Here is a 144,179-nt window from a genome sequence, read left to right as displayed (position 1 = left end):
ATGTAGAAGGCCATGTTGATAGTAGTATACCTTACAGAGGACATGCAAAAACTATACAATCTTCTCAGTTCTCATTTAAATTTATTGCAAGTGAAAGCGACCCTCTCATATGGTTCCCCCCTTCAATAGCATTAGGATCAGGAATAGGAATAGGCAATGACAGGAAATGGCATTAGGAAATACCATTAAGTAGTGGCATTGCCCTCAAAAGGGTTTTGGCTTCACATGATTCCTCACTTCAGTGGCATTAATCGATAGCATTAGACAATGGCATTTTAAAATGGTATAGGTAATGACTTCCTTCCTCCCCTGTCCGCAAACACCATGTTTTTTTGTCAATATTCTAGACACCAATATATTTTCATATTGAAGACATGCCCTTCCATTTTTTAGTCGATATTGAAAACACCCATGTGTACATTTTTAAATTGATCACATGCCTCCTTCCCTCCATTTTTGGATTTTCTATCCAAAATTCCATCGTTCTACGTCCCACAAATCCTATATTGTTCTTTAATTAAAACATGCCCCCTCCATGTTTTAGTCAATTTTAGAAACACCCATTTTCAAATAACACACCCCTCCATACTGAAAAATCCATATTAGAATGTACTCATTGGTTATATTGTGTATAACCTTCTTATCACTACGTGAAAATTGGAAATTTTGACTTGCCAAGACCCACAAATTGTAGCAACCAAATTTGGATGGCCCAAGGCCGTTGAAAGTTTTTATGTTCCTCATATTCAACTGCTTAGAGCCATTGAATTTATCCTATCCTCCATTAATTTGACAGTTTCAACCCCATCCAAAAAAAAATTCCACAACAAAAAATTCGACACCTTGGTCCATCGGATATGGGCTTTTTTCACTTTGTGTATGCTTGGATTTGATTGTTTTGTTTAGTACTTGTTAGTGATTTATGGATCAATGTTTAAACGATTAATTAGTTTTGTAAAATATCCAATTTTATTGAAACATGACCAACTTTATTTAAAGATCGAAAGATGTTTTTTTATACCTTATGTAGTCTTTAGAGTGTCCAATACACTGCTTAATTGCATTAACGTAAACTCCTTGGTTTTATTTAGATTGCATGACTAACAATAGTTATTTTTGGGATAAGAATTGGTAATGTTGATTTAAGAAAATTTCTTAGTAAGAAAAACCAATCACTCCCATACTCCATCAAAGGTGATCCTGAAACGTGATGACTTCGTATATCTTTTTTCATCTTTAGCTATCCTATTTTATTGCATAAATTAAAGCCCTCAGCTAAATACTTTTATTGCCCCATACTTCCTGAAAGAAGATGACTATGTGTACTTCTGTAGTCTTTAGAGGTCAAGTATGCAACTTTAATACATTAATATAAAAGCCTTAATTTTAATCAAATTACATGACGATCATTATTTATTTTTAGGATAAGATATTGATAATTCTTATCCAGAAAAATATCTGAGGAAGAAAACTATATTAGTCTTTGAAGAAAATAAAGTAATACCCTTATTAGTTGTCCAACATGGGCCTTGCACCATGCTTCAAAAGAGACCCTAAAGGAAATTGTTGTTGGTTTATGGCCCTAACTTGAGTTTTTTGGGGATATCCTGTAGTTGAAGACCCATAATTGTCTTCTTTTGGGCATTCGTACAACTTCTGAGGGTATTTTTTATAATTAAAATTGTATGTTTTGCCCTCGGAAGCCATATATATTCTAATTTCGGAAATCCTAAAAGTTGTATTGTATTTTCGTAGTTTTCATCAATAAAAAAATATCTTCGCCACCCGTGGACATAGATAATTTAGCCGAATCACATAAATCTCATGTGCTCTTTATTTTCTCTGATTTTATCTTTGTAGTTTATCAATCTTGATCGAACGAAGGGGGCTTTTCCGCAACAGTTGTCAAGTTTGATTGCAAGTTCATTGCTTCATTCAATTAATATAAAATCATTGGTTATAATTAAATTGTATAACCGCCTGTATTTATTTTGGGGATAGATCTAGAAAAATTCTTAGTAAGAAATCCTCTATTAGTACTTGTCAAAGAAAATAAGTAAATACCCTTAATTACTTCAACTTGGACCTTGCCCCATACGCCATTCGTGACCCTATTAGAGTTGTATCCATAGTTTTAATGTTGTATCCAATGGTGTTCTATTAAAAACTGATGACTTTTTATACCTTTTGTAGTAATTAGATTGTCAAATATACTACTTTATTGCATTAATGTAGTTCTTTCGGTGTGTTTGATTGCAGGGATAATATTTACCTGGGCAAATCATTTGTCGATTTGCCTTGCAAATGATGTACTAGCAAATCACTTCCCTCTGTTTGAGAACATCATGAAAAATCTCTCTGTACACTTTCATTTTAATTGGATCAGGGTTTTCTGTTTTTTCTTTTTTTTTGGATTGGGGGGTAAGTCTAACTTACTAACTTGGTAGGATTTAGAATCTTACAAGAGTCGTTGGGCTCACTTCTGACATCCAAAAACATGATCCGATGTCACAGGGATGTAGAGGACAAAATTCTCTGAATTTACCTTTACAAAAATACTATGAACTTAAAAAAGAATAAAATAAAAATTATTTTTCACCATTAAATTTTTTAATTTTAAATTTGAGAGTTCAATAGCTGTCCATTTTCAAAACCTTGGATCAAGTCCAAGAAAATTAAAATTTTGAACATTTTCAGATATGAGTTTTTACATGAAATCTAGAGGCAAATCTCATGCGCGGAGAAAATCATTTTCCCCGCTTTTTGTATTTGTTTTGCACAAACACCATTAAATTGAAGTTTTCCATGGCAAACTATTTTCCTTAAAGTTTGACGTGCAATCAAACATGTCCTTAATTTAATTAAATTAATTAATTGTCATTACTTACCTTAGAGATAAGACATTAAAAATGTCGATCTAAACTCTAAAGAATCTTTTAAGTAAGAAAAACTTTATTAGTCAACTAAGAAAAAAATAATATCTTTATTACTTGTCCAATGCGGGTTTCGTTCCATTACTTCAATAGCGACTTGATAGGAGATGATGACTTTTTTCGACTTTTAAGTCTTTAAAGTTATGCTTTTTGAAGTCTTTAGAATTTTAGTGCGCTACATTATTGCACCAATGAAAAATCCTTATTTTCAATTAAATAACATAATTGCCATGAATTTATTTGATTACTAAAATATTGTTAATTTATTTAATTATTAAAATCCTGTTAAATATTTTAATTAGATACATGTTGCTTGTATGAATTTTACCAATCTTCATATGTGGATAAATGGAGTAATTACAAAGATCCAAGCCAAATAGGTTGCCATGGACGCCCAAGGTAAGGTGATTTTGACATACCCTTCATAGGAGACTGATAAAGTGAAGAAAATCCCTTGAAAAACTAAAGCAAAGATAATGAGCAATACCTTGAAAGCTAAGGTTTGAGAGATGGAGAATGATATCGAATCGTTTGTGAACATTATATATATATGACTCAGACCTAAAATCATTTTTGATGAGGTCAAGTTAGTATTGAATAATAAACTAAGAGAATTTTACGGATCAGTAGTAAATGTCTTACATATTTCATCGATCGAGCAAGATGTAGAAGACGACAAATATATTGATATATGAGTCATTTAAGTTCATTGGAACTTCAGAGATTAAAAGAGAAGAATGTTGATCAAATATTGAGAGAGAAGAAAGTTGAGAGCTTGAGAGAGTATGTAAATCAAGCTTGAGAGATTGAGAGAGTAGAACTTGAAAGAGAACAGAGAGTTTTAAAGCACTAGAATAGAAACGTGAAGGTGAAAGAATGAGGCAAAAAATCCTAATTTTTAACTAAATGACTGAAAGTGCCCTCGATCCATGGGTTGCGGATCTGTTTTTTAGAGTTTGGGAGTCGTCACCTAGTTTTTAGGTCTAGGAACCTAATCATGACTCTAAACAGATGATTAACACTAATCTACGGAAAGAAACTACGGGTCCGGGGATCAAGTTACGGGGTCGGAAGGTGTTAGGCACCAACCCCGCCCGATGAATGCCGGTCTCTACTATTCCCAAAAAAAATTACATTGCAAAAATAATCTAGAAAAAATAAAAATAAAAATAAACCTAATTTACTGGGTGATTACGACAATTGGTTCCCTCAGAGCTGGCGGAGAGCGTCCTCGTATGAGTTTTCCTATTTTTTCTCCGTCATTAGATCCGCTTCTGAACTCCAAGACAAGGTATACTCCTCCTAGATCTTAGTATTTTTTTTTTTTTTTTAGTATTTTGAGGGTTTCTAGGTGTTTTTGGAGGGTTTTTGAGTATTTTTAGAGCAAAAACTAGGGTTTGGATGTTAGGTAGGGAGTTGGGGCTTCAGTTTTAGGATTTTAAGAAGGTTGGGGGGTGTTTCTGACCTCTCTTTCCTAGGGTTTCTCTTGACTTGTGAGATTGTGTTGAAGTGTCAATGTGATGTCGCCACCAACAATGATCCAAGAACTCAAGTGTATTTGATTAGAAAATATTTATGTCGATAGGATATGGATGCGGAGTGGTAATTGGTGTTGCAATCGGATATACTTTTTTTTTTTATGAAAAGTGAATGGCTCACAAGGACTTTTGAAGAGGAAATATGCAGGCAATGCAAAAGATTGATGAGGATTCGCAGACTCCATGCAAATGGAAGACGAAGAAAGCAAGTAAAAAAAACTTTTGTGCAAATGAACATTGCTGCCTAGTTTTATTTGAATTTTTTTCATAAGATGTTGTAATTGGTAATATTTGTTAATAAAATAAGTTGTCTCTTTGACTCTAGTTAATCACCAATCAAAAGAAAGAAAAATATATAATAGAAAATCATGTCATGAGCTTGACTAGAAGTCATTAAAAACTCTGTAGCTGTAGTATAATTAGAGTTACTGATCAAGACTCATTACTCAAATAATTAGAGTTACTGCTTGCAACGATGAAATGTTTGTGATCACCTTAGTTTGAAAATTAGAACGTGAAAAAAAAATGTGTTAATTAATTTGTTTGATTTGAAAAACAGCAAGTCCAGCTTATCTTAAGCTATCATGTCCATAATTTGTGGAAGCCCATAATAATGAATTATTTAGATGTGAAATGCTAGCAAGTAATTTAGAGATAAAAGGTGAAGAAGACAAAGAAAGTTTCTCTAATTACTGAGAGCCTAGAAGCTAACCCTCCTACCTACCTTACTATCCTCACTAAACTAACCTCCGACTGTAGATTCAAATGCAGAATTTCCCTACCTGAAAAAATGATGGAATTTACAATCTGCTTAAACAACATTTTTTTATTTTTATTTTTTTGTTTTTCAAATAAACATGGGGTAGTATGTACCTTGGATTTTCTTGGGGGCGATGCAACGCTTGTTGGGCTATCAGAGTGCGTTTTAGCTTGGGTCATTTGTTGGGCTGCCATGAGCTTATAGTTGGATGTTTCGAGCTCTACAAAGCCCCTCAAGGGGGGCACACCATAGCAAGGGGGAAAATGAGCATTGGGTCCACAACCTGGATTAAAAAGTTGTCACTTGCATTAGATTTCTTGAAGAAAAAAAATTGAGCAATGGTTTCGAGGTATTCTTATAAATATTTTATTCGAAAATGATAAATATTTCCAACGTTTACGCATTTTCATGCGTAAAGAAATACTATTTTGTAATATCTTAGATTTTTTAACACATATCTCGAAGAAAATTCGCAAGTCAATCTATAAGAAAAAATTTCTTGAATTGAAATTTGACAAAAACAATTATACCATTGGATGCACAACGAAATATTAATCAAAATAGACTGTAGTTTGTGAAAATCGGAGCATGGGATAATTAGGCTCTTAACATATATTCGACAATGACCATTATAGCCTTTTTAACCTTATAAATATTAAAACCCACAGAAATTTATAGAATCTCCACTATTAACATGTTCTATCTTCTAAAAAAAACTAGGAAAAGCCTTAGCCTCCAATAAACTTCCGTTCGAATTTTTGAACACCTAGAGACCCCGGCAGGATTCGTTGTAAGAGAAGAAGTTGTCTGTCTCATCATTAGCTTCGAAGGAATACGTAAAGTTAAGACTTTTGACCATTACGAAGAGGAATGCTTAGGATTTCAACTCAGGATTTTTGCGTTCTTCGAGGTTGCTCGCCTAGGTCTCAAGTTGGGATCGTCTAAACCTTCCTAATAGTTATAGAAGTTTTAAGGGTATAATTTTTTAATTAAAATCCTATTACTTATATGTTAAATTAGGTAAAGTTAGCATCTTTTTTGAAATCAGTACTTAGTATAATCGTTTAGTATTTTTCCTCTCGTATCAATCATGTTTCTATAAAATTTTCCAACATTTAGTTTCTGTTAAACAAATTTATTTTCACGAAAACGAAATATGACCAGACCATTACAATCAGAGGGTGTTCAAAAACCTTCGATCACAAACCCAATCCCCAATTCTAAAATTTACCTACCGCACATGAAGAGATCTATGCGGCATAGGTAAACTAAACCCAAACTGGGTTTGGTTTATTTTTGGGATGCCCAGTTACCTCCAAAATTACTGTGGCATAGTCTTTTTTCTATAAAAATTTCCAAAATTTTCCAAAATAATTCGAAACGATTGATTTTTCACACTTTCTACTAAGGGAAAACTTTTTGTCTCAAAGACCCAAAATTTTTACACCATTACCATCCAGTACCCACCCCAAGATCCCTTAGGAAATCTGACACATTTTGGTGTCAGTTTTTGTGTGACGTAGGTGATGTGGTATCACACCTAGTAAGATTTTATAATTTGACTTCTTTGAGCCCTATAATTGCAAAGCAAAGTCGATTGGTGATTTTTAGTGAAAAAATGTATTTTCTCTTTTTAAGCCTTTGAATTTGACTGAAAAAATGAGGAAAATTGTGAAGAATGCATTGAAGATGCATGTCCTGAACTTTATGTTTGAGGGTACGAGCTCACTTTGTTTGCATGTGGTGACGAGTGGATAACCGGTGGTTAAAGACTATACAATTGATTACATAAAATACTAGTCTCTGATCTCATGAAGAAGTTGAAAATGAAAAGTCTCAAAGTCTAATCATGCTTGATAGTGGTCATTATCTGCCTGTGAAGTCCATCACTATCGTATCCCACTCATTTTTGAGTCTGTCAGAGCAGGTGGCCCACTAAATTAGGTATGTCATGATCTCTCCCAAAAACGTAGAAATGTGGATCGTGCGGTTTAAATGTAAGCACTCTCATTAAGGAGATTTTAGATAAAATAAAATTTGAGATTGAAAGGCATTAACTTGTGAAGTATGGAGGTTTGAAAAAACATAGAGAAAGGTGGGGTTTTTATTGAAAAAAAAACCTAAATACTAATAAAGGGAACAAATTAAATGATTTAGGTTCGGCGATAGCAGTGGCACCATCGTTGAAGAACGACGTGTCAAGATCGATGTGTTTAGTGGAGCTTTAGCTCTGGGACCATGTAGAAGAACTACTTTTATTGAAAATTCTTGGATGATGATTACATTTGGCAATTAGATTTATATAAATTGAAACATCCACTAATATGGAAAGACAATCAATCATTCCAATATTCTAACATGCTTACATCGCTAGGATCATACTTCTTTTTTCGAGACATTTTTTGTGAATCAACCAACTTGGGACACACACAATTGATTGGGAGCATAATCGCAAAATTCTCCAAATGTTTTCAAGTAAAATTCTCCTAATAAGGAAATAGTCGATCAAATCAATGAATTAACCATTTATTAATTAATTAATTATTAAATATGGAAAAAATTTTACCTTCATCATCAAAATCTTATTTTCTTTAACATTCAAATCTTAAGAACAAGATAAGATTTTTAGAGAGATAGAAGATAATGATTTTGTTGAGAAAGTCAAAAAACACCATTTTTTGACCTTGGAATGTTCCTTTTTTCTCTTTTTCTTTTTGAAAACTTTCGTGAAACCATCCAAATTAACCAAATGGAACAATCACCAAATAACCACCTAATCTAAACTCATTTACCATGATTGGGAAGAGGTATCATTCCATAGAGAGGAAGTATCTTGCTATATCGGATTTCATATTTTTTTTAAATAAAAAATATTAATTCTGCTTGGTTTGCCTACAAATCTTTTTTTGCTAAGCAAGCAATGGGTTAGTGGTTAATGGAGGGTGAAAGTGGGTTTAACGAGTTTGAACCTAGGTCACGGGATCAACTCTCACCAAGCCTTAGCCCTTTAACTAAGTGCACCTTCACCTATATATCATTGTAAATTATGGCACCGTCACCTACAAAATTGGGTGGGGTATTTGTTATTTGCGGGTGCTTAGTTGCGACATCATAAAGTAGGGTCATGCGAATCATCATAAAGCCACGTTTAAAAAAAATGCAAAAAATGTGCAATTCTTAAGGGCAGAAAGAGTTCTTGCTAATCATCTCAGTTGCCTATTGGAAGAAACCTAAGATCTTAGTAAAAAATGTGTTGTAAAAGATTAAAATGTGATAATACTTAAAAGGTTTAATTGTACCATTATTAGCAATTTCATGGGTTTTCATTGTCATCTTACATTAGTAAATCTACTCTAGAATTCGTTCTTCCATTAAATTGATTTTTTTAAGGTTTCACTATTTTTTCTATGGTTTTGATACATTAAATTGTTTCATCACTAACGTAGGTGATTTTATAGAACATAACGTGAAGCCTTGAGATAATTATGAGAGATTTATCTAATAAAGATAAGGTTTATGCATTATAATAATGTATGAGATATACTACATCAATGCTATGATGTTTCTCATCATATATCTTGAAGATATTAGATTTGCATCAATTAGGTTCAATTAGTATCAATTAGGTATTTTATAATATTGGATTGATTGATTGTCTTTTTATATTGGAGGATATTTCAATCTTTATAAACACAATGACCAAATGTAATCATTGTCCAAAGATTCTCAATAAAATCAATTTTTTTTACATGGTATCAAAGCTCAAGCTCCACTGAGCTCATTGATCTTGGTACAACGTTCTTAACGATGGCTCCACAACCATTGCCAAACCTATATAAGTTTTCTCCTTTTGTTAGTTTTTAGTTTTTTTTTTCAATAAAAATCCTACATTTTTCTATGTTTCTACAAACCTCCCTACATCACAAATTAATACCTCAAGATCTCAATTTTATTTTTATTTAAAATCTAATGATAATTCTATTTAAATCACACATCCTTGTTCGTATGCTTTTAGGAGAGATCATAACGAACATGATCTAGTGGGCCACCGGCTTCGACAGATTAAAAAATGAGTAAGATGCGACAGTGATGGACTTTATAGATAGGCGGTGACCACCATTAAACATGATTTGACGTTTGCAACTATCTATCTTCACTTCCTCATGAGATAAATGGTAAATCTTTTATGTAATCAATTGCCTAGTCTTTCTTCAAAGGTGGACCATGCAATTGCGGGAGGGTAATAGAGATAAGTGTATACATTATAATAATGTGCATGAGATACACTATATCATTGTTATGGTGTATCTCATCACATATCTTGAAGATAATAGATTTGCATCAATTAGGTTCAATTAATATCAACTAGGTGTAGAAATCCAATATTGGTTGAGACTTATCCTTAAGACTAGTATCATCATGATATGTATTGGTGGAATACAAATAAATCTTGACCATTGGAATTTGAGCTTACATAGTCAAGATCATGTATTTTTATTGTCATCTTTCTCTAGTAAATGGAATTCAATCCTACACATGTAGGCATGTTTATGCTTATGCTTGTGCATGTAGTTTTACCGTGGTCTTAAATCTCGTTCAATACCAAGTTGAGTCACCAAAGTCATCTCGGTATCATTCAATAACGATACATATATACAAGATGTCTCAATAGTCACATAGTCACATCATCTCGCGAGACAAACGGGATGTCTTAGATGATATTTTGAAAATCTCCGCCGAGTCAATTGGGATTTGTAGATTTTGATAAATTTTTTTTTTTTTAATTTAAATATTTATTATGTAAATGAAATATGATTTTTAACTAAACATCTTCCAATCGACCTTATGTTATTAGAAAATTATAATTAATTTAATTTAAATATATGTAAACCAATCATTATAAACCGAATTAAATGATTTGTCTCCTCCAAGACAACTCGGTCTCGTCCATGTCAAACCGAGTTTTGAAACCATGAGTTTTACTAAACTTCTAATATTTTTAGAACACCAATATGTAATGGTGAATTTTCTTATATCTAAGAGACTCAAACTTCTCAAATCTCTAGATCCTCCTGCAATATTATTATAGGACTTGATCTTATTATTCGTAGAAGATTGAAGTCAAGTAGGCATTTAATCAATGTTAGAACGTAGGAGATTATTAGAAGACTGAGGTAAAAGGGGCATTTCATCAGTTTTAGAACATATGAGGTTATCTCAAATATTTACCAAAACAATGGAGGGGTATGTCTAATCACCCTCTTATATAAAGAGAACTGCTATTGGCAGAAGCGATCATCTGTAACACAAGTTTCTTGTAGCACCCTTTGAACGAATGTATCATTGAATAAATAAAATTTCACACTTAGAATTTCAAAATTTTATAGACGTTCATTTTTAAAGATTTGGTAGTAATATTTAAAAAAAATAAAAATAAATTAGATCTAAGCCATGAACACAAGAGGACTGAGATGTTATTTTTTCTATACTACGGCTCTCACTCAACCGTTCAAACAGTACCACAGGAAACTTGCATTGCGGAGGGTTTGCTTCCACTATTGGCACTCCTTATTACACCCCAATTAAAAATAAAGAAATTAAGTGAATCAAAAAATTAAGTAAAAGTTGAAGTGCCAATAGAAATTACCTCATTTTATAATATGAGCCAAAAGTTTCTAATGTTTAAAGAGTGCTTTAATCTATTATTGGGGTGTGGTAAATAATTTGAGAAAATGGGTGTAATAAGTAAAAGTTGGGTGCCAATAACAGCTCTTTTATATAAGTCTCGCTCGATTGCTCGAAGCTCGATGCCCTAGTAGCACTTCTCATCTCTCACCCATCTCTCTTTTTTTTGTTCTTTCCTCGCCAAAAATCAAAACCATCATTTTGAGGAGAAAAACAGAAAACGAGAAGCATCCCTCTCTGCCAATCACTTCGTCTCCATTCTAAACTTATCTTAAGCGCAAGTAAGTTCTCCTTTAGGGTTACTCGTAAGTGTTTCTAGCTTTTTTTCTTGTTTTTTTTTTTTTTTTGCTTTGTAGATAGTCTGGACCGAGCTTTGGCTTTCAAAACCTAGTTTTCTTTCTGAAGAGCTAGAATTTATTCTAGTTTATTGTGTTGGGGCCTATGATTCTTGTTTATTTTTCTGTTATTGGACCTGAATCCCTTTTGTCGCTCGATGTTGATGCAAGTACAACCACTTGAATTTAAACCCTAACACGTTGTAGTTCTGCTATGCTCACCAGTAATGATTTAGAATTGGCATACTTTGTAGGTGTAATTGAGTAATTGAGTGCAATCCACACTAAATTTTACTTAGAATCAATTGAGTACTTTGTTTACTAATTTAGTGCAATTGAGTTAAAGATTTAGGTGGGTTTGTACATTTTGATTCTTTTTTGTGGGAATGAAAGGAAAAACATGATGGCTGATGGTTAACGTCAGGGAACATAAAAAAAAGCTCTCACTTGTGCCACATTTTCTTTATTATTACCTAAGTTGTGAAAATTTAATTCATCTTCTTTGTTTTCGATAGTGTCAATGTTCTTATGAAAGACGTTATTTTTTTGAAACATTTTGACATTTGGATTTATTTACAATGTATTTTGTTGGAAAGAAAGGGAAAACATGATTGTCAAAATAAGGAACATCAAGAAAGGGTTCCACCTCTGCAAGAATTTCTTTATCATTACCCAAATTGTGAAAATTAAATTCTACATATATATTTTTTGATAGTGATGAGTGTTTTGAAGACATTGGTTTGTAATCTTGCAGACTTAACCCTAAAGGCATATATTTACATTCACAATTAAAATGGGAGACAGTGAAACTGTTGTTGAAATGTCGGCTTCCATGGATCACCCATCAACTGACTACAATGTCTCAAGCTCAGATGTTATTCCTGATAGTGGTGCATTGGGTACTGGGACTGCCGGAGATCCAACTTCTGGTGCTGCCATTTCAACAGACGTGACTTATTCCGTGTCTGATAGTTCTAATTTAGGTGACGGAAATGCATACAAAATGGACTCAGATTCAGTTATGCCACAAGCCCCTGTTACATCAACATATGATGCTAAGCCAACTGTTGGAGTGGTTGATACCAGTGAGAATCTTGCTAGCCAGGAAAATGCAGTTGTGGAATCAGCTAAGTGGGTAGTTTTGATTATTCTGTTAATGGAAATGGCATGAGTGAAGTTAGAGATTTTACCCAAACAGGAATTGATGTGAATGGAAATGCTTCAAATGATGCTGGTGTAGCTGTTGCCGAGCAACATTTTGAGGAGGGTCTTGGTATATCTTTCTTCATTATCTCTGACTTACGAAGATCTCTTATAAAAATCATATATTTGTTGTAATTGAGTGTTGGCTACAATTAAACAACCAGGCGATGACCTATGCTTATAGTGCACTTGATTCACGTTGAATCACTAACTAATGTGGAAGTTTGGTTAGGAAAGGAAACAGTAAAACCTTAGGATTCAATATATGTTATCAAACTACTGTTAACTGTTGTATGTGTCTTAATTTACTAAGAAAATAAAATTATGTGGATTTTCGTATGGTTCACCAATATTGTCATTTTCATAGTAAGCTTAGTATGACCTTTTTTTTCATCTTCATTAGATTTGAAGCATGCCTGATATCCTTTTAATACGTCACTCAGGAAAAACTATGACTTCACACACAAAAATTGACAATCCTTTCCAACGGTTCAGAGAGTCAATGAATGACATGCGTATTTTTCATATTTGTGTGGTTTCCGTTTAGAAGTTCTTGTTTTATTGGTCATACATCAAGCCTTCGTACTATTTTTAAATTGTATCTCATATGTAATGTTTACATTTATAACATTACTTTTTTTTTTTAATTCTAATCAAATGCTATAAAACACAAATTTTCATTTTCCCATTTTTTAAAGGTAAAATTACTGAAAAAAGGGTTAATTTTTTAACTGATTACTTAAAAAATATTATTTTTTAAGAAATTACAAAAGTGAATTTAACGCGCTGGTCTGTCCAGCGTTTTTTTAAATCGCTGGACTGTCTGGTGTTTTGCTTTCCTACGGCTTCTACTCTAGAGCAGTTTTTTTGCATTAAAAAAGAACACTTCCCTTACTGACTTTGTAAGATTTCAAATCTTACTAAGAGTCCTTAAACTCACATGGATTACCAAATTGGCAATCCAACTCCACTGCCCTCTAGATTTCATGGAAAAACTCAGATAAAAAAAATAATATTTTTGTAACCTTGATCCAAGGTTTTGAAAATGAACGGCTACTGAACTTCCAAAATTTAAATTTAAAATTTAACGCTAAAAGACGACCTTTTATTTTTATTTTTGGAAGTTGATAGAATTTTGTTCTCTACATTCCTGTGGCATGGTATCATGTTTTTGGATGTCACAACATGGTTTTTAAACTCGGTATCGCGTCTCGTTCAGCTCGATACCGAGTCGTCTCGGACGAGTTTTCCGATATGTTTGCGACGTCTCGAGAGATAACTCAAAAAATTGAACGTGAGACGTAAAACTCGGTCAAAAAATGACTTTGTGAGTTGGTCTCGTTCAGCTCTGATATCGAGTTAACTCGGGCAATACGTCCCGGTCTCGGACAAGTTTAAAAACCATGTGTCACAAGGTGAACTCAACGACCCTTAGTAAGAGTTGAAATCTTACTAAGTTTGTATGGTTAGCCTTACTCTTTATAGTAATGAACTAAATAAAACAACTCATTGGACAGCCCAGCGATTTGAAAAAATGCTGAATAGTTTAACATGTTAAATTGTTTTCGGCAATTTCTCATAAATTAGTATTTTTTAATAATTAATTAAAAAACAACCTCTTTTTAATAATTTTCCCCTTATTTAATATAATCCTTCATTAATTCTAAACTACAATCACTCATGAAGACGGGCGTCAAAGTTGAAGAGATGATTTGATTCAAATGCCCATAGAAATCATGTAGATGGATTATCATGGTTGTTTCTTTTATATTGCATGCAACACACTGCAGTGATTTTGGTTTACATATTGTAGACTTTACTGAGAGGAATCATCTCTTATATTTAAGAGGCTAGAAAACTTAGTTGCATGCTCATTACTGTATTTAGTTTTTGAACTTCAATTTATCTCCCAAATTTTCTCGAATTTACATTGTAGAAATTTATGTTCTTGATACAAAATGTAGAATTAGGCTTTTACTTTTTACTTGAAACAAAGACATGTTCATTTAAAGTAGATTTTTTCGCTAGTTTATGAATAAATAACTGTAGAACTCACAATAGTTAGAGTGCCTTCAATACGTTTAAAGAGTCTACTTATCAATTTGCACTCTCAGTAATCTGTAGGTGCTTTATCAATTTACACAGTTGTCTTTTGGCTAACATATTTTGATATCACTTACCTATCCAAACTAGCGAAATCAATTACAAATGTGTGGTTGAAATCTATAAATTACGGGTGAATTTCCTTTTCTTAGAATTGGTTCTCTTTTGCGGGTTAGATCTATTAGTCTACTAATTTTTAATCATTTTTTTTCTAGCAATTTCTACTGAGGAAGAGCGATTGTGGAGTGTAGTGAGAGCAAATTCTTTGGACTTTAATGCTTGGATTGCGCTTATTGAAGAGACAGAGAAGGTGTCAGAGGTACATTCACATACTTATTCACCTTTGGAAAATTTTACATGATTGCTCGGCTTGTTTTGTTAAATTTCAGTGGTTAGTTTTCTCTAGAAATAAAGCTGACATAAGTTTGTGTCTTATTGATAGTATAGCGATCTAGTAATTTTAATTCTTAATTATAATCTTATACCTATTTGCATTGTATATTGTTTTTTGTTGTTCTATTGCAATTGTCTTCTTAATAACTAGGAAATTGGATGCTTTTTGGCTTTAAAATATTAGATTAGATTATTTTGGAGAGTTTTTCAGACACGGTATGTTGAACTTGTGAGATGATGCTGTGTGTTGTGCCACACTTAAAAGGGAGATTTGACATTATTAATTTAAGTGAAACAAATCAAGCTCTCATGAGAAAATGGCTTCACCAACACACCAACAACAATGATGAACAAGAAGGATTATAGAAGCCGAGTCCAATATAAATAACAAATGCAAATAGATATTGGTTTCGGCTTGAGCCTCAAATACACAATGTTTTAAAGTACTAAAGGTGTACTTGAGGCGAGGTGTAAGCCACAATTAATTTTAAAAAAAATTCCTAAAAAATATTTAAAAATTATAATAAATATAAAAAACAAGTAAACAACCTTCAAGCATCAAATAAACATTAAACAAAAAAAATGTAGGAAAGTAGCAATGTAATACAGTAGCAAAATAGCAATGTATCATCACTCATAGAGTCATAGAGTATCAAAAATCAAATAAACAACTACTTTAGGCGTAGGAATGAAGTTTTAGACTGTAATATACACTAGAGATTAGAGAAGAATTAAAACAACTAAAATTCCACTTCCTCTAAGCATTTCTATCAATCACCATCTTAAATAGGTAGAGTAAAACAAAAAACAAAAGAATCAAACACAAAAACAAGAGACAAATATGAGATTTTGAAGAAAAAAGAAGGTAAAAAGTTCAAGAATGTACATAAAAGATCACATATCTCAAAACCTTAGAAAATCGTTAATTTGTTGGTTTTATTTGAATACAATTTTCATAAGAAAGTTGTAGGAACCGATGGATTTGAAATCGGATGAGTATTGGAGCCTCTAGGAAGAAATCTTGGTGTAGGGAGATTCTAGGGTTTCCAAGAGTGATTTTGAGAGATCTCTTGATAAACTATGTTTGGAAGACAAAAAACACTTCTATTTAGTAGACTTTAATAAATAAAAGACATGGGGTGGTATTTAAATAAACACTTCTAGGAAGAAATCTTGGTGTAGGGAGATTCTAGGGTTTCCAAGAGTGATTTTGAGAGATCTCTTGATAAGCTATGTTTGGAGGACAAAAAAAACACTTCTATTTAGTAGACTTTAATAAATAAAAGACATTGGTTGGTATTTGTGGAAAATAAAGCAAGAAAACAAATTTTTTTTATTTTTTTTTGACCCACGACTTTGGTGGCTGCCGAACATATTGAGGTGTAAGCCTCAGTTATTATTGAGGCATGAGGCGTACGCCTTAGCCTTACACCTCTGAGGTGTAAGCCTCACTGATTTTTGTTGAGGCTTAAGCCTCAAGGCATGAAGCAATGCCTCACCTCGAGGCGTAAGACTTTTAAAACACTGCAAATACATACAAGAGAAACTAGTGCATAGATTTCCCTTCTTGATGCTATAGGGGGAGTACTCTTTCCTGAAAGGGACCTCAACGAGTTGTTTTTTATCTTCTTTTCTATTTCTATTTCTATTTCTTTGATGCCTAATCTACCATGCTTCTCCTTTTCGTAAAGTGATGTTTTGCTTGTTTGTTTCAATCTACGTTTTCCTTCTCTATTTGGACTAAAAATTTGAAAGTCGGTCGTATGCAACCATTGATGTTGTACAATTTTAATTTGATTGTTTTGGAATTTGGATTTGGATATTTACATTTGGGATGTGAATTGTCACATTTTTTAGGTTTTCCCACGATTTCCTCGTTTTTTTTTGGTAATTCATACTATTTATTTATCTATTTGAACATTGCATACCCACGAGGCTTAAAACATTAAGCCTTAAGGCTTTGGCTAGCGAAATGCCTCATATCTTGCCCTAGCTTTTAGAAAATAAACACAGGTACTAACTTGCAATAAAAAGTCTTGACAATCAGATAGGTGGTACCACATGTTCATTTCGACCTTACTTACAAAATTAATAGTGCTAGAATATTGACTAAAAATTGTTATTAATATTACAGTAAAATAAAAATAAAAGTTAATATATTATTATTTTGTGATTTCTTTTATATACAATGATACAAGAACCTGATGTATCTACCTGTTTCCTATCCGTTTCTGCAACAATGTCTGTGTAGTATCATTCTGCTACTAGTACTTTTTTCATAGATGTGTATTTACCGATACTAGTACTTGGGTCATATACCGGCAATCTTGATCACAGCTGGACCTGTCAAAGTCTAAATACGGATACTTAATCCCTTTTTTTTCAATTTTTTTCCATTTATTTCCATCGGAGAGTCTTGGATTATCTCTTGTTAGTTGTAACTATCTTTTGTTGCAATAGTGGTCACTATGCATTTTCTTTCCCGGTTATCTCATTCACAGCTAGGCATTGAAGTATTTTACAAAAGAAGAGTTTGTTTTCTATTTTCAAGTGTCTGGTTGACCTGGCAGGATTTATTTTTCATTTTACCGTCATTTATATTTTTTAATGTGTATCTATTCTTCACTTGCAGGACAACATATTAAAAATCCGCAAAATCTATGATGCTTTTTTAGCAGAATTCCCCTTATGTTATGGTTACTGGAAGAAGTATGCAGACCACGAGGCACGTCTGGGTTCTATTGAGAAAGTTGTGGAGGTATATGAACGGGCAGTTGAAGCTGTGACATACTCTGTGGACATTTGGTTGCATTATTGCGCGTTTGCCATATCGACATACGGAGATCCAGATACTGTTCGAAGGTAACAACTGAACACTTATTCATGGACATTGTTGCAGGACAAAGTTGTGATGAGTATCTGAGGTTTTTGTGTTTCCTTTCTAACCTTATTTCGATATGCCTGCTACAGTGGTGTCTCACATGTATGGCGGAAAGGTTTGCCGGGGATGCACTTTAGAAAACTGTGTTCTACTGTGCAAACCCTCAGTTTTGAGTCTATTTGGTAGTTGTTTCAATTTGTTTTTTTAGGATGTAAGTGCATTTTTATGGCCTCCTTATACCCATTCCCTCATTTTTCTCCGAAGGCCTGTGTAGTAGTCATAGTTCTCCGTGAAATACTGCTCTTTAACTTTGACATTCTGAGGCAATTCTGGGTGCATCGATATACAAAATGCCGCTGGGAAGATCATGTTCAGTTAAGGGCTATGATGGCCTGTATCTCTGCTTCATTTCACGGGCTTAGTATGGGTTTTTCAGGAAGGTAAATGCAGCATATTTGTGCCTAAGTGCATTGGCTGTTAGAGTGGATTTTTTTTTTGTTTACTTATCCTTATACAGTAGCACACTCTCTCCCTTTCATGGATGCATTGCCAATGGCTTACTGGACATTTCTGTGGGTACCATAACGAGATTCTACCTTCGCATGATTTTTCAGGCTGTTTGAACGTGGATTGGCTTATGTTGGAACAGATTATCTATCCTATCCCCTTTGGGATAAATATATAGAGTACGAATACTCACAGCAGGAGTGGTGCCACCTTGCTATGATCTACACAAGAATATTAGAGAATCCTAATCAACAACTCGACCGCTACTTCAACAGGTATTTTTTTTTGATGGGTAGTTCCTTTTTTATTGGTTTGCCTGCTTGTGTTTCTACGTCATAAAATGAGCAATCATTTATGCTTGCACTTGTTTTACTTCACTTGAATATATTTCTTATACCAGTTGCATGTATTGGATTCTTGGTTTGTTTGAAAACCGAGCTGTTGGCTGGTAAATCATAGTGGTGGACCATAATGACAACGTATAACCATACTCATCTTTTGTTGATTTTTGTCCCAAGATAAACAGCTCTTGAAGGTGCCATGCCACTTAGCTTTGTTGGTAAAGGCTTGAGGAGAAAGTTGATCCCATGACCTAGGTTCAAATCCTGTTGAACCCACCTTCACTTCTGCTAACCTCTAACCCCTTGCTTGCCTAGCCAAAAAAAAGGAAAGAAAGGAAAAGAATAGTGAGATCTCTCTGTACTTCTATTCGGTGTAACAGCACCCCCCTCTCTTTTGGGGTTATTTTTTATTTTTTTTTCTGGGAGTGCATGACATAACTATATTTTGTTAACTTGAAGAAGGATACCATTGAGATTGGTGTTTTTTCTGTAATACCTAGTACTTCATCCATGTGCATTTATATGTTATTAGCAGCTTGGTCAAAGGAGAGATTAGCCAGGCACATACCTAGGTGTACCTTTGTACCTTGCCCAAACCTTGGACTGGAAGAGATGCCTTTGGTCAGGTACACGCCTAATGTGCATAGTTGTGAACCTGGCTTTAGCCCAGAGCTGCAGGAGGTGCGTGTGCCAATAAAGTGGCTTGATGTCTGTAAAAGAAGAAAAGAAATGAAATGACAGGAAGAAAAAAATATATTTTTATTGTTTATATAGTAAAATAGTTTGGAAGGTGCCACCTTCGTGAGGTGGTAAAGTCTGTGCGTGTTGTATCACAGACCTAGGATCAAAACCTTGTCTTTGTTCTTAAACCTATGAGAAAAATAGTCTATTATTATAGGTTTAAGGCTTTTAGGGGTCTCTTTTTCGAAGATTTCCTTGTTAGGTGGGAGAGGGCGTGCAATGTATATGTCGAGTAATTCTGTTTTCCCTGTTTTCTGTGTTTTTTCTTGGCTGGCTGGCAGCCATGTGATAGGTTTATTTTGTTTTTCTTCAGTTGGTCTTCTCGACCTCTGCTTTTTAATGGATTTGTAGGTTTGTTTTGTTTTTCTTCAGTTGGTCTTCTCGACCTCTGCTTTTTAATGGATTTATCTTTACCTGAAAAAAAGTCTATTATTATTATTATTATTTTTTTTTGTAGTTAATGTTATATAATAGTTATTATTTTGTGGTATATGAAATAACTTCTGTGAGAACTGAAAACCCTACTCTATCTAGGAAAAAAATGACCAAGTCTAAGTGAAGAATCGACCAAGAATATTGCTTCTTCACATGCTGTTGCTAGTGTGTAATGTGCCATTGCCCCATAAAAAAAAAGAATGGCAGATTTTTCTTGTCTCTTTTGAGCTTCTTCTATTGTTCATTAGCTGGTGCGGCCATTATGTTGCAAACATCTTTCTTGTCAAATGTTCAAAATTTGTTCATCCATTTTCTGATTTATTTTAGATTCTGTAGTTTTCTCATATATATGGTTCGGGTTCAAGAGCCAATAACGTAGCCCAAATGTTTTGTCCTATATGGGCTAAATGTTTCGGAATGGGCTGATTTTTTGTGAGGATGATCTCTATGGTGAGGAGACCATCCCCACAAAAAATCAGCCCAATCTGAAACTTATAATAGCAGTTTACAAGCTGAAGAATCGTGGACCGTCAATTTTTACTGTTAATTTGTAAACCACTTTTGATGGGGTTTGAAGTTTTGGAATCGGCTGATTTCTTGTGAGGATGATCTCCTCACCATGGAGATCATCCTCACAAAAAATAAGCCCATTCTGAAACTTTTAGCCATATAGGACAAAACTTTGGCTACTGAATGATGTCCTATATGTATATATTTATTTTTAGTCTTTTTCAATTGTGCCACTTAGGTGCATGCACCTCAGGTTTTCCTTGTGCCTTCCAAGAACAATTTTATACTTGCATCTTATTACAGTTACTAAAATAATGGTTCTGGATCTTTTGGGGACTGACAGATGCTTGCAAGTTTGTGTGGTGTTCCAATTAGTAACACAAACTTAATGTTGGTGAGGGGAGGTGAATCATAATATGTTCTGCTTAAGACATGTGGAGAGTTGTTCCCATGTCTTAGGTTCAAACCCCCTTGAACCCATACTTCTTATGCTAGCCACAAACCCATCTTTACCTCTATCAAAATAAAAATATAAAAATATCTCTGTTTCCACACTGCTTTTTGTTCCTCCTATCTTTTAGTACAAACTGAGGAAATATAATACCTTTTTTTTTTTTTGTTTCTAATGCTAAATATTTAAGGCTACTGCAAGTTTATCTGATTTCTTGGAAACTTAGTTTCAGTCTATGTGAGCTTTGAAGTAGTACAATGCTTTTGTCAGGATTCCTTTTTCTTCTGGTTGGTTTGCCCCAATCTTATTTATATGTAAACTATTTCTGTCTCTCTTTTTTCCCCTTTTTGATAAGTTTTTGGTCGGTGTTACAGCTTCAAGGAGTTAGCTGGAAGTCGGCCTTTATCAGAATTACAGACTGCCGAGGAAGTTGCTGCCATGGCAGCTGCAAATTCAGAGGCTAGTGGCCAAGGAAATGAGGGTGAGGTTGTAAGTGCTGGCTTATCAGAAGCAGAGGAGTTGGAGAAGTATGTCGCCATTAGAGAAGAGATGTATAAAAAAGCTAAAGAATTCGATTCTAAGATCATTGGTTTTGAAACAGCTATTAAGAGGCCTTACTTCCATGTGCGGCCCCTCAATGCTTCAGAGCTTGAAAATTGGCATAACTATCTTGATTTTTTTGAAAGAGGAGATGACTTTAACAAGGTATGTGTGGGTTCATTTCAGGAGCTGAGACCATCACATAGTCATTTCATGGTTTATAGTCATCCTGCTTGTTAACTATATATTCAATACTGCTTTAAATTGATAATGGACTTACAGTTAAGCCATATTTGCTGCATTATATGCTTTATTGGCTAAAGCGTTGGATCAGGCAACCTTTTAAACGGGAAATTGAACTGATGCTAAAGCATGGGCCTACCATTTGATTTCTATAAGGCTAAGTACTTCAAACCTTATTTGTCAGTGGATGTTCTAGGTTCATGATATGTGTTGTGTGGTAAATATATTCTTTTGAAATTCCAATCTCATACATGCAGGTATCTTTATCTTCCTAACCATCTATCTATCAGGCAAGGATGGTCCCTCGTTTCGTATTTGAGGGGCCTCCCTTTTCCAGCCAATGGAGTACTCCTTATGCATCTCTCTTTGGTTGCTATATATTTTTTTTCCAGTTTTTTTTGGTCCATGTAGCCCATATTGAATCAGAATTTATAATTTAATGTTTGCCATTTCAGGTTGTGAAGTTATATGAAAGATGCTTAATCGCATGTGCCAACTACTCTGAATACTGGATACGGTATGTGTCATGCATGGAAGCCAGTGGAAGCATGGATCTCGCAAATAATGCTCTTGCTCGTGCAACACAAGTTTTTGTCAAGGTATGCCATGTTTCTCTTGGGCCACCCTCTTTGGTTCTTGTTTAAATCCCTCATAAGAGTTATACATAGAGCAATGGGGAACATGAAATGCGTATTAATTGAATCCCATAGGTATCTGAGTTTAATTTGATCTACATCAGTTACGTACTTGTGTGATTGCTGTAATAACAGCATTTGTGTAAGTGTAAAATTAATGTTTGTGCAACATCGGGGATGATGGTGAACTGGAAAGTTTGTCTCTTGCATGCAAACTTTTGAATCATGCAATGACATTTAAATGAGACATTGATCTGGTTGATTAATCATTAAATGTAAAATCTTTTTTCTTTTTATTGGTAAGAATACATTTGTTAGAAAAGAAATATGAACAGCTATTAATTAAAAGGATAAATGGAAACACATCTGTTTTGGTTGTAATAAATGGAGTTCATCATATTTATCCATGCATGGAAATTTTACATTTATCAGCAAACTTATTCTACCACAGTCCATAGCTGAATGGTCTGCATGACTGCATCTAAATTTTCTACTTGTAAATGTGGTAATAGGAGACCACCCTTGTACGGTAATTATTCTTTCTCTCAGTTGAGTCTATCATCCTTAGAAGATTTGGTGGAACCGTGGATCCCCCTCCTCTTAGGTAGTCCTACGTGGATCAAAGGAAATTCTAAATATTTCAGTAATAGGAGGGGCATCCATGGTTCCACTTCTGTCATCTCATATGTCATGTTTTAGGATCATCATGATTTTGTGTGATGGGTAAACTTTTGGTCAGGGCACTGGTTTCTTCTTTTATTTAATTTTCTTATATGTTCATTATTGTCAATGACATCAACAGAGACAGCCAGATATTCACCTTTTTGCAGCAAGATTCAAAGAGCAGAGAGGGGATATCTCAGGAGCTCGTGCTGCCTATCAACTTTTGCATTCAGGAATATCTCCCGGTCTATTAGAAGCCGTTATTAAGCATGCAAACATGGAATATCGACTGGTAAAATAATCTTAATGGCCTGTTTGTTATACCCTTTTATGGTCATGATGGTGCATGTTATAAACAATTATTCTTCTATTACTAATACAGGGAAACAGAGAAGATGCCTTTTCTATATACGAACAGGCCATTGCCACTGAAAAGGGAAAAGAACAGTCACAAACACTGCCAATGCTGTTTGTTCAGTATTCTCGATTTCTGTACTTGGTAAGTGAGACATTAGTTTATATGAAACAATTTGAATTATACTATTTTAAAATGATGAAAAAATTTGTGTTTTATGATCTTGTTGTCGTTTAAAATGCTGTACTGGTATTCAGTTTTGTTTCTAATTAATTTGAAGTTTCAATTGATAAAAAAAAAACAGAAGGAAATTTCTCAGCTTGGAGAATAAATTTTTGTCATTAGTGTGATGAAAATGCTCTTACATTTCCTGCAAGTACATCCAACAACTATGCACTATTGAAAGATTCTTGGAAACATCTGATATTTCTTACCAGATGGCTCTGTTCTTATTTCTCCAGCATTACATCATTAGATTTTCCTTCCGATTGTTACACTTGCTGAAGACATAAGTTAGTTCTCGGGTCATGGTTTTATGACCATTAGTAACATTCTTACAAACTTATACTTGTGGTTCAGTTATACCTATGTTACAAAGGCTGTTGTCCCATATTATTTTAGAAACTTTAGGTTTTATTATTTCTCCATAATACATATTTATGAATGAATTACTAAAATTATAAGAAAAATAAGGAAAAACCTACCACCGCTATAGCCATAGCAGTTGTAATCTTTTTAGCCATGACTAATATCAGGGTCTACCATGATTGGGCCGATATTTTCCTTATTTTTAAACTTAGGGTGAAGTTTTTCATGTTCTATATATCACTGGATAATATAATGCCTGGCCTCTTTTGTAGGTTGCTGGCAATGTGGAGAAAGCTAGGGAAGTTCTAGATGGAGCCATTGAGCATGTGCAACTGTCAAAACCATTTTTAGAGGTTTATATTCTTCTTTTTTCAGCTCGTAGAGTTCACTTTCTAATTTGCTTTCATAATTAAGCATGGTAAACTCACTTCTCTGGCATGGTGCAGGCCCTAATCCTTCTAGAATCAATTTGGTCAGCTCCAAAGCGAATCGATTATTTAGAGTCATTGGTGGAGAAGTTCATAATGCCCCACCCTGACAACCCCAATGTGACAAGTACAAGTGACAGAGAAGAGTTATCTAGCATATTTTTGGAGGTAAAGTTTTGCTAAGTTGTTCAGGAAAAACCAAGAAGTAATGTTGCATTTTATCATGAAATGTAGTCTCGTTTGAGACCTTTTATAATTGAACTTTTCTTATCCTTTTATCCTGATTTTTCTTTTGTATTTTGTGTTTTCTTTTGTAGTTTTTGGATCTCTTTGGAGATGCAGGGTCACTCAAGAAGGTTCATGATCGGCATACAAAGCTCTTTGTATGCAACAGGAGCACATCTGAGTCGAAAAAGCGGAATGCTGAAGATTTTTTAGCCTCGGACAAAGCAAAGCTAGCCAAGTTGAATGCAAGTGTTCCTTCACAGGCTTCATCGGTGATGGGTGCATATCCCAGTGCGCAGAATCAGTGGGTCGCAGGTTATGGCGTACAACCTCAAGCTTGGATGCCTGCTCCACAGGCACAAGGACAGCAGTGGAACCCTGCCTATGCTCAACAGGTAAAAAGCATTCTTAAGTTAATAGAATACAATTATCTCAGATGTGAGAATGCACCCGTAACTTTGACATTTAAAATTTTGAAAAAAAAAATCACATCATTGAATTCCAGGCACTATAGTGGCATTAAAATCATTATATAGCTTTATAGATAAATTCTCTTTGAATTTTAGAACTAGTTTTATGTTTTTGTAGATCTAATATGGATATAACTGCATTGTCGTTGGACAATGCAAATTTGAGGTCATTGGCTCAAGTCGAGGTTATAACCCATCCCCAAAAACATTGAAGATATGTTGGTGGACACTAAGGTCAATCATCCTTGTTTAACCCTATTGCCTGCACCCCACGTTGCTTATCCACTCTTGTTCTTCCTAGGTAGAATCAGAACTGGGGTGACCCAACAGGGTAATTTTAAAGGACCACCTAGTTTTTTTATTTATTTTTTGACAAGTACCAGCTAGTTGCAGATCACCTAGTACTAATTATTTGCCAGCACTTAAGAACCTCCCCTGCATTTCATTGATATGATTGCACCCCAAAAAAGAGAGTTCCACTCCTTTGTAAGCTCAAGTCTTTTCACGATACTCTTCTTACCTTTGGAAGCTGCACTCCTCCTACTTTGGAAGGGAGGGAATGGATGACTCCCAAAGTGTAATGGCTGAGACATAGATGCTAAGTTTGGGTTGTGAATAATTTGAGTATTACTCGTTTTTGAAATTCAATATTCGTTTGACTCTCCAGTACAAAAAAAAATCTTCAGTAATAGATATATCTGTGTTTGATACAACATTTCCTTACAAATTCATCACAAATACACTATATCTATCTGTAAACTATGCAATCAGTATATGATTCCTAAAACCTTCCAAGTAAATAACCAAGACGTGGAGAGTGTTGTTCCCATGTCCTAGGTTCAAACCCCCTTTGAGGGTTAAAACTTTGTTTTGCTTATGAAAGGAAATTTTTTTAGAAGTTCTGCTAACAGTACTTCTGGCATTTGATAACGCAAACTGCTACATTATGACTCAATTTCCAATTAGGGTATGTTTGATTGCATGGAAAGTCACTTTCCATGGAATTTGAAATCCATGGAAAATTAGTTGTGGAAAATAGGTAGGGTTGGAAAATCAAATTCCATTGTTTGATTTCACTTGGATAAAATCATGGAAAAAATATGAGAAAAAAGAAGAGGAGAATGAGGAAGAAGATGAGAGGAGGGGGAGAGGAAGAGGGAGGGGGAAGGATGCGGCGACGGTGGCAGCGGCGACGGCGACGATGGCGGTGATGGAGGTAAGTGAGGAAGATGGGGGGAGAACGTGGTGGTGGTGGTGGCGGAGGTGATGAGGGATGGAGAAGGAGAAGAAGAAAAAGAAGAAGAGAGAGAGAAGGTGGTCGGGGACGGCAATGGTGACGACGGTGATGACGACGACGGCAAGGTTAGTGTAATGGTGGTGGTAGGGAAGAATTGAGGATGGAAAATATGGGTGGATTTTTTAAATTGGGTGGAAAATGAATTTCCATTTCCATGTGCAATCAAACACTTGAAAAATGTCATTTTCCATGGAAATTGATTTTCCACCCTATTTTCCATGTGCAATCAAACATACCCTTAATTCTATATTTAACTCTAGATGTAAAGTCAACGTAATTTTATGATCTGGTGATCGCTGCCAGTTAGTGGAAAGATTTGATGACCATACGCACAACCAGGGGAATGAAACTATCTAGTGCTACTCTTACTGATACAAGAGCATTGTTTATTAATTTATGCATCCAAACATGAATAGTATGATTACGGACCTATTGGCCATGTTGCTTGATATCCAAAATGGTTTAAAAATGTAATGCTTTAGTTTTGGTAGTCCATACCTCTTTATTCTATTTCTCTATACATAAAGTATTCGCTGCTAAACGACATGAGTTCATCTTTGGAGATGACCTTCAAGCTGTTTAGAGACTGAATAGGGAGTGAAGACCGTTAAGAGATTGACTGGAATGCAAATGAAGAGGCAGGACTAAAAAACTTAGATTGGTTGATCTTTATCAAAGTGATTTAGTTTTTCCAATATTAAGTTTCCTTTCCTGCTTTTACAAATTTGCAATTTATTAGTTAGGCATTGGTTGTGCTTGATATTTATTTGTAGCAAAGTTAGAATGAAAGAAAAAATAACAATAATTGGCAATGATATTAGCCTAGGGCAAGTTAGGACAATAATTGGAACTCGATATTTATTGTCCAATTGTTTTTGCTGTTTAATTTGGTGTATTCTTGTAATTTACAGGCTGGATATGGTGGGTACAGTGGTTATGGCACCAACTATACTCACCCACAGGTGCCTGCTTCTGCTCCGCAAAGCACTGCGTATGGAGCCTATGCTCCATCATCATATCCTGCTGCTCAGGTATCATTAATTTCCTTTTTTTTTAATGCATCCGTTATTTTCAGTTTTTGTCTACTATGTAATTAATTTCTCAGCTATTATTTCAATTACTTGAAGCTCTTAGATTTTGCGTGCTTTCAGCAACAATTAAAGTTAACATAAAGAATGATAATTTCAGTTCATGAATATCTACTAATGTTCCTAATTAGTTAATTTGTTTCTATTACTTAAAAATTCCTATTGGAGTATGAATGATTATTCAAACTTCGAACTTCCTTTGTATGGCCATTCTCTGGATTAGGATGTTCTATCATGTAAATGTAATAGAATTCGCATGTGCCTACAGCACAGGAATGCTCTTTGGGGGTTAAGGGGGTAAAAATAGGAAAATTAATAAAATTAGAGGGGTATTATTAAAAAATTCTTGGGGTTAAAGGTGTGAAAGAGAAAATATAGTAGTTCAGAGGGGTTTTATTGAAAGAAAAAGAAGAGGGAGGGAAAGGAAAGACGATAAAGTTGAAGGGGTGAAGAGGGAACCAATAAAGTGGGGCCTACACAAAGGGGTGGATGGGACGTTCGTCCCCCATAACTGCAGCAAATAGTGGGTCCAATGGTTGTATTTTATTATGTAGATATTCTTTCCTCATTACCAAAACAATAGGAGGTTTCTCTTACATTTGAAAATGGGGCAGTGAGCTGCGGAGATTCTGCAATGTTTCTACGTTCCCAAGTTCTCATTTACATCTCGGCCTGGAAAATCTAGCAACAACTTTTCAAAAATTTGTTGTCTAGCAATCTGGACGTGTGGGTTTGAATCTATACATTCATTTCTTTGTGACCAATCCATTAAAGAATTCCCAACAATGAACTACCTGCAGATATAAAAATGATAGGTTGTTCTGTTTTTGTTTTTATTTTTTAAGTGTTAGTTTGTGCATGTAGTAACATTAACCAATCGTTTGGATGCTTTTCCACAGCCTTTTGCGCAGCAGAGTTACGCACAACCAGCCGCCACTGCAGCCTTTACAACCCCTCAGCCTCAGGTTCCAGTCTCTCAGGCTTACTATGGGACAACGTATTATTGAGCTGGCAAGATTATATGCTCCCAATTTTGCCAACTGTAAACTTTGTTTACTTCTTTGTTCATCTTTTACATTTTAGGAATTGAGTTTTACAACTTGGGTGTGGGTTTAAGCTATTGCAGGCAATTATTCAGAGAAGGGTGTGTGTGTAATAGAGAGGCCATATCTTCCAGTTGTGACTACTAACCCAGAATGATAATCACAGAGTTGTATTTAAGGGTACCTTTTGAAGCTCATTTTTTTTGCCTTCCACATATTCATTTTCCTTTTCCTTATCACATGCATGCACACATAGCAAGTATGTGTTCAATATACTAGTATTTTTAAGTTTTTTTTAAAAAAAAGTGTTATTTTTAGATTATATAGTAATTAAATGATAGTTGTCAGTTGTAGCTCTGTCTAATTTTAATATTTAATGTGTCCCAATTTTCAACCTTTTGTTTTAAGAATTGTGATAATATGACTCGCTAGGTGGCATACTCAATTGACTGCCTGACGTGAAAAGTTGGGAAACTGTAGATCTGTACGCCTCGGGATACATGATTGCTCTTCTATTAAAAAAAAGTGTAGCCCGAGGCATACAGATCTACGGACACGTCAGGGATTCAGATGGAGTATGCCACCTGGCTGAGTCACATTATCAGGACTCTTATTTTAAATTTCAGTTTTGTTGTTGTACTAGTCTTTTGTCTTTTTTTTTTTATATTATAAATAAATTATAACATTAGCACCAACTTTCTGGGATTTCCGATGTACTGAATAAGAAATAACAAAACCTCTACACTTACTGTCTATTTGAAGTCTGTTTTGTCATTGTGTTCTAAAGTCGACAATTGAAGGCATCTATGCTTATTTTCCCCCCTGTACTTGTTAAATACAAACATTTTTTATTATTTTAAAAGGAGTTACTATTGCCACGCCAACTTTTACTAACACCACACCAACTGTGTGCAATTCTTATGTAATTTACATATGAATTAGAGTGGCATTAGAAAAAGTTGGTGTGGCAATAGCAACTCTAAAAAACACCTTAATATAAGAAGAGATCTGCTATTGGCACCCCAACTCTTACTTATTACATTTCAATTAAAAATATAGAAAATAATTGAATGATTGAGAATAAGTAAAAAATGGGGTGTCCATAGAAGCTCTCTCACTTTTCTAAATTTCTGTTATGGGTTTAGGATTTTATATGAGCCTAATCATAATTGTAAATGGCTAAAATTATTTGAACGTTATAATGTTTTGAACTGAGTGTTATGTTTCATAACATTGTAAGTGACTCGAGCCATTTGTAATGTTTGAAGAGTGTTTTATTCTTTAATTGGGGTGAAATAATTTACGAAATTGGGGTGTAAAAAGTAAAAGTTAAGGCACCAATAGTAGCCCTTTTATGAGAAACTTGTTTTTTCTATATCGTGGGAAACCTTTAGAGACCGAAACTTTTTGAAGAGTTTTAATTTTAATTGGACAAATTCCTTTATTAGTATGGTAATTGATGTTTGCATGGTGAAGTCCCATTGCCGTTATATGTGATGAATTCTGTTTGCTGCACGTCCTATGTATCTGATACTGCGAGATGATTAAATATTATTTAAGAAAAAAAATATTAAATGGCTTGGGATCCATGAAAAATTATAAGAAAATATAAAATTTAAAGGTTGGAACTTATCCTAGTGATACGTGATGTATCCTTGGGATTGTATTTTGTCGTGATGGTTGGATTTCTTGTATTTTCAGAATAATCCATATTTAATATAATGGTTTCATCTTCCCCTACAAATTTGATTTTGACTACCATGGATGCCAAGATTTTGAAGAAAATCCGTCACATTGATGGTGACGAAATACTAAGAGAATATTTGGTTTGAATTCTAGATCTGATTGTTCGGCGGATGCCAAGATTTTGAAGAAAATTAACAAACTCCATCGGATTTATAGTGAAGAAATGCTAGGAAAATATTTGGTTTGAGCTCTAGATCTGATTCTTGCCTACATGCTGATTATAGAATCTGTTTGGTGATGATACACTGGGATTGGAGTTGAAAAGTTGCTCTCCCTAGGAAACAAAAAAGTTTAATATATAATATATATTCTTTTATTTGATTAATTTTTTACATAAATACTATAATATATATTATTTTATTTTATTTATTTATTATATAAATAATATAATATGTAATAATTTTTTTTAATAATGAAAAATTAGTTGGATAAGGAAAAGTTATGTTTGTTTTTTTAAACAAATTATTCGAATTCGAATTCGGATAGAGATTTAGGATATCTGTCGGATTCGAATTCGAATTTGGATATTAGATAAAATTTTTGAATTTAAATATTATTACATTCGAACCGATAAACATCCGTTGACAACCCTAATAATGTCAATTGATTGGATTAGACCTAAAACCTGACTCAAAAATCCGGGAAAAAAATAATCAAGGATTAAGGTTTTGATAACTTATCAAATTAGTTTTACATCAACAATATTCCGATCCAATAATGCATTTGAAAATTATATAAATAATATATGTTTTAAATGGATTGGGATCTTTCGTCCAATATAATTTATAAGTTTCAGAATGGGATTTTTTTTTTGTCTTTTGGTCCTCACAAAAAATCACTCCATTCTCATTTAGTTGGCTCTTGATCGTGCTTAGTTTGAAATGTACATTTCATCAAATCAATTTTGAAAATATTGATTTTTTTAATTGATTGGTTTCGATTTGAAAAATAAGAAATTATATTGATTCGGTTCGAAGCCTAACCTAATAGATTCGAAAGGGTCGACGACGACGTCTAATAAATTTCTTATGGGATGATACCAATCTGAACCGAAACTTGATCCATTTACCAATCCCATCCTAAAATCCGACCCATAAACCAAATGCCGACGTGGAAAATAAAAATCAAACCTTATCCCTCGTCTTTATATCCCCCTATTCTCATTGGACACAAACCTTCCACACATCATCATAGATATATTAAATCACTCACTCATCATCTCACATTTTATATTTCTCATCTCATCTCATCACATCAATCCCACCATCACCACCATCGCTAAGGAAGAAAATTCTTGCAAAAATGGCCACCATGGGAGCGACGATAAGTCCATACTTTTCTAAATCATCCACCACCACCACCACCAACACCACTTCATGTATTAGCTCAAAACACATTTCTTCAGATTTTGTTCTTAGAATTGCATGTATGAGAACCTTACAAGTGGCATCAATATCTCATTCTCATTCTCACTCCCTCGATTCTCTTTCTATCTCTCCCACATCTCATAAATCGCGTATCTCGAGGATATCTGCAGCAGTAGAACAAGAAGAAGAGGTCTCTGGATCGATCGAAGAAAAAGAAGAAGAAATAGAGGCTACAGAAGAAGAAGAAGAAGATGCTTTAAACACTAAGCTTTACTTTGGTAATCTTCCTTATAATTGTGACAGTGCTCAACTTGCTGGAATAATTCAGGACTACGCTAGTCCTGAGATGGTTGAGGTTTGTATCATCCTTCTCTGCCTCTTTCAATTTTAAATTCAATCTGAGTCGTTCAATTAGTGGGCCAAGTCTAATCATTTTATTTATTTATTATTATTATTATGCCACATTAAAGAGTTGGTGAGCCAAATTAAATGGTGTGGATTAGTATTTTAAAAACCAGACCGAACCAATGGTCTGATTAGGTCTAACAAGATTTTGAATTAAACCTATTTTTGTGAATATTATCTTTTTAATAATATAAATAAAGATAATTTGAGAAAAAACACATATATTTCCAATTTTTTTTTTTTTTTTTTTGGGACCAAGTTCCCCCATGGTGGTCTGACCAATTTGTAGCCCAATCATTGATTGAGTTTTTGAAACATTGGTGTGGATTGATGATCATGAATCATCAAAATAGTTGAGGCAATAGTTTCAATAGATTGACCAATAAAAAAAAATAGGTTTGATAGATTGAGGGTTCTGAAAGGGCCGAGGAGTGTAGAAAAAACGTACCGTATTAATAAATTGAGTGTAGTAGAGATAAGAACATTTAGATGGACGAGTGGAAAGACTAAGAAAAATAAGATTAGAAATGAAAACATTTGAGAATATGTTGGGATGATTATAATAAATAATAAATTAATACAAAGTTGACCGAGATGATTTGGACATATTGAATGAATGTCGATTATAGCCCTAGTTAAAAGAAATTACCTGGAAAGAACATGGATGGTGATAGTAAAAAAATGGAATTGAACACACTTTTAATAATACTCGATGGTGGCATTATAATTTAAAATATTAATTAAAGGACGATTTTGAAGATTCTATGGTAAAAAGGTTATTTTTGTAATTTTTAAAATCAACTCTGATTTTAGGGATATGGGATTGCAATTATATTGGTTTTTAACCAAAATAACCATATGGTTATATTAGGTTTAAATGTTCAGATGGAGGCATTTTTAAATCCAAATATTGGTGTCGAACCACTTTTACTCTACATATTGAACTTTGAGGATCATAGTGTAGTAGTGGATCTAAGTAGGACATGGTTTAAAAACTTGTCCGAGAATTTGGGAAAGATAGTCAATGTGAATCACCCAAGTTCCAACATGGCTACTAGTTTTTGAAAACTTGACCGAGTCAACTTGATTTTTTGTTTTCTTGTATTTGATATTGAATAATTGTTTTTTAATGATTTAAATTATCCATGTAAAAATAATATTTTCTAATAGAACATCAATTAATCTTTCTCATAGTAAGAACTTTTTTTGATAATTATTTGTGGGGTTGTGCTGGAGTAACATTGAAATGTACATTGAGGGGGACATTTCTGACGTGGATGTGTGTCAGAACCATAGATGCTCTTCATCGAGATACGAGTGAGATCTTGATGAAAGAATCTATGGTTCTGACACACATCCACGTCAGAAATATCCCCCATTATGTACATTTTAATGTTACTTCAGCATTATCCTTATTAATGTATAGATATACATTAATAAATATTTATTTGTCCTAGTGTACTACTTATCTATCGATCTTAACTAGTATTTCATCCCTAAAAGTTTTAATAAATGTATCCATCATAATTTAATTAAGTTGGAGTTTTAAATATAACTCACGAGGGACTTGCACATAAGAGAAATAGTAAGCAACCCCGAGAGGGTGGCTCAATGGCAATTTCGGATCCAATAAGTGGTCAGAGTGTGTAGGTTGTGAGTTCGATACTCAGTATGAGCAGTATTTCCTCAGGGCCACCCGGGAGGCCGCACGATCACTTACCCAGTATGTGTGATGTGAGGGCATTGAGGGACCCATATGCCTTGGCTCTTCCGGTCCCCCTAGTCTGACGTAAGTTCAGACACCCCCGTCATAAAAAAAAAAAAAAAAAAAGAGAGAGAGAAGTAGTAAGCCAATTTATCTGATTTATTGTTCTAAATTACCCTAAATATATACAAGAGTGATTAGAAACAAAATTATTTTCAAGTCCTCTAACTATATTAGGGGCTTAGGTTATTGGTTTTCTTGTACAATACTTCATTCAATATGATATTAAAAGGTTAGACTCATTTGATTTGAATTGCTTAATTTAGGTACTATATGATAGAGACACAGGAAGAAGTAGAGGGTATGCATTTGTTACAATGAGCAGTATGGAAGATGCTAATGCAGTCATCCAAAATCTTGATGGAAGTGTAAGAAATTCTAAATTCTCTCATCCCATCACTGTCAATTTTCCTTCTACTGAAGAAATCTTGAGAAATTTTTTTCCAAACATTTGATTGAACTATGGCTGTCAATGGTTTGGTGAGGTCCAAAACCCGATCGTGTTTCCGCATCAAGGATTTGGGTTCTGATAAAAATCCAATTCTATAAGGACTCAATTTGATAATTTATTGAATTGGTTTTGGATTAACCATGTTTGATGTAATAATATGTTCGAAAATATATAAATGGGTATATATTTTATTTAGATGTATAATTTTATCTGACCAATTTGGAAATATTGAGTTTTCGGATTGGATCAAGAGCTTAAAATGAAAAAATCCGATTGGATCCAGGTCTAATAAATTTCTTTTCGGATCAGTAACAATCCGATCTGATTACATGGCTAGATTCAATCTAGAAAATAGGAGACCCACAGCATCAAACAACCAACATGAAAGAGTCTGCCCCAAGTTTTCTTTCTCCATGAATGCAAAAAATGAATTTCCTTGGAAATGTGATATTTGGTGTATGATTGCACATTTTCAATGAAATTCATTTTCCTGCCCAAATCGATTTTCCACCTGGGATGGAAATGTTTTCCCATCCCAACTCCCAAACCAAAACAAACTCTGTTTTTGACATTTTCATGGGTGCAATCAAATGGCGGAATTTATTTTCTCAAGGAAGTAATTATATTGGTTTTTTATTTTAATAATTATTTCTTTGAAATGCAAATTCTGAGATTTTAAAAGAAAATATATTTTGATCAGGATTATGGTGGAAGAACATTGAGGGTGAATTTTTCAGACAAACCAAAGCCTAAAGAGCCTTTGTATCCTGAAACTGAACACAAGCTATTTGTTGGGAACTTATCATGGTCAGTGACAGCTGAGATATTAACACAAGCATTTGAAGAACATGGGAATGTGGTTGGTGCAAGAGTTCTTTATGATGGGGAGACGGGACGTTCTCGTGGTTATGGTTTTGTTTGCTACTCATCCAAACTAGAGATGGAAGCTGCCCTTGAATCTCTCCATGGAGTGGTATATATTTCCTTCAACTCTCTCTCTCTCTCTCACACACACACAAACACACACATTCATTCATTATGAGTGAATTTTAGGCTATTGGGTATATATTTCCCTCATTTTTTTCTCTACATCTCCTTCACCACACACACACACACACACTCATTATGAATGTGAATTGTAGGTTAGTTACAGGGTATTGGTTCAAAATTAGAAAAGAATGGTTCGATGACAAATAAAAAAAAGATCTAGATAGAACTTTAAGGCACGATGGTATTGCTTTCATTAAGACAATATTTACCCTCGTAATCCAATAAGGTTATTGAAAATTTTGACTCGCAACCAATGCGGATTGCCTCACTACTAACACTTACGTACTTTTGGTGTATTGGTTGGATTCGTATCATTTTGTATTAGAGCCAATACTATGAGTCATGTTCAAACCTCATAAGGAATGTCTTGAGCAAAGGGCTACTTGGGGCCCCCAAAAATGAGGTTACCAGAGTGCAAGCCACCAAAAAAGTGGGCCGTTGTAGATTTCGGCTGCAGAGCATGATGGTGTGTTATGACTCCAAAGAAATATGAGCTTAACTTTCCACACGGCTAACAACATGACATTTCTTGTGTGTTGGTTGGGTTCATGTCATTGTGCATGTCAATGAACACAGTAGCTTCATTGCTTATCACTCTTAACCTAGAATCCCCCTTGTAGAAACTAATTAAAAAGAAAAAAGTGAGGATCTATTCATTTTTTTTAATTTTTTTGGATTTTGTTAACGTGTGCCCTAAGGACACACGTTAAAGTTCAATAACTACACTTTTCCTTAAAAAAATTGTTTTTTTTACCAAAATACCCTCAAATTCCAGTTTCCAAAGTGTATTTATTGCGCTTTAACATGTCCCCTTAGGGCACACGTTAACAAGACCTTTTTTTTTTTTGAGAAACATCTTCTCCTATCCAATGGATTAAACTTTATAAAGTTAAAAGAAGTTTTTTAAATCTTATTTTCCTCCAAAACTTTTATTTGAAGATCATAGGTTCAGACTTTGGCCAAAAAAGAATATAGAAAGTAAACTTACTCATTTATAAAAGCTTTAGGCTGTGTTTGGATTGAGAGAAATGGAGAGGAGAAGAGAAAATAAATGAGTTTTTCTCCATTTCTCATGTTTGGATTGTTAAATGGGGAGAGTAGAGAAGAGAAAAGAATTGGAGAGAAGAGGAGAGAAAAAAAAGTGAGTTTTCTTTCTCTTCAAAAGTGGAGAGAAATAGAGAGAAATCCTTTTAAAATATTTTATAATGCGAACTCTACCCCTAAATCTCTTTTAAGACATATTAGAATTTCAAAATTGTCCTGAGTTCTCTCCTATCAATCCAAACATGGTGAAGAGAAATTGAGTTTCTCCTCTCCACTTCTCTCAATCTAAACAGTCTTAATTTATTCATTTATGTTCTTCACACAATTCTTTTTAGACTATTGCTTGGGTTTATAAGTATTTGTGATTTTTCTTATGGGTTTTCAGCAATTAGAAGGACGAGAAATGCGAGTCAGCCTAGCACAGGGGAAGAGAAGCTATAAGTAATGCAAAGAAGGCATAATTGTGAGCTCAACAAGAAGAAATTCAACCACTAATGCATTTGGGCCGGCGTACATGCAAATCCTTTCTATTCCTTGTGCCGATAAGCCATTCCCAACATGAATTCTATTACCTTTCATGTAGAGAAACTTAATAAAATTGTTTATTAATTATCATAATAGTTTCATTTCTCTATGCTACATATTTAATAATTTGTACGTCATCAATTTGAAAATACATAAGATATCTCAAATATTCAGCAAAACATGGAGGTCAAACTTCGGTGACTCGTGAAGAATGACTCATGAGAAAACACATAATCTCGACCCGTATAAACCCAAAATCCAATGATTGAGATTATTATGTAATTCAATAACATACATCTCGAGGATGTTTATCTCGAGAATAAATATCAACCATTGGATCATGTGTTTTCTATGTACCCATGTTTAAATTACTCCTTATTAATTTATAAAATTTCATGAATTATTGAATCCAACATGTTCCTATTTTTTTTTTTTTTTCATAAATTGAAGAATTTACAAGTGCCAACCTGACATTGGTATCAAACATTTGCTCTCCATAATTGTATCCAAGTCTAATTCGCAGGCTTTAACTAAATTTAGTTGAAAAGCGCTTCCACTTCTTCTTCCGCTTCCGCTTCCTCTTTGCTTCGTTGGCGTACTTTAGCGTATCAAATGAAGTCATGCTAACCTGCGCATATGTTGGCTTGATTCAGTGGGTCTTATACAACTTAATTTTTCTGTATAAGCTATCAATATGGATCATATAATTATTTACTGTAAATAGAAAATGGGATATAGTTATTTAATTTATTAAATATTTCCTAAATAACATAAAAATAATGAGGAAAAATTTGGTACCAGATTCCATCAAATTTGATGGTTAAGATCTAATCAATTTTACAAAAAAAAACGTGACCATGGCCCCACGAGATGTGTCTTGAATCTTGACTATTGCCCCACTAAATAATACATGGCCGATTGACTAAGCTTAAGATTATGAAAATTACGTTTAGGGCGGTCCGTACGTGCAGTCCAATCCGATAACTTCAGTTTTGGACCAAGGATTTGGGTTTTGATAACGATCTGATTTGATTATGAGTTGGATTGATTCTTCATCAATCATGTTCCGAGTTAATAAAATATGAGAAATTATATTAAATTATATTATGTTTTGTTTACATATAAATTTTATAATATATGAAATCAGATTTGATCTACCCAAAATATTGAGATTCCATAGAAAAAACACTATGATGAAAATTTTTTATTTTCAGAAAAAAATTATATTGAAAATTTAAATTCTTTGACAAATTTACAAGATTAGGAAAAAAAATATTATTTTTGGAAGGCCAACTATATATTTGTATCCGTTAAAATGATGAAAATGTGTGGACGGTTCAGATCATTCCATTAAGCTGATTACTGATATAGCAAATCTTATGTAAGGAGATTCTGGATCCAAAACTTCCATTCCCTCCTTGCGCAAGTTAACATGCAGCATTACACGTACGGCAATAAATCTTTCTTATTAAATTAAAGAGAATGACTTTGATGAGACTACCTCACAGCCATAAACGTATATGAAATTTGCTGAGGCTTACACGTCATTGAGGCATAACTTTGGCGTTTTAACTACAAACATATCAAAGAGAATTACTATTGCCACCCCACTTTTGTTAACGCCACACCAACAATTCTCTAGTGATTTAGGAATTGGGATGCCATTAACAAAAGTTGGTGTGGTGATAGTAACCCTCCATATCAAATCCCACTCTTCTTGTTAACTTATAAAATAAAGATTATAAAAATGGGTCATGCTCAGGATCTTGTGACTCGTGAAAAATGGCTTATGGAAAAAAAAAAAAAAACACATGACCCTAATCATTTTGACATAAATATCTTTGAGATGTGTGTGTTATGAAGGTACGTATAAATCTTGATTGTTGGATTTTATGTTTACACGATCGGGATCATATTTTCTCATGAGTCAACAGATCCCAACCCTAAATAAATAATCAAGAAAAAAAAAATGAAAATTTATTGAATCTTTGATTTGGAATCAAGAATAAAAAAAAAATATATCAAATATGATTTGAAGTTACCTATGAAATTTAATGTTTCAAAATGCTATGGCGAAAAGCATCAATGGTTCTTTGCACATGTCGAGCTCAGTGTCCAACGCAGTGTCTTAGGAAGTTAGTATAGAATAATAGCTCTATTTGTTAATTATAAGTCAAGGTATTCAGTGGATTGGATAAGATCCAAAATTTTGAGTTATAATATCCAAATAAAGGATTTGGATTTTGATAAAGATCCAATTCATTTTGATAATTTATCAACAATCCAATGGTATCCGATCCAATAATTTGTGTTGAAATGTATAAATAATATGTGTTTATAATTGTTTTTATATTACTTAAATATTTGATGCATATTATATTTTATTAAATTGAATTAGAAGTGATCCAAAATATTGATGTTTTAGATCAAAACAAAATGGATTTAGACTTTTTTTTTTTTCTTATGTTATCGCATGATTTCTTCGTACTCTTTTAGATGGGACTACTGGGATTTGACGCCTTGACGTCGGAAATTTTTTTTGTTACAATAATAGGATAAGTCAGGAGCCCACCAAGTTTCAAAGATGCTTAGAAAGTAATTCGATTAGGTCCAAATATATTCAAATTTGATTTTTACTAAGAGCACCCCAAATGTGTGTTAATTCTTTAATGATTCATATGAATTGGGGTGTGCTTAGTAAAAGTTGACGTGGCAATAAAATCCCTCTAAAATTTATATTGGATTGGTACTTATTTGGCTCCAATCCGACCCAAACCAGATGATAGATCATAAAAAAATACAAATAAAGAAAATAAATCAATAGTTGACATCAAGCTTTTTGTATATAAGAATACAGCAAAATTTGTTTCTATCTATGTTCCAGTCTTCCAGACGACAGCGAAGCGTAGAGAACATAAAAACCAGTGGCGAAGAGTAAACCTCATAAACCTCTTCAACTCTATCCTTCTAAGATTTTCTCTCTCCTTCTTCGATTCTCTTTCTCTCGTTTAAATCACATAAATTTCAGAAAAGATTTTGAGCTTTAAATCTGAAACCAGAGAAAAACAAGATTGTTTCCTCTCTGATTTTGCTTTGTTCGTAAGTTGGATCTTTCAGATTTCTTATAAAGAAGTACAGATCCAAAAGTTATTTTATTGGAGTTTTAATCGGTTAGGGTTTCGAATATCTGTTTTTGTTCTTTAAATCTGCATGTTTTTCTAGAACGCGACAATGGCGACTTCATTTGTTGCTCCTGTTAGTGCCTTTCAGGTGATTCAATCGCACAAAGCCCTAATTTTCTTGGTTTGATTTCTGGTTTTTATTGATTTCAATGTTGTTGTTTTATCTCTTTATCTAGTATTTCTCGTTCTGTTCTTTTAGGTCGGTTCGTACTTCGTTAGACAGTATTACCAGGTTCTTCAAGAACATCCAGAGTTCGTTCATCAGTTCTACACTGATGCTAGCACTGTGATTCGTGTAGATGGAGACTTGATTAAATCGGCAACGACAATGCTGGTAATTTTTGCAATCTTTTTTGGATTTTTCAAAGCTTCAATTTTTTTTGCTGCCAATCGATGGGTTAAGTATCAAATTTTGGTCATGGATTCACTTCGAAGTTGATTTTTTGTGCATGCAAGGTTCTACAATTTAGATGTGAATATGTTTAATGTGTTATTATGATTGTTCTTCTTTCTTGCAATCAATCTATGGTTGTCAATCTTAATTGTAGATTACTTAGCTGCATTTATTGTGATTTTTTTATACTTTCTTGTGACCAGTCTAAAAATTAAGGCGCCCCCCCCCTTTTCAAAGTGTCGAGGAAGTATTATACAAAATGGTTTCTTTTTGGAATATTTTGGTCTTGAAGACCTGCAAAATTTTGTTCTAATATCCTTCTGGGAATATTCACAAAGACGTCATTCACTTCACATTCAAATCAGTATATGGTTGTCTATCTTCAATGTAGATTGCATTGCAGCATTTAACTCGAGTTGAAATTTCTCTGCTTTTTTTCTCTTGCTGTTTTTTTAGTTGAATATGCCTCAAATATTCCAAATGTTAAAGCTTTTGTTGCGATATTCAGAGTGACATTGAACCTCAAATATTTAAGTGTTTGTTGTCTAAGTAAGCTTCATCTCCACTTGAGCATCTATTTTCTTGAAGTTCTCAACAAAAAGAATTCTAGTTCATTGATAAACATTTAGCCTGCTCAATCTTCAATCTCACAAACTTTGTAGAACTAACATGGAAGAAAACTGTGGCGGTGAACCAATTAAATACATGGTGGCATAGAAAAAGTTTTAGATGACAAGCAGTTATTATTGTGCTTGGTGAAAGAGAAGCCACGCTCACCTGGTCTTTGAGAAGTCATGAGGATATTGAAGAATTGTATGTAGCACAGGAAACTTGAAAAACCTAAATTAACATATTTTTATTCAATATTCTTTAATAGATATTTCGGCTCCTCATCAGAAACAACCTCTGAATCTTCTATGATCAAGCTCATTGTAGTCCATAGAGGCCAATTTTCAATTTTAAGGCCCAATAGAGGTCATTGCCAATGATTGTGTGCATGGACTCGACATGAGTTCATTTTTCCGGTCCATTAGAGGCCACAATTTCGGATTAAAATCGGACAGCTTTCAACGTATCTTGATCCGATCATGGCGCAATCGAGGCCCATTTTAGTAGAGCTATTTGCTCCTCTTCTACAAATTTGGATACATTATTTTCTTGGGTAGACATCTATAACACAAGCGGATCATCTCATCACCAACATGCAATTGGCATTGGAAACTCTTCTTCAGCAATTTCACTTCATCACCGTTTCTTTGACAGTTGTTTATTTTTCATCAATGATCGTACTTTTGGAGACTATTGATTCAACAATTTCACATCAACAACTTACCTTTGGCAATGATTGCTTTTCATCAATGATTTGAAATAACGATTAGGAACTCAGAGAGAGAGAGAGAGAGAGAGAGAGAGAGAGAGAGGGGGGGATGAATAAGTTTTCTAATAATTTTTAAATATCACAATATTAAATGAACCACACAAGCATCCACAACAATCAACCAATCAGAATAATAAAACGTGATAGAGTTTAAAGAGATTTAAACTACACAAGAATCACATATTTATAGTGGTTCGGTGATCATGGTCCCTACTCCATTATCGGAAAGCTCAATAACATGAGCTGATGTCTTTTTATTCAATGCTTTCGGATTACAACTGCTTACAAAGAAAAGCGAACACGCCGCCGCGACATTATGCCTGGGACTTTCACCCGAGCCTTTATGAGATTTCACAACGAGAAATCTCTGTAAAAATATAACAAAGATAGAAGAACTCTCTCTCTCTCTCTAACTCAGAGAATTACTGAAAATGGATTAAAGAAGAAGAAATGAGGATGAAGGAACACAAGTGCTTTACTCAGATCTAATTGATTTTTTCTTGAAGATCTTCTATGATAGAACTCTCTTATTTATAGAAGAGAAGAGAGAATAGGGTTTAAAGAGGAACCCTAACAATTTAAGGATAGACTCTTGAAAGAGTCATCAAGTTCGAAAACAACCAAAGTCCAAGTCTTTTTGGGATAAAAGTGATCGTTGCAACAAAAGAGTAAAAAGTCGCACAACAGAATTATAAACGCTTAGTCGACCGAACAATTCTGGGTTAACTGAGTTAACATTTTTAAGAGCTCTGAGACTTGGTTGACCAAACTTGCTTGGTCTCTTGAGTGAGCAAAAGAGGAGGTTCACGAGGTTTGGGTTCGGTCGATCGAATGAGCAAAGAATGAAGGTACCCAACTCTTGTGTTCGGTCGCCCGAATGAAAAAATGTAGAGGTCTAAGAGTTTTGGGTTTGGTCGATCGAACATGGGTCGGTCGACCGACCAAGGACACTCACACACCCACTAACCTTTTCTTTGATTTTTATTTTTCGGCACATGATGATCTTGATTGGTCCTTGCATTCTTCTTTCCAACCTCTTTAAGCTTGATCTTCAACGGATTTGACTTCGATACGATTCTTCAAGTTTTAGTCTTCCCAAAAAATGATCTTAACCAAAACAATTACAAATAAATCAAAAGATTTACAGGGAAATCATTTACATGAAATTGATATGCCTCATGGATGAGGACAAATACTTCTACAATCATTCTTTTGGAGGCTATTTATTTTGGCAAACTTATGGTGATGAAACTCATGTTGACGGTTGATCACCATAAGTTTGAGGGAGGTTGTTAGACTAATAGGATATGATGCAACATAATATGGTGTACTGCGATACACCATATCATAGTAGAGATTATAAGATAAGATTTGATTATGGTTAATCTAATCCTATTTGTTAGGATTCTTGTTCTCTTTGTATAAACCCTCTTTAGGGTTTTGTATTTGATCATTCAAGTCATCAATAATAAATCTGATTCTAGTATTTTCACAATTAGAAGTTTCAAATTGGATTGATTTTTTGTGAAGATGATCTCCTCACCATAGAAATCATCCTCACAAAAAATCAGTGTAGTCCAAAACTTTTATGCCATATAGGACAAATTTTGGCTCCCAACGTTGACTGCCGAACACTACCCATATATATATATATATCTTGTCAGGTTCCTGAGGCAAGGTGACAACCCCATTTTATTGTGTGTACAAGGAAGATTTGGCCACAACAGAGCAATATTGGAATCGTAGAAATTAAGATTGAGTTTTTTCGGACCAAGAGTGATTGATGGAAGCAAATTTTTAACATCTTGTATTGAATCTCCCTATGCTGATGATACCCATAGACATACGCAAGGACCTTGGACTGATATGATGTGGATGTGAGATTTACACTTGAAATGGAAGTACCCATTAGGTTTACAACACGTACAACATCCATTTTGACGTATCTAGGTATCATATCCATACACAGTAGAACACCGGACCCTTCTTTGAACATAGATGGCTTATGCTAGGCTTGTGATGAAAAAGATCAAAGACAATATGTAGGAGAAGGCAACAACAAATTTGATTCTAAATATTTTTTTTTTAATAATAATAATAATAGAGGAAATCTAATATTTTATTGAGATCTTGAGATGTAGACATGTTTTGAATACCTTTAAAATTACTTATACTACAAAAGTAAGAGGAAGAAATAGATGGCAGTACTAGTACCTAGTCATATCATATCATGGTTGTATACAACTGTCCATATTTCTTGTTTCTGTCTTTTAGATTAAGATAGTTCTTAATCATCAATCTCTTGGTATTCTGGTCAGTTGAATTGTTTTTACTCTGATTGTTTGAACTGAAATCCTGTTGAAACTCACACTTTTAAGTGGCCAAAGTTGTGTCATCCCATATATTACTGAATATGGTCATACCACAGCGAGCAACAAAATTAAGAAAAATAACGAAATTAAACTAAAATAAAAATTAAGCAAATATGGTTTCTTATGGAGTCCTCCTACATGTATGAATTGGGCCATCTAATGGACTGGTCTCCAATGGGCCTGCAGCTGGGTTCTTTATTCGGCTGAGGTTTCTTGTCTCTGCTGCAGCATCAGAACACTTCGCTGTTGTATCGCTTTTCCTATATGTCTGAATTATCTTTTTTCCCTATATGCCTTGGTTGTGCTATTTTTAATTGATTAAAAAGCTGGAACTGATCTGCCTAGCCCATATGTTGAGATGCATCCTTCCCACTGTGGGAGGTCATGGGTTCAAATCATCACCCCTGGTGTGGTTGTGCTTAGGTGGAGTTACCCATTTGTACTTTCCTTTTTAATGTCCCTCAATTGTACAAAAAAACTTAATATAGTTATTAAACTAAGGAAAGGGTTCTAAGCTTTCTATGATTCTCCATCCACAGTAGTTTAATTATCAAATTATAGTTTTTTGCATTTTTTTCTTTATGGTTAATGAAGTCCTAGGATTCTTGGTTGCAGGAAATTCATTCTCTTGTACTGTCACTCAATTTTACTGGAATTGAGATCAAGACAGCACATTCTCTGGATTCTTGGAGTGGAGGTATTCTTGTGATGGTTTCGGGATCCGTGCAAACCAAGGATTACAATGGCAGAAGGAAATTTGTGCACACTTTTTTCCTTGCTCCTCAGGAGAAAGGCTACTTTGTTCTCAATGATATTTTTCACTTCTTTGGTGAGGAACAGATTCACCAGCATCCAGCAGCCTTATTAACCCATAGCCATTTTGATTCCCAATTAAATACATCCAATCCTCTTCAAGAGCCAGGTAATCTGAATTGTGTTTGAAAGTAATATTGTAACTATAGGGCTTTCTACAATAAAATACTAATAAAGGATATTGTCCCCTCATCATTAACTTCTTCTCTGCTTCCATTTCTGCATAGAACCAATTATATGTGATCCGTATTCTGCTGTTTAATTGCAACAGTGGTTATAATTAAACGAGAGTTCAAAATTGTAAAGAAAACCATGTTACTAAGAATAAATGCTGAGTTGTAATAGTTATCAAAATCTACTTTAATGAAGAGGATGTTCATTTTCTGATTAATTACTAGAGTTACACTGAATCAAAAACTTATCCCAAAGATTTGGAGAGGTTATGTATATACCTAAATAACTTATTCCTCTATCATGGTTAATACTTGGATATTTTAGAAACACCCCCTGTTAAATTGGTGATATTAGGTTTACCCCCTTGGAATATGCAAGATTAGGTTTACCCCCTTCAACCGTAAGGCAACAATGCGTTTTCTTGATGATTTAAGGGTGAATTTTGATTTTTTTCAAAATGCTCTGCAAATACTTAAATTACTTGACCAATTTTTGGAAAAATAAAATAAAAATTTCACCGTTAAATCATCAAGAAAAAGCAACCTTGACTTATGGTTAGCAAGGGGATAAACCTAATATCACTAATTTAACATGGCGGGTGTTTCTAAAATTCCCTTAATGCTTCTGCATGGGGAATTGAGACTGGAAAACTTGAAAATTTTAATTTCTTGTTAGTTCTGCTTCTCATTCTTGATAATTAGTTCACATTTGGAGGTTTCTTTATTCTGGACTAAACACTGGATTTTGCAGTTTCCGATTACATGCGGGTTGGTGAAACTCAGGCCAGGGAGTTTGTGCCTTCTTCTCATGTGGAAGAAAATGATTCACTTGACAATTACAGTCTCCCAGAGCATCCACAACAGCAAGTTCCTGAGGCTGACAACTTGGTGGAAGAAATTCCTGTCGAAGAGTCAAACCCTTCATACCCAACAGAAATGAACACCACTCAAGACTCCTCTCCTGTCCCTGTTGAGGAACCAACATTTGTTGGAGAACCACCAAAGAAAACTTACGCTTCAATTGTATGCACTGCTCCTTTAAGTAATTCTTTTGCTATATAGACAGATTTTCTCCTTTTTCTCCATTAATGTTTTAAATTTTGTGAACTTGGAAGTTACGGGTTGCTATGGGGCAACCCGCGTCATCAGTGGCTCCTCAACCATTAATAAAAAAGAGTGCCCCGCCCCCTTCAGAGTGGCATCACACACAACAGCCTACTCTGCAGTTCTATTCTGCATTGTCAATGGGGTGTGAGAGATCTGGTGCTGAAACAGTAGAGGAACTCACAACAATTGAAGAAGGTTAACTATTCTACTCTATGGTCCAGTTGCACATATTTTTTTTTTGGCTTTCCCTTCAACTATTTCATCGGAACAAAAGACAATTGACAAGTTAATTTTATTTTTCAGCTATTCAGAAGTCTATATTTCTAAAAATGTGTCTTTTTATTGGAAAAAATGTTTAGCTTTGTTGATTTTTACATTGAATACTGAGGAGAATTGTGTGGAATCTTGACCCTGTATTCTTGAATCTTTTCAGGTGAATGCAGATCTGTCTATGTGAGAAATTTACCGTCTACCGTTACAGATTCTGAAATTGAGCGGGAGTTCAATAACTTCGGTAGAATCAAGCCTGAAGGAGTGGCCATCAGGAACCGCCAGGTCCATTAACTTTGCTGCCTATATTTTTTACTAGTGTCCCAAAAACCTTACCAGACCTACCACGACCCATTTAACTGATGAACTAGTTCCAAAACTGTCTAGATGAATGTTGGCACTGAATTTGTTCAGAAGCAACTCCCAATGTAAGGTCTTTTGAACCAGCACTTACCCCCAAAAAAGAGTAGACTTTTGAAAAATTCAGTTGTATCGTAAAATCATTTATCCCAGGGAGATTAAAACTTTCAAACGGGCCACTTATTTTATTTTAAGTTATTCATGAAATCCTATGACACTGTGGTTCATTAGGTGACCCCGACTGTTGAACTGGTTCCCAGTCACTCCTTGGTTTTGTTCAGAGGTTCAATTTTCAAGATAATTGGTTTCTTCCTTGAAAGAAAGTAACCTGGTATTTAGTGTTTCAATGGTTCTCATCAATGTGCAGGATCTTGGTATTTGCTATGCATTTGTTGAATTCGAAGATGCAATTGGTGTTCAAAATGCAATCAAGGTTTGACTTTTCTCCATTAATGTTCAATCAACTGATTTTGCATTTTGAATCATTCATGTAGTTGATACGAAATTTGAGGAAATGGGATTTGGCATCTTTCTGGACTTAATTGTGAGGATAGATGCATTCTGATGGAAAAGGCAGTCATTTGTTTGTCTTAGAAAAACTTTTTTTGACCCATCATTAAAAAATTAATCAGAAAAAAAGCAATGGGGTGATTCTTTTTTGACATTTTTCCATTTTCTCTTTTCAATAAATATATCTACTAAATTTATGCCTACATTTTTTGATCCCTTGTGTCTGATATACGAATGCCCCATCCTCCAGTTATATTACTTGCAGATGCAGTTGCCACTTTTTTCCCCTTCTCTGTTTATGTGCCTGCCATCCTTTTTATTCTTTAATTTGGAATGTATATTGCCTGATTTATAAAATGTCTAATCCATGATTTCAAATAAAACTTGACTCATCTGGACCATAATGCTGACATTACCATAATGCTGAATTATGATATTATGATTCTCTGTAGGCATCTCCAATACAGCTTGGTGGACGGCAAGTACACATTGAGGAGAGGAGGGCAAATGGCACCAGCACATATCGTGGGGGAAGTACGTGCCTTTTATCCCTAGTTCTCTACTATTTGCAGCCTTTTTTCAGTGTCATACTGTCTTTATTGTATTGGCAAACCTATGTGGCTCTCAAATTTTATGTTTAATCAAAATCTAAAATTTGATTGAACTGTCATCAACTTCATCTCTTTTTTTTTTTTCTTTCTCTTTCCCATAGGCCTTTTAAAAAAACATGCCACAACATCACAAAATACTTGAAACTGCCTCTTGATTGCTGCCTTCAACTCAGATGCATAAAATTTTGTTATCCAGACCTAACTTTTAGAAGAAATGATCTTTGGTCTCCCTCTGAGTGGTGGTATATTCGAGCACCTTTTCTTGAAGAACATGAGTTTTTTTTGTAAGCAACCTGGTTAATGACACTGCAACACTAGATATTGATGGTCAAACTTCTCTATTAATAACTAATGTAGGGAATTCTACCACTAACTTAAATGTGTGACCGCTTTGTATAACTTCTAATCTCAATATTATATTGTGCTGTTTTCTGCTGGAATGATTCATCAGAAATAACAGAGATCGCTATTAATGAAATATTACCTAAGATTAATGGCAGAGTAAGACACATAAAATTCTTTACCTAGCCCCAGCCTCATAGCTATTTTATTATCAGCTGACTGATTCTGCTGTTATGAACCACTCTGTCAAGGTTGTGTGTATATCTATTCATTTATACCTTTAGTAATGAATATTAGGCTGTATTTCAAATTTTTTTTCCAATTATTCTTTTGGTCAGTTACCCCTGGTAGGAAGTTACCAATTATTCTTTTGGTCAGTTACCCCTGGTAAAAATATAGGCACTAAGAAATAGCTATCTGCCCTTGTTGTGGACCCCATTCCTTTGATCCTCTATGGATAGGAAGTATGGGCCTGCCCTAGTGATACTGCCGAGACGTCTCAATTAAGAGGCCATAGCATAAACTCTAAGAAAATATATTCATTCTAATACTAATATTTAGAATATTTTTCTAATATGCCCATACTATTCGTCTTCCATTGATTCGATTGTTTCGGCGGAGCCCGGGATCCATATTGGAAATAATCAGAAACCTAGTTAAAGTAATTAGAACCGTAAGGCGTAAGAGTCAAAGTTGACATTCGAGTATCTCACATTGATCGGAATCACTACAAATCAAATGGATGTAGCGAAGAACTAGAATTGGGGTGCTATTAAGATGTCAAGTTAAGGAGGGATCTAGTTGTTTTTTACGAGTACCACTGGTAAGGACGAAGGAGGTCTCTGGATAAAGAGGAATATAACATGAATACTAAGAAAATCTAAAGAGAGGAGTATTCTGTGACTTATAAATGGATGGAAAGCCAAAAAGAGGTTCCTGTATAGGTGATTGGTAAGATGAGTACCCTTCAAATATTTTGAGGGCTGCCCCTATGAGGTCATGAGGCACAAGTTCAGAGTTTTTTTTTTTAAAATGACATTGAAGAAAGTAATGGTACTGCAATTGACAATATCCAGCATGCAAGGCATATAAGTAGTATAGACAGGGAGATGTGTCAAGTTCGAAAAGCAATTAAGATTCACCTGAAACAAAGCAGCAGCTTTAATGATGTGTGTGCATTGTCTAGTGATTTGCACTTTGAAGGTAGATCGGGTGAAAAGTAGCAGGAAAGGGAGGGGACTCTCTTAGCCAAACTAAGAAAATCAATGTGGTGCCATGGAACTTCGAGTCCTGGTAAGTAATTAGAAAGTTGATTGTCAGAAATCTTGTCACAAAGTGGAAGGTAGACATTTTTATTTTTATTTTGGTTGTAAAAAAAAGTAATCAGGGAGACGGGGAAGGAAGTTTTGGAGTGGTCCATGCTTACCATTTTCAGGGGACATTTTTCTGAAGTGGAGATCCTTGATGAGTTAGTTGGGGCTTATTTCACTTCTATCTTGTCCAGAAATATTGAGAATCATTTTTCATGGGTTCTCATGTGTGTGTGTGATCTTACAAAGACATTGTGGATAAGCAATATAATACATAGGGCCTTTGGCAGCCTCTGTGGTAGGAGACATTCTATTATCAGCTTCTTACTCGAGAAGAATTAGAGAATTGAGTTACTAGAAGAGTTGACGATTTTAAGGACTTCAGCAACATGCATGATCTGATTCGAGGCAGCAAATTTTACTTGAACCAACATCTTGGTTGACCCTACCCCATTCAAACTTGACAGATTCTTGGATTATATATGAAACATAGCATTAGATCTTGGTGGTGAGAATCTTCCCTCCTCTTCTCCTTTGTTTTACCCTGATCTTCAGTCTCTTGGCTTTTGCCCTTGTAAAAAAAAAAAGAATGTTGTAGGAAGCAAATTGGGACTTTTTTTTTCTTTTGACTGGTGAATTGAGACACATTTTCCTACGCCTTGAAGGTTGTTTACGGAGCTTGTTTTGGATTTAGGTATGCATGCTGCTCTAGTCTTTGGAATCAAATTGAGATTCACTTTATATACATCTTGATTGTTTGTAAAGGTTTTCTTCTGCATTGGTGTTAGCTTAGTTGTAGGACAGGTGAAACTCAGTTCACCAAATGTCAGAAGAAAATTTTGGTCTGAGCAATGTCAATATATGTGATTTGGTTTCTAGACAAATTCAAAGTACAGTGCTTGTGCTTTTCAAATATCTAGTAGCCACATTTTCTCTAGTGATCTTGTACTAAATAACCATGAATTACCCTAGGTAGAAAAAAACCGAATTCCCCTTAATGGGAACCGAATTGTCCCTTATTCTGAGTGAATTCACTGAAGTTCTGCTATTATTGAAAGATATGACTGACTTATTGTAGAGCCAGAGATAATCCTAATAACATTAGCTTCTAAAATGGAGACTCAAATGCTTGGTAATGTGCCCTATGTGTCGTTAACATTCTAGTATTGTTTTTCTTGGACAGGAAGGGGTGGTAGAGGTAGAGGTGGATATCTGACAGAAGCCACAAGGGGACGTTTTGGTGGTAGGAGCTATGGCAGAGGAAATGGGCAAGGTAATGGTGACAGGGACTACACCAAATCGAATGGAAATGGTAACCATCAACAACGGGGTCCACGACAGGATAGAGGGATCTTTGGAAATCAAGTATCAAGGAATGAGCATAACCCATGGGAAGCCACAGCATAGTCGTCCATTAAAAAAAATGGAGTACTGACAGGTTTTCTGTGTAGTAGTGTAGTAGTAGTTTCAATTTCAAGACTTCTTTTCTAAAGGTTTCAGGAAATACATACATGTTTTGAATCTCTTTTTTGATTTTAATTAGATGGTTTTGCAATGAAACATATCATTTTCTTTTCTTTTCTTTTTTACATTTAATCCAAGGGAGGGAAGGTTTATGTTATCAAAATCTGGCCCAACCTCTTGGGGATTAGGTTTTGGGGAAATTAGCATTCTCCACAATTTTGGATCTTCGAAAAGAGTCATGATAAACTGACTCAAAATATATATACTTATCTGACATGGCATGTGCACAGAACCATAGATTTTCCTCGAGATCTGTGCACATGTCACAGTTGAGTATATTTGAATAGAAAAATGCTGGAATGACATAAAGATGACAAAAATGATGTGGTGGCACGCACATAACCGTAGATGCTTTTTACTCATATCTCATGGAATAGCATTTACGGTAATGTGCGCGACACCACATCATTTTGTCACCTTTGTGTCTCCGTTTGTGTCACCCCAGCACTACTCATTTGAATATCTTTTTTTGAATTAGTTTATCATTCTTCTTCCAAAAGTATTTATGAATAACGATGAATGCGCGAGGTTTTGGTACGTGGCTGAAGTGTCCAGCGCATAGAACCACACATCTTTTTCCTGTGTATTCTGATGAAAATGATTTATGGTACTGTACCCTTGCCACATCAGCTGCGTACCCAACCACACGTAACAAAACCGTGTGCATTCATCACTACTCAATATTTATCCTGTCATCTTTTAGTATATAATAAGTATAGTATAAAAAAGTAATGGACTTAGGTACTTGTTGAATGATATTTTTGCAGGTACAAATTGTTTTTAAAGTCATGATAATCTAATGTCCCCTCTGACATACCCCTATTCTCCCATCACAGAACCATAGATCATTTTCCTTGGGTTTAACAAGAAAAAGATTTATAGTTCTATGAATCCCGAGGCAAATGATCTGTGGTTTCACAAAAGAGCGTATGTGGGGTGTCAGAAAATCATTATTCTTTGTTTTTTTTTTAGTACTTTTTTAAGAACTAGTAGATTGCACGTGTAATGCTATAAGATCATATTTTAGGTTTTAGAAGATATTTAAAAAAATAGTTTTATTATAATTCGCTCTTAAATTATAATAAAAAAATATTTATTTGAGTAAAATACATAAGTTTGTCTTTTATTACTGAAAAATTCAATTATATTAGTAATGGAAAAAAAAAGACTTCCAAGTTAAGTTTATGTTCAACAGACTAAAAATAATTGAAAAATGAAAGATAGTTGATTAATTTTTCCTCCCCAAATTTTAAGATTATATGTTAAAAATCATTTTATTCATTGGTGTATAAGTTTTTCCTTCATAAAAAGTGATGTCGCAAAATATTATATTAGAAATATTTTAGTTAAAGTCACTTTTTCATTAGTCTCGAAGTGTCAAGGCGTGTCATTAATTTGAAAATATGAAGGACATTAGGGTATTTCATAAGTTGTAAAACTTTAGAACGGAGGTGTTAAGAGACGTAGGTTAGAAAAATATTTTATTTTCTTTAATGAGTTATTATAGTTTTATTAACTTAGTAAGATTTCAAGTAAATAAATATTCTCCAACCAACTATTAACAAGATCTTTTAGCCTTTTAGAAGATCCCAAATATTAGCCAACTAGTATGATTATGATTTAGGTTACGAGGTGCATCCAAAATTCTCCAAATTGGAAGCTACCAATTAAAGTATTGGTGAAGGATAGTTGTATGATATAAAGGATGAAAAAAAAAAAAAAATTGAAGAATTTTATGAGGACATAACTTTAAGAATTTTGTAATAAAAAATATCTAAGAATTTTGTAAAAAGAATTAAAAAAAAATTATTTTTCGTCTTTCAATTTTAATTTTAAGTTTTGGAAGTTCGGTAACTGTCCATTTTTATCATTGTGATCATCTTTAAAAAAAAAAAAAAAAAAAAAAAAAATTAAATGAATTTTTCATAATATGAGTTTTTCACGCAATTTAGAAGGCTTTCAATTTCAATTGTCAATGTGATAGTCCATGTGGCCCAACAACTCTTAGTAAGATTTTAATTCTTACTAAGAAAAATGTTACATAAAAGAGTCATGATAATATGACTCACCAAGTAGCATACTCAAATGACTCCATGACGTGACAAGTTTAGGTACCATAGATTGATACACGATCGCACTTCCCCCTAAAAAAGTGTATCACGAGGGAATCATGAATCTCGAGACATATAGATCCACGATTCTCGAAGTTGTCCACGTCTTGGAGTCATTCGAGTATACCACCTAGTGAGTCATATTACCAGGACTCTATATAAAATAGATTAGTAAAAGATGCTCTAATAAAAAATAGAAAGATTTATTGGGTATGCCTATATGTTGCAATTTATTACAACAATAAATAATTATTTCCTAAATATGAATTAATAAACAATTATAAATTCGTCGAAAAAAATAGCAAAACAATTTATGGTATTATTGAAAAAAATAATAAATTTAAAAAGTTTTTTCATCCAGCATTAGATTTATAGAAGGGAGGGAAAAAAACATTACAATACATCTAAGAGTGAAAAAACACGAATAAGATCACATTAATTACCTATACTCCGAATGAGACAATGGCAAGGGTTTTATCTTGATTCTGATGCATTGCCTCTGAATGAGATAATATTTTCTTGAGTGGTTAGAAAAAAAATGAACTTCTAAAAACGTGAAATGGATATGTAAAAAAAATATTTGTTAATTTTATTAATAATTAAAATTTAAAAGTGAGAAAGAGGCACTCAAGTATAGGAGTTGTGGAATTTTAATTAAATTAATTAAATTTAAAAAAAAATAAAGAGGCGTGAGTAAAGAATTATTATTAATAAAATTATTAAATTATTGATCGATGGATAAAAAAAATAAATATGTACATTAAAATGTGGAACAAATAAATAAAAAAATTATTAAATAAAATAATATTTTTTTTGTTAAAAAAAATGGACTACTAAAATCATGAAATGGATAAGTAAAAAAAAAATATTAATAAAAAATATTTTTTTAACTTAATTTATGATTAAAGTAAAATAAGAGAGGTGAAATTTTAATTTAATTAATAGTTAAATTAAAAAAAAAAATAGAGAGGGGGGCCGGAATTATACGAGATTTGGAATTTTAGGCTTTTCAACTAATTTTTTTATTTAAAAATTAATTAAAAAATATTTTAATAAATAAAATTATTATATAACAAGAATCCATTAACAAAATTATTAAAAAAAATGGACTCCTAAAATAATCGCAAAATGGATAAGTAAAAAAATAATATTTTATAAGAGACGTGAAATTTAAATTTATTTAATAATTAACTTCAAAAAAAAAAAAAAATGAGAGAGGCTCCGGAATTATAATAGGTGAAATTTTAGGCTTTTCAATTCAGGTAAAAACCCGATCCGAAAATGATACTTGTAGGATCCAACCATATGGATTGATCCCAAATGAACTCGACCCGATCAGGTCGTGATCCATTGACAGCCCTATTTGCTATTTGCCTGCTAGAATATAATGAGGTAAGAAACAAAAAACCCCAAAAAAAGAAAAAAACGTATCTGTCAAACGTAACAAAACAGCGGTCAAAGCACTATAACTACTCGCTCTTTTGTGTTCCTTACGTTCCTCGTTGTCGTCCCCTCCTCCTCCTCTTGGTGCTGGACGAGTGTGCCTCACCACCACCACCACCACCACTCCAATGTCTTTCTCTGTGGTGGGCACTCCTCTCGTCCCCTTCCAACTCCTCGAGATCAACGTCATATCTGCACAAGATCTCGCCCCAGTAGTCTCAAGTAAAATGCGCACGTATGCTGTCGCTTGGGTACACCCTGATCGCAAACTCTCCACCCGTGTCGACACGCAAGGACACGCGAACCCAACTTGGAATGACAAGTTCGTCTTCCGTGTCGACGAATCCTTCCTACGTTCCGACACGTCAGCGGTCATGATTGAAATCTACGCTTTAAGTTGTTTCCGAGACGCACGTGTCGGAAACGTACGTGTCCTCGTAGGCAATCTAATTCCTCCAACAACCCGGACCCACGGCCACTCTGAAATGAGATTTGTGGCTCTTCAGGTTCGTCGTCCATCAGGTCGTCCACAAGGGATTCTCAACATTGGTGTAGCACTTCTTGATGGGTCGATGCGAAGTATGCCTTTGTACACCCAATTAAAATCCTCAGCCGTTGGATATCGTGATCTGATGGGTGAAGAATCTCACAGTCCGAATCACCATTCTCAACAATACAATCAGAAGCACCGAATAAATAATCTCCTTCGTAGTAGAAGCGAGCGTTGTTCCAATGTAACCGATAGCGATTACTTAAATAAAACCGGGCCCACAATTAACGGTTCTGAATTTGGGGACCCACCATTGGTGACGGTTACAACTGGGTCACTTTGGTCGGAATCTGACTTCGATCTGAGGCCTTCGGCGGTGGCAGCAATGGCACCGGAGGAGTTGTTTAAGGTGAAGGAGGTGGTTGGAAATACTAAAGTTTTAGAGGAGTGGGGAGAGGACGCTAGTGTTGAGGATTTGAAAACCAAGTTAGAGAGATGGCGGACGGAACTCCCTCCTGTGTACGATCGTGGTGGTGGATCCTATAGGTCCCATAGATCCAACGGTGGACATGCAAGGAGACATTCTGATGGAGGAGGATTGTTCTCGTGCTTCGGTGACGTATATGGGTTTGAGTGCTCCATATCTTGTGGATTAAAGCCTAGAAAGACAAATAATAGTCGTAAAGGTAAGGCTCAACTTAGCGCTTCTGACGAAGAAACAATCCCTTCCTTCATTATGCCCTGAAAAAGAAGGGAGAAGAAATTAACGAACGAACGAACGCCTTTTGCTAAGATGCGCCGGATCTTTTTTATTGTTATTTGGCTAACTTGCGCTTTTAAAAGTGCTGAATTGTGTTGGGGGGTTTGGACCATTTTGATTTTGTAAGTACATGGGTGGCGCACGATTAGGTAGTGTGCACACATGACTGAGATTCCTCGAGATGCACAATGTCCAAACTATATGTCATTTGGGCTCACTGTAATGTGGCATTCTCATTGGGTGGATTCAATCACTTTCCTTTTCTTTTTTTTTATTTATGTCTTTTTTCCCTTATTTGGAGTTCTGGAAAAAAAAGAAAAAAAAAAAGAGGTTGAAATGTAAGTTAATAACATTGTTGGGTTCAAATCAACCTTTCAGGAAAATTTTAATGTAAGGCCCTGCTCGTTTGCACCGTAAACAAACGCAAACAGAAATGTTTACATTTATTTGCAGGATGTGGGTGCTTGGATGCTAAAATTCTGGTGGGTCCCTCTGTAAAGTAACACAAAACTTAATTAAAATTACAATGAAATCTCCATAAAACATTGCGGAGAAAATACCTCCACAAAAATTTACGTTATGTTAACTTTCCTCTCTTTCTCTCTCTCTGATTTTCCCCAATTTCTTAAACATTACTCAACGTTAATATAATTATTATTTAAACAAAAAATCGTGTGATAGAATCCTACTTGGAGCTAGTAAAATTGCAAAACAAAAAAAAAAATGATTTTTTAAATATTGACATGTTTTTTTAATATAAGAAAAACGAGGGATATAATCCTACCTCATTAATTTATATTTATTTTTTAAATTTAAAAATAATAATTGTGGGATAATAGTCTTACTTGCCTTAATTTATATTTATTTTTTATAAATTAAAAAAAAATGTTTTTCATTAGATGTAGGGTATTAAAATGAGTTTGGGGCAAGTTATGTTTAGGCACTATCAATGCTAATATTGACATGTTTGGGGCAATGGAGTTTCTTTCTAAAATGAAAAATTAGCAAGTGAAAGTTGGTTTCATGTAGTAGATGTTTAAGGTAAATTGTAGGTGATTAAAGAAATTTTGGAATTTTATTATAATCCTGATTTAAAGAGAATAACATTGTATGACCTATATGAAAATGCTTTGACTATAATTTTTTGATTTGTTCTAAAGTAATATAAAAATCCTTTTTTATTTAACTTAAAACAAGGTTTTCAAAAGAAAAATAATTTTTTTTTACGTTTACGTGATAATCAAGCAAACGTAAAATTTTTCATTGCACACAACCAAGCACTCTAATCACAAAACTATATAAATTTCAGTAAACACGAAATTCTGCAAACATAAAATTTTGTGTTTGTGGCAGTTTATGTTGCAAACAAGTAGGGCTTAAAGTTTGAGAAATCCAATAAAAGGCAAATTACTAAAAAGGAGTTAAAAAATTAATTAATTATTAAAAAAATATTACTTTTTAACAAATTACAAAAACCGATTAAACACGCTAAATTGTCAAGCGTTTTCTGAAATAGCTGGACTGTGGGCTATCCTACGTCTTCTAAGTGCCTTTGGCTCACATTATGTGCATTGAAAGAAAAACACTTTCCTTATACAGTTGTAAGATTCAAATCTTACTAAGTGGCTGTTTGATACCACTTTTAAACATGGCTTCTACTGCGTTTGCGTCTAGAAGGCATTTTTTAAAGTTGAATGCCCCATTTGATAGTGTTTTTTAAAAAATGGTTTCAGCGCTTTTTAACGTTATTTGAAAAAGCAAGTAAAAGATACTTTTAAAATTTGCGTCTGCGTTAGAAGTGAAACTTGTAATAACAACTCAAGTGAAAAGACCAAACTAGCCTTCGAAAAAATAAAAATTCTATCCCTATCCTTCTCAAATCAGAAATACAGAACGAATATTTCTCAATCGTTTGCCCTAATCAAGTCTCACATGGAGATTTTCGTTGTTTCCATTAGAGCTCTGATCGACGAAGATTTTTGCTGTTGTGTTTGTTGTTTTTGTTTCCATTAGAGCTCCTATCGAAGGGGATTTTCGTCGTTGTCACTACCTCAAAAAGGTTAAAATTCGTTACTATTACAGCATTAAACTCGGCGGCCCAACTCTACGTTTATTTGCGCCGGCCCAATAAGCCCAAGAAAAAATTCGACAGCCCAAGCCCAACGAACCACTGAAATGTTAAAAAAAAAAAAAAAAAAAACTTCAACCTTCCCTGTCGTTTTCATTCTCAGACGAAACCAGCAACCAGTAAATCGAAACCTCACATTCTATCGAAGAAGCTTTTCGTTTATATTGCCTTTGGGAAGAAAAGAAACCTTACATTCAATCGAAGAAGTTTCCTTCTCAACCATTTTTACGGATTTTTGAGTTCGAAGTTTCTTCCATTTTAGTCGAAATAAAAAATCCCTCTTGATTTGATTCGATTCGATCAAACCAGACACTCGAGACGGTCTCTCAATCTCCCATTTCAACACCGAACGATCTCTCAATCTCACATTTCGAATCAATAACTCACTTCATCAATGGGTTTTTAATCTCTCAGAGCTCAAATCGAAGAAGAAATCAGAGCTCAAGTAGAAAACCCTAAGAAGTGAAGCTCACTTATCAGTACCACCGATCAAACCACTTCAAATCTCATTTGTAAGTCTATCTCTCTCAAAAACCCTAAAAAAAACTCATAAAAACCATTCTAGAATGTTAATTTGAACTTTAATGATCATGCTATTCATTTGTTCCTCTGTTGATGTTTGTTCCTCTGTTCATGTGTTGTTTCTTACTATGTTTGCTTGAAAGGTTCATGCATGAATCATGAAAATTCATAGAATTTGGCTAAGTAATGTCGTTTTTTGCTGAAAACAAATCCACTATAAAACCTATAGGTTTTTAGATAACTAGGCTTTGACATTGAATTCAATTAGATTTGTGATGAAGTATGAATTTTTAAACTTAGTATGTTACTGTTAATTTAATTTGTCTGAGTCTGCATAAGAAGGAACAATGAAGTATGACCATTACCAGAATTTGGATAAAAACATAAAGGGTTGCTTTTAGTAGACAACAATTTAAGGGTTTGGCAACCAAAAACTTTTGAGTGCAGTCTAATTCAACACTTAGAAGAATTAAGATGTTTAAAACAATAAAAATTTAGGATAAATAGTTGAAAAAATGTCCAAATATTTGATAAGGAAATCTTTTCTATGTTCTGTTGGTCTACATCATGATATAGATTGTACTATCGAGGGTAGTAACCAATGGTTAATATGGAATTTCTTTAGGGATTTTCCAATGTGTAGTTCTCCCATGTACAACACCTTATCCTACTATTGAGGCCGACGAGTTGAATCCTATTTCACCATTTATAATCTTAGTTTGAGAGGTAAAAAAGAAGAACTTATAATCTTGATGATATTTGTAATGTTTAAAAAAAAAAAATGTTGACCAAGTCAACTAAGGTTGACTCAAGTCAAGTCAACCATTATTGACTCAAGTCAAGTCAATTATTGTTGACTAGTCAAATAACTTTGACTAAGATCTTTTAAAAAAAAAATTCTAAAAGAATTAGAATTTTTGTAATATCTAGATATTTAAAATATCTAGATATTTTTTTTGAAAATATCAAACAAGATATTAGCTGAATTTTTGTGTGTTGTTTCATTTTTTTTACACAAAAAAAGAAGAGAAAAGTAAGAAGAAACAAAACAAAGAAAAGAAAAGAAAGAAGGAAGAGAAAGAAAAGAAGGAAAGGAAAAGAAAGAAGGTTGGCTCTTGCAACTATTTATAATAGTTTTAGTATATATATATATATAATGCTGATTTTATAGTTGTAAAAAAAAGATTTGAATTTGTTTTGTTTTTAAAAATAATTTTGATTTAGAAATTTTAAAGTTAAAATTATTTTGTAAATTTTTAACAACATGCATATTCTTTATACATATTTATATTATTGTTTTTATGATTTTAAAGCATGCTAGTATTTGTTATTGTGTTTAAAAAGAATTATTACATGTTTGTAATTGATTTATACATGTTTTATACGTAAATATACATGCTAAAAATAAAATACAGCAACTATGAAAGTTGCTATTTTTTTTAGTATTAAATTGACAATATATATGCTAGATAGGATATTAAAAAAAAATGGTTGCTTTATACGTACGTTATACATATTTTATACGTACGTTATACGTATTTATACGTGTTAAATATAAAATACAACAACTATGAAAGTTGTTGTTTTTATATAATATTTTACTATATATACTTTAATTGAATGCTCAAAATATTTGTTGCTTTATACGTATTTTATAAGTACTTTATACGTATTTTGTACTTGTCAAAAAGAAAATACAGCAACTATATAAGTTGCTGTTTTTACACACAATACATATATTTTGTTCACATTTTTTTTTTATAAACATACATGATTTTTGAATAAGTTAAATTGGTGGACAGTTTACTTTAATCATTTTAGTGATGGATTTCCAAGAAATATTTCTAATTAAAAAGTTGGGTAGAAAATTAATTTATTAAAATAAATATGAGAACGAGTTCTCAATTGATTGTTGTGTTTTTAAAATACCCAGTTAGTGAGATGCTTCGGCGTATGCCGTATAAGACACGAAAATGAGAGAATAGATGAAGTGATGCTTCAGTCATAGACTGTGTAAGACACGAATGAGTGAAATGCTTCGACTAAGAGTCGTGTAAGACACGAAAGAAAGAAAAAGAAAAGAGAGATGAGACTGTACATTTAAGAGTAGACTGGGTATTTAAAACACGTGTATGTCTTACTTTCATTGTGTTTTGAAAAGAAAATAAATACTTATATATAGTATTTTAGTGATTTATTAAAGAGATTGTGAAAACCTATAAAGAATAACATGTTGTGACATTTCCAGAATGATGTGTTATTCTAGGATAACAGTTGCGTTGTTTGAGTTCTTATGTATTATGGGATGCATAAGAACACAACATCATAACAGGAATCCGGGAATTTCTTTTCTATCTTTAATAGAGAACAAGATGTAGATAGTTGTATGATTGATAGAGAATATCGAGGATCACAAGTACGCCAGATTGGCATAGATGAAGATGGCTAGTTAATGATCATTAATAGTCTAGAGTAGTCAAGAAAGAATGACCTACTTGATTTGGCCCGTTTCTTAAGGCCTTGGTCAACGGCCAACCTGAGCCGGAAAATAGTTACCCAAATTATGGTAGAGACTGGCCATAGAATCAGGAACTAACGGTAGGGTTCCACACTGGTGAAGTATTGGAATAATCGTATTTTGACTGAGATGTTCACATCAGTCGTGACCCTCAACTCTTTATTATAGTACTCTATTATTTGATGTTATATTATGAACAATTGTTTTCTTCAGATTTTTAAGTGTTTTAATTTCCTACTAAGTTTTATGACATCGGTGTTCAATTATTTTTAATTGTGTTGAATATCAAATATGCATGATTTATGAATTCTTAGAATGTTTAAACTGCAGATAGGATGCTGTTATTTAGAATTGTAAGATTCCCCTATTGGGTAACTCCCCTGTTACTCACCCCTACGACATCACAAATTTCAGGTGCACCTAGTTTAGGTGATCCTTCCGAGGAGGCTCAGTGCCAGGGCCTTATAGATGATCAGTCCAAGTTTTCAGGAGTGGAGCATGGGTATTACTAGTAATAAGTCTTAAACTAGAGTTAGGTTTAAGTCTTTAGCTATCATTTTTGGTTATGTAATTATGAACACCATAGTATGTCATTACTGTTTTATGTATATATGTCAAGTGTTTCTAATGTTTGAGGATACGTGTCTGTTTTGTTGAACAATGATCAGGTATGACATATAGTTATATTATTTGTCGTTTAAATTTATGTATTGATTATCATGACATGGGTTTTATATCATGCCTCGGAATTCAACTTGGGAATCATGAGGATTCGGGTTGAGTTTTTGGGGCGCGACAATATTACTTGTGCTCGTGATATGAACACCAAAAACATAAGCCTCTAGAGAAGGAAAGAGATTTACAATAAAATTCATTATACTTAAATTAAAAACCCATACAATTAATAATTTTTTTAAAAATCTTTTGTACACAACCAAGAAGTTCAGGAGTTCCTACTTTTGGTTCAATTCTGCTGATTTCTTTCCTTTCAGGCACATGTGACATCAGGTTTGTAAGCAATATAAAAAGGTCATCTGGTCTGTTAGTATTGTTGAAAATGCTATATTGCGTTGGTGGCGAAAAGGAGCTGGATTGCTGGTGTAGAGAAGGCTCTAGCAAGAGTTCAATCCATGGTTCGTTACCCAGAAGCACGTGATCAGTATATGAGACTGCTAACAAATTTTCAGAAATTGAAGGTCATTATGCACTTCTATGGTAACTTTCTTTAAATCTTCGCTATTATCTAGCTTATGCTACTTAATTCTGCTAGGTATTGTGGTCTTGCTTTTTTATTTTATTTTAAAGTATCCTTTTATAATTGTTTAGAAGCTTTTTTCTAACCAATATTCCATTTTTTTAACTCTACACATGATCATGTTTAACGTGGTCTTGAAATTCAACTTGAGTGATTGGATTTTAGAGTGCGGGACATTTTTTTTCCATTTTTTTTTTCAAGCATTTTGTTGCTTCTGTTTTCTTTCTGGTATTGATTTCAGGGCAGATGCCACATTTTCTCTTCAATACTTCAAGGTGCTAAGGTTCGTTAACGGTATGAGGTTTGTGAATGATGATCCCTCAAACTAGTTTCAAAACCCACCTTCATCCAATGATCACTAACCAACTTACAACAATTATAAAAACAGTCTTATCCCAAAGATTTGGAGAACCATCAACCCACTTTTCTATCTCAAAAAAAGGGGGCACATTTTTCATTGTGATCTTGATCAGATTTTGCCTTTAATATTTATTAAGTGTGATTTGAGGCTATGATTGTCTTTTACAAGGCACATAGTTACAAGAATTCCATTGAATATATTACAACTGTTTACAATATAGAAATAAATTCATCACACAATATATATATATATATATATATATATATATATATATATATATATATGGGGGCGGTTCGAGGGACGTCCTCAAAACCATCTCAAAAACAGATGTTTCTCAGCTGTTGGATGGAGAGAAAACAACGGTACAGGGGCGTTCTCACGTCAGTTCCATATAAGAAATAAGTTTTAACTTATTTAAGAAAAACTCCCTCATTTTGGTTTTTTTTAAAACAAACTCACTGCTCCTGTTAACATATCCTCTCTCTCTTTCGATAGAAAACCAAAAAACCCCTTCGTCTCCACACTGAACTCACTGTCTCTTCTCTCTCGATCGACTGAACTCTCACGCTCTCTCTCTCTCGACTCTCAAAACGACTGAAAACCCAGCCTTCGTTTTCTTTCGAACACTGAAAACTATCTCTCGATCGATTGAACTCTGACGCTCTCTCTCTCAAGAGAAAAACGAAGAGTGAAAACCATCTCTCGATAACTCCTTTGTTTCTACCCAACCCTTCATTTTTCTCTTGACAGAAAAACCCAGATAATCGTTTTCCTTCGAACACTGAAAACCTAACCCAACCCTTACAGAACGACTGAAAACCCAATCGAGACAGAATGATTGAAAACCCAACTCTCTTCTCTCTCGATCTAAAATCATGGCGAAGTAGGAGCAACTACATTGATCTCTGTCTCTCTCTCGATCGACGACTTCAAAGAACCCAAACAATTTTGGTACTCGCAGAGGTGACCTTCTATTTTTAAATTCAAGGGTTCGTGGCTGGTGGGATTGCTGCGGCATTGGTTCGTAAGAAGTGATTCTTCGTCCCATCCATATATCGTCCTTGTTCAGAATAGGCATGACTACAGGTGTACTCCCATTCTCTCTCTATTCACCACATGGGTTTCTAATCTTGAATGATTTTGCTTATGGCATCCTTTTTTCTGAAATATGTTAGTTTTTAAATTTCTGTATGGAAGAATGTCTGAAATAAATGTGAAATAGAGTGTGCGTGCACTGAAGTGGCTACTTGGCAAAGAAAGGAGGATGCCCCTCCTACTCCTCAACACCCACTTTCACCAATGGGCGAGGCCTGTCAAAGAATGGACCTGATTGCCATCCATCAGATTTTAGTAACAACACATTACAGAGATGACGAAGGAACTAATGAGGTATTGATTTCTATAAAAAAAAAATTGTCTGGCATATGCATATTGGCATGTTCTAGGCTCAGGTTCAGTTGTATGTGGGTATTTTCAGTTTTCTTTCCAAGAGTGGACACAACAAATGAGAGATACGCTGGAGGCAACGAAGCGTGGGGACTTTGCATTTCGTAATAAAGACTTTAAAACTGCAATTGATTGTTATTCACAGGTATTATAATTTATTTTTTCAAATGTTATTCAATAATTTGCACAATCTCACCAATCAATTGATCTGGACATCGCAATTAGTGGGTGACAATCAAATAATTGTATAGAATTTAGGATTTCAATTCTGCCAAGAGACACATGTTCTGTTATTGGAAGTGTTTTCATACCTATCCATGATCGTATGGATCTATTTTACTCTTTAAGAATCTTCATCCATCTCGACATCTCCATCTCTGATATGTTCAATTTATTAACACTGAAGCTCATAATAGCCGATAAATTGATACCCATAACCATCTGATCTTTCCAAATTCAGCTGGATTGTAAAAAAGCAGTTTTGCAACTTGTTATAGATGAAGTAGGTTACCATTCCCTCGTGAGTTTGGGCAGTTTCTGAACTTGCACCAAGAAAGTTGATCAAGAATTTCTTTTTGTCTCCCCCCAATGTGTGTGCCTCTTTGTGAAATCTTTGTCCATCTTAACTAGAGAAAATCAAACATTTATCATCACCCATAGACTTTAAATAAACTAGTTGGCACCTTCACTTTAGCAACTAAGTTATCTGGTGTAAAATAATTTTGCCTGTTGATGGCAGACATTTTACATGTCTCAAAATTTAAAATCTTATAGACATCCAACCTGATCAATTATATATGTGTGTGTGAAGGTTGAGAAGCATGTGCAGATTCGCAAGGATGCAGAATGAAGATATGTGGATTCCATGCTCGAAAGAGTAGTTCACTTGAGTCTGTTTGGAATGATGATCATAAGTAGTTCACGTGAGTCAGATTATAACAACTTCACTGAACAAATATTCTTAAGGAACTACTTTTCAAGCACAAAATGAAATCATAAAGTTAAAGTGGTGTTTAAGTAGTCTTTGTTTTTCACATATTGAATTTAGTATGGTAAACATTTAGAAGCATGCTATTGAAACTCTCATTTCTCTTTATGTTTTAAGGTTGCTGATGAATTCATGAATTCTATACGTGGAAAGAAGCCTGAAAACTTCCAAGGTTATTGTTTCTTCTCACAACTATCATAGTACTCCATCTGTTGAGGATATTGGCGATCTAGCGGCTAGAATATAAGGTACTGGAGCCAACAAAGTGAAGATAGCAACAACTGCCTTGTTCTATTGAAGAATACTAGGGTGCTGTTGCTGTTTTTTTAAATTTCACCATGAAGAAACTGTGTCTCCAAACTGAATCAAGACCCAGAGTCTTGTGTTACTGAATTTTCACTGTATTTACTGTCATTGGATCTATTTAATTCTGTAATGTTTTTGAAGGGGAATTGCTGGTGAGGTGTTATTATTCTCATTTGGTATATATGATCTATTTTGGCCATTTAAGATGCAATATAGATGATTTGTGACCTGAAGATGACATGGTTCATCTTTTTTTCCATCATTTAAGAGGGGTTCTTTGTGTTTTGAAGACATGGGTTGTGAATGGATGGATGATAGAAGTGGTGGTTGTGTCCTTTTTCAAAAAGAGTTGAATTAGATTGGGACATTGGGTGGTGAATCCAAGCCAAATATTTCATACATGGAATGGGTCCTACCAAGCCAGTCAAGTATGGCCTTATCCCGATAAAACGACAAATTGAAATCATCAAAATCAACAAATCATTGTTGATCTGAATGATTCATGTTAAATCATCAAAATTGATGATTTACAATTTTTGAACTTGATTGTAAAATGGTTATCTCGGCAAGATGGGAATTTAATTGTCCATCTTGACAATTTGAATTATCAATGAGACCAATTGAAAATGAAGATCAGTCACTCAGTCCTTTAGGGGTTTTAAGAAATTTAAAGAGTTTACCTAGACCAATTAATGAAATTGTATGAGAATACACCATTTCATAAAATTAGATGACACACCACCCAAAGGAAGTAGAGATTGAAGAGCTTTCTCTCTCACTTCAGTAGAAAACCAAATCAAAGAACTTTGGAGAAGATATGAAAACATGAGCCAAGACTTTAAGATATAGAATGGCTATTTACACCCAAATTTGCAAAACATGTCTAAAAACAATTTTGGATGATTTTGAACTTTGGTGAATATTTGAGTTATCCTTATATTTTCAACCCGATGGCTTCTTCAACATTTTATCTTGAATCATTCTCTTAATAATTATTATAATTAGCAAGATCAAGTCCAACTTAAATAAAATAGGCTAAAGGCAATAAATAATTAAAGTCAATATACAATATACAGTCACTCATCAAGATCCAAAATCAATAATTCCCTTAAAAACTATTAAGTTCAAAGAAATTACATACCCATGAACAAAGGCAATATGAAAATAACTATACAAATTACATGCAATCTCTTGAATACATTGGATTTTTTCTTGTACTCCACATGCTCCATATCATCGAATTTTAGCTTCAAGTCATAGAATTGATCCTCTACTTCATGAAATTTTTCTTCAACTATATCACGATTACATCTATCTTTGATAAAGTGTCTTGTGGCTTCCTCATACGAAGAAAATGATTTGTGACAAGCTAGTGGATATCTATTCACGTACTGATGACATTCTTCCCAGGTGGAAAATATATCGGTCTTTCTCCCTACAAAAATAACATAAAACTTGCCCATTTTGATAGCAAACCTGACAAAACCAATTGTGAGTGATTTCAAAAAATAAAAAAATAAAAAAATAAAAAAATAAAAAATAATAATAACTGAATAGAAAAGAAAAAAAGAAATACGAGTCAGTCGAATTCTTGAGCAGAGAAAGAACGAAGAAAACAACCATTACCAAATCAATAATACATGATCCATAAATGAACCAAAGTAGAAATCTAATTGATTTACTTTTCTTTTAGCAATGAAAAGAAATAAAACATAATAATTTGCATTAATAGAACTGCTCTTAGAACCTGCTACTAAGTTCATACAAATACTATACCAATTGATGACAATCAAAGATGAAAATTAACATTTCCTTCATGATTTAAAAAAATTGAAATAATTTGGGACACTAAGGTTAATCCTATATCCCGATGGACCGGGGTTAAAACTACATCATACATCCGCATTTTAGGTGTGTTTGGCTGCAGGTGTAAGGGAAATATTTTCATGGACGATGACCATCTTCTGATCCATGGAAAAAGGGGAAATTGATCTTCTTTTTCTTTTTTATTCTTTGATGGGTAAGGGGAAATTGGCCTACCTGTGGAATAGAGTTTTAAACAAATAGATAAAAGTGATGGTTTGAAGTATAGACTTATAGTTTATTCCTCATTTCTTACTCCCATTCAAGCTGAATAAGAGGATAAGTTATTATGTGAGCAGAGGAGCGAAAATTCCGCAGCAATACACGTGAACTACCATGACTCCACCAAAACCCTTGCAAATGTTCCCTGATCTCTAATGGACAAGTCCCATTTCCTGCTAGTTAAAAGCTAAATAAGCCTAATCACACCAACCTTATTACAAACATTAATCCGAAAAAAGGGGGGGATTTTCGACCAATGCCCATTGAATTTATTTCAATTACCAAATTAATGTGGAGATGAAAAACTAACAGGAATCCCAGATTGGTAGGAATCAGGAGGAAAAACTCCTTCCTGGGTTCATTTAATGTATTTTTCAATTGGAATTTTTGCTGAAAAGTATATCAAAACAAAAATTAAAGGAGAAATACCTAAAATTTGCCGAAGGTCACCGTTCGAGTTCTTTGAATTCGTCTACTGAAACGAGAGAGAGATCGAGGTCGATCGATCGAGAGAGTTCGGGTTCTTTGACGTCGTCAATCGAGAGAGGTCGAGAGAGAGATGAGACGTCCATTGAATCTTCTATAAATCGAGAGAGTTCGGGTTCTTTGACGCCGTCAATCGAGAGAGGTCGAGAGAGAGATGAGACGTCCCTTGAATCTTCTACAGATCGAGAGAAAGAGAGGGAAGAGAGAGGTTTTCTGTTGCGACGAATGGGGTGGGTTTTCTGTCGAGACGAATGGGTTCGATTTTTTGTCGAGACGAAGGGTTTTCTGTTGAGAGAGAGAGAGAGAGCATGAGAGTTCAGTCGATTGAGAGAGAAGAGATAGTGAGTTCAGTAGAGACGAAGGGGTTTTCTGTAGAGAGAGAGAGAGAGAGAGAGAGAGGATATGTTTTCAGTCGATCGAGAGATGGTTCTCAGTGTTCAAAAGAAAACGAAGGCTGGGTTTTCAGTCGTTTTGAGAGTCGAGAGAGAGAGAGCGTGAGAGTTCAGTCGATCGAGAGAGAAGAGACAGTGAGTTCAGTGTGGAGACGAAGGGGTTTTTTGGTTTTCTGTCGAAAGAGAGAGAGGATATGTTAACAGGAGCAGTGAGTTTGTTTTAAAAAAAACCAAAATGAGGGAGTTTTTCTTAAATAAGTTAAAACTTATTTCTTATATGGAACTGACGTGAGAACGCCCCTGTACCGTTGTTTTCTCTCCATCCAACAGCTGAGAAACATCTGTTTTTGAGATGGTTTTGAGGACGTCCCTCGAACCGCCCCCTATATATATATATATATATATTTTGGTAGTTGTTGGATTTTAGTTGGTTTGTGTGGTGTTATAACTGTCTTGAAATAGGTTATAGTCAGAATTGTGTTAGTGTGGGTTATTATCCTAAACTTTTGATTTCATCAAATTTCTCATATGTGCCATCATTGATCATAATTGTGCATGTCCAACTCCAAACAATCTCTACTTAAAAAATGGTGCTCTGAACTCCTTTAAAGACTAGCACCAATGTTGAAGGAACACGGGTCCTCAGGATCCTCTCTTTGCTTAAGAACACTCTATGATCCCACTATTGTTCGATCCTGTTTTTTCTTCCTAAGTAATACTGAATCTGTTAGGTTTTGCATTTTAATATCTAATGACTCATTCAATTATGTTTCTATGCCTTGCTTGTGCTTTTATTTAATTGCTGTGATAGAGACGGTTGTCTACAAAACTACAAATGCCTCACATAGCTCAGTTGGTTTGACACATTGTGAAAAAACTTTGAGGTCATGGGTTCAAACCTCAGAGTTGGGATTGTCCAATATGTCTGAATTTTAAACTGTAGCTAATTGAGGTGAATTATCCTTTTAGACTATCTACGTTGATAATTAATTATAGATCTATGTTCATAAGAGGCTTTGGATTAAAGGATTAGAATTGTTTGGGCGGTGTGCATATAGAGATGATGAGTCACGTACCCAGCCCCCACCTGTAAGAGATCCAAATAGGTTTAGACAAAGTCCGAATTTGGTTTTTATGAGTTTGAGATATGCTTAAGGTCCTTACTGTTCATTTATAACATTGAAAGTCTAAAACACTTGATAACTTGTTCCCTTCCCACACCAACCAAGACTCACTTGACCTGTTTTGAGTCCTTTGTTATCATATTTCAATGCTAGGCCTTAATCTTCTGTTCTTAGAGTAAAACTTATGGCATAGATCACAATGAATGGCAAAAGTATAGCATATAATTCGTATTGTAGTGTATTGAGTATATTCTTGATTACAATGCAATGGGTATAGAAAGAGATCCAAAAGGAGAGATTGAAAGAGATTCAAAATGAGAGGTTTAGTTCATCCTCATGCCCTTGCTGAACGGATATTTGGATATTGACCACTACAAGCTTGAGTATACCCTTAGTCAACTAAGGAGCTCATGGCCCTTAAATTCAACCAAAACAATTAGAAGCATGCTTATCAAAGCTTGTTTAAATTGTAATAGTAAGCCTTTCTGAAGTTGAATTATTTATTTTTTATTAATAAAGTTATATGGGGTTTGTTAAGATCATGGTTCAAACTCATCATTTGTGGAGATGAGTTTTGCTTCCATGCTTCAGATATTTAAAACAATTTTGGTGCCAATTGTTGCAGAAATTGATGGAACTTTTTATGAATGTGAATAATTTTTCCTTGTAAGAAAAATTCAGTATGAAATAGTTGGTGGGATATCCTTAATTTATTGATTACCAGCTATTGAATTAAAATTCTTCCATTGGGAAGCTACCCTCGGATTATGGATAGTAACAACAATACGTATGAATTGTAAGTACCAAGTACCTATTGATTGTTAATGGATTGCTCTAAACTAACCCATTGAAGTTCAATGACTTGTTATGCTCCATATTGGCCACTAAGCGAATCCCAGACCATCTGTTTGGTCTTTACCAAATAAACACATTTTCCCTCATTGGTATTCTTTTTTCTTTTATTTATTTATTATTTATAACTAATTTAGGGGATTTATTTATTTATTTTCCCAGATTTGGTCCTGTGAACCGATTTTGGAGCACTCGCTACGACATACCCACATACCACCAAGTCATTGAAAACAACATACCACCAGAAAGCAAGAGAATTGGACCAAGGCTCTTAAGTACACTCTCTGCAACCTCAAATGGGCTCTCTTCTGGTTTGTTGGGAACACAAACTTTCAGCCCCTCTCTGCTATTGTTTCTTCTCATGCCGAAGTTCCAGCCATAAGCTCTTTGTACACAAAACACACAACAGGCTCTAAGTCTGAGTTTCAGGTACCAAAGATTTGTAAGTCTCAAGATACATGACTGCACTTCCCCATATCAAACCTTCTTCTTGTTCTTGGGACTTCTCTCTTCTGTGGAGGCCTAGCCAACCTCAAAAAAGAACAAAAATATGATAGAGTAAGACCCATCACTGATCAATTCATCACAATTAAGCCTAATTCATAGTTGTTTGTAATTTCATCACATGTCTTTATTGATTTAACAGAAGCAAGTTGACGTAAATTCACAACTCCTATTGCTCAGCTTGTTGTTCCACTTGCTGCCATTGATGTTCAGATACACAGCTATTATAGCCATTGAGACTATTGGCTCCACTCTCCTGTTGTTGAGGGCAAATAGCATCGTCATGTTGATTGTGTACATAGCTTATCTCTTCTTCCAATTGAAGACACATCGACAACTATTTGAAACACAAGAGGTGATTACTACCAAGTTTTAATCTGTTTTAATTAAATAAAATTGGTAATATTCATAAACTTCCTTGGGATAAGTACAAAGAAAGTATGGCAAGAAAGAAGCCAAAATTATCATGTCGTATACTTTCCTGAAATATTTAGAAGACAGGGGATGCCATTGTGCGGTAACGAAAGTTTCTTACCAATGATTTAAATTTACTTGTATATCCTCCTCCTCTTCTTTTTTTTAACTTCAGACTAAATATATGTCCAAAATAAAGTTATAAAACTAAATTAGAGTCATGATAATATGACTCGCCAGGTGGAACATGTGTAGGTCCCTGTCGTGATGTGTACTGAAGATGGTTGCTTTCCAGGACTTTATTGTTCTGGTTTACTAAGTAAACCATGTCTTTCTGATGGACATACAATGATTTTGTCTTCCCACTGGGGTAGCACTCAAGTAATACTTTCCATAAACATATTGCGGTAACAAGTAGCAGTTCTACATGTTCTGTCGTGCTAAATGCCAACCTTTTTTTTTTTCTATGGAAAGTGTCTAGCAGTCCTATAGACCTCCTCAAGTCAAGTATGGATTCTCGGTCCAAAAGGAGGCAATTGAAAATGTTAGATGGAGTTGTCTAGATGTGTCAAGTCCCATATCAAGATACTCTGAGAAGGTCATCTATACACATTCTTGGATTTGATAAGCTATTTCTATTAAACTTTAACTGACTTTTTTTTTTAAAAAAAAATTCGTTAACCATATTTCTTATTAACTGCTACAGGTTAGATCTTTGTTGTCATCCCTTCAATTTTGTATAATGAAGATCCCAGTTAGCAATCCTTCTGAAAATCTTACCAAAGGTACTACTCTGAAACTTACTTCTAGATCATGACTCCATTGGAAAGAATTTAATAGCAATGGTTATTTAGAAGCACGGTTGTCAATTTGATGAAAAATCAAATGGGAGAGATCAGTGAGGATGATAAAGGTCTGGTGAATTTCTAGACCATTTCAGTTGGTTCGGTTTGCGGCTTCGCTTATGAGGGTAACCCCTTGGAGTTGTCATGTGAGGATTTAACCATTTCAACTGTTAAATTTGCTAGCTTTGGAGAACCACAGGGCTCGTGTGGATCTATGGTGAAAGGCAGTTGTGAGTTTGCCGATAGTTTATTGATCATCCAACAAGTAATTTCTCTTCTTAATTGTATTCAATTCTTTTATCCTTAATGATTATTATTATAGGACTAGAGTGGAACACTACATATATATTTATTTTCAAATTTGCAGGCTTGTATTTGTAAAGTGAGTTGTTCGATTGATGTCTCAGAGAAAACTCTTGGATCGACCAATTGTAGCAATATAACTAAGAGGCTAGCAGTGGAGGTTGCCTGTTAGGAAGCTTTTCCCCCCTTTTTTAAAATAAAAAATAAAACAATGTAGGCATTTATTTTGGTAGAGTTCCCATTTCAAAATTCTTATCTTAATTAAGATAATAGTATCCATAAATTTAATTATCTGTGAACTATGGCAAAGATTTGAGCTTAACAGAAGTTTTCTTTTTCATTTAATAATAGTTCTCTCTCTCTCTCTCTCTCTCTCTCTCCATATGTATGTATGCATGTATGTTGTTGTTTCTATTAGAGGATTCCCCATGGTTATCTTCAAAGAATTCAATTCAGGACAAAATCAGGTTTATAAGGTTTCAATGTTAACTTTTGTATTGGGCTATGATCCTAATTTCAAGCCCATGGTTCATTAGAGAAGCCCTATGCAATTGATTGGTAAGAATCTCCAATTCGAATTTATAAAATCCTATGATTTTAAGTCGCTGAATATTTTTTCGACAAGGCCCAATTCGATGGACCAATTCGACGGTCAAGACAGTCGAATGGTCCCATAATTCGACGGTTTTGGGCCGTCGAATTTTGGGTATTTTCACGTAGTGTGTGTTTGTCATTTCCATTAGAGCTCTGATCGACAGGGATTTTCGCAGCTGTGTTTGTTGTTTTCATTAGAGCTCCGATTGATGGGGTTCGTCGTTTCCATTAGAGCTCCGATCAACGGGGGATTTTGCCGTTGTGTTTGTCGTTTCCATTAGAGCTCTGATCAATTGTGTTTGCTATTTCCATTACAAGTTTCATTGAAGGGGATTTTTCCCGCTTTGTTTGTCGTTTCCATTACAAGTTTGGTCGACGGGGATTTTTCCATTGTTTTGTCGTTTCCATTACAGGTTCGATCGACATCATACCTTAAAAATCCTTTAAAAAAATATATTTTTAATAGAAACTAAATTTTTTGTTAGTATCAAACAACAAATATATATATATATATATATATATATATATATATTTGTTAGTTTGTATACCTAACGGTCGACTGATCGACTGTGTTTGTCGTTTCCATTACAGGTTTGATTGACGTCATACCTTAAAAATCCTTTTAATTTTTTTTTAATAGAAATCAATTTTTTTGTTAGTTTGTTGTTAATTTATATACCTATCAAACAACAAAACATATATATAAATATTTTGTTAGTTTATATACCTATCAAACAACAAAAATATGATGTCATGACTGTTCAGATTTGTTTTCATTCTTCACTATTAGGGTCGTTTCATCATGTTGAGTCGGTTTGGGTAATGAAAAAAAATCTAAAATCTCATTATTTGAACTAGTTCTTTACGATTTGAGTAATTTGTAGTTGTTTCATCATTATCTCATTATTTGAACTGGTCCTTTATGATTTCTTTATTGTTCTTCATTAATCTTGGTTAAATTGATGAAAGAATATGCATCAATTTATTAAAAACCGAAATGAACAACCATATGTGGTGATTTATTTTAGTTTGATCAATGATAAAATTTGAATTTAGTGGATTATTTCAGTTTTAAAACACAAATGTGGTTATTTATTTGGTTTGATCGATGAAAACATCTGAAAGTTTAGTTGTTATTTATTTGGCTTGATCTATGAAAATATCTGAAATTTGATGGATTATTGAAGTTTAATTGATAAATTTGATCAAATTTGAAATGTAGTGTATTATTTGATTTGATTGATAAAATATATATGATATTTGATACTTAATTTCCTTAAATGTGATTGATTATTAAATATGATCTAATGGGTTTTTAGAGTCATTATTTTTCATTGTCAGATAGAAGATAATAATTCAAAGGGTGCAAAAGCAGATTAGACATCTTAACAACATGAAATTTGGGTCGAAATTTATTATGAATTAGTTAAGAAAGGGAGGAGACCACATAAAGTACTTGACAAGATCGATTATGGAATCTTGGCCAAGGAGTTAAAAAAAAAAACTAACATTTACTATGATAAAAGGCAAATGAAGAACAGGTGGGATGGATAAAAAGGCATTTGGGAAAGTTGGAATAAGATTTGCATGAATACTAACGTCTCTTATAATGTTGAGACAAACATATTAAATGCAAGTGAGAAGTGGTGGGATGGGTGGTTAGAGGTATATTTTTGTTAATTTTTCCTTTTATTTATTTTATGATTTTTGTCTCTTTATGTAATTTAATATTTTTATTTTTCATAGCATCATCCAAAAGATGTAATATTCTGAACGAAATACTATCGATTCAGATGTTGATACGACTAATACCATCGATTCAAATGATGATACCATTAATACTGTTAAGTCAAGTATTTTAAATATAGTAACGATAGGAGTTGTCCTAGGTTCCTTATTTTATTGCGATAATTTCTTAGGTAGGGAGTCACATAGTAATAGTCAGTACACGGGGATTGACTTTGTGTGGGAAACACTAAATAATAATTGTACAACGTGCCACACACTATTTAGAATGGAAAGACACATATTTCTGAATTTGAGTACCATTTTAGAAGAGCGATGTCTACTAAAGATGGAATGATACGTTACTATTTAAGAACAAGTAGCGATGTTTTTATTGATAATAGGACATAATTAAGGATAAAGAATAATTGCAAATCATTTCGATCACTCATTTCAAACGGTTAGTAAGTATTTCAATACAATTTTTTTGGTTATTGTGAACTTGTCAATGTCCTTAATTGTACCTCCCGACCTTAATAAAGTATCTCCGCACATTCGTAACAATCCTCATTTTTTGTCATATTTTAAGGTAATTTCTTATGTATATATTTTAAAAATATTTGTTTTATTAATGTTTATAGATTAATATACTTCAAAAACATGTAAGGGTTGTATTAAAACGATAGACGAGATACACGTTAGTGCATTTATACCAATAGAAGAACAAGTGCGATATCGAGGACATAAGAAACTCACAAAAAATATAATGACAACATGCTCGTTTGACATGTTGTTTAATCATGTGGTGGTTGGTTGGGAAGGGTTGAGTAATGATTTACGTGTCTTCTTTGATACATTGAATACTTCTAGTTTAAATTTTCCATATCTTCTACCAAATCTGTATGTAAACGCTTGTCAATTATATATGTTTATATTCAATCCTACAAATTCATTTTTTTTGTATAATAGGTACATATTATCTGATAAATAGGGTACCTACTCATGGATGGGATCTTGCACCTTATCGAGGTGTTTGATACCATCTACAAGACTATAGAAGATCACGGGCAAATGGTTGAAAAGAACTATTCAATCATTTACATTCTTCACTTCGAAACGTGATTGAGTGAACCTTTGAGATTTTAAAAGAAAAATAGGTAATATTGAAGTTGATACTTTCATATAATTTGGACAAACAATGAAATATTGTTGTTGCCAGCATGTCATTGTATAATTTTATCAGAAAATATGTCATTGTTGATGAAGAATTTGCTCGATTCGAGGAAAAATAAGCAATGGAAAATGAAGAAGAAGGCATCACTAAATAGTATCCAGTTCTCCCATCAGTAAGTTGTTAGAGCCAACAAGAAATGAAAATACATAAGGATTCAATAGTCGATGCCATTTTTACTTGCAATCATTAATACATTTTCATATTATATTTTTTACTTTATATTGTAAGTGTAAATACTATTATTTGACATTGGGATAAAGATTATATTATTTTTAAATATATTTTCAAGATTTCATGTTTATTTATTTATTTATGTTTTTGTATATGATAAATAACATTGATGGCAAACTATACGTATCCACTATTTTGTTTATATGGTCGAGTGATGACATTAGTTATAATTAAAATAAAAGAAAATTATGGGAGAATATTTTATAGGTGTCTATCTTGACAGGTAATATCTCATTGATATTAATATTAGGTGTCTACCTATATAATTAGATTGATATTATATCATGTGTTATTTTATTTTATAGAGACATGCATGACCTTTTGTGTGGGCAGATGAAGTTGACATTATCAATGATAATATTACTCAAGCTAAAGTAACGGAGGCAAATAAGAAGAATGAAAAATATATCTTGTATGCATTTATTGGATGTATATTTTGCATGTTTTTATTTATTTTAGTTTTACTAATTATATTAACTATGGTTATTATGTTTAAATGATGTCAGAATATAAAAGAGATATTATGTGGATGTGTTATGTATATACGATGTAATGTGAATATTGGATTATGTATTATGCAGGTATTTTTTTTATTAGAAAATTTTCATATGTCTATTTTTAAGAGGAGATGTTGTCGAAATTTCTATAGAATTATAAATTTTTTATAATTTTTTTTTATATAATTATAATTTTAAAAAAATTAAACTAATTATTTTTATAAATTTTTAATATAAATTTATTATATTTAGTGTAATTATATATTTATAAGGGTATTCTGATCATTTTACCCTAACATAGGAGATTCCAATAGTTGTATTAAATAATAATTACCAAATTCTAATAAATAACATAACACTTTTACAAGACTTTATCAAACAAGCTTTTCAGTGTTTCAGCTTTTTACAACTGTTTCTGACAGCAACTTCTTATAATAGAATCTGATAGTAAATTTTGATAGTTCTATCAAACAGGGTGCATGTTTGATAACACTTTAAAAAGCGGCTTTTTACAATTTTTTGGTGTTAAAACATGATTTCGTATCGTGATTTGCATTTGATAACGCAAACTCCGACAGCAATGGCGACCATGATTGATGCCATTGACGACCTGAAGTCCGATCGACCGGTCGACCTAAATCCAACGATCTCTCTCTCTCTCTCTCTCTCACTTCTGTTTTCGTTTAACCTTTGATCTTTGAAGCTCTGAGAGATAGAGAGCGATTGCTGGGCGTTCTGTATATTTTTCTATGTTCTCACGCCTGCATCAATGAAACACTGCCCAAGAAAACAACCAGAGGTACAAATTCATAGTTTTTTTTCTTACATGGGTTCTCGTTTTTTGCAAATTTTTTTTGGAAGATTTTCGCTCCTATTATTATTATTATTTTTCCGTAATTGGGAAAATTTGCAGAGGAGTTGGGTTGAAATCTGTTGTTTCGGTTACTCCTGCCTACAGCATTTCTGGCCAAAAATTATTCTGAGAAAATGATTGAACATCAGAACCAGAGTCAGATTTTAGCGCCGATGCAGATGAAGGAGAAAGAGACTCCGATTCATTCTTTGAAGGTGTGAGACTAAGAAAGAAATAAATTTAAAGATACCCATGAATTTTGTTCTATGTTTCTCTTGTCAGAACTTGGAAGATTCAATTTTGATGATTTTTTTAATTATTGGGCACCATTTCGAAGAGCCCTTTTTCGGATTTTGTTTCAAATTCAGTCTTGAGGAGCTGTATAAATAATCTTAATTTATGTTTTTTTTTGGTTTCTTATGCAGAAAATGATGGATGGGGACGAGAGTCTGGACGATCTGGACAAGAGTCTCACTTCAAAGAAAACAAAGGGGATTTAAGCTAAGGAGGCTATAAAAAAACTAGTAAAAATAGTTTTCAGACAAGTTGAATTAGAAAAAAAAAAAAAAAATCAGAAGAAGGGATCCTCTTCACAACTCTGAAGAAAAAGACCGTAACCACACAACTCTGAAGAAAAATACCTCAACCAATTCAACATATTTGCCGTGACTTTGATTGATATCCCATGTAGATGCCTTTTCCTTTTTTTGGGCTCTAATCATTATTTTTCATATGCGTATTATCAACATAACTCTAGGTTATTAAGTTTCACTGTCCATGCCCCTCGCTTAATCTGCAATATTTTGTGTCACTAGGATTTGTGTTGGAACATGAAATGTTGGAGGTAAACTGCCACCTGATGATATAGACATCAAAGATTGGTTAAACGTGGACGAGTCCGCTGATATCTATGTGCTCGGGTAAATTTCTCCTCATTGAACCCATGCTCCTCGTTGGCCAGAGTCTCCATTGAACTTGCTTGCTCAGCTTGCTTTAGAAAGACCAAATTTCGTCAGATCAGTTGAATCTTTCAGACGTTCTAAATCTCTAAGAACATATAATTCTTTCAAATCATCTAGTAATAAGGAGAATAAAGGGTCATTAGAAATAGCTTTGCTCTCAGATCTTGACCGGGAATCCATTATATGCCGGAAGAGAAGATCACCTTTTGTAAGGATAGTAAGCAAACAGATGGTTGGGGTTTTCCTTTCTATATGGGTTGGTAGAAGCTTCCGGAGGCATATCCATAATTTAAAGGTGTCTAATGTTGGTGTTGGTATTATGGGTTACATTGGTAACAAGGTCAGTCACATTATATTATTTGGATTGCTTAAATATTCCACGTATGAAAGTTGCTGCAACTCCTAGGATAGAAGGTTGTCTTTTTGGCATTTGGTCATTATGCAATTTAGTCTTTTTTTTTTTTTCTTTTTTTAACATGGCAACAAACAAAGTCAGTTCTAAATTCACAAAATATATTATCTTCATTGACTAATATGAGGGCATTTACTCCTGTTACACCAATTGCAAAAAAGAATAGGTCAACATTTACAATTTGAGTCTAGAAAGCCAAGGATAAGTTTATCAAATACAAGTAATGTCTTTTATTTGATATTCTTAGGGATTTAAATATTTCTTACTTAAAGGGGAAGAAATTAAAGGTGTTGAAATGTGGGTTCTCAACCCTTAGTAGAACTTGGTGTATTCTTTTAGGGGTGTTGGAAGATTAGGATTAAGGAGAGACTGAGGAAAATAGAAAAAAGAATGAGTCGGCCACTCCCAATAGGGTTCGGCCTCTCTTTTATATTACAAATATTATGTTTAAATGATGTCAGAATATAAATGAGATGTTATGTGGATGTGTTATGTAGATGTTGGATTGTGTGTTATACATGTATTTTCTTTATCAGGATAATTTCATATGTCTATTTTTAAGAGGAGATGTTGCCGAAATTTCTATAGAATTATAAAATTTATAAATTGATTTAAATTAAAATAATTATTTTTATAATTTTTTAATATAAATTTAATATATTTATATATATTTATATATATTTAGTGTAATTATATATTTATAAGGGTATTCTGGTCATAATATCATAATACTGCAGAATCCAACAACTGTATCAAACAATAATTACTAAATTTTAGTAAATAGCACAACACTTTTACAAGACTCTATCAAACAAGCTTTTCAGTGTTCCAACTTTTTATAGTTGCTTCTTATAGTAGAATCTGACAGTAAATTTTGGTAGCGTTAAAATTTTCTTTATTTTTAATTGGGGTGGCAATAGTAGAAGTGGATCGTCTGTAATGCAAGTTTCCTGTAGCACCGTTTGAACGGCTGAGTGAGAGCCATAGTATAGAAAAAAATAACATCTCAGTCCTCTTGTGATCATGGCTTAGATCTAATACTTTTTTTTTTTTTGTTAAATTGCTAGATACAAGTCTTTGAAAATGAGCATCTATAGAACTTTGAAAATTTTAATTGTGGAATTTTATTTATTCACTAATACAATAGTTCAAAGGGTGCTATAGGAAACTTCAGTTACAAGGGATCCACTTCCACCAATAGCAATTCTCTTATATAATAGGGGGATTATACATACCCCTCCATTGTTTTGGTAAATATTTGAGATAATCTCCTATGTTTTGAAACTAATGAAATACCCTTTTGAATGAAATGCTCACTTGACTTCAGACTTCTACGAATAATAAGATCAAGTCACATAATAACATTGCAGAAGGATCTAGAGATTCATAAAGTTTGAGTCTTTCAGATATGAGAAAATTCACCATTAAAAATATTAGAAGTGTAGTAAAACTCATGATTTCAAAACTCAGTTTAACATGGATGAGACTGAGTTGTCTCGGACGAGGCAAATCATTTAATTCGATTTATAATGATTGGTTTACATATATTTAAATTAAATTAATTATAATTTTCTAATGAAATAAGGTCGATTGGAGGATGTTTAGTCATAAAATCATATTTAATTTACATAATAAATATTTAAATTTAAAAAATATATTTTTTTATATCAAATCTACAAAATCCCAACTGACTTGGCTGAGATTTTCAAACTATCGTTCGAGATATCTCGTTTGTCTCGTGAGATGATGTGATTGTTGAGACATCTTGTATATCTGTATCATTTTTGAATGGCACCGAGATGACTCTGGCGAGTCAACTTGGTATCGAACAAGATTTAAAACCAAGGTAAAACTACATGCACAAGCACACGCACAGACATGACTACATGTATAGGATTGAATTCCATTTACTCGAGAAAGATGACAATAAAAATACATGATCTTGACTATGTAAGCACAAAATCCAACGGTTGGGTTTTATATGTATTCCACCAATACATATCATGATGATACTAGTCTTAAGGATAAGTCTCAACCAATATTGGATTTCTATACCTAATTGATACTAATTGATGTAAATCTATTATCTTCAAGATATGTGATGAGATACACCATAACTATGATATAATGTATCTCATGCACATTATTATAATGCATACACCTTATCTTTATTACTCTCCCACAATTGCATGGTCCGCCTTTGAAGAAATACTATGCAATTGATTACATAAAAGATTAACCATTTATCTCATGAAGAAGTTGAAGACAAATAGTCGCAAACGTCCGATCAAGCTAGATGGTGGTCACCGCCTGTCTATGAAGTCTATCACTGTCGCATCCCGCTCATTTTTGAGTCTATTGAAGTCGGTGGCCCACTAAATCAAGTCCGTCATGATTTCTCCCAAAAACATACGAACAAGGATGTACGATTTAAATAGAATTATCATTAGATTTTAAATAAAAATAAAATTGAGATCTTGAGGTATTAATTTGCAATGTAGGGAGGTTTGTAAGAAACATTGAAAAAGGTAGGATTTATATTAGAAAAAAAAAAAAACTAAAAACTAACAAAAGGAACAAACTGATATAGATTCGGCGATGGTGGTGGCACCATCGCCGAAGAACATTGTACCAAGATTGATGAGCTCATTGGAGCTTGAGCTATGATACCATGTAAAAAATTTGATTTTATTGAGAATCTTTGGATAATGATTACATTTAGTCATTGTGTTTATAAAGATTGAAATATCCACCAATATAGAAAGACAATCAATCAATCCAATATTCTAAAATACCTAATTGATGCAAATCTAATATCTTCAAGATATGTGAATAGATACACCATCGCATTGATATAGTATATCTCATGCACATTATTATAATGCATACACCTAATCTCTATTAGATAAATCTCTCATAATTATCTCAAGGCTTCATGCTATGTTGTGCAAAATAACCTACATTAGTGAGGAAACAATTTGATGTATCAAAAAAACCATAGAGAAATTAATGAAACGTTAACAAAAAAAATTTCATGGAAGAACGATTTCTAGACTAGAATTACTAATGTAAGATGACAATGAAAACCCCATGATACTGCTAATAATGGTACAGTTAAACCTTTTAAGTATTATCACATTTTAATCTTTTACAACACATTTTTTACTAAGATCTTAGGTTTCTTCCAATAGGCAACGGAGATGATTAGCAAGGTGAAACAAAACACCCCCCCCCTCCCCCCCTAACACACACACAGTTTATGTTTTGCATAACTCTTTTTGCCCTTAAGAATTGCACATTTTTTCATTTTTTTATAAGTTGCTTTGTGATGATTTGCATGACCCTACTTTATGATGTTGCAACTAAGCACCCGCAAATAACAAGCACCGCACCCAATTTTTAGGTGAAGGTGCACTTAGTTAAGGGGCTAAGGCTTGGTGAGAGTTAATCCTGTGACTTAGGATCAAACCCGTTGAACCCTTCATTAACCACTAACCCCTTGCTTGCTTAGCAAAAAAAGATTTGTAGGCAAACCAAGCAGGGTTAATATTTTTTATTTAAAAAAAAAAAAAAACATGAAATCTGATATAGCAAGATACTTCCTCTCTCTGGAATAATACCTCTTCCCAATCATGGTAAATGAGTTTAGATTAGTTGATTATTCGACAATGGTTCCATTTGGTTAATTTGGATGGTTTCATGAAAGTTTCCACAAAAAAAAAAAAAAAAAAAAAAACAGGAACATTTCAAGATCATAAAATGGTATTTTTTGAGTTTTTCAACAAAACTATTATCTTCGATCTCTCTAAAAATCTTATCTTGTTCTTGAGATTTGAGTGAAAGAAAATAAGATTTTGACGATGAAGGGTAAATGTTTTCCATATTTAATAATTAATTAATAAATGGTTAATTCGTTGATTTGATCGACTAGTTCCTTATTAAGAGAATTTTACTTGAAAACATTTGGAGAATTTTGCTATTAGGCTCCCAGTTAATGGTGTGTGTGTCCCAAGTTGGTTGATTCACAAAAAATCTCTGAAAAAAAAGTATGATCCTAGGGATGCAAGCATGTTAGAATATTGGAATGATTGATTGTCTTTCCATATTAGTGGATGTTTCAATTATACAAATGCAATGGCCAAATGTAATCATCATCCAAGAATTTTCAATAAAAGTAGTTCTACATGGTCCAAGAGCTCAAGCTCTACTGAGCACATCGATCTTGATGCGCCGTTCTTCGATACTGGCGCCACCGCTATCGTCGAACCTAAATGCTTTAATTTATTCCTTTTATTAGTATTTAGTTTTTTTTTTTCAATAAAAACCCCTCCTTTCTCTATGTTTTTTCAAACCTCCATACTTCAAAAGTTAATTCCTTTCAATCTCAAATTTTATTTTATCTAAATCCTCCTCAATGAGAGTTCTTACATTTAAACCGCACGGTCCATATTTCTACATTTTTGGGAGAGATCATGACATATCTGATCTAGTCGGCCACCAGCTCTGACAGACTCAAAAATGAGAGGGATTTGATACTGATGGACTTCATAGACAGACAATGACCACTATTAAGCATGATTAGACTTTGAGACTATTCATTTTCAACTTCTTCATGAGATCAAAGACTAATATTTTATGCAATCAATTGTATAGTCTTTAACCACCAGTTATCCACTCGTCACCACATGCAAATAAAAATAGCCCGTACTCTCAAACATAAAGTCTAGGACATGCATCTTCAATGCATTCCTTCACAATTTTCCTCGTTTTTCATTCAAATATAAAGGCTTAAAAAGAGAAAATACCTTTTTTCACTAAAAATCACCAATCAACTTTGCTTTGCAATAAGGGGGTCCAAAGAAGTCAAATTACAAAATCTCACTAGGCGTGATGCCATGTCACCTGTGCCGCACAGAAATTGACACCAAAATGTGTCAGATTTCCTGGGGGGTCTTGGGGTGGGTCCTAAATGGTAATGGTGTAAAAATTTGGGTCTTTGAGACAAAAAATTTTCCCTCGGTGGAAATTTATCGTTTCGAATTGTTTTGGCAAAATTTGGGAATTTTTATAGAAATAGGGTTGTGCCACAGTAATCTTGGAGGTCACTGGGCATCCCAAAAATAAACCAAACCCTGTTTGGGTTTAGTTTACCTACGCTGCATAGATGTTTTCATGTGTCACAGGTAAATTTTGGAATCAGGGATTGGGTTTTTGATCGAAGGTTTCTAACAACCATCTAATTGTAATGGTCTGGTTAGATTTCGTTTTCATGAAAATAAATTTGTTCGATAGAAATTGAAAGGTGGAAAATTTTATAGAAACATGATCGATACGTGAGGAAAAATACTAAACAATTATACCGAGTATGGATTTCAAAAAGATGCTAACTTTACCTAATTTAACATACAAGTAATAGGATTGTAATTCAAAAACTACGCCCATAAAACTTCTATAACTATTAAGAAGGTTTAGAGGATCCCTACGTCAAACCTAGGTGAGCAACCTTGAAGAACGTAGAAATCTTGAGTCAAAATCTTAAGTTTTCCTCTTCGGAGGGGTCAAAAGTCCTAACTTTACTTATTCTTTCGAAGCTAACAACAAGACAAACAACTTCTTCTATTACGACGAATCCTGTGGGTTTCTAGGTGTTCGAAAATTCGAGCGGAATTTTCTCGGAGGCTACAGTTTTTCTAAAGTTTTTTAGAAGATAGAACGTGTTAATAGTGGAGAATTCTATAAATTTCTATGGGTTTTAATATTTATAATGTTAAAAGGTTGTAACGGTCATTACTGAATTTATGTTAAGAGTCTAATTATCCAGTGCTCCGATTTTCGCAAACTTACAGTCTATTTTGATTAATTTTTCATTGGGGGTCCAATGGTGTAATTGTTTTTGTCAAATTCCAATTCAAGAAGTTTTTTCCTATAGATTGACCTACGGATTTTCGCAAGATACGTGTTAAAAAATCTAGGGTATTACAAGATACATAATAAAAAGAAAGAAGAGAAGAACGTAAGCTAAGCTCAAATCAAAGCTGTCCTTTAAAATGGTCTCTATTTAGTTAACACTTATTCAAGTTTCTTAAAGATAGAGTCCATGGTTGGTTGTGGTAGAAAACAACAACAGATTGGTATTTTTTTTTTTTTTTTTGTAGAATTTTTTATTGGTTCTACTCAATATCTTTCTAAAGGTTGAAAGAGATTGACACTTTCTAAAGGTTATGGAACCAATGCTCATTTTCCCCCTTGCTTCGGTGTGCCCCCTTGAGGGGCTTTGTAGAGCTTGAAACGTCCAACTATAAGCTCATTGTAGCCCAATAAATGGCCCAAGCTAAAACGCACTCTGATGGACCAACAGTTGTTGCATCGCCCCTAAGAAAATCCAAGGTACATACTACCCCATGTTTGTTTGAAAAACAAAAAAAATGTTGTCTAAGCAGATTGTAAATTCCATCATTTTTTCAGGTAGGGAAATTCCACATTTGAATCTACAATCGAAGGTCAGTTTAGTAAGGAAAGTAAGATAGGTAGGAGGGTTAGCTTTTAGGCTCTCATACATTAGAGAAACTTTCCTTGTCTTCTTCACCTTGTATCTCTAAATTACTCGCTAGCATTTCACATCTAAGTAATTCATTATTATGGGCTTCCACAAATTATAGACATGATAGCTTAAGATAAGCTAGAGTTGCTGTTTTTCAAATCAAACAAACTAATTAAAACTTCTTTTTTTTTCATGTTCTAACTTTCAAATCAAACAAACATTTCATTGTTGCAAGCAGTAACTCTGTTTTTGTTGTGTAGGGCTGGATTATACTACAGATACAGAGTTTCTAATGACTTCCAGTCAAGCTCACGATATGATTTTCTATTTTTTTATTAGTAAGATTAATTAGAGTCAAAGAGACAACTTATTTTATTAACAAATGTAACCGATTACTACATCTTATGAAAAAACTTCAAATAAAAGTAGACAGAAATGTTCATTTGCACAACAGTTTTTTTTTACTTGCTTTCTTCATCTTCCATTTGCATGGAGTCTACAAATCCTCATGAATCTTTTGCCTTGCCTGCATATTGCCCCTTCAAAAGTCCTTGTGAGCCATCCATTTTCCTTCCAAAAAATAGTATATCCAGTTGCAACACCAATTACCACTCCGCATCCATATCCTATCAACATAAATATTTTCCAATCAAATACACTTGAGTTCTTGAGTTCTTGGATCATTGTTTTTGGCGGCATCGCATTGACACCTATGCATGTCCTTGACAATGGAAAACCACATAATCGTGGATTACCTTCATAAGAATCATTTGAAAATGTATCAAATTGTTTGCCTCGTGGAATGCTTCCTTCAAGATGGTTTTGTGTAACGTTCAACACGGAAAGGAAATTAAGAAAAATCAATTGCTGAGGAATCTCCCCTGAAAGTTTATTTTGAGAGAGATCCAATGACTCAAGTTGTGTCAAACTCCCTAGCGATGATGGAATGTAATCAGTGAGGTCATTGCGAGACAAATTTAGTAGAATAAGAGATTTAAGATCTCCTATCACTTCTGGAATTTCACCTTCGAATCGGTTGTCGCAGAGATCTAGTGTGGCAAAGGTGGTCAAGATTTTCTCTAGTATTCTGTCTTGTCCTTTGTACGAGAGAGTCACTGAGATATGATAATACCAATAATCTTCAACATACTCCAAGTGGGACTTATTCCCTACCACCATCATCATTGCTGTCCAGCTTTGAAAGTATTTTGTCGGCAAAGGACCTGTAAATCTATTGGAAGAAATATCTATGACATGCAACATTTGAAAACCATAATCGGATCGAGGATGTTCTATAGGACCATAGAACATGTTGAATCTCAATACAAGGACATGTAACAAAGGCAATACCTCAAGCCAAAAGGGAAATAAATCACGTAATAGATTATTTTCCAAATTTAGAACTTGTAGGCTTCTGCAATTAGCTAAACATCTTGGCAAATGTCCTTCCAAATGATTATGAGAGGCTTCAAAGATTTCCAATTTCCTCAAATTACAAAATGATTTAGGAATTCTTCCAATTAAATCATTATCACTGAGTTTCAAGAACAATAGGTCTTTGCATCCACCAAGTTTGGCTGGTATCTGCCCACTTAGATTGTTCGCAGATAAATCTAAGTATTGCAGATATTGTAGCTTTCCAATCTCAGAAGGTATCTTCCCTGACAATCTATTATTAGACAAGAATAAAAGTTCGAGATCTTGGAAAAGCCCGACTATTTCAGGATGGATTATTCCTGTAATATTATTGTCATTGAGTTGCAAGGAATGGAGTTGAACTAGAGAGACCATGGAAAGAGGCAAAGGACCATCAAGGTTGTTGAGTGAGAGATCAAGATCCAGAAGGTCGGTGCAAAATCCAAGCTCATTGGGAATGTTGGAATGCAAGCTTGTCTTCGAGAGAAATAGGGACTGAAGAATGCTAAGGTTACCTATCCAAGATGGTATGGGCCCACTAGTAATCGGGTTATTAGATAAATCAAGGATTGTGAGGTTAGTTAGAAGGCCAATTTCAGGGGGTATCTTACCATTGAGATTGTTCATTCCCAAGTCAAGGGATAGAAGTTTGGTAAGATACTTGGTTTCTGATGGAATCGGTCCCTCCAATGAATTATTACTTAAGTATAGGTTTTGGAGGTTCTTAAGATTAGTAAAGAGTTGCACTGGAATACGGCCTGTTATAAGATTAGAAGACAAGTCCATATAGACTAAGTTGGGGCAGTGAAAGATGAATGGGGGAACCTCATCTCCCAGTGAGTTACCAAAGAGACCCAGTGCCGTCAATGATGCCATGCTCTTAAACTGAATCGGGTCTGGATTCGTTAGATGGTTTCTGTCAAGATAGAGCAATTGTAACTTTTGTAAATTACTAAGCTCATGTGGGATCGCACCAGATAAGTAATTGTTCTCAAGCGACAGGTCTTGGAGATCGAAGAGATTTCCTATCTCAGAAGGGATCACAGCTGTGAAATAGTTGTGATCCAGATAAAGATAAGTGAGTTTTGAAAGAGACCCAATTTGAATTGGGATTTCTCCGAACAAGCTGTTGTAACCGAGGCCTAGGGAGGTGAGATTGGGGAAGGCCGAGAAGTCGAATTCATCAAGTGTACCATTCAGGCTCTGATTAAAGAGGTCGATCTGAATGATGATCTCGAAGTAGCTGTTGCATTGAATTCCAGTCCAACTGCAAGGATTGGTGACATCAGACCATGAATCCATAATAGATCCAGTCGAATTGATCAAACTTTGTTTCCATTTGAGCAAAGCTTGTGCTGATGATGATGATGATGTTGTTGTTGATGCTGAAGTAGTCTCTTGTTGTATTATAAGAAGAAAAGCAAAAGAGATCATCAGAAAGACAAAGAAGAAAGTTTTGTTCTTCATATGTAATGATATAGCCATGACTGACTTGAATGACTATCTCTCAAAAACCATATTATATTTATAATACGAATACATTATTATTGCATGGAAGAAAGGGAGCACAAAGTGCCTCTTACGTTTGACTATCATGATTGCTATTAAAGTAATGGGATGAGACCGGTGTTGGATAAGTAATAAGGATATTGCTAATTTTGTTTGACTATCATGGTTGCTATCAAAGTAATGGGATGAGACCGGTGTTGGATAAGTACTAAGGGTATTGCTAATTTTCTTCCATGCCTAAAATAGCTCTTCTCACTAATATGCCTTTTTTATGTCAGAATTAATAATGAGTTATCTAAAAAAAAAAAAATTAATTACAATTGTGTAATTTATTTAAATTACAGACTTTACAATAATGGAATAAGACTATGGAGTTAAAAGACTACAAAAATTACAAAAATTCATCTTATTTTATGGTCGCCATTGGGGCTTGGCAAAACCCATAGTGCACAATTAATAAGCGGATTATTTTACATTATTGCAGTAAAACAGTAAAAGAGTTTACTTGACATTGTAAAGATTACGAAAGGCATAAAAAATCACCATCTTCCTTTAGGGTCGTCATTGGATGGCAAGGCTCATGTTGGACAAGTGATTTTTGTATTATTTATTTTCTTAACAACTAATATAGTTATTCTTAAGAAGGGATATTTTTTTTTTTCTGTATTATCAATTAATGTCTTATCCCCAAAAAATTAAAAAAAATAGTTACATTTACATAATTTAATTGAAACTATGCATCTTACAATAATCAAGATGTTTTACACACCATTTTGTTTGACTACAAATAATTAAGAAACAAATGCATAATAGTACCTAAAGCAAAGAATGATGGTGTAAAAAAAATTACAAAAATAAATAAAAATTCAAAAATCAAAACAAATGCACTCTTTTAAGGTTTGCATCTAAATAGAACAAAAAAGTAGGAAATGAGACATACACAACTGGACTTATTCCAAGTTCAGATTTAATCAGAGGAAAACAAAAAAAAAAGGTCATATATGTGAATGAGCACATTGAAAACACTCATTTACAACAACACAATCGCCATCAAGGTGATCCCTATGGTAGGGGGCCAGCCATTGGTCGATTGGGGTTTACCCGACCCAAAGGCCAACCTTATCCAACAGGACTAATCCCCATACTGCACGCACCATCCCACTTGTCACGAGAAGCCATTAAGTAGCTACCTTTTTGGTGGAGGGGCATATAGAGATTCAAATTCACGACCTTGGGAGCACACCCAGCTGCTTCTTACCATCTCAGCTAACCCCCGGTGAGTATATTTTAGCCTTATGTTATACTCTTAAGTATGTTTTGAAGTTGCATACCCAACATATTTAGTCTTTAATTTTGTTATCATATTTAATCTTTAATTTTGTTATCATATTTAATTTTGAGCACTCATCTCAAATAGAGCTAGCTCTATTTTCAAATTGATGACATACCCTTTGACCTAGGTCTTTTCTTGAGAAATTATTGGAAAATGACCTAAATACCTTCATCTTTCAAGCTTTAACTAAAAACTCATTGACTTACTCTCTTCAAACTCTGTCATCTTCAACCCAAGGGGTAGAATTTTTTACCCTTTTCTTCAACCATAAGATTTGTCACCTTCAACCTTCAATCATTAAGAACAAATTGGATTTTTGAGATAATTAGAAATGAAAGGCGACAATTTTGGGGTAAAAAAATGAGGATTTTCTACAAAGAGTTGAAAACGAGGTTGAAGAGGCAAAAGATAATATACCACGTAGGTTGAAGAGCTTGAAGATGACCGAGCTTTAGGAAAAACATTAAGGGTTTTTGGCTAGAGGATGAAGATGAGGCCATCCAATTCATCTTTTGTTAGTCTTCGAAATAAATTGAGGTCAAGAAGGTGCATCAATTTGAAAACACAAGAGGTATTTCAAATGTTTGCCAAAATCGTGAGGGGATATTTCAAATCCTGACTTTTTGAGCGGTAGCTTAACAACCCAGTTTGTAAAATCATTCTTTCTTAACACCCCTTGACCTCTGTCAAACTTTAAACCACAAATTGTCGAGATCAACAATTCGAGTTGTTGAGATCAATTCTTAAAATTGTTGAGATTGATGATTTGATCCATCGATCTCCGCGGGGAATTTCTTCCAATTATTAGTCTCTAGATGATTGGCTTAACACTAGCAATTGAGAAGTACTAGCAATGGTCTCAAAATATGAGGAAAAACATTTAGTAGAACATAAAGAGCAAGCTATTGTTTTGAACTCTAGGAATTCAAAGGCACTTCAAGGAATTTTCAATAGTGATTAGTTTCAGGGATCATATGACCCACAAAGTTGTGAAAACTTTATAAATAAATTAGGATCTATGTAGGTTTCGAACGATATCTATGTCAAATGAACCTAGAAGTCTATAGACAAAGAGACTAATTTTTTTTTGACGATGAGTTTCTACTTTAAAACCATGACACCGTTAAATAAAAGGGAATTGGCAAAGTTGCCCGGCTTGCTAGACCCATAATGCCAAGTGATATAGACACCATTGAGATGTTTTGGTGCACAATTAATACAATTTTGTAGTTTTTTGAGACTTAAAAGATTCCAAGTTTCCATATCTGAATAAGTAAAACCAAAAATGAACAAACATAAGATTTCCATAAATGACACAATGTCTATTTTCTATGCTTTAGGAACAATGTGTTTTAGCCAGTGTCGGATTTCTTAGCAACATATTTGAGGTGACCTATTAACTTAATGAGTGCATCCTTTCTGAAATACACATCCGTATCTTGAATATGATTGATTCAACATATTTAGAAATTCTAAACTCCAATTTGAATTCAACAATAAAGAGATTAATTGATTTAATATGATCAAAGGCTTTTGAAATGAGACTGACTTGCATTAGAAGCTAGAAAGGTTCAAAGAGAGTGACACAAACAGGTGAGACATTTTTGAGGAAGATATATCACAAGAGGGCCAATCCAAGATGGAGAGTTGTTGAACAATGTTCATGAAATGGAATCCATGATTTTTTATTGGATTTTAAAAAACAACCAGGTTCTGTGCTTAAATCGAATGATTACCCAATGTAATTAGTGATGGGCAACAAAAAAAAAAAAACAATAGTCCATAAGAGTAAGTACCAAACTAATCGAAGATGCCAAGAAAAAAATAATGTTGATAAGAATGGTTAAGCCGCATCGGTGTGGTTGGGGACATCGAACACATTAGATTCTAAACATGTATTTTAAGAGATCTCAATGTTTGAAATTATGAGATAAAAAACTTCCCATACGGAGTAAAACAGAGCAAAATGACCTTTCTTTTTACACATGAAAATGCGTCTAAGTTTTGAAATATTTATTATCTTCAAATCAAATTTCTCTAAGAATAATTCAAAATATTTGATATGGACTTTTCAGGTAATGTAACAAGTAGTTGTTGGCCTTGATGTGGAGAAGATATAAAGATAACCAAGAAAAAATATTGATAAATCCAATTTAGTCTATTTATCTTTCTCAATAGTTAAAAACTTCAATATTTATAGACAAATTATACTAAGGACATAAGCATCAAAATTCTTTAGAAGAAACCATGCATGAATCTTTTCGCAGCTCGATTCAAATATATATATATTTGACTCAGCTAACTAAGTAAAAAACCCAAGGACAGGCACTGCAACACCCCTGAGACTGTGCTGGTCCATACTAATTCATGTTTTTTGAAAGCAATTTAGTTGTTTATGCAAATTGAGAATTTAATCACTTTTTCTTTCAGGTCGGGAAATTCCATCTTTGAATCTACAATCAAGAGGTCAGTTCAATAAGGATAGTAAGGTAGGCAGGAGAGTAACTGTTAGGTTCTAGTTGATCAGAGAATCTTTCATTTTTCCTTCACCTTATAGTTAAATTACTTGTTAGTATTTCACTTTCACTTTTGGGGAAAGTTCATGGGACAATACTTGTGACAAAATCTGTGATCATGGTTTTTGTCTTATATGGGGTTAAAAGTTTCAAATATATATTTTTTCTAAAAAAAAGTATTAACCCTACTTGGTTGGCCTACAAATCTTTTTTTGCTAGGCAAGCAAGGGTTTAGTGGTTAATGAGGGTAAAAGTGGGTTCAACAGGGTTTGAAACTAAGTCATGAGATTAACTCTTGCCAAGCCTTTACCACTTAGCTAAGTGCACCTTCACCTACAAATTGGGTGCTTGTTATTTGCGGGTGCTTAGTTGCAACATTGCAAAGTAGGGTCATGTGAATCATTATAGAGCCACTTAAAAAAATGTTAAAATATTGTGCAGTATTTTAGGGCAAAAAAACTTCTGCAAGTCATAAAATGATATGTGTGTGTGTGTGTGTGTTTCTGTGTGTGGGGGGGTGGGGGGGAGAAACCTAAGATCTTAGTCAAAATTGTTTTGTAAAAGATTAAAATGTGATAATACCATCACTGAAATGTGATATCAACACTAGAATTTCTTACATCTTAATTTTCATGACTCAAAGGTATAACTATACCATTATTAGCAAATTATTAATAAAATGTTTCCAAGTTAATGTAATCAGTCACAACTCACAGTGCTTCCTTTTCTGATTTATGCTTAAGCAACCACCCACATTGATTATTTTAGCCTGGACTTGTTTTAAAAATATTTTAAACTAAAGGTTGAAAGAGCTCAAAGAATAATGGCTTTGTTGGAGAATAATCAAACGGTTTTGCCCATTTAAGTCATTCTTTTAGTCTTCCAAAGTAGATTGAGATCCAAGGGTATTTCTTAACTTTGAAAAAAAAAGGGTATCTCAAATATTCGCCATAATCGTGAACACCATATCTTGGGGAGTCCATTGCAACCTGATTGCCTTAGGTGTTAGAAAAGTAGGGATTTTATTTTATAGAGTTGCTATTGCAACACCAAAATGTAACAATACCACACCAATTCCCATGTAACTCACCAAAGAATTGCATAGAGTTGGTGTGGCATTATTAAAAGTTGGCATGACAATGGTAACTCTCTTTTTATAATGCAATAAAGTAGAGCACTTGACTTTTGACACTCCAAATACAACAAAAGTCGTCATCTTTTATCACGGGGAAAATGTTGAAATTGAAATTGACATTGTTTCACACATTGATGTCATCCATGTATGTATGGAACCATAGATGCATTTCATCGAGATACGAACTAATATCATCTATGGTTTTTTGCCCAGCAATGTGTGAAACCATGTCAATTTCGATGTCACTCCAGCATGACTCTTTATCAGAGTTGATAGTAGAGTAATGGGACAAGCCTCCTTGTTTGACGAGTAATACGGATATGGGCGTGCCCTTGGATTGCAATAAATACATTTCAGAAATTGAATTTTATACCAAAAATGCCCTAAAAAAATCTTTTTGTTTTTTTACTTTATCAAAATACTCCTAAATGCTTATTCCCAAGGTGTATTTATTGCACTTTAACGAGACCCTACGAATATTGCTTTTTTTTTTTTTCTTCCTTGAATAAGGAAGTTTTTCATTCCCCTCACAATTCTTTCATTCTCAAGACCATAGGTTGATTCATTAATTGATTTTGTTTTCATATACGTAAATGCCCTTGACTTTCTGCTCCAAAATGTGTCAGCTTCAATCCCTTGGATGAGAAAGTTTACCCTTGTGTTCATCAATATAAGATTTTATCACCTTTAAACCTCAAGAACTAGTTAGGATTTAGGATAGCGTTATAGACACCCCAATTATTACCAAGAGCACTCCACGTCATAACCAAATTGTTTTGTCTTATATGGGTCAAAAGTTTCGGAATGAGCATATTTTTGGTGAGGATGATCTCTCCGGGGAGATCATCCTCACCAAAAATAAGTCTAGTCCAAACTTTTGACCAATATAAGACAAAAGAAGATTGGGATGCCTTGAACCTTACGCTAGGATTTTTGCTGAAGTAAGAAATGATAGATTTTTTAATAGAAAAAAGAGATTTATCTATGAGAGGTTGACGATAAAGTTGAATAGAGAAAAAAATAATTTACCCTAAAGCTTGAAGAATAATGGATTTTTGGGAGAAAACTCAAAGTTTTACCCATATAAGTCATTTTTTTGTTAATCTTCCAAATGAGACCGAGGTCAAGGGGTATCTCAAATATTCAATATACCATGTCAAAATCATTGTATCTTGAGGTGTCCATTGCAACTTGTTTGGCCTAGGTATCTCTGGTTACTCCATTTGTCCATTATATCAAGACTGGTAAAGTTCATAAAAACAACATATATCTAATTACAAATATTAATAATATTTTAGTAATCAAATGAAATAATGGAAATTATATAACTTAGTTGAAAGTAAGGATTTTTTATTTTATTTTTATTAATGCGATAAAGTTGCCCAAAGGACTTGAAAAGTATACAAAGTCAACATCTTCTACCGTTCACAAAAAAGTCAGCATCTTTTATAAATTTCGTTGATGATTAATGAGATAAGACCAGTGCAACCCACCAAGGATTAGCTGAGATGGTAAGAATGACTATGTATTCTCCGCAAGTCGTACCTTCAAATCTTTATATGGCCCTCCACATAAAGTGACAACTCACTACTGTAACAAGTGATAGGGTAGGATGGTCCATGCGGCCCTCAAAGCAAAGCAAATAAAGAGACAAGACCAATGCTAGACAAATAATTAATATAATAATGAAATTAGATATGCTCGTTGAAAATAAGGATTTATCTGTAATGCAATAAAGTACAGTTCTAGACATTCTAAAAGACCAAAGAAAGCAGAGAAAGTCATCACCTATTATTAAGGTTGCTATTAAAGTAGTGGGATGAGACCGGTGTTAGATAGCTAATAAGGGAATCACTTATTTTCTTCGATGCCTAATACAGCTCTTCCCACTAAGATACCTTTTTTGATATCAGAATTATCAATGACTTATCCAAAGATAAATAATGACAATTGTATAATTTAATTAAAACTAAGGATTTTACAATAATGCAACTAGGTTACAGAGTTAAAGACCACAAAAGTTACCAAATATCATATCCTTTTGGGACACCATTGGGGTATGGTGCACTATGAATTTTCTCTCCAAAATATGTCATCTTCAAACCAAGGGTATAATTTTTTACCCTCATCTTCAACAATAAGATTTTTGCACCTTCAACATTCAATCCTAAAGAGCTTGAAGATGACCTAGTTTTGGGGAGAAAAAATAAAAATTAAGGTGTTGTGCTAGAGGTTTAATGAGGCCATCCAACTCATCTTTTGTTAGTGTTCCAAACTACATTGAGCTCAAGAAGGTGCATCGATTTGAAAACGCGAGGGATATTTTATATATTTCCCAAAATCGTGAGGGATGTATCAGATCATAGGGACTCCTTTGCAACTTGATTGTTTTCAATATTTTGTTAAAAGGATTAAGAGTAACATGTATAATTAAAAAGCAAATATTACTTAACTATAGGGACTTTTTCCTAAATCCATCCCGAATTTTTGAGCGGTAGCTTAACAACGTACCCAGGTAGTTACGTCTCGCTTTCTTAATTCCCCCTCACTCTAATCAAACGTCAAACTCAAACAATCAACAATTTAATATGATTTTTAGAGATAATATCTATGCTCCAACTTGAGGGGGAGTGTTAATTAGTAGTGTATAAAGCATCACAATTGATCCTTCCAGACATTGAAAGCTACACAAACTTTTATCAAATTCGATTGAGCGATCAAAGATTTTCCACGGACAATTCCAGCAGATATTAGGAATTTGAAGAATTTGAATTCATCTATATGAGCAATTATAGTTCCTTGGACAGATCCACAAAAATCTCTGGATACGAAAATTTTAAGTTTCTTGATTTTCATTCAATGGGCTAATTGGTTTTATACCTAAAACACTATAAAAAACTGCACAAACTTATTTCCATTTTTTGGACTTCTAGAGAATGATCTCACACCCAAGCATATTATGTCAATGGGTAGCACAAGTGTTGCAAGGTAGTTAAAGAGGATAAAAGGTATATGAGTATTTATTAAAACGTGATCAACATTTGACGAATTTACAATTCTGACTCACTGTTCATTTTAATTACCAAAACATGAACAGTAATGGATTCGAAGGTTTCAAAGTGACTATTTCCACTACGTGAAAATCGCAAATTTTGAAGAAAAATATTGTTGGGCCTGGCCCGTCGAATTTTAATGCCCAAATTCCGCGGCCATTGGACCACGAATTTCGTGTTTACAAAACACATTCTACAAGAGAAAGGCGAAACTCTTTCTCCCTCACTCACTCTCTGGCTCTTTCTCTCTCTCTCTCTCACGAATGTCTCGATCTCTCTCCGTCTTCCTCGATGTCATCTCTGGATCAATCTCATCACTCAATCTCTCTCTATCTGATCTCTCGAAGTACTCTCGATCACTCAACATTAGAAACGATTGAGCAAATAAGAAGTCATCTCTGGATCGATCTCATCGCTCAATCTCTCTCTATCTGATCTCTCGAAGTGCTCTCGATCTCTCAACATTGGAAACAATCGAGTGAATAAGAAGCCATAAAGTTGTTCACTGTTATTTTTTTAAGGTGAGTCTTTCTCTCTCTCTCTCTCAGGTCGATGGATCCATAGCGCTATTCAGATTGTTGAAGATGAGATCTAGGGTTTTTGATTCACAAAATATATTAATTTTGATTTTATGTTTCTCAAATGTATTCATTTTGCACGAAACAAAACCTAAGAACAAATAAAATTTTGATTAAGGATCCAAATGATTTCATAGATCTGAGTGTTTTGATATGATTAGATCTGAATTTTTTCTCATCATTTTTTTTCTTTCTCCTTGGATTCAAGTAGATATTCTACGGTAAGATTTTGAGAAGTTATTGCTTGTTTAATGTGATTATAAAACAAAGGGAAACTTTGTTTAGCGGCTCTAGAACTCATTCGAGCTCTTCAATCTCTAAATTTTTTTTACTTTTCTATGTTGCAGGAAGCATGGGAGACAGAGAACAACTTGGGGAAGATCTCTGTTGCACGATCTGAAACGGTACAGATTTTGGATTTTAGCTTTTTTCGGATTTTAATGTTTTTTGTTAATTTTGAATTGATAAATTTTATGAAAGTAAACAAACTTTATTTAATAAAATTTGCATTGAAAAATACATCATAACTCTACTATGGTCCATAGCAGTTATGTTTTCATTCTCCCCATGACCATGGTTTCATCGCATTTTTTGTATTATTTATAAAGCTTGACTAGTATCACCAGTCTTACTATGCTACTTATCACCTCCAATTAGTTCCAACAAATAGTTCTTGATTAATACAATTATTTATTAGAAGTTAGATAACCAATATATGTTCTAGCCATTGAAGCTTCTTCTACTATGAAGGTTTTAGACTAAGCACATTTGGAGAGAATAGAAATGGGTTGTAGTATGTTTGTGTTCATGTTTATGCTCTTCTTTCTGCGTTCATGGCCATCTATTTATATGGGTAGTGTTCATTTGTTCCTTCAAGTGTCACAGAGCTTTTTATTAATGTTTTATGCTCGTAGCTGTATCCTAAAATCAAATGTATGTTTCAATTTAGGCATTGAGAAAGATAAAGCATACCCTTTTATTCAGATTGGGAGTATGACACCTATTAAATTCAAATGTTTTAGTTTTCTTTTGTTGGTAATAAGTTGTGTTGCTAAATACTTGCATTGTTTTATTTATCCAAGAAATTGATGTGGTAACTCAGGGTGAACTTAAAGTTCTGCCTCCCCCATTCCATTTTACATAACACACTACATATGAACTCGTCTCTTATATGACCTTACATCGACTGACTTATCTCCTGAGGGATTCTAACCGGTTTCCCTTGGCAGAATCCACTGTCAAGTCTTTTTTCCGTTCCTCCTCAACTATATACTACATTTGAAGCTTGGAAAGCTTATGGCATTTTGTTGCCTGATTGATGGGTACGGAACCCTCTTCCCTTACTTTTCATCTTATTTTTTTAGTTTATCTCTTGATACCTATTCGATTCAACACTTGTAGGTTTTCTTTATTGGGTTACTTGTGCAGTTACATACATATTTATGCTGTTTTATTTGCTCAACAGACACTCTTCCTTTAACTTCAATCTTATTTTTCGTAATTTTTCTTGCACACCTATTTAATTCTACTCTTATGGGGTTTCTTTGTTGCATTAGTTATCTTGTTTTATTTTTTCAAAAAATTTAAAAATTACTTTGCATGTATTTGGATACACCGCTTGACATTTGGGAATAAAATAAAATGCGAAGTATTACAATTTAATGTACAAAATCATTTATTGTTGGTTAAGTAATGTTCATCCATTTCTTTGTTGCTTTTCTTGTGATAAAAATGATCTAGTTTGTTACTTGATCAACTTTTTATCTTTCATCAATTTTTTTCCATCTATAACTATTTTTCTTTTCTTTCCAATTTAGGTTTAATCAATTGGGTACCATGATCAGGTTACTTATAATGGGTCCTTTTAACTATTTCCTTCCAAATTTTAGGTACATTCAGCCGATAAGAGTCTTGAACTCCTAAATTTGGGAAACAGTAGACGAAAAATCGAAAGTACAGCAGCAAATGCAACTTCTTCACAGTAACTATCATGTTCTTCTAGTCAGTGGTGCACCTTGTGCTTACATTTAACCTTTTTAATTGAAATTTGCTTTTAATCTTACAAACAAGTTTCCTGCTTGTAACTATGAGTTCTTTAAGAAGTACTACTCTGAATATGAGTTCTTTAAGACTGAAACAAAGGTATGTTAATTAACTAGTTTTTCCATTGTTTTTCATTTATCTCTGTTCAATATAAATTAGATGTTATCTTTGAGAAAAAATGATATGCTTGTGTATTGAGATGCATGCTAAATATTTATCTGTTTTTTTTTTTTTTTTGGGTGGGGGGGGGGGGGGGGGGCTACATCAAATTGAGTCTGTTATCTTGTTTGGATGACATCCTCACAGAAAATCATTCCTCAGCCCGTTCCAAAGAATCCAACCATATGAAAAGTGGTCTCAAATAACATTTAAAGGGACTTTCCGAACTTTATAACTTGTAACCTAGTTTTGTAGGATAGAATTTTCAGATTTAGCTGAGTTTTATTGTTGATGATCTCCATGATGAAGATCTATAAATATAAATTCCGAAGACGGATTACTTTTTGTTCATCACTAACACACACATACATATATGTGCTAGAAATATCTTTGTTGGTCCCGCACCTCAAATGTGAGGATATGGTTGTCATGGTTCGAATTGGGTGGTCTTTTTATCTGTAAAGGGCTAACTTTATCGATAATCTCACCATGGATAAAGAATGTAAGGTGGTGAGTTTAGTCATGCAAAGATACCTTATAAAAGTTTCATTTTCCAATCTCATTTTAATCTTTTTTCCTTTTTCCTCCAAATTAACTTATAAAACTTAAAATATTAGTGTGTGTCTGATGAGATTTGTGCCATATGTTGATTTCATCTCTTTATTTTTGCTCCAAATTCTTGCTTTCTCTCCCTTTTCTCCACTATTTTCACTATAAATACCCCACCCCATATGTCTCATTTTTCATCAAGGAAACCAAAAATTAACTAGTAAAGTATAGAGAGAAAGATGGGGTATTGTCGACTTGAATTAGCACTACTAGTGTGTCTGATGGGCTTGAATTTGCCTTTACTTCTAACGAATGACCAATTCAACTCATTAGTCGAAATTGCACCTGATGACCTTTTTGTGTTTGTGTTTTTGATAAATGTACCTGGTTGTCCATAGACTGCTAAAGCATATGATTCTACTGAAGCATGCTACTATGCTTTCTTTTGGGTGTGTACATAGCACACTGTTTTATGCTTGAGCACCTCTCTGCTCTATCTAAATTCTTTGCCTTATTGTTGTGGTGTAATTGAAGAATGACATTATACAAGTTTTTGAAAAGTTGTTGTTTACAATTATGATTTGATTCATAGAAAATCCTAAACACACACGAAAATACTAATACTTGCAAGCCAATAAACTCTCTAGCAAGTTACCTGGCTCCACGAATATGACTGACTGACTAGCAATGGAGGCTGCAAGGTCACTCTGCCACCAATCTATTATAATTATATTTATATATTTATAAGACTGAATGTTGCTTTGTCTTCCCAACAAGATTTGGGGGGGACCCCTTCTGGTTGAAAGAAAGCAAAGTTGTTGTTGCTATTATGGTATTGTGATTAGTAAGATTTTTATTATTATATGTATGAAGGCTTGAGAAGACTGTTTGCATATATTTGAGTCCTTGGATCTTTTGGTGAAAAAGGCCCATATTTGACGGTCTTAGTCCGTCAAATTTTGAGAAATTTGACGGTCCCTCCCGTCAAATATTCTCTTGTAGAATTGTTTTTTGACGGCCCTGGACTATCAAATTATTGGAGAATGGGCTTAAAAAAAATATAAAAAAAATCCATAGAGTATGACCGTCGAATTTGGAGGTTTAACAAATAATAGCACGGTCCTCTAATTCACCAATCACAATGAACGAAATAATAATAAAAAAAAAAAAGAAAAAGAAAAATCATAGAACAAGAATATGATGGGCATCCATATCGACCATAGAAACCAAAATGGATACTCATTTGGTTGTCATGTAATACGAAGTGATAATTAAAATCATAAAAATTTGGTTTCTATCAATTAAGCAAGAAAGCTACCACAACTCAAATAGGCACCAAACAGACTATCAAGTTGTGACATATGTTACACACCCTTTGATTGCTTACATCCTATACATGATTCACCACAATGTAGAGACTAGCATACATGGTTTTACACACACACACGCACACAAATATACATATTATGTAGTCATCAATAAAATCCTCAAATTGTCATCTTACAACTCTTGTAAGGAGCGACTCAATAATCACATTGTCTCCTTAGTATAGACTAGGCGGACTCTTTTGCAAAACCCCCCTTTTGTTGTACAGATGGTATTGCTGGTTTGTAACTCTTCAAAATTGAAAGAAAATTATAATCTGGAAGTTTCTCTGCCAAGACAAATAATTCTACTCGTGAACACTGTAACCGAATAATTTCCTTTTTCTGAAGTTCACTGCTGTTCATCTTCCTAACCTCCTCCTGACTTGTTCTTGCTTGCTTCAGAGCATTCTCCTGCTGTTCAATACTATCACTAGACCATATTCTAGTACACAGGTAGCAATGTTAGGAGCTTATACTTTGAAATATTTAGCGTGTCTACATGAGTAAATAAATATGAAAAGTCAGTGAATATGCAATGTGGAGTGTGTGTGCATGAGAGCAGCACCTAATAAAGAAACCAATTGCACATACATAAATTATAATGAATAGTGGAGCACATAGATTATGAAAATTGGTAAACTGGTATTGACAGAAAACTAAAACAAGAATAAATTACTTTTCTGGGACTACTAGTTGTTAATGACCCCAACATAACAACTACACAATAGTGAAGGAACTACCTCCAAGAAACTCAAATGTTTGTTTGGAGGGTCTGGCCCATTTGCAAAAATTCGATCATTTGATGACTTCTCTCTCATCTTCAAGGAAGCCTCTAGTTCAACCTTCTCTATCTACACAATTGAGACAATGCCAGACCAGCCTCACGACTCCAAAAGACCAAAGTAACTAACAATATCAATATAATAATACAAAAATATAAAATTAGATACTGTACCTAATAGTGAGGGAACAGAAATATGCATTTGCAGCACCTATATAATGGTTAAAGTGTAATAATTATATGATGTAACCTAAACATGATTACCAAGGTATCATTCCATACCGTCAATATCAAAGGTTCATTGACAGAAGAGTGACGTTTTCTGATTTCAATACCAGAGCTACAAAACAATAAGCAGAAGAAGAAATCAATGATCATACAGAAGATGGAATACAGACAAAGCATGCTGTGTAGTTAATTAAAAAGAATAATACTAAACTCAAACACACTCAATTGACGTGGAATGTGCACAGAACCATAGTGCTTGACGTGGGATGATTTTTAAGATCATAGTCTCCTTCAAACAACTTTAATGCCTTAAGATCTCTTCTGTCAATGAATTTGTATGCAAACTACAATTAGCAAGTAAATAAGGGAAATTAAAGTTCACCTAATATCATGTATCCAAAGATTGCATTTCCATCGAATGGTACAGATATCGACGCATTGGTGGCTAGCGAGAACAATCTAAGGCCATTGATGCAGATGTAAGTCTAGTTTTAGTTGTAGGCTGCAATAAATTTTAAACCTAGTTTCAGGCACTTGGTTTTCTATGGCTGAGATAAATCCTTCCAAATCTGAATTGAAATGATGTAAATATGGAAGCTCAAGACTAAAATTACAATTTAAGTGAAGGATATAATATGGGATATAGCTACTTAGTGTACAAGACAAAGCCATAGATTGACTTGCCCTTCTTGTCAATTCTGAAGACTCCTTCCGATACATATACATGTGACATACATAAACAGAGAACTCTAAAAAGATTCACCAAAAGAAATCCTTAAAAAGAAACAGCAAAGGAAACAAGATATAAAGCAGGACACCCAATTCAAATTTTCATCGAATTGTAACGAAAGGCAATTACAAAATCCTAAATGGCCCTCAAAATAGTCTCATGATGCACCTCAAAATGGGCCCATAAGGAAAGCCTAGAGAAGATAATGAAGCTTAAGAATGAGCATGGTTTAGTCAGTAACAGGTCTGAAAAGCCCCTTTGGTTCATCCTAAAACCATCTGCAAAACAATGTTTTGGTCTCAAAAAGAATGATTGTGAATGAGAAGAATATACACAAGACAAATATGTAAAGGACAATCTTGGACAATAAATGATTGTGAACTCCATTTAGTATATTTGAACAGATTAAGTCATGGATCAGACATACATTTGGTGCAATATAGATATCGAAACCTCCTTTCTTTTTTATAGATCATTTGAAATCATACCCACAATCTCAAAGTTTAGGTGTTGTTTCTTATAGCTACAACAGGTCTCACAAAGGGTGTGTGTGTGTCCATTTATCAAGTTAATCCTTTATTTGGGAATCAACTAACTATTGCTACTGTTTCCAAAAAACAAAAAGCAAAAATAAAACCTACAAAACTAATCTTATGGATGAGACCACCATTTCAGTATATACGTATATATTCTAGAACCTTGATAATCTGGAATATATGCATGGAAGGGACGTCTTCGGTTCTCTACTTGATACCATCTCTGCCAAACAAGAAATTCCTTTATAGCTAGAGAGCGAGAATTGCTTTAACAGGGGAAATTGAAACATGAAGAAAGTTAGACATTTCACACAAACAAAACTCTTGAGGTTCTAATGAGACCAATCAAAATTTTCCAGCCAGTCAAATTTTCACCATTCACTTTCAAAATCCATCCTCTAGTATAAACCTTTAAAATGATAGTTTGTATGTAACTAGCACCAAAAGGGTTGCAACAAACACCAATAAATGGAGAGACTTACTTGCACAGGAAAACTAATTGTGACCTATCATTTGTCTTGTTTTCTAAATGAATACGTCTTTCACTTTCCTCCTTAAACTTGTTTGGAGGAAGAACTTCACATGGGCCTTGAATTAAGCCGACCCTTACAGTGCTAGCATGATTAGATTCATACACCTGCAACAGTATAACATCCTATAAACTTCCACATGTAACAGATAGGACATTGAACATACTAGTTCAAAAAGAAGCCGCTCATGTAAACAAGAACTAAATAAAAACCTAAGTATTAGAAAATGAAAAAGGCTTCATGAAAGGACATAGTAATTGATATGTTACCAATTGTTTAAGTTCAAAAACGTACCTCTTGATGGCCTATTATAGGAAGTTAGATCATCCTTTTCCCTCCTCCTTTATCTGGGTTTGGGACCGGCATTGTAAAAGGTTTAAAAAAGTTTACCTAAAAAGTAAAAAACTATTAGTTATTAATTAAATAATATAAAATCATGTAAAAATCCTAGAAGACAATAAATGAGTCAATAAAAACTAGTATCAAGTAAGTTTACCATTGGAATATGTAATGATCCAATCAAAGTCAAAACACAACCCTTGTGTCTATGTTATTTTGTTACAACAAGGGTGACAAGTAAACAATTATTTACTTTTTTCTTCTTTCCATTTTTTTTTATTGTTATGCATTTATCATGCCTATTAATAAAGATCTTTAAAACGAGAATAATGCATATTACAATCACAATTTAGAAAGAGAGCTGAAATTGGCACCCCAACTTAAAGCAGCTCCGAAATTAACCAATCACTCTTGCTCATTTAATACACATGACATCAAACCATTGGTTCATCACCTTGGCACATAAATTTCTAAATAACAAATCTATGTTCTGTTTTCAGATAGTCAAGTGTTTTTGAATTAATGATTGGGTAATTTATCCATAAATAAATAAAGGAATAATATTCATTATGCTAATTTCAAATTTTTAGGAAAAAAAAAGCATTTACAATGAAGTACATAGTCCACCAAAAGATCCATGGACACAAATATATGCAAACAGTCTTCTCAAGCCTTCATACATATAATAATAAAAATCTTACTAATCACAATACCATAATAACAACAACAACTTTGCTTTCTTTCAACCAGAAGGGGTCCCCCCCAAATCTTGTTGGGAAGACAAAGCAACATTCAGTCTTATAAATATATAAATATAATTATAATAGATTGGTGGCAGAGTGGCCATATATATATATATATATATATATATATATATATATATATATATATATATAGGATAGCGTTATTACGACCCCTATTACGACTCACATTGCGACTCACCGTTTGTCTTATATGGGCAAAAATGTTTGGGATGGGCTGATTTTTTGTGAGGATGATCTATGTGATGAGGGGATCATCCTAGCAAAAAATCATCTCATTCCAAAACTTCTAACCCCATCAAAATTGATTTACAAAAATTGGATGATCTAAAACTTTTCAACTTGTAAACATGGGGCTAGAGGTTTCATAATGAGCTGATTTTGGCAAGGATGATCTCCTCACCATAGAGATCATCCTCACAAAAAATCAGCCCATTCCAGACATTTTTGCCCATATAAGACAAAATGGTGTGTCGCAATGTGAGTCCATAGGGGTCGTAAGAACCTGGCCCATATATATATATATAGGATTAAGATCCGTATACACATAAAGCTACTCATAACGCTACAACGTGTTTTGTCTTTTATGAACAAAAATGTTTGGAATGAGCTGAATTTTTGTAAGAATGATCTTTATGGTGAGGAGATCATCCTTGCCAAAAATCAGCCTATTATGAAACTTCTAGCCCCATGTTTACAAGGTGAAAAATTTTAGACCGTCCAATTTTTGTAAATGAGTTTTGATGAGGTTAGAAGTTTTGGAATGTGATGATTTTTTGCAAAGATGATTCCCTCACCATAAAGATCATCCTCACAAAAATCAGCCAATTCCGAATCTTTTTAACTATATAATATAAAAATGTTGTAGCTTTATGAGTAGCTTTATGTGTCATATATATGGATTAGGATCCGTATACACATAAAGCTACTCATAAAGCTACAATGTGTTTTGTCTTATATGGGCAAAAATGTTTGGAATGGGCTGATTTTTTGCGAGGATGATCTCTATGGTGAGAAGATCATCCTTGCCAAAAATCAGCCTATTATGAAACTTTTAGCCCCATGTTTACAAGTTGAAAATTTTTAGACTGTCCAATTTTTGTAAATCAGTTTTGATGGGGTTAGAAGTTTTGGAATGTAATGATTTTTTGCAAGGATGATCCCCTCACCATAGAGATCATCCTCACAAAAAAAATCAGCTTATTCCGAATCTTTTTAATCATATAAAGACAAAAATGTTGTAGCTTTATGTGTTTACGGAGCGTCCCGTTCCCCACCTTAAGCTTTACCCTACACTATAACAAACGTGTTTTGTCTTACATGGGTTAGAAGTTTTTGAATGGGTTGATTTTTGGTGAGGATGATCTCTATGGTGAGGAGATCATCTTCACCAAAAATCAGCTCATTCCAAAACTTCTAACCCCATCAAAAATAGTTTACAAAAAATGGACGGTTCACGATTTTTCAACTTGTAAACATGGGGCTAAAAATTTCAGAATGGGCTCATTTTTGGTGAGGATGATCTTCTAATCATAGAAATCATCCTCACCAAAAATCAGCCCATTCCAAAACTTTTAACCCATGTAGGACAAAACACGTTTGTTAAAGTGTAGGGTAAAAATTAGGGTGTTGAACATTTCCCGTCTACGGAACCCAACCCTATATATATATATATATATATATATATATATATATATATATATATATATATATATAGGGAAATGTTCAGCAACAAACATTTGGCAAAACATTTTTCAAAACATGGGTTAGAGGTTTTGGAATGAGCTGATTTTTGGCGACGAGATCGGTGACGAGATCATCCTCACCAAAAATCAGCCCATTCCAAAACCTCTAACCTATGTTTTGAAAAATGTTTTGCTAAAATGTTTGCCAAAATGTTTGTTGCCGAACGAGACCTATATATATATATATATGGGTGGCGTTCGCGGGCTAACGTTTTAGCAAACTTTTTGGCAAACTTTTTTTAACCGCTGGATCTAACGTAATTGAACGGACGTTATTTAATTTCACGCGTTATAATAAGAAGTTACTTATTTATAGTGCCATCCCTTAAAAATTGAGTATTTCATGCTTCCTCCCTCTCCTCTTTAAACCAGAGAGAACAGAAATCTCTGTTCTCTCTCTCTCTACGAACTCTCTCCTCTCTTCGCCCTCTCTCTCACTCTCGCCCTCTCTCTCATTCACTCTCTCTCACTCACTCTCATCATTCTCTCTTGCTCGCTCGCCCTATTCCTCGCTTGTTTGAATGCAGTTATCCAAGAAGTATAGGTGGGATTCTAGGTAAATGGTCGATGCTTGTTTTGGTTGGAGACATGCATAGAGACATGAGGATGATCTCTCTCAATTTCATGAGCAATGCAAGGCTTCGAACACATCTTTTACAAGAGGTAGAGAGTCATACCTTGTTGGTTATAAGATCTTGGAAGGAGAATACTACATTTTCAGCTCAAGATGAAGCAAAGAAGGTAACTTTTTTTTTTTTTTTTCCTTGTCAAGATATTTTTTGTTTATTATTTTCATATGTTAAAAGTTCAAAAATAGCTTATTTGTCAAGAAATATTTGTAGTTTACCTTCAACTTAATGGCGAAACATATCATGAGTATGGAACCTGGAGAGCCCGAAACCGAGCTTTTGAAAAGAGAGTACATTACATTCATGAAAGGAGTTGTATCCGCGCCTTTGAACTTTCCTGGAACAGCTTATAGAAAGGCCTTAAAGGTATAATTCAATCTTCTCTTCATACACAAAAATTTTAATTTTTTTTAAAGAAATCCCAGTTTTAATAATTGTCATTAGTTTAAAATTTTCTGTTTTGTGGTTAATTTAATCATAATTTCAAGTTATTAAAGAATAAATCCATTCTCTATTTTTTTTTCCAGAATTAGTGTACCACTCTAATTATTAATCATGATTAATATATGGTAGTCTCGATAGAGCATCCTTAAAGCTATTGAGCGAAATATGGAAATGAGAATACGGAAGGCGAACGATGAGAATGGGAAAATGGACGAAGATGATCTTCTAGGATGGGTATTGAAGAATTCAAATCTATCGACGGAACAAATTCTCGATTTGATACTAAGCTTGCTTTTCGCTGGTCATGAAACCTCCTCAGAATGATGAGAGAGAGAGAGTGAGTGAGAGTGAGAGTGAGACAGAGAATGATGAGAGAGAGGGCGAGAGTGAGAGAGAGAGGGCGAAGAGAGGAGAGAGTTCGAAGAGAGAGAGAGAACAGAGAGTTCTGTTCTCTCTGGTTTAAAGAGGAGAGGGAGGAAGCATGAAATACTCAATTTTTAAGGGATGGCGCTATAAATATGTAACTTCTTATTATAATGCGTGAAATTAAATAACGTACGTTCGATTACGTTAGATCCAGCGGTTAAAAAAAGTTTGTCAAAAAATTTGCTAAAACGTTAGCCCGCGAACGCCACCATATATATATATATATATGGGTCCCGTTCAGCACCCTAAGCTTTACCACACACTTTAACAAACGTGTTTTGTCTTACATGGATTAGAAGTTTTGGAATGGGCTGATTTTTGGTGAGGATGATCTCTATGGTGAGGAGATCATCCTCACCAAAAATCAGCTAATTCCAAAACTTATAACCCCATAAAAAATGATTTACAAAAAATGGACGATCCATGATTTTTCAACGTGTAAACATGGGGCTAAACATTTTGGAATGGACTGATTTTTGGGGAGGATGATCTTCTAATCATAGAGATCATCCTCACCAAAAATCAGTCCATTTCAAAACTTCTAACCCATAAAGGACAAAAAAAACGTTTGTTAAAGTGTGTGGTAAAACTTAGGGAGCTGAACATTTCCCTATATATATATATGGTCTCGTTAAAGTGCACCTCCCAAGGGCACACGTTAAAATGCAATAATTACACTTTGAAATTTTGATTTTGTACTCTCCACCCGTGTAGACACTCACGGACACGCAAACCCAACTTGGAATGACAAGTTCGTCTTCCGTGTCGACGAATCGTTCCGACACGTCAGCGGTCATGATTGAAATCTACGCTTTAAGTTGTTTCCGAGACGCACGTGTCGGAAACGTACGTGTCCTCGTAGGCAATCTAATTCCTCCAAGAACCCGGACCCACGGCCACTCAGAAATGAGATTTGTGGCTCTTCAAGTTCGTCGTCCATCAGGTCGTCCACAAGGGATTCTCAATATTGGTGTAGCACTTCTTGATGGGTCGATGCGAAGTATGCCTTTATACACCCAATTAAAATCCTCAGCCGTTGGATATCGTGATCTGATGGGTGAAGAATCTCACAGTCCGAATCACCATCCTCAACAATACAACCAGAAACACCGTATAAATAATCTCCTTCGTAGTAGAAGCGAGCGTTGTTCCAATGTAACCGATAGTGATTACTTAAATAAAACCGGGCCCACAATTAACGGTTCTGAATTTGGGGACCCACCATTGGTGACGGTTACAACTGGGTCACTTTGGTCGGAATCTGACTTCGATCTGAGGCCTTCGGCGGTGGCAGCAATGGCACCGGAGGAGTTGTTTAAGGTGAAAGAGGTGGTTGGAAATACTAAAGTTTTAGAGGAGTGGGAAGAGGACGCTAGTGTTGAGGATTTGAAAACCAAGTTAGAGAGATGGCGGACGGAACTCCCTCCTGTGTACGATCGTGGTGGTGGATCCTATAGGTCCCATAGATCCAACGGTGGACATGCAAGGAGACATTCTGATGGAGGAGGATTGTTCTCGTGCTTCGGCAACGTATAGGGGTTTGAGTGCTCCATATCTTGTGGATTAAAGCCTAGAAAGACAAATAATAGTCGTAAAGGTAAGGCTCAACTTAGCGCTTCTGATGAAGAAACCATCCCTTCCTTCATTATGCCCTGAAGAAGAAGGAAGAGGAAATTAACGAACGAATGCCTTTTTCTAAGCTGCGCCGGATCTTTTTTATTGTTATTTGGCTAACTTGCGCTTTTAAAAGTGCTGAATTGTGTTGGGGGGGGGGGGGGTTTGGACCATTTTGATTTTGTAAGTACATGGGTGGCGCACGATTAGGTAGTGTGCACACATGACTGAGATTCCTCGAGATGCACAATGTCCAACTATATATCATTTGGGCTCACTGTAATGTAGCATTCTCTTTCCTTTTTATATTTTTATTTATTTCTTTTTTCCATGATTTTCTTTTTTCCGTGATTTGGAGTTCTGGAAAAAAAAAAAAAAAAGAACAGGTTGAAATGTTAGTTAATAACACTGTTGGGTTCAAGTCAACCTTTCAGGAAAATTTAATGTAAAGTTCGAGAAATCCAATAAAGGGCAAATTAATAAAAAGGAGTTAAAAAATTAATTAATTATTAAAAAAGTATTACTTTTTAAGAAATTACAAAAACCGATTAAGCACGCTAAACTGTCTAGCGTTTTCTAACATACTGGACTGTGGGCTGTCGTACGTCTTCTAGGTGCCTTTGGCTCACATTGTGTGCATTGAAAGAAAAACACTTTCCTTACGCAGTTGTAAGATTTAAAACTTACTAAGGTGTTGTTTGTTAAATTGAAAAAAATAAGTGCTGAATAGCATTAAGCACTGAAACTTATAAGCACTGAATTTAAGTGTTGAAAAAGTTGTTTGTTTAGATGTTGAATCATGTTTGTTACACATTGCTGAAATTGGTAAATTGTTTGCATTATAAATAGCATACATTAATCAAATCGGTCGAGTTGACTAACTTGGGAAGACCTTACACAATAGCGCTACTCACGTACAGATCCGCAAATCCCATCCCACTTGTACAAAAAGTCCTAAAAAAATAGATTGTTTGCATGTTTCAAATGCTTATTTATTATCAAACACAATAAAATATATTATTTCTTATAAAATTAAAATACAATTTATTTTTAAATAATAAATAATACTCAAATCTTCAATTTATAAATAATAATTTCTATTTATTAAAGCCCACAAATTTCAAATTAAAAATAATAATGTCATATAAGTCACCAAAATTTAAAATCAACTTTAAAAGAACTTAATTTTGGATGAATAATTTTCGATGGAAATGAAGGATGTGTAATTATAAAGCACCCTATGAATTAATAAGGGCAACCCACACTATAGCCATTTTTTGTTTTGTTTTATATGGGTTAAAGTTTTTGGAATGAGCAAATTTTTAGTAAAGATGGTCTATATGGTCTAGAGATCATCCTCACCAAAAATCAGTTTATTTTGAAACTTTTAACTGGTCAAAAATAGTTTTCAAAAAAAAAAAAGGGACAATTTACAATTCTTGAACTTGTTTTGATAGGGTTAGAAGTTTCAAGATTTGCTGATTTTTTGTGAGAATGATCTCCTCATTGTAGTGATCATCATCACCAAAAATCAACTCATTCCAAAAATTTTAACCTATATAAGACAAAATAATTTAGCTATGGTGTGGGTTTATTAATTTGTGAGGTGTTTATATACTTATCCATGGGATATAAGAGGTAATATCCTTTTCAGAATAAGGGCATACTTGTCCATGTTCAAAAAAACAAAGGGCATACTTGTCCGTGTTGAAAAAGCGAAGTGCTTACCGTTTCAGCACTTTTTCAGCATCAAAATAGTGCTGAATTTTTTTCACTTATTTTCAGCAATAAGCGCTGAAAATATAGAGTAAACAAACGCGTTATTTTGACAAAAGTGCTGAATTTAATTTTTTTCAGCAATAAGCGCTAAAAAATAACGCAAACAAACACCGCCTAAGTGACTGTTTTATACAACTTTTAAGCCTGGCTTCTACCGCATTTGTGTATAGAAGGCATTTTTTAAAGCCGAATGCCACATTTGATAGCGCTTTTAAAAAATGTTTTTAGTGCTGTTTAACGCTATTTGAAAAAGTAGGTAAAAGATGCTTTTTAAAATTTGCGTATGCGGGAGAAGTAAAAACTGTAATAACACCTCAAGTGAAAAGATCAAACTAACCTTAAAAAAAAATAGAAATTCTATCCCTATCTTTCTCAAATTAGAAATATATAACGAATATTTCTCATTAGTCTGCCCTAATCAAGTCTCACATAGAGATTTTTGCTGTTTCCTTTAGAGCTCCGATCGACGGAGATTTTCGCCATTGTGTTTATCGTTTTCATTTCCATTAGAGCTCCCATCGAAGGGAATTTTCACTGTTGTGTTTGCCATTTCCATTAGAGCTCCGATTGACGTGGGTTTTCATCGTTGTGTTTTTCGTTTCCATTAGACCTCCGATCGACGGGGGATTTCGCCGTTATGTTTGTCGTTTCCATTAGAGTTCCAATCGACTGTGTTTGTCGTTTTCATTACAAGTTTAATCGAAAGGGATTTTTCCCGCTTTGTTTGTCGTTTCCATTACAAATCTGATCGACGGGGATTTTCCTGTTGTTTTGCCGTTTCCATCACAGGTCCGATCAACGTCATACCTTAAAAATCCTTAAATTTTCTTTTTAATAATAAAAACCCAGTTTTTTGTTAGTTTATATATCTAACAGTCGACTGATTGACTGTGTTTGCCATTTCCATTACAAGTCTAATCAAAAGGGATTTTTCTAGCTTTGTTTGTCGTTTCCATTACAAGTCTAATCAATGAGGATTTTTCCATTGTTTTGCCGTTTCCATTACAGGTCCGATTGATGTCATACCTTAAAAATCCTTTAATTTGTTTTTTTTTTTACATAGAAACCATTTTTTTTTGTTAGTTTGTTCTTAATTTTTATACCTATCAAACAACAAAATATATATATTTTGTTAGTTTATATACCTATCAAACAACAAAAATATGATGTCATGATTGGGTCAGATTTGTGTTCGTTATTCACTATTAGGGTCGTTTCATCATGTTGAGTCGGTTTGGGTGATGAAAAAAATCTAAAATCTCATTATTTGAATTGGTTCTTTACGATTTGGGTAACTTGTAGTCGTTTCATCATTATCTCATTATTCAAACTGGTCCTTTATGATTTCCTTGTTGTTTTTCATTAATCTTGGTTAAATTGATGAAAGAATATGCAATTTTCTTATCAACTTATTAAAAATCGAAATGAACAACCATATGTGGTGATTTATTTTAGTTTGATCAATGATAAAATATGAAATTTGGTGGATTATTTCGGTTTAAAAACACAAATGTGATTATTTATTTGGTTTGATCGATGAAAACATCTGAAATTTTAATGGTTATTTATTTGGCTTGATCTATGAAAATATCTGAAATTTGATGGATTATTGAAGTTTAATTGATAAATTTGAAATGTAGTGTATTATTTGGTTTGATTGATGAAATATATATGATATTCGGTAGTTAATTTCCTTAAATGTGATTGATTCTTAAATAAGATCTGTAGACACCCCATTTTTGTATTCGCCTGATTAATCAACTCGTCAACCCGATTGCAACGGTTCCCAATGATGGATGATTATTCTAATGCTTTATTTTGTTACCAGATATGTTTCAGAAATTCGGATGAGGTATCTCAAATTAACAAAACTGTAAAAATCACACTACGCTAGGAAAATATGACCCTAGAAACTTAGAAATCATTATCTTGCAGACAAAAAGAAGCTTTACGATAAAAATCACTAAAAAATGCTCAAATTATCAAAATACCCATAATATCAAAACATTCTTAGAGCCTACGTTATGCTTAGGAAAACTCATTCAAACACATAAAACAACAAATCGAAATCAAATAAATCATTTCGTCAATTTTCATAGAATTCGACAAAATTATGAAAATACCCCTCATAAAGTTCATGACCATTCTACAAAAAAAATTCATAAATGATAAAAACCAACATTTTCATTGAATTCCTTATAAAAAACTGATTCCAAAACATCCTGGAACATTGAAAAACGACTTAAAATACAAAAAATCCTCTCTGATGGCAAAGCGATAATTTTATAATTTTTATAATTAAAATTTTTGAAATTAATAAATAAAATATTAAATAATTAAAGTAAAACATTAATAAAATTTATTTAAAAATTTAAATTAAAAAAATTGATCAATCAGGCTCTCAGGCAAAATTGTTGAGGGTTGCCAAGATACTTATTCAAGGACCCCTCCATTAGGGGGTCCAAAGAATTAAAGATATAATAGAAGGAGGTTCTCCAAAAAATTAAAATCAATCAAGTAAGACTAAAGTCAATATATTAAAATCAATCAAGTACGACTAAAGTCAAAATTAAAGTCACTCAAGTAAGACTAAAGTCAATCAAGTAAGACTAAAGTCAAAATTTTAAAGTCAATCAAATAAGACCAAAAGTCAAAATCTTAATAGAGTTCTAATTAAATAATAATTCTATTTAACAATCCTAATTAAATAATAACTCTATTTAATAGAATTCTAACTAAAATATAACTTTACCAAAAATAATTCTTATTAAAATATAACTCTAACTAAAAAAATTATTATTAAACATTAATTCTATCTAAACAAACACTTAAAAAATCTATAAATAGGGGTCCCTACACCCTATTTTCGTATTAAAGAATAAACCTTAAGAGAAGTAGGTCAAAAAGCTTCCCTAGCCTCCCATAAACCCTAATTTTAAAGTCCCAACTCATTACCTAACACCTATACTTCGATTTTAGCTTGAAAAACACCTAGAAGCCTTTCGAAAATACTCCAAAATCCATAACAAAATTCAAAGAATCTAGATCTAAGAAAGAGATACCTTACCTCGGAGATCAGAAATTAGATCCGACGACAGAACGACGCAAGGAGTACGGTACAAAGAGCGATTTTATCAGATCTGAGGGAATAAAATCATTGCATTCGAAGGTAAAATTTATTTTATTTATTTATTTTTTTTTTTTTTTATCTAGGTTTTTTTGTTAGCAATGTAGTCTTATTTGGGATAAGTAGAAACCGACATTGGCCGGGCGGGGTTAGTGCCTAACACCTTCAAATCCCGTAATATAATCCCCGGATTCAGTTTTTCTTTAGTAGATTAGTTGTTTTTATCTATTTCGAGTCTATTTTCGATTCCTAGACCGTAATAACTAGGTGGCGACTCCCAAACCTCAAGGGTCAAAAGCAAATCCGCGCACCTCGCGGATTGAGGGTGCTTTCAGTGGCGACTTCACTGGGGACTATTGAGGATCAGACTTGAAAAGCCCCAAGTATGGGAAGCATTGCCAGTAGAGACCTTTTTTATTTTATTTTTTATTTATTGTTTTAGTTTATCTGTTTAATTTTATGGTTCATCATTCTTTTGGCTCTACTATTGATCGTTATGTTGAATGCTTTGTTTGGCACACTTTTTATGGTTCGATCTAAGATCATTTAGAATCACTGTAAATAATGCGGGATTTCAAAGGGATGGTTATATTACGGATGAAAGGATAATGATGGTTGAACAATAAAGTTTTTTCTTTTATTTTTTATATTATTTTTAGTTGATTGTGTAGTTTTTGTTTTTTTAAGTCGTGTTGTCCATTAATGGCAAGAAGAAAAGCAACAAAATAAAAAATAAAATAAAATAATAATAATAAGATAAAATTTTTTCTATTAACAGTATCAATGTGCTGATGTGCCAAGAGTAAAAAAAAATTTCATAATGTCTTAACAGCAACAATATGCTGATATGGTGGGTGTAACAAGTAAAATTTGCTTTTTTTACTCTCACACCATTTTCTTTATTTCGAACTTCATGTTCTCCAATAGAGACCGACACTATTTTTCTATTCTCTCGATCCTAAACCAGCCCCATCGGTTTGGAGTTTTTGTTAATCGATTTTTTTTTCAATTAAAAAAAAAAAAAAAAAAAACTGCTTGCTATTAGTAACAAATAAGCATTAGTATGCTTGGTGTGCGGCTAGTAAAAAGTCTTTTTTACTTATTTCTATCTCCTTCTCTGTATGCACAAAGAAGAGACAGCAAGAAGAAACAAAGTAACAAAGAGAAACGTCTCTCCCCTCTCTCTCTCTCTCTCTCTCTCTTTGCATCTTCGTCTCAAGGGATACTCTTCAATCCAATCAGCTAAACCAGTTAAAAGACATATTTGGTCGATTTAGATGGAAACCTCACCCACTTAGAATATGCAGCGCCCTTGCGATCTCTATGATTAAAGTCAAGTGGTGATTAATTCATGAATTATTGGCGAATACAGATTCAAATGATAACGGATCGATGGTATTCAATGGATTAGTGAAAATTATATTACCCGACCTGAATGAAGAAGTCTTGATGAACTAAGAACAATTAATGGAGGCGTTACGAACTTGTGATCGAGATGGTAATGGTTATATAACAGAGGCAGAGCTTGCTGAATCATTGGCGAAGATGGGTCATCCATTAACTCATAGAGGGCTTAGTTACAGATATGATGATGAGAGAGGTCGACATGAATGGAGATGGTGTCATTAGTTTGCTGAGTTTGCAACTATTATGGCTAAATCAGCCGTCAATATTCTCAAATACACCTTTTGATAACCAGCACCTTCCATTAATACCTCATCAACATCATCAATGAGTTATTAATGGAGTTAAAGGTAACTTTTTGGTTCTTTTGACTTCTTATTCCACATCAGCACTAATGAGTTATTAATGGAGTTAAGGTAACTGTTTGGTTTTGTTAACTTCTAGTTCCTGTGGTCTACTTGTTAAGTTTAGGAATTAATGTGTGAGTTGTGTGTGCTGGCAACAACCAAGAGAAAAAAACAAACAAAAGGGTAAGGCTATCCTCACATTTTAGTATGATTTCAAAAGTTACTAAAGGTCATTGACCTCCCCACGTGGCAGTAGTTTTTTTTTTTTTTTTAATTTTAGAATGTTTGTGTGTGCTACCAACTAAAAAAATAAAATAAAAATCTGTGAGTTGTGTGGTGGTAGTGGTAGCATGATGTGGATTGTGTGTGTTAGCATGAAAAAAAAAAAAAGAATGTTTTTCTTACTAATCTAGTAAGATTTCAAATCTTGTTAAAGATATTTTATCTCACCACGTGGCATTTAAGAGCATGATCCAATACCATATGTTTATGGCGGATAAAATTCTGAGAATTTTTAAAAGAAAAATTTTAAGAAAATTTTTAAATTTAATTTTTGTTTTGAATGTTGATCTTATTTTTCATCGCCACCAATTTTCAAAACCTTGGATCTAAATTAAAAATTTTGAATTTTATTGTCGGATCCAAATCCTTTCTATCAAATCTAAAAAAGCTATGGTATTGAATTACCGATGAGATGACCACGTTGGTTTATTGACCCTTAGAAAATTTTGAAATCTCTTGGTGTGGGTCAAATTCAAATTGAAAAAAAAAAATTGTGCCTAGATTGATCGATGATTAATTATTTTTGGGCTATCCGGGTTGATTGATCATTTTTGTTTTCTTTTGCCTTATCTTGACTGATTGCTTATCTAATATGCCATGATCTGATTGATATATCTCTATGATATGCATGTTTTGATCTCAAATCAGATGTTTTAAATGTTATTGTATTTATTGATCGATATTTATCCATATTGTGATGATATGACCACGCCCATGGGCCCTTTGGTTTGGAAAAGGTCCCGGGCATACCCACCCTATTTTGCACACACCACTGGCATGTTTATTGTTTTGCACTCTTACATGTCCCATATAGCTAACGTGGCACTAGTGCGTGGCCCGGTCTCTTCAAAGATGCGACGTCATTCATGAAAACCACAACTCCAGTCACGTACCTTAAGGTATATCAAACTGGTGCATCAATACTGTCTGATCAGGTGACTCTGAAAGGTATATCGATGCACCCAGGTTGGAGCGACCTGAGCCTTTGACCTATTGTGAACTACATAGTCACATGTCCCGTTTGCCAACGTAGTACTAGTACGTGGTCAGTCCCTTCGTGGGATGCCAAACCATTCATGAAAGCTACAACTCTTGACTCGTACCCGTAGGTATATAAAAGATAATCCAAGTACATCAATTGCACTTCTTGGTCAAAACTAGTGCCTAAGCGAGATCCTGTCCTGCTGTATCCTACTGTACGAGGGAGATAGACTACGTCTATTCTAGACGAGAGGTATTTAAGTGGGCCCTTGCTCAGCATCGTGCTCCACCTCTCAACTAGGAATCAAATTGGTTATTTTTGACTTCAGAGAAGTGAGTTGGAGTTTTAGATTATCACCTATACGGTATATCAAACCAAGTCACCACGTACCGTCTGATTGAGTACGCTCGAGAGGTATATAGGTGCACTTGGGTAAGGGTGGCCAGATAAATTACATTGCACGTAGTAAACCTAGAATCTAGAAGCCTTTCAGTATGTCACGACCTGAACTGACTATGGGTGTTCCCGGGTTGCTCAATTTAATCCAGCCAACAGGTAAGTGGGTAAACTGATCCAGACTGTTCAAACTAAACCCACTATATCGGTCCGACCAAATCTGTGAAATGTACCGATCAATTTGAACCAATTAAACTAGTTGGCCCAATTGACAAATGGATCAACTAATCAATACCAAATCAGTTGGACTAATTGGTTTCACTTTTAAAGATCCAGACCACTTTATATAGATAGATTCGATGTCAGGATCAAATTAATTTGTCTGATCAAATGTTCAATCTCAATCAGGGGTAAACCCGCGTCTAACCTTTCTCACTTTCTTAGTCACCATAGACTTATAGTGCATTTGAATTCGATATTTCCCACTGGACTTGGGCTATTCTATATCGAAACTTTAATCATATAGTTAAGAGTCTAATCTTTAGAGTCAATGGTTAACCTTGATTTACTTCCAATCAGGTGATAATTGGTCACAAACGTTCTAAACCTCTATCTGTACCGCTTTGGGTCCATGAAAAAATTTGCCTTTCCAGAGTACCATTGCCAAGTAGTCAGTCTTTGCTACAAGAACAAACGAGTACCATGGATGAAACTGCGCTCCGTCAGATTTTAGAATCTTTTCAAGCACAGATTATTGCTTTAGTCCAAACACAAATTAAATCCCTGAAAATTAAAAAGGAAAAATATAAAGCTATAGAACCTCAGGACGTGTTTGACTTTGTCGAAACCAAAAAGATGATCAATTACATGTCGACCCTATCTTAGCTCATCGAATAACTTAGGTTGAAACTGCTTTGAAGAATATTAAAGACCCCGACGATCTTACTCTTAGATTAGGGGCAATAATCTTGTTTTCCACAGTCCGTCTGCCAGAGAAGTTCACAATGCCAGATATGGAGAAGTTTGACAGTATTGGATGTCCTAGGACTCACTTAAAAGTATATGTCGGCATAATGCAATCTCAGGGTCTGAGTGAAGAACAGATGGCTCAACTTTTTCAAAGAACCCTTACAAGTCCTGTCCTACGCTGGTTAATGTCATTAGACTCATCTCGAGTAAGAACATGACATGAATTGATGAAAGAGTTTATTGGTCGATATTCATTCAATACGGATATTGAACTTACAAGAAGAGACCTATAAACTACTAAACAGAAACTCGGGGAAATTGTCACTGAGTTTATTGCCCGATGGAGAGCTAAAGTCGCTCAATTGTGAGATCGACCTCAAAAGAAGGAACAAGTCAAGATTATCTTCAGGAATCTCACTCCAAATTATGCCAAGTACTTGATACCTCAGTACCTTCCCACTTTTCAATCCCTCATTGTGGCTAGAAATCAAGTTGAGGATGCCTACTCTTTGAAACTTTTTGGTAATCCATCTGAGTCAAAATCTAAACATTTCAAACCTAATGTCAATTCCTTACAAGTGGCCAACACCTCCTTCGCACTATCTCCTCAAACTACTCAGCCTTCACATGCCATGCCTAAGAGACAATTTGCCAATCTTGGAATGTCCCTTAGTGTTGCTTATCAAAAATTGATGAAAAGGGGATTGCTAACACCTTTACAACTTAAGCCTTTGCCTAATCTTCTTCCTCCAAATATGGATAATAGACAATTCTGTGAATTCCATCAGATGCCTGGTCATGTTCTTGACAGGTGTATTACTCTCCGTCATGCTATCCAAGACTTGATTAAACAAGGAAAGGTTACCATACCCACTCCTACAGCACCCAATGTTAAGACTAACCCTTTGCCTACCTTTCAAAATCAACCATCTCCTAATTTAAACCTAATATCCATATCTAAATCCGAATCAGTTGACCTAGTTTCCTTCATTCACCCAATTGATTTTAACAGTGCGTTCGCTCCAGGCCAGAATGAGCTCAATTACCCTAAGGCAGTGGCAGAACTAAAGAACATAAAGATTATTGAAGCAACGGGTTGTCCAGCATATGATAGACTTGAATCAGAATATGAAGAGATAGTAAAAACAGGCAAGTTCAAGTCATCCATCGAAGATAACGGAAGTGGCATAGACCCTAGAATTGTGTCCCTCTATTCAAAATCATGTCGTCTTTTTTAAGTCTTCTTAATTTTTTTTTTTAGCTTCAGTTGCGTCAGTCTTTCAGTTCAATTAGTTATTGTTAATTTTAGGCTTTAGTCAGGTATGTCAGTCTATGTTCTTTTTTATTCTAATAAATAAAGAAGCTTTTGATTATCCTGTGTGCAATAATGATGTGAACATAAAATCAAACATGATAAATGACTTAAAGCTCATTTATTTTCTTTTATTTTTTTTCTATCTAGATTTTTTTGTTAGCAATATAGTCTTATTTGGGATAAGTAGAGACGGGCATTGATCGGACAGGATTGGTGCCTAGCACCTTCCAACCCCGTAATGTGATTCCTAGATTCAATTTTTCTTTAGTAGATTAGTTGTTTTTATCCATTTCGAGTCTATTTTCGATTCCTAGACCGTAATAACTAGGTGGCGACTCCCAAACCTCAAGGGTCAAAAGCGGATCCGCGCACCCCGTAGATCGAGGGTGCTTTTAATGGATTTTTAGAGTCATTATTTTTCATTGTTAGACGATGAATAACAATTCAAAGGGTGCGAATGCAGATTGGACACATAAACAACAAGTCGAGATCTGTTATGAATTAGTTAAGAAGGGGAGGAAACAGTATAAAGTACTTGACAAGATCGATTATGAAATCTTGGTCAAGGAGTTAAAAAATAAATAAACATTTACTATAATAAAGGGAAAATAAAGAACAAGTAGGATAAAAGACATTTAGGGAAGTTAGAATAAGATTTGCACAAATATTAACGTCTCTTATGATGTTGAGACCGACATATTAGATGCAAGTGAGGAGTGGTAGGATAGGTGGTTAAAGGTATATTTTTTGTTAATTTTTCTTTTTATTTATTTTAGGATTTTTGTCTTTTTATGTAATTTAGTGTTTTTATTTTTATGTCATTATCCAAAAGATGTAATATTTCGAACAAAACCTCTAAAGTTTGCAAAACAATTGGATTTCATATTTGGAGGCACATATGCTACTGGTGGGCGGATGTGGTTTTGCACCAAAAATCTAAGAAGAGAACTTTGATGCGGATGATCTAGATGATGTCATGCAAACTCAACCTTTAAAGTCTCAAACACCTTTAAACTTGACTCCTGATGATATTGATGAGTTTGAGGGTGATGCTACCTCTATAGTACTCCTACCCACAAATCCTGTTCGACATAGAAATGGTTATACTTTATAACCTCAAGGTTGTAGGTAGAAGATGACTACTACTACTATATAAATTGGCCTGACATTTGATATGCTTATAGATGTAGTTTATAACTAAACATCTACTTCTAACAATCTCATTCCTGTTAAGAAAGCCAGTATTTAAGAGTCCATCGACCTAATAGACCAGCTAACAGATGTAACTCTCAACGGTGATTTTTATCGTTTTGCGTTGAAGATGTATGAAGAGCAAACAATTCAAAGAGGTTTTTTGTGGGTTACGATCAGCAACTATTCATCTTGGGTGGTTGGAGGGCAAGATGAATAATTTTCTGATTGGGAGAGATTGTTAGACATTTTTACATGTTATTTTTATATTTATTTTGGTTTTATGATGTACTTATAGGGTGCAATATATATTGGTTACTTTTTGCATAAATATGGTGTAATATACATTGATTACTTTTTACACTAATATGGTGTAATATACATTAGTTACTTTTGGTTATTTTGTTTATTTTTGGCATTAATATGGTACAATATATTTTGTTAAATAGATATGTTATTTTCTGTTGGATGGATATTTGATTTTCTATTGGATGGATATTTTATTTTCTTTTAGATGGATATTATGATTAATATTATAGATGATGATTTCTGTTGTATGTGGTGGATATTATTTAATTGTGTATGTAAGTCAAGTGTATATACCACTAATATGGATTCATAAACGTGTCATATGGATTCAGATGTTGATACTGCAAATACTATCGATTCAGATGATCATACGTCTGATACCATCGATTCAAATGGTGATATCATTAATACTGTCGAGTCAAGTATTTTAAATATAGGCACGATAGGAGTCGTCTTAGGTTCCTTATTTTATTACAAGAATTTCTTAGGTAGGGAGCCACATAGTAATAGTCAATACACGGGGATTGACTTTATGTGAAAAATATTAAATGATAATCGTATGACATGCAACGTACTATTTAGAATGGAAAAACATATATTTCTAAATTTGTGTACCATTTTGGAAGAGCGAGGTCTATGAAAGGTGGAACGATACATTACTATTTAAAAATAGGTAGTGATGTTCTTATTGATAATAAGACATAATTAAGAACAACGAATAATTGCAAATCGTTTTGATTACTCACTTCAAATGATTAGCAAGTATTTCAATATAGTTTTTTTACTATTGTGAATTTGTCAATATCCTTAATTGTACCTCCCGACCTCAATAAAGTCTCTCTACACATCCGTAACAATCCTCATTTTTGATCTTATTTTAAAGTAATTTCTTATATATATATATATATATATATATATATATATATATATATATATATATATATATATATATATTTCAAAAATATTTGTTTTATGAATATTTATAGATTAATATACTTAAAAAATATATAGAGTTGTATTGAAGCAATAGACGGGACACACGTTAGTGCACTTATACCTATAAAAGAACAAGTGCAATATCGAGGACATAAGGGACTCGCACAAAATATAATGGCAACATGTTCGTTTGACATGTTGTTCACTAATGTGGTAATTGGTTGAGAATGGTAGACTAATGATTTATGTGTCTTCCTTGATACGTTGAATACTCCCAATTTAAATTTTTCATATCCTCCATCAGATCTGTATGTAAAAACTTATCAATTATATATGTTTATATTCAATCCTAGAAATTTATTTTTTTGGATAATAGGTAAATATTATCTAGTAGATGTTGGGTACCCACTCATGGATAGTTATCTTGCACCTTATCGAAGTGTTCGATACCATCTACAAAACTATAGAAGATCATGGACAAATGATTAAAAAGAACTATTCAATCATTTACATTATTCACTTTGAAACGTGATCGAGTGAATCTTTGGGGTTTTGAAAGTAAAATAGCTAATATTGAAGTTGATACGTTCATATAATTTGGACAAACAACGAAATATCGTTGCTTGCATGGCATTGCATAATTTTATCAGAAAATATGTCATTATCAATGAAGAATTTATTCGATTCGAGGAAGAAGGATTAATGAAAGAAGAAGAAAAGGGCATCATTGATCAAAAGTATTCAATTCTTCTATCAGTAGGTTGTCAGAGCCAATAGACAATGAAGATATATAGAGATTCAATAGTCGATACCATTTTGACTAACAATCATTGATACATTTTCATATTATATTTTTTTTACTTTGTATTATAAGTGTAAATATTATTATTCGATGTTGGGATAAAGATTAATTATTTTTAAGTATATTTATAATATTCCATACTTATTTATTTATGTTTTTATGTATGATGAATAACATTGATGACAAATTATACGTATCCACCATTTTGTTCATGTGGTTGAACGATGACATTAGTTACAACTAAAACAAATAAAATTATAGGATGATGTTTTATAAGTGTCTATCTTGACATATAATATCTCATTAATATTAATGTTAGGTGTCTACCTATATAATCATATTGATATTAATTCATGTGTTATTTTACTTTATAGAAACATGTAGGGCCTTTTGTGTAGGTAGATGAAGTTGACATTATCTATAGAATTATAATTTTTTTATAAAATTATAAATTATTTTAAATTAAACTAATTATTTTTATAATTTTTTAATATAAATTTATATATATTTAGTGTAATTATATATTTATAAGGGTATTCTGGTCATTTTGGTGCATTCTAAGTGCATTATCAACATTAAGGGTATTATGGTCATTTTATCATAATATAGCAGATTCCAACAATTGTATCAAAGAATAATTACCAAATTCTGGTAAACAGCACAACATTTTTACAAGACTCTATCAAACAAATTTTTCAGTGTTCCAACTTTTTACAGTTGTTTCTAATAGTAGCTTCTTACAGTAGAATCTGACAGTAAATTTTGGCAGCTATATCAAACGAGGCCTTTAATTTTAATTGGGGTGCCAATAGTGGAAGTGGACCCTCTATAATGCAAGTTTCTTGTAGCACCGTTTGAATGGCTGAGTGAGAGTCATGGTACAGAAAAAATAACATCTCAGTTCTCTTGTGATCATGGCTTAAATCTGATATATATTTGTTAAATTGCTTGATCCAAGTCTTTGAAAATGAACATCTACAGAACTTTGAAATTTTTAAGTGTGGAATTTTATTTATTCACTGATACAATCGTTCAAAGGGTGCTACAGGAAACTTGCGTTATAGAGGATCTACTTCTACCAATAGCAATTCTCTAATATAATAGGGGGATTATACATACCCCTCCGTTGTTTTGGTAAATATTTGAGATAACCTCCTATGTTTTGAAACTAATGAAATACCCCTTTCAATGAAATGCCCACTTGACTTCATACTACTACGAATAATAAGATCAAGTCCCATAATAACATTACAGAAGGATCTAGAGATTTGAAAAGTTTGAGTCTTTCAGATATGAGAAATTCACCAATACATACTGGTGTTCTAAAAATATTAGAAGTGTGGTAAAACTCATGGTTTCAAAACTCGGTTTGACATGGACGAGACAAATCATTTAATTCGGTTAATAATGATTGGTTTACATATATTTAAATTAAATTAATTATAATTTTCTAATGAAATAAGGTCGATTGGAAGATGTTTAGTCATAAAATCATATTTCATTTACATAATAAATATTTAAATTAAAAAAAAAAAAAATTTATCAAAATCCCACTTGACTTGGCCTAGATTTTCAAAATATCGTTCAAGACATCTCATTTGTCTTTTGGGATGATGTGATTGTTGAGACATTTTGAATATCTGTATCATTTTTGAACGACATCGAGATGACTCTGGCGAGTCAACTTGGTATCGAACAAGATTTTAAACCATGATAAAACTACATGCACAAGCACACACACAAACTTGCCTGCATGTATAGGATTCAATTCCATTTACTCGAGAAAGATGACAATAAAAATACATGATCTTGACTATGTAAGCATAAAATCCAATGGTCGGGATTTATATGTATTCAATACATATCATGATGATACTAGTCTTAAGGATAAGTCTCAACCAATATTGGATTTCTATACCTAATTGATACTAATTGATGTAAATCTATTATCTTTAAGATATGTGATGAGATACACCATAACAATGATATAGTGTATCTCATGCATATTATTATAATGCATGCATCTTATCTCTATTACCCTCCTGCAATTGCATGGTCCGCCTTTGAAGAAATACTATGCAATTGATTACATAAAAGATTAACCATTTATCTCATGAAGAAGTTGAAGATAGATAGTCGCAAACGTTCGATCATGCTTGATGGTGGTCATCGTCTGTCTGTGAAACACATCACTATTGCATCTCGCTCATTTTTCAGTCCATTGAAGACAGTGGCCCACTAGATCAAGTCCGTCATGATCTTTCCCAAAAGCATATGAACAATGATGTGCGATTTAAATAGAACTATCATTAGATTTTAAATAAAAATAAAATTGAGATCTTGAGGTATTAATTTGTGATGTAGGGAGGTTTGTAAGAAACATAGAAAAATGTAGGATTTTTATTGGACAAAAAAAAACTAAAAATTAACAAAAGGAACAAACTGATATAGATTTGGTGATGGTGGTGGCGCCATCGCCGAAGAACGTTGTACCAAGATCGATGAGCTCAACGGAGCTTGAGCTTTGATACCATGTAGAAAATTTTATTTTATTGAGAATCTTTGGATAATGATTACATTTGGTCATTATGTTTATAAAGATTGAAATATCCACCAATATAGAAAGACAATCAATCAATCCAATATTCTTAAATACCTAATTAATGCAAATCTAATATCTTCAAGATATGTGAATAGATACACTATGACATTGATATAGTATATCTCATGCACATTATTATAATGCATACACCTAATCTCTATTAGATAAATCTCTCATAATTATCTCAAGGCTTCACGCTATGTTGTGTAAAATAAACAATTTCATGTATAAAAAAAATCATAGAAAAAATAATGAAACCTTAAAAAAAAAATTTAATGGAAGAACGAATTCTAGAGTAGAATTATTAATGTAAGATGACAATGAAAACCCCATGATACAGCTAATAATGGTACATTTAAACCTTTTAAGTATTATCACATTTTAATCTTTTACAACACATTTTTTACTAAGATCTTAGGTTTCTTCCAATGGGCAACTGAGATGATTAGCAGGGTGATCCCCCACCTCCACACACACATTTTAAGTATTATCACATTTTAATCTTTTACAACACATTTTTTACTAAGATCTTAGGTTTCTTCCAATGGGCAACTGAGATGATTAGCAGGGTGATCCCCCCCCCCCCCCCCCCCCCTGCCACACACACATTTTATTACTTGCATAACTCTTTTTGCCCTTAAGAATTGCACATTTTTTCATTTTTTTTTAAGTGGCTTTATGATGATTTGCATGACCCTACTTTATGATGTTGCAACTAAGCACCACACCCAATTTGTAGGTGAAGGTGCCATAATTTACAATGATTTATAGGTGAAGGTGCACTTAGTTAAGGGGCTAAGGCTTGGTGAGAGTTGATCCCATGACTTAGGTTCAAACCTGTTGAACCCACTTTCACCCTCCATTAACCTCTAATCCCTTGCTTGCTTAGCAAAAAAAGATTTGTAGGCGAACCAAGCAGGGTTAATATTTTGTTATTAAAAAAAAAAAACATGAAATCCGATATGGCTAGATACTTCCTCTCTATGGAATAATACCTCTTCCCAGTCACGGTAAATGAGTTTAGATTAGGTGATTATTCGATGATGGTTCCATTTGGTTGATTTGGATGGTTTCATGAAAGTTTCCAGAAAAAATAAAAAGGAATATTTCAAGATTACAAAATGGTGTTTTTTGAGTTTGTCAACAAAACCATTAACCAAATGGAACCATTTACAACGGTTTATAGGTGAAGGTGCACTTAGTTAAGGGGTTAAGACTTAGTGAGAGTTGATCCCGTGACTTAGGTTCCAACCCATTGAACTCACTTTCAACCTCCATTAACCACTAACGCCTTGCTTGCTTAGCAAACAAAGATTTGTAGGCGAACCAAGCAGGGTTAATATTTTTTATTTAAAAAAAAAAAAAACATGAAATCCGATATAGCAAGATACTTCTTCTCTATGGAATAATACCTCTTCCCAATCATGGTAAATGAGTTTAGATTAGGTGATTATTCGACGATGATTCCATTTGGTTAATTTGGATGGTTTCATGAAAGTATCTAAAAAGAAAAAGAACATTTCAAGATCATAAAATGGTGTTTTTTGAGTTTCTCAACAAAACCATTATCTTCGATCTCTCTAAAAATCTTATCTTGTTCTTGAGATTTGAATGAAAGAAAATAAGATTTTGATGATGAAGGGCAAATGTTTTCCATATTTAATAATTAATTAATAAATGGTTAATTCATTGATTTGATTGACTAATTCCTTATTAAGAGAATTTTACTTGAAATCATTTGGAGAATTTTGCGATTATGCTCCCAGTTAATTGTGTGTGTGTCTCAAGTTGGTTGATTAAAAAAAATGTCTACAAAAAAAGTATGATCCTAGCGGTGCAAGTATGTTAGAATATTGGAATGATTGATTGTCTTTCCATATTAGTGGATGTTTCAATTTACATAAATCCAATGGCCAAATGTAATCATCATCCAAGAATTTTCAATAAAAGTAGTTCTTCTACACGGCCCCAAAGCTCAAGCTCAATTGAGCATATTGATCTTGATGCGCCATTCTTTGACGATGGTGCCACCGTTATTGCCAAACCTAAATCCTTTAATTTGTTCATTTTATTAGTATTTAATTTTTATTTTATTTTTTCAAAAAACAAACCCCACTTTTCTCTATATTTTTTCAAACCTACATACTTCACAAGTTAATACCTAGCAATCTCAAATTTTATTTTATCTAAAATCTCCTCAATGAGAGTTCCTACATTTAAACCGCACGATCCATATTTCTATGTTTTTGGGAGAGATCATGACATACCTGATCTAGTGGGCCACCAGCTTCAACAGATTCAAAAATGAGTGGGATGCGATAATGATGGACTTCACAGACAAACAATGACCACCATCAAGCATGATTAGACTTTTAAGGTATTCATTTTCAACTTCTTTATGAGATCAAAGACTAATATTTTATGTAATCAATTGTATAGTCTTTAACCACCGATTATCCACTCATCAGCACATGCAAACAAAAAGAGCCCGTACTCTCAAATATAAAGTCCAGGACATGCATCTTCAATGCATTCCTTTACAATTTTCCTCATTTTTCAGTCAAATTCAAAGGCTTAAAAATGAGAAAATACATTTTTTCACTAAAAATCACCAATCGACTTTGCTTTGCAATAAGAGGGGTCAAAGAAGTCAAATTACAAAATCTCACTAGGCGTGATGCTACGTCACCTGCACCACATAGAAACTGACACCAAAATGCGTCAGATTTCTAGGGGGGCCTTAGGGTGGGTTATGGATGGTAATGGTATAAAAATTTTCAGTCTTTGAGACAAAAAGTTTTCCCTTGGCAGAAAGTGTGAAAAATAAGTCGTTTTGAATTGTTTTGACAAAATCTGGGAATTTTTATAGAAAAATGGTTGTGCCACAATAATCTTGGAGGTCACTAGGCATCCCAAAAATAGACCAAACCTAGTTTGGGTTTAGTTTACTTGCACTACATAGATCCCTTCATGTGTCGTAGGTAAATTTTGGAATTTGGGATTGGGTTTTTGATCGAAGGTTTCTAACAACCCTCTAATTGTAGTGGTCTAGTCAGATTTCATTTTCATGAAAATAAATTTGTTCGATAGAAACTAAAAGTTGGAAAATTTTATAGTAACATGATTGATACACAAAGAGAAGTACTAAACAATTATACTAACTATGGATTTCAAAAAAGATGCTAACTTTACCTAATTTAACATACTAGTAATAGGATTTTAATTCAAATACTACACACATAAAACTTCTATAACTATTAAGAAGGTCTAGACAATCCGAACTTGAGACCTAGGCGAACAACCTCAAAGAACGCAAAAATCCTGAGTTCGAAATCCTAAGCTTTCCTCCCAGAGTGGTCAAAAGTCCTAACTTTACATATTTCGTTGAAGCTAATGACAAGACGGACAACTTCTTCTCTTAAAACGAATCCTGCCGGGGTCTTTAGGTATTTGAAAATTCGAACGGAAGTTTATCGGAGGCTAGGGTTTTTCTAAGTTTTTTTTTAAAGATAGAACGTGTTAATAGTGGAGAAATTCAATAAATTTATATGGGTTTTAATATTTATAAGCTTAAAAAGCCGTAACGGTCATTACCAAATTTATGTTAAGAGCCTAATTATCCCATGCCCCGATTTTTGCAAACTTATAGTCTATTTTGATTAATTTCTCGTTGTCCGTCCAATGGTGTAATTGTTTTTGTCAAATTTCAATTCAAGAAATTTTTTCCTATAGATTGACCTGTGAATTTTCTCGAGATATGTGTTAAAAAATCTAGGGTATTACAAAATAATATTTCTTTACGCATGAAAATGCGTCAAGGTGGAAACATTTATCATTTTCAAATCAAATATTTATAAGAATACCTCTAAACCATTGCTCAATTTTTTTTTCTTCGGGAAATCTAATAATTACTTGAATTGTTGGTCTTGATGGTGAGAATATATAAAGATATTCAAGAAAAAATAATAATAAATCAGATTTAGTTGGTCAATGTTTCTCAAATGAATTTTTTTTTTTTGGTAAGCAAGTGACAACTTTTTAATCCAGGTTGTGGAACCAAATCTCATTTTCCCCCTTGCTTTGGTGTGCCCCCTTGAGGGGGTTTGTAGAGCTCAATTATAAGCTCATGGCAGCCCAACAAATGACCCAAGCTAAAATGCACTCTGATGGCCCAACAAGCATTGTATTGCCCCCAATAAAATCCAAGGTACATACTACCCCATGTTTGATTGAAAAACCAAAAAAGAAATGTTGTTTAAGCAGATTGTAAATTCCATCATTTTTTCAGGTAGGGAAATTTCACATTTGAATCTATAGTTGGAAGTCAGTTTAGTAAGTATAGTAAGGTAGGTAGGAGGGTAGCTTCTAGGCTCTCGTTCATTAGAGAAACTTTCCTTATCTTCTTCACCCTTTATCTCTACTTACTCGCTAGCATTTCACATCTAAGTAATTCATTATTATGGGCGTCCACAAATTATAGACATGATAGCTTAAGATAAGCTAGACTTGCCATTGTTCAAATAAAAAAAACTAACCCTTTTTTTTGTCATGTTCTAATATGTATGTGTGTCTTGTTTTAAATGCTTATTTGCTAAGGTGATCACAAACATTTCATCGTTGCAAGCAGTAACTCTAATTATTTGAGTAACGTGTCTTGATCAATGCAATTCAAGTATATGAGATGACTTAGGATATACTCTGTTTTTTGTTATGTAGGGTTGGATTATACTACAGATACAGAGTTTCTAATGACTTCTAGTCAAGCCCATGACATGATTTTCTATCATATATTTTTCTTTCTTTTGATTGGTAAGATTAATTAGAGTCAAAGAGACAACTTATTTTATTAACAAATGTTACCAATTACAACATCTTATGAAAAGAATTCAAATAAAACTAGGCAGCAATGTTCATTTGAATAAAAGTTTTTTTTTTTACTTGCTTTCTTCATTTTCCATTTGCTCGGAGTCTGTGAATCCTCGTCAATCTTTTGCATTGCCTGCATATTACCCCTTCAAAAGTCCTTGTGAGCCATCCATTTTCCTTCCAAAAAATAGTATATCCGATTGCAACACCAATTACCACTCCGCATCCATATCCTATCAACATAAATATTTTCCAATCAAATACGCTTGAGTTCTTGAGTTCTTGGATCATTGTCGGTGGCGGCATCACATTGACACCTATGCATTTCCTTGACAATGGAAAACCACATAATCGTGGATTACCTTCATAAGAATCATTTGAAAATGTATCAAATTGTTTACCTCGTGGAATGCTTCCTTCAAGATGGTTTTGTGTAACGTTCAACACAGCAAGGAAATTAAGAAAAAGTAGTTGTTGAGGAATCTCCCCTGAAAGCTTATTTTGAGAGAGATCCAATGACTCAAGATTTTTCAAATTCCCTAGCGATGATGGAATGTGATTAATGAGGTTATTGCGAGACAAATTTAGTAGAATAAGAGATTTGAGATCTCCTATCACTTCTGGAATTTCACCTTCGAATTGGTTGTCGGAGAGATCCAAGGTGGCAAAGGTGGGCAAGATTTTGTTTAGTACCCTGTCTTGTCCTTTGTATGAGAGAGTCACTGAGATATGATAAAACCCATCATCATCTACGATATACTTCTGACCGGGCTCATTCCCTAGCACCAACGTCATTGCTTTCCAGCTTTGAAAGTATTTTGCCGGCAAAGGACCTGTAAATCTATTGGAAGAAATATCTATGACATGCAACATTTGAAAACCATAATCGGTTCGAGGATGTTCGATAGGACCATAGAATCTGTTGGATCTCAATACAAGGACATGTAACAAAGGCAATACCTCAAGCCAAAAAGGAAATACATCATGTAACCTATTATTTTCCAAATTTAGAACTTGAAGGCTTTTGCAATTAGCTAAACATCTTGGCAAATGTCCTTCCAAATGATTATGAGAGGCTTCGAAGATTTCCAAATTACTCAAATTACAAAATGATTTAGGAATTTTTCCAATTAAATCATTATGACTGAGTTTCAAGAACAATAGCTCTTTGCATCCACCAAGTTTGGCTGGTATCTGCCCACTTAGATTGTTTGCAGATAAATCTACATATCGCAGATTTGATAGGTTTCCAATCTCAGCAGGTATCGTCCCTGACAATCTATTATTAAACAGGAACAAAAGAGAGAGAAAATGTAAATGCCCAATTATTTCAGGATGAATTATTCCTGTAAAGTTATTGTCATTGAGTTGCAAGTATTGGAGTTGAACTAGAGAGACCATGGAAAGAGGCAAAGGACCAGAGAGGTTGTTGAATGATAGGTCCAGAGAAGTAAGGTTGGTGCAAAATCCAAGCTCATTGGGAATGCTGGAATGCAAGCTTGTATTTGAGAGATGCAGGGAGTCGAGCATCGTAAGGTTACGTATGAAAGATGGTATGGGCCCACTAGTAAACGGATTATTAGATAAATCAAGGTATGTGAGGTTAGTTAGAAGGCCAATTTCGGGGGGTATCTTACCATTGAGCTTGTTCATTCCGAAGTGAAGGGATTGGAGTTGAGTTAGGGAGGCCATGGAAAGAGGCAAAGGACCATCGAGCTTGTTGAGTGACAGATCAAGGACTTTTAGTTTGGTAAGATACTTGATTTCTGATGGAATCGGTCCCTCCAATGAATTATTACTCAAGTAAAGGTATTGGAGGTTCTTAAGAGTACTGGTAGTAAAGAGTTTCACTGGAATATGACCTGTTATGAGATTAGAAGACAAGTCCATTTCGACTAAGTTGGGGCAGTGAAAGATGAATGGGGGAACCTCATCTCCTAGTGAGTTGCTAAAGAGTGAGAGCTCTGCCAATGAAGCCATGCCCTTAAACTGAATCGGGTCTGGATTTGTTAGATGGTTTCCGTCAAGATAGAGCAATTGTAACTTTTGTAAATTACTAAGCTCATGTGGGATCGCACCAGATAAGTAATTGTTGTGCAGCCACAGTTCTTGGAGATCTAAGAGATTTCCTATCTCAGAAGGGATCATACCTGTGAAATAGTTGCCACTCAGATCAATATTAGTGAGTTTTGAAAGAGACCCAATTTGAATTGGGATTTCTCCAAACAAGCTGTTGTGATAGAGGCTTAGGATTGTGAGATTGGGGAAGGCCGAGAAGTCGAATTCATAAAGTGTACCATTCAAGCTCTGATCAAAGAGTTCGATCTCAATGATGATCTTGAAGTAGTTGTCGCATTGAATTCCTGTCCAATTGCAAGGATTGGTGACATCATCAGACCATGAATCCAAAATAGATCCAGTCGAATTGATCAAACTTTGTTTCCATTTGAGCAAAGCTTGTGCTGATGATGATGATGATGATGATGATGTTGTTGATGCTGAAGTAGTCTGTTGTTGTATTATAAGAAGAAAAGCAAAAGAGATCATCAGAAAGACAAAGAAGAAACTTTTCTTCTTCATATGTAATAATGTTATAGCCATCACTAACTTGAATTGAATGACTCTCTCTCTCAAAAACCATATTATATTTATAATACGAATGCATACATTATTATTACATGGAAGACAGAGAGCGCACAAAGTGTCTCTTACGTTTGACTACAAGACGTCGTAACGTCTCTCTTCGTTCGAGACAATGACTTTGCAGGCCCTTTTTAAATTTTTTTTTACCAAAAAGTCCCCTTACGAATTTACCCTTTTTTTTTCGTAGTGCTTGGGACATTACCTGTTTGGTCTAGGTCTCTCTAGATACTCCATTTAATAACATTTTATTAAAATAACTTAATAACATTTTATTAATCCAATGAAATAATGGAAATTATTTAATTTAGTTACAAGTAAGGATTCTTTATTTTATTTTTATTAATGCAATAAAGTAGAACTAAATTATTTAATTTAGTTAGAGCAACGTTACAAGTGTCTCTACTCTCTCGACCTAAAAAACTTTCCTGTCCCCATCATCTCAAGATTGGTAAAGTTTATAAAAACAAGATATATCTAATTAAAAAATATTGAATAACATTGAATATTCAAATAAAATAATGATAATTATGTAATTTAATTGAAAGATAAGGATTTTTTAAAATGCAGTAAAGTAGAGCACTTGACACTCTAAAGACTGCAAAAGTCATCATCTTCTATCACGGACCTTATTGGAGTAATGGAACGTGACCCGTGTTGTACGGGTAATATGGATATTAATTTTTTTCTTAATGAAGTTTTCTTTCTTTTATCATGGACCTTATTGGAGTAACGGAACGTGACCCATGTTTTACTGGTAATATGGATATTACTTTTTTTCTTAATGAAGTTTTCTTTCTTTTATCATGGACCTTATTGGAGTAATGGAACTAGACCCGTGTTTTACGGGTAATATGGATATTACTTTTTTTCTTAATGAAGTTTTCTTTCTTTCATCATGGACCTTATTGGAGTAATGGAACTAGACCCGTGTTTTACGGGTAATATGGATGTTGCTTTTTTTCTTTATAAAATTTTCTTTCTTCCATCATGGACTTTATTGGAGTAATGGAACAAAATCCATGTTTGACCGGTAGAAAGGATATTGCTTTTTTTTTTTTTCTTAATAAAATTTTGTTTCTAATGACAGTTAATGAACAAGAGTATTTCTTAGTTCCGTTGAACACTAATATCGTTTTTCTTAAAAACTAAATCTTATCTTTTAAAAATAAATAATGACCATTATACAATTTAATTAAAATCAATATATTTTACCTTAACGGAATAAAGTAGCATCCTTTACAATCTAAAGAGGTCAATAGCTTTATGAAGGCATCAACTACTTCCTTCGAGGTCTACTCTAGAGTATGGAACAAGGACTGAAGATTGATATAGTTTTTCTTACTTAAAGATTTTTTTTTAATATCAAAATTATTAATACCTTATCATTAAAATAAATAATAACAGGTATGTTATATAATTAAAATTAAGTTTTTTATATTAATACAATAAAGTAATGAACTTGACACTCCAAAGACAATAAAAGGTAAACAAAGTCATTTTCATGTTTATGGTAGCTATTGAAGTGTGGGGGGTAGGAGGGCAATGGCAGTTAAGTGAGCGTCTTAAATTTAGGAAAAATGACTTAAAGGACCCTAACAGAGGGATTTCTTTCTAAATAATCACTAAGTTTTGTGAGGTAGTTTGATAGTCCAAAACTACACCTTACTATTCCTTCAATCCCAAGACCATAACCCTTCCAAGTTTTGATGATTATTTGAGATATCACTCCCGTGTTTTCAAATTAATGGACATACTTCTTTGACCAATGTATTTCCTAAGAAACTAATAAAAAAGTATCCAAAATGCTTCATCTTTCATCTCTAGTAAAAAACTTTTGATTTCTTCCGCCACAACCCTTTACACGGAGTGATTGGGGAGTCCATTGCACCCTATTTGGCCTAGGTCTCTCTAGGTGAGACTCCATTTGTCCATCATATCAAGAATGGTAAAGTTCATAAAAACAACATATATCTAATTAAATATAATTTAACAACATTTTATTAATCAAATGAAATAATGGAAATTATGTAATTTAGTTAGAAGTAAGGTTTTTTATTTTTATGTTTTGCTAATGCAATAAAGTAACACAATTGTCACTCTAAAGACATCAAAAGTATAAAAAGTCATTATCTTCTATAAATGTCATTATTAGAGTAATGGGACAAGACCCATATTGGACAAAGCATATAATAATGACGATTAGATATGTTAGTAGAAAATAAGGAGTTTTCTATAATGCAATAAAGTATAGCTCTAGACATTCTAAAGAATATAGAGAGTATAAAAAGTTCGATCACTTACTATCATGGTTGCTATTAAAGTAATGGGAAAAGACCGGTGTTGGATAAGTAATAAGGGTATTGCAAATTTTCTTCCATGCCTAAAATAGCTCTTCCCACTAATATGCATTTTTTATGTCAGAAGTATCAATGAATTATCCAAAAATAAAAAAAATAAATAAAAAATAATGACAATTGTGTAATTTAATTAAATTACAAACTTTACAATAATGGAATAAGGTTATGGAGTTAAAGACTACAAAAATTAGTAAAAATCATCTTATTTTAGGGACACCATTGGGGTTTGGCAAGACCCATATTGCACAAGTAATAAGGGGATTATTTTACATTATTGCAGTAAAACAGTAAAAGAGTATACTTGACATTGTAAAGATTACAAAAGGCATAAAAAATCACCATCTTCCTTTGGGGTCGTCATTGGACGGCAAGGCTCATGTTGGACAAGTGATTGGGGTATTATTTATTTTCTTAACAACTAATATAGTTTTTCTTAAGAAGGGATTTTTTTATCTATATTATCAATTAATGTCTTATCCCCAAAAAATTAAAAAAATAATAATAATAGTTACATGTACATAATTTAATTGGAACTATGCATCTTACAATAATCAAGATGTTATAGTCACCATTTTGTTTGACTACAAATAATTAAGAAACAAATGCATAATAATACCTAAAGCAAAAGAATGATAGTGTAAAAAAAATTAAAAAAATAAATAAAAACTCAAAAATCAAAACAAATGCACTCTTTTAAGGTTTGCATCTAAAGAGAATAAAAAAGTTGGCAATGAGACATACACAACTGGACCTATGTAGGTTTCAAACGATATCTATGTCAAATGAACCTAGAAGTCTATAGACAAAGAGACTAATATTTTTTTGGCGATGAGTTTCTACTTTAAAAGCATGACACCGGTAAATAAAAGGGAATTGGCAAAGTTGCCAGGCTTGCTAGACCCATAATGCCAAGTGATATAGACATCATTGAGATGTTTTGGTGCACAATTAATATAATTCTGTAGTTTTTTGAGACTTGAAAGAATCCAAGTTTCCATATCTGAATAAGTAGAACTAAAAATGAACAAACATAAGATTTCCATAAAAGACACAATGTCTATTTTCTATGCTTTAGGAACAATGTGTTTTAGCTAGTGTCAGATTTCTTAGCAACATTTTTGAAGCGACCTATTAATTTAATATGAGTGGATCCTTTCTGAAATACACATCCTTCAACATATTTAGAAATTCTAAACTCCAATTTGAATTCAACAATAAACAGATTAATTGATTTAATATGATCAAAGGCTTTTGAAATGAGACTGACTTGCATTAGAAGCTAGAAAGGTTCAAAGGGAGTGACACAAACAAGTGAGACATTTTTTAGGAAGATAAATCACAAGAGAGCTAATCCAAGATGGAGAGTTGTGGAACAATGTTCATGAAATGGAATCCATGATTTTTTATTGGATTTCAAAAAACAACGAGCTTTTGTGCTTAAATTGAATGATTACCCGATCTAAGTGCACCTTCACCTACAAATCATTGTAAATTATGGCACCTTCACCTACAATTGAGTGCTTGTTATTTGTAGTGCTTAGTTGCAACATTGTAAAGTAGGGTCATGTGAATCATCATAAAGCCTCTTTAAAAAATGTTAAAATATTGTGCAGTATTTTAGGGCAAAAAAAGCTCTGCAAGTCATAATTAAAATGTGTATGTGGGTGGCTTATTGGAAGAAACGTAAGATCTTAGTCAAAAATGTCTTGTAAAAGATTTAAATGTGATAATACCATCACCAGAAATCAACACTAGAATGATCTTACATTTCTTAATTTTCATGACTCAAAGGTTTAATTGTACCATTATTAGCAATATCATGGGGTGTTCGGTGCAGATTATCAATAAAAATAAAATAAGAACAAAATATTAAAAACCAACCTCAAACTAAACAAATTAAGGATTTGATAGAAACTCAATCTTTCTCACCAAAGAAGAGTTTGCTTCCATTAGACCAAGTTAATGTAATCAATCACAACTCACAATGCTTCCTTTTTCTGATTGGGAGCGTCAACAGTCAGGTGTTTTGCTTTTTTCTGAAAAACTCATCAGGGTATTTCCAATGCACTTCAATGATGATTCAAATGTGATTATTCCCACAACTTTATTGGGTTCATGGGTTCGTGGATACTATTGATTATCGATTTCAAACTTTCTGGGAAGTTAGAAGGTGTTAGCCTGGACTTTTTTTTTAAAATATTTTAAACTAAAAGTTGAAAGACCTCAAAGAATAATGGCTTTGTTGGAGAATAATCAAACGGATTTGCTCATTTAAGTCATTTTTTTAGTCTTCCAAAGAAGACTAAGATCGGAGGGTATTTCTTAACTTCGAAAAAAACAAAAAAAAAAGGGTATCTCAAATATTCACATTAATTGTGAGGGGTATGTCAAAATCACCTTATCTTGGGGCATCCATTGCAACCAGATTGGCTTATGTATTTTTTAAATTCTCTAGTTGTCCATCATGTCAAAATTAATAGCATTTAATAATCAAATAACATAATGGTAATTATTTGATTAAGTTGAAAAAGGATTTTTTTTTAAATAGAGTTGCTATTGCCACACCAAATTTTACTAATGCCACACCAATTCATAGGTAACTCTAAGAATTGCATAGAGTTGGTGTGGTGGCATTAGTAAAAGTTGGAGTGAGGATAATAACTCTCTTTTTATGATGCAATAAAGTAGGTCACTTGACTGCTGACACTCCAAAGACAACAAAAGTCATCATCTTTTATGACAAGGAAAATGTTGAATTTGCAATTGACATTGTTTCACACATTGATGACGTGCATGTATGTATCGAACCATAGATGCATTTCATCGACATATGAACTAATAGCATCTATGGTTTTGAGCGCACTAATGTGTGAAACCATGTCAATTTCAATGTCACTCCAGCACGACTCTTTATCAGAGCTGGAGTAATGGGACAAGCCTCCTTGTCTTGAAATACGGATATGGGTGTGCCCTTGCAGTGCAATAAATACACTTCAGAAATTGAATTTTTTTTTATCAAAATACCCTCAAAAAAATATTTTTTATTTTATTTTATCAAAATACCCCCAGATACTTATTCTCAAGGTGTATTTATTGCACTTTAACAATTTCCTACGGATATTGTTTTTTTTTTTTCTTCCTTGAATAAGAAAGTTTTTCATTCCCCTTAAAATTCTTTCATTCCCAAGACCATAGGTTGATTCATTAATTGATTTTGTTTTCATATACGTAAATGCCCTTGACTTTCTGTTCCAAAACGTGTCATCTTCAATCCCTTGGATGAAAAAGTTTACCCTTGTGCTCATCCATATAAGATTTTATCACCTTTAAACCTCGAAAACTAGTTAGGATTTTGGGTAGTGTTATAGACACTCCAAGTATTACCAAGAGCACCACCACATCATAACCAAATTGTTTTGTCTTATATGGGTAAAAAGTTTCAGAATGAGTATATTTTTGGTAAGGATGAACTCTATATCGGGGAGATCATCCTCACCAAAAATCAGTCTAGTCCAAAACTTTCAACCCATATAAGACAAAACAAGATTGTGATGCCTTGAACCCTACCCTAAGATTTTTTTTAAGTAAGAAATGATAGATTTTTTAATAGAAAAAAGAGATTTATCTATGAGAGGCTGACAGTAAAGTTGAATAGATAAAAATAATAATTTACCCCAAAGCTTGAAGAATAATGGATTTTTGGGAGAAAACTCGAAGGGTTTTTTACCCATATAAGTCGTTTTTTATTGTTAATCTTCCAAATGAGACCATGGTCAAGGGGTATCTCAAATATTCATTATAGTATGTCAAAATCATTGTATCTTGAAGCGTCCATTGCAAGTTGTTTGGCCTGGGTCTCTCTAGGTACTCCATTTGTCCATTATATCAAGAATGGTAAAATTCATAAAAGCATCATATATCTAATTACAAATATTAATAATATTTTAATAATCAAATGAAATAATGGAAATTATGTAATTTAGTTGAAAGTAAGGATTTTTTATTTTATTTTTATTACTGCAATAAAATAGCCCAAAAGACATCAAAAGTATACAAAGCCAACATCTTCTATTGTCCACAAAAAAGTCATCATCTTCTATAAATGTGGTTGATGGAAAAACTCAGATCCAAAAAACAATAATTGATTTTTCAGTTTCATCCAAGGTTGAAAATGGATGCCTACTAAATTTTCATGGAACTCTCACATTTAAAATTAAAATGTAACACTAAAAAAATATTTTAAATATATATTTTCTTAAAGTTCATATAATTTTGTCTTCTACATCCCTGAGGCGTCCGATCATGTTTTTGATGCCACAACATGAGCTTAAAGACCCTTAGTAAGTTTTAAAATCTTATTAAGTTAGTTAGACTAGCGTCACCCTTTCCATACTCAAATAGGAAAGAATCCTAACATGCTAACACGCTGGACAGTCCAGCAAATTGAAAACTCGTTGAACAGTTCAACGTGTTAAATCCTTTTTGGTAATTTCTTGAAAATTAATACTTTTTAATAATTAATTATAAAAATTATCCTTTTTTACTAATTTTCCCTAAAAGAAATTGATTTGTTTTAATCATTTCTTTGGATGCACAAACTTAGATATATCCCAATCATACACATATCACTTTAAGTAAAGAGTAGAGCTAGCAATGGATTGGTTTGATATCAGACCAACACGGAACCACTATCGACCCTATGATCTATATTTGATCCAACTCAATCGGATCAATAAGTCTATGAATTGAATTTAATCCGACCTAAGTTTCATATAATCCAAAATCGATAAAATCCGATTTGGGGAGAAGTCTAGTATTTGGAAAAAATATTTTTCTTTTTAACAAAGAGGGAGACGAGAGGAGGCTTGTATTAAGAAAAAATATCAGACCTGATTTTTAATGGATTAGGTTGGGGTTGTTTCAAAATTTGACTGGATCTATATATTTCAATCTGAATCTAATCCGGACATTCAAATTCTTGATCCAAATCCTATTTTTTCGAATCGGATTGAATACCAGATAAAATTTGTTTCATTGCCAGCTCTAGTAAAGAATGACAGAAGATTCTCACTAAAACCTTATACGTTAGGACTTCTAAAGCAAACCTTGGCATAGGTTTAATACCTCAAAATTTATGTTCTTCACATTAAAGTATCAAGACTAAGAAATGATTTTTAGGGAGTTGAAGATGACAGATTTTGGCAAGAAACTCAAAACATCAGTTTCTATGTCCCCCAAAATTTTTCCAATTTTTTTACGAAATCTTTTAGCATTTATTCGAATTATTCGAATTGAATCTCCTTCGAATAATTATAGAATTTGAACTTTATTACTATGTTTCTTGAGACTGAACAACAATTGAAGGTGATGGAACCTAAGTCATTTTTCATGTCGTCAATTTGAAAAAGACAATAGGTATCTTTAATATTGATTAAAATGGAAGGGGCTAAATCACTTTCTATGTATTTCTTTCCTTTTTCAATAAAAAAAATTCACCTTTTTGTAAGGGGGCGTTTGGTTCGGATTCTAAATTCAAATTCTGACTCATAATCTAATTCTAGAATTCGATGCAATGTTTGGTTCAGATTATTGACTTGATTTTTTCATAATCATGAACCAAAATCATGGAGAATCATAAACAATTCTTAAGTTATTACCACTGATTCTTACAAACTATCCACTTAGGACAATCTTGAAATATATCTTGCAACAACAACAACAACAACAACAACAACAATAATAATAATAATAATAATAATATAATTATAATTAATAACCATAGTAACTAATAATAATATTAATATATAATTATTAATAACAACATAATAATAATTAAATAATAATAATAATAATCATAGTTTTTTAAAATAAAAATGCAAAATTTGGGTAATCTTAATCTTAACATGTTCATTAACATACAATTCACTTGAAAACTAATAGAAAATTACCTAAATATCATGTTTTCCCACTCTTTTAAAAAATCTTTCATGTTTCTCTAAAAATTCATTATCTTCAATCTCTAAAACATGTATTTTAACTCACATTTTCATTCTCAAGAAGTGCAATTGGATCATTTTTTCCACAAAATCAGTTTTCAGAAACAATGTTAGCCATCTATAATCTGATTTTGACAATTCATAATCAAAATTAAGAATCAGAATCAACAATCCAAACCAAACACCCCCTAAGTTTAATGGGGGCCCTTGCAACTGATGCAAACACATGGATGTCTCTAGTATTGATCAAACTGTGGGTGGTTAAATTATTGAAAATATGTCTTTATTTTACTTTTCCTAGTTTTTTATTTTTTATGTAAGGGCATTTATGTCCATTCACCTTGATTATTATAAATACATTGGCAAACTTTTATTGTGAACTTGACAATTTACCTTCTAGAATTTTTCTTGGTATTAGATCCCTAAAAGACCCACGACAATCCCCCTTGGGTTTTTTCCTCTTCAGTTTTGGGCTCTTGAAGCTTCACCACTGTCGCTACCCTCCTCTCTTATCCTCCTCACCACTTTAGGCTTTTGAGAAAAAATATAGAGCAGCAACAACTTCGTTGTAGGTCTCTGTGATGACCTAAAATCCCGATGTTATATGGTTTTTTTGTGCGATTAGGATATTCTAGAATGTTTATCACGATACACTATATCATTATTAGTGTATCTCATCACAAATGGAAGGTCGTCATGGAGGATATTCTAGAATGTTTATATTAGGTAGTTCAATATATTCTAGTTGATGTAATGCATATAAATACCTTATTAGGGTTTATGTAACATTTATCCAAGAATGCTCAATAAAATTCATATTTCCACATAGTATAAGAGACCAAGCTTTATTGAGAGCTCAATCTTGATGTGTCTTCCTTCGATGATAGCACCACCGTCATTGTTGCACCATCGCCATACATTAATCTCTTTTATTTTCTCTTTTGCTATTATTATTGGGGTTTTTTTCCAATAAAAATCACACCTCCTTCTATGTCTATACAAATCATCCAATTTCACACATTCATGTTACATGATCTCATTTTTTTTCCTATCTAAAATCTCTTCAATGAGAGTTCTTTCATTTAAATCGCAAGATCCTACTTTTTATATTTCTAGGAGAGATCATGACAGATCTGATCTAGTAAGCCACTAGCTCCGATAGACTCAAAAAAAGTATGATACGACAACAATGGACTTCACAGACAGACGGTGACCCAGCAAACACGATTGGCACTTCGGCTATCAATGAACACGATTGGCACTTCGGCTATCAAAGAGAAAAGTTCAAAGCTTTTCTATGGGGTTTTAGGTGGACTTGGGCAGTTTGGAATTATAGTTAGCCAGAATTATTTTAGAGATTGCTCCTAAAATGGTTGGTATCAATTCATAGATGCTATTGTATGCTTAAACATAAAGTAGGATACAAAAGGGAGAATGTTTAATCCAAATATGATGAATTGATTTTAAGTATTTTTTATTTTCATTGAAACTACTACGATGAACATAGAAAGACTTGAAATTCTAAGTATTTTTCGATTTGTAGGTTAAATGTACTACAGTATCCTACAACGATTTTAGTAGGTTTACTAGAGATCAAAAGCTTCTGATTTCAATGAAGGAGGTGGATTACTTGGAAGGCTTTATAAAGAGAAGTGATGGTGAATCCTTGGATTGAAGTAAGTTTTCGCATTTAAACTTGGACATGGTGGTTAATCTGGGAAGAATGGCCATATATTATACCACTGAAATGGCAATTTATTGCAATGGGGAAGAAGATGTTCAACAGGTAAAAAAATGTCCCCCAAATTCTTAGAAGTTCTATTATTAATTCAGCTCCACCTTAAAATCTTTTCTTGTTTAAGACAACTTAGTTTATGATAAAAATGCATGGTTAGTGTAAAAAATTAAAGGGTTATTCAAGCATATTGTTGACTCTCAAATGAAGATCAGCAAATCATGTTCATCTAGAGTATTCAAAAAGAC

At 33.6% G+C, this 144,179-nt stretch overlaps 8 protein-coding genes, 4 long non-coding RNA genes and 1 pseudogene across 31 annotated transcripts in view; 8 read left to right on the top strand and 5 right to left on the bottom strand.

Annotated features, from left to right (window-relative positions):
• Positions 1-12,281: 12,281 nt before the first annotated feature.
• On the top strand, positions 12,282-28,588 carry PRP39 (Tetratricopeptide repeat (TPR)-like superfamily protein). 2 transcript variants are annotated; one of them, XM_086427060.1, is made up of 15 exons: positions 12,282-12,524; positions 14,773-14,876; positions 17,583-17,812; positions 17,921-17,933; positions 18,096-18,271; positions 18,446-18,613; positions 21,191-21,521; positions 22,055-22,198; positions 23,037-23,189; positions 23,280-23,396; positions 24,113-24,193; positions 24,287-24,436; positions 24,586-24,888; positions 27,172-27,291; positions 28,248-28,588. In XM_086427060.1, the coding sequence occupies exons 1-15, from the start codon at positions 12,419-12,421 to the stop codon at positions 28,353-28,355; spliced, it is 2,304 nt and encodes a 767-aa protein (XP_086283186.1). In that variant the 5' UTR covers positions 12,282-12,418; the 3' UTR covers positions 28,356-28,588. The 2 variants fall into 2 exon arrangements, with proteins under 2 accessions (XP_086283186.1, XP_086283187.1); XM_086427061.1 differs by lacking the exons at positions 17,921-17,933; positions 18,096-18,271.
• Positions 28,589-31,359: 2,771 nt separating this feature from the next.
• LOC147382881 (RNA-binding (RRM/RBD/RNP motifs) family protein) lies at positions 31,360-36,853 on the top strand. The gene is made up of 4 exons (XM_086429087.1): positions 31,360-31,859; positions 33,941-34,042; positions 34,826-35,098; positions 36,605-36,853. The coding sequence occupies exons 1-4, from the start codon at positions 31,440-31,442 to the stop codon at positions 36,662-36,664; spliced, it is 855 nt and encodes a 284-aa protein (XP_086285213.1). The 5' UTR covers positions 31,360-31,439; the 3' UTR covers positions 36,665-36,853.
• Positions 36,854-39,645: 2,792 nt separating this feature from the next.
• Positions 39,646-51,143, top strand: LOC147382880 (nuclear transport factor 2-like). Its single transcript, XM_086427925.1, has 9 exons — positions 39,646-40,014; positions 40,126-40,260; positions 44,686-44,992; positions 45,808-46,079; positions 46,172-46,358; positions 46,597-46,718; positions 47,161-47,226; positions 47,756-47,837; positions 50,750-51,143. The coding sequence occupies exons 1-9, from the start codon at positions 39,976-39,978 to the stop codon at positions 50,971-50,973; spliced, it is 1,434 nt and encodes a 477-aa protein (XP_086284051.1). The 5' UTR covers positions 39,646-39,975; the 3' UTR covers positions 50,974-51,143.
• A 3,619-nt stretch (positions 51,144-54,762) lies between these two features.
• LOC147382879 (uncharacterized) lies at positions 54,763-56,165 on the top strand. The gene has a single exon (XM_086427926.1). The coding sequence runs from the start codon at positions 54,773-54,775 to the stop codon at positions 55,877-55,879; it is 1,107 nt and encodes a 368-aa protein (XP_086284052.1). The 5' UTR covers positions 54,763-54,772; the 3' UTR covers positions 55,880-56,165.
• A 1,941-nt stretch (positions 56,166-58,106) lies between these two features.
• Positions 58,107-72,769, top strand: LOC147382876 (vacuolar cation/proton exchanger 3-like). Of its 13 annotated transcripts, none has more exons than XR_015173562.1 (8): positions 58,107-58,534; positions 62,055-62,277; positions 70,520-70,915; positions 71,004-71,216; positions 71,750-71,873; positions 71,982-72,060; positions 72,304-72,385; positions 72,488-72,768. XR_015173562.1 is itself a non-coding variant. In XM_086428223.1 (7 exons), exons 3-6 carry the CDS (start codon positions 70,654-70,656, stop codon positions 72,339-72,341), a joined length of 345 nt encoding a protein of 114 aa, XP_086284349.1. In that variant the 5' UTR covers positions 58,107-58,534; positions 62,055-62,258; positions 70,520-70,653; the 3' UTR covers positions 72,342-72,385; positions 72,488-72,769. The 13 variants fall into 13 exon arrangements, 4 of the variants coding, with proteins under 4 accessions (XP_086284349.1, XP_086284347.1, XP_086284351.1 ...); XR_015173560.1 differs by having other exon boundaries at positions 72,133-72,385; positions 72,488-72,767; XM_086428223.1 differs by lacking the exon at positions 71,750-71,873 and having other exon boundaries at positions 62,055-62,258; positions 70,520-70,668; positions 72,488-72,769.
• On the top strand, positions 63,133-66,377 carry LOC147382878 (serine/threonine-protein kinase BSK1-2-like). 4 transcript variants are annotated; one of them, XR_015173551.1, is made up of 5 exons: positions 63,134-63,764; positions 63,901-64,067; positions 64,156-64,269; positions 64,936-65,047; positions 65,230-66,252. XR_015173551.1 is itself a non-coding variant. In XM_086428220.1 (4 exons), exons 1-4 carry the CDS (start codon positions 63,755-63,757, stop codon positions 65,311-65,313), a joined length of 375 nt encoding a protein of 124 aa, XP_086284346.1. In that variant the 5' UTR covers positions 63,133-63,754; the 3' UTR covers positions 65,314-66,377. The 4 variants fall into 4 exon arrangements, 1 of the variants encoding a protein (XP_086284346.1); XR_015173553.1 differs by having other exon boundaries at positions 63,135-63,764; positions 63,854-64,067; positions 65,230-66,248; XR_015173552.1 differs by having other exon boundaries at positions 63,137-63,764; positions 63,876-64,067; positions 65,230-66,230.
• Positions 66,440-68,764, bottom strand: LOC147382877 (uncharacterized). The gene is made up of 2 exons (XR_015173563.1): positions 67,933-68,764; positions 66,440-66,894 (listed from the first exon to the last, which is right to left on the bottom strand). It is a non-coding gene; the product is annotated as an uncharacterized LOC147382877 (long non-coding RNA).
• A 13,144-nt stretch (positions 72,770-85,913) lies between the features above and the next one.
• LOC147382875 (uncharacterized) lies at positions 85,914-88,479 on the bottom strand. Its single transcript, XM_086427238.1, has one exon. It carries the CDS (start codon positions 88,371-88,373, stop codon positions 85,947-85,949), a length of 2,427 nt encoding a protein of 808 aa, XP_086283364.1. The 5' UTR covers positions 88,374-88,479; the 3' UTR covers positions 85,914-85,946.
• Positions 88,480-96,702: 8,223 nt separating this feature from the next.
• LOC147382874 (uncharacterized) lies at positions 96,703-99,107 on the top strand. The gene is made up of 3 exons (XR_015173951.1): positions 96,703-96,955; positions 97,360-97,416; positions 98,902-99,107. It is a non-coding gene; the product is annotated as an uncharacterized LOC147382874 (long non-coding RNA).
• A 1,949-nt stretch (positions 99,108-101,056) lies between these two features.
• On the bottom strand, positions 101,057-104,356 carry LOC147382873 (uncharacterized). Of its 2 annotated transcripts, XR_015173647.1 has the most exons (4): positions 104,230-104,356; positions 103,888-104,042; positions 101,871-101,981; positions 101,057-101,572 (listed from the first exon to the last, which is right to left on the bottom strand). It is a non-coding gene; the product is annotated as an uncharacterized LOC147382873 (long non-coding RNA). The 2 variants fall into 2 exon arrangements; XR_015173646.1 differs by lacking the exons at positions 101,057-101,572; positions 101,871-101,981 and adding an exon at positions 101,997-102,641.
• Positions 104,357-107,272: 2,916 nt separating this feature from the next.
• On the top strand, positions 107,273-108,177 carry LOC147382872 (cholesterol 22-monohydroxylase CYP90B51 pseudogene; annotated as a pseudogene). The gene is made up of 3 exons (XR_015173244.1): positions 107,273-107,521; positions 107,623-107,775; positions 107,983-108,177. The product of XR_015173244.1 is annotated as a cholesterol 22-monohydroxylase CYP90B51 pseudogene (transcript).
• Positions 108,178-131,153: 22,976 nt separating this feature from the next.
• Positions 131,154-133,824, bottom strand: LOC147382871 (uncharacterized). The gene has a single exon (XM_086428051.1). The coding sequence runs from the start codon at positions 133,799-133,801 to the stop codon at positions 131,282-131,284; it is 2,520 nt and encodes an 839-aa protein (XP_086284177.1). The 5' UTR covers positions 133,802-133,824; the 3' UTR covers positions 131,154-131,281.
• Positions 133,825-142,319: 8,495 nt separating this feature from the next.
• The window catches only part of LOC147382870 (uncharacterized), a 4,824-nt gene continuing 2,964 nt past the window's right edge, over positions 142,320-144,179 (bottom strand). Inside the window, exon 3 of one of the 2 annotated variants that reach the window (XR_015173483.1) lies at positions 142,320-142,782. This is a non-coding gene — a long non-coding RNA (uncharacterized LOC147382870). The remainder of the gene's footprint in view (positions 142,783-144,179) is intronic. The other variant, XR_015173484.1, reaches the window with a different exon arrangement.

The sequence above is a fragment of the Akebia trifoliata genome, chromosome 16 (genome assembly GCF_017979445.1).
Source record: "Akebia trifoliata isolate Shusen 1 chromosome 16, ASM1797944v1, whole genome shotgun sequence".
Lineage (NCBI taxonomy): Eukaryota > Viridiplantae > Streptophyta > Magnoliopsida > Ranunculales > Lardizabalaceae > Akebia > Akebia trifoliata.
The sequence above is the reverse complement of the archived record's forward strand: the minus strand, read 5'-3'. Positions and strand labels throughout refer to the sequence as shown.

What these genes read in the sequence shown, in the direction of transcription:
- PRP39 (XM_086427060.1), top strand. Translation starts at nt 12,419, where the DNA reads ATGAGTGAAGTTAGAGATTTTACCCAAACAGGAATTGATGTGAATGGA. An exon ending in GAGGAGATGACTTTAACAAG is followed by an intron (nt 21,522 to 22,054) that starts GTATGTGTGGGT and finishes TTGCCATTTCAG; the next exon opens with GTTGTGAAGTTATATGAAAG. An exon ending in TATCTAGCATATTTTTGGAG is followed by an intron (nt 24,437 to 24,585) that starts GTAAAGTTTTGC and finishes TTTCTTTTGTAG; the next exon opens with TTTTTGGATCTCTTTGGAGA.
- LOC147382871 (XM_086428051.1), bottom strand. Translation starts at nt 133,801, where the DNA reads ATGGCTATAACATTATTACATATGAAGAAGAAAAGTTTCTTCTTTGTC.
- LOC147382881 (XM_086429087.1), top strand. Translation starts at nt 31,440, where the DNA reads ATGGCCACCATGGGAGCGACGATAAGTCCATACTTTTCTAAATCATCC. An exon ending in CTAGTCCTGAGATGGTTGAG is followed by an intron (nt 31,860 to 33,940) that starts GTTTGTATCATC and finishes TGCTTAATTTAG; the next exon opens with GTACTATATGATAGAGACAC. An exon ending in TCCAAAATCTTGATGGAAGT is followed by an intron (nt 34,043 to 34,825) that starts GTAAGAAATTCT and finishes TATTTTGATCAG; the next exon opens with GATTATGGTGGAAGAACATT.
- LOC147382880 (XM_086427925.1), top strand. Translation starts at nt 39,976, where the DNA reads ATGGCGACTTCATTTGTTGCTCCTGTTAGTGCCTTTCAG. An exon ending in CTCCTGTTAGTGCCTTTCAG is followed by an intron (nt 40,015 to 40,125) that starts GTGATTCAATCG and finishes CTGTTCTTTTAG; the next exon opens with GTCGGTTCGTACTTCGTTAG. An exon ending in GTGTTCAAAATGCAATCAAG is followed by an intron (nt 47,227 to 47,755) that starts GTTTGACTTTTC and finishes GATTCTCTGTAG; the next exon opens with GCATCTCCAATACAGCTTGG.
- LOC147382875 (XM_086427238.1), bottom strand. Translation starts at nt 88,373, where the DNA reads ATGGCTATATCATTACATATGAAGAACAAAACTTTCTTCTTTGTCTTT.
- LOC147382879 (XM_086427926.1), top strand. Translation starts at nt 54,773, where the DNA reads ATGTCTTTCTCTGTGGTGGGCACTCCTCTCGTCCCCTTCCAACTCCTC.
- LOC147382876 (XM_086428223.1), top strand. An exon ending in AACTATTTGAAACACAAGAG is followed by an intron (nt 71,217 to 71,981) that starts GTGATTACTACC and finishes TAACTGCTACAG; the next exon opens with GTTAGATCTTTGTTGTCATC. An exon ending in TTCTGAAAATCTTACCAAAG is followed by an intron (nt 72,061 to 72,303) that starts GTACTACTCTGA and finishes TAAATTTGCTAG; the next exon opens with CTTTGGAGAACCACAGGGCT.
- LOC147382878 (XM_086428220.1), top strand. An exon ending in ATGACGAAGGAACTAATGAG is followed by an intron (nt 64,068 to 64,155) that starts GTATTGATTTCT and finishes GGGTATTTTCAG; the next exon opens with TTTTCTTTCCAAGAGTGGAC. An exon ending in CAATTGATTGTTATTCACAG is followed by an intron (nt 64,270 to 65,229) that starts GTATTATAATTT and finishes TTATGTTTTAAG; the next exon opens with GTTGCTGATGAATTCATGAA.